At 50.4% G+C, this 139,216-nt stretch overlaps 4 protein-coding genes and 3 long non-coding RNA genes across 7 annotated transcripts; 3 read left to right on the plus strand and 4 right to left on the minus strand.

Annotated features, from left to right (window-relative positions):
* The first annotated feature begins 25,986 nt into the window (after window positions 1-25,986).
* LOC125320295 (serine/threonine-protein kinase PAK 3-like) lies at window positions 25,987-35,731 on the plus strand. The gene is made up of 11 exons (XM_048292430.1): window positions 25,987-26,160; window positions 26,585-26,743; window positions 27,068-27,236; window positions 29,285-29,348; window positions 30,038-30,086; window positions 30,856-30,968; window positions 31,634-31,751; window positions 32,569-32,668; window positions 33,112-33,308; window positions 34,953-35,090; window positions 35,527-35,731. The coding sequence occupies exons 1-11, from the start codon at window positions 25,987-25,989 to the stop codon at window positions 35,653-35,655; spliced, it is 1,410 nt and encodes a 469-aa protein (XP_048148387.1). The 3' UTR covers window positions 35,656-35,731.
* A 20,454-nt stretch (window positions 35,732-56,185) lies between these two features.
* On the plus strand, window positions 56,186-60,393 carry LOC125320296 (fibrous sheath CABYR-binding protein-like). Its single transcript, XM_048292431.1, has 4 exons — window positions 56,186-57,206; window positions 57,463-57,650; window positions 59,152-59,272; window positions 60,373-60,393. The coding sequence occupies exons 1-4, from the start codon at window positions 56,186-56,188 to the stop codon at window positions 60,381-60,383; spliced, it is 1,341 nt and encodes a 446-aa protein (XP_048148388.1). The 3' UTR covers window positions 60,384-60,393.
* A 512-nt stretch (window positions 60,394-60,905) lies between these two features.
* On the plus strand, window positions 60,906-62,070 carry LOC125320049. Its single transcript, XR_007200976.1, has 3 exons — window positions 60,906-61,008; window positions 61,366-61,478; window positions 61,857-62,070. It is a non-coding gene; the product is annotated as an uncharacterized LOC125320049 (long non-coding RNA).
* Window positions 62,071-84,198: 22,128 nt separating this feature from the next.
* On the minus strand, window positions 84,199-85,301 carry LOC125319366. The gene is made up of 3 exons (XR_007200686.1): window positions 85,267-85,301; window positions 84,797-84,909; window positions 84,199-84,418 (listed from the first exon to the last, which is right to left on the minus strand). It is a non-coding gene; the product is annotated as an uncharacterized LOC125319366 (long non-coding RNA).
* A 574-nt stretch (window positions 85,302-85,875) lies between these two features.
* On the minus strand, window positions 85,876-90,083 carry LOC125320297 (fibrous sheath CABYR-binding protein-like). Its single transcript, XM_048292432.1, has 4 exons — window positions 89,063-90,083; window positions 88,619-88,806; window positions 86,997-87,117; window positions 85,876-85,896 (listed from the first exon to the last, which is right to left on the minus strand). Exons 1-4 carry the CDS (start codon window positions 90,081-90,083, stop codon window positions 85,886-85,888), a joined length of 1,341 nt encoding a protein of 446 aa, XP_048148389.1. The 3' UTR covers window positions 85,876-85,885.
* A 20,462-nt stretch (window positions 90,084-110,545) lies between these two features.
* LOC125320023 lies at window positions 110,546-111,386 on the minus strand. Its single transcript, XR_007200966.1, has 2 exons — window positions 111,187-111,386; window positions 110,546-110,750 (listed from the first exon to the last, which is right to left on the minus strand). It is a non-coding gene; the product is annotated as an uncharacterized LOC125320023 (long non-coding RNA).
* Window positions 111,387-112,497: 1,111 nt separating this feature from the next.
* Window positions 112,498-119,726, minus strand: LOC125320298 (serine/threonine-protein kinase PAK 3-like). Its single transcript, XM_048292433.1, has 9 exons — window positions 119,525-119,726; window positions 119,032-119,200; window positions 116,935-116,998; window positions 116,197-116,245; window positions 115,315-115,427; window positions 114,532-114,649; window positions 113,615-113,714; window positions 112,975-113,171; window positions 112,498-112,506 (listed from the first exon to the last, which is right to left on the minus strand). Exons 1-9 carry the CDS (start codon window positions 119,555-119,557, stop codon window positions 112,498-112,500), a joined length of 852 nt encoding a protein of 283 aa, XP_048148390.1. The 5' UTR covers window positions 119,558-119,726.
* Between the last annotated feature and the right edge of the window lie 19,490 nt (window positions 119,727-139,216).

Below are 139,216 nucleotides of genomic sequence, written 5' to 3' on the forward strand. Positions count from 1 at the left end.
TGCTGGGCACGGGTGAGGGCGCAGCTCGAGTGCTGGGTCCAGTTGTGGGCCCCTGTGAAGAAGAAAGACCTTGAGGGGCTGCAGCGTGTGCAGAGAAGGGCAAGGGAGCTGGGGAAGGGTGTGGAGCCCAAGTGCCATGAGGAGGTGCTGAGGCAGCTTTAGGCTGGAGAAAGGGAGGCTCCTGAGGCACCTTCAAGCAGACTTCCCTAAATGCCTACATGACAGTGCTCGCCACAAGTGCCCTTGCATCCCCTGCCAAGCATCCCCTCCGTGCACGCAAGGGCTTTAGGCACTGCAGCAGGTGACAATTTTTTCTTGTGGTCTGTTGGTTTGTAGTTTGCTAGGAGGAGAAGCCTTGTTCATTTTCTCTTTCTCCAGCAAGCCAAGGTGCTTTTGCTCAACCTTTCCTGCCCTTTTCCAGCCCTGGGAGAGATTGCGATGCAGTTTTAGGTTTCCATGTGTGCAGCAGCAATAGCAAAGGCATGGCTGTGTAGTAGCTGCTTTTGCATTTGAGAGCTGTTGAAGAACTAAAACAAAGCCCAGCTTTGCAGAGAGAAGGTTGCTTGCTGAGAGTAGGCAGGGTGCAATATCTAATTCAGAGCAATATGCAGTAGTGTTGAATTAGGCCATTTTACTTTAGTTGGAAGTGCTTGGAATCCCATTGCTATCCAAGGCTATGATTTCTCCTTAGTAGAGTTGGTTGTAGAGCTGAATAGAGATAAGGTTAGAAATGACAGGTAACTGCCTGTCCCTCACGCTGCTGCCTCTCCACAGAGCACAGAAGCAACCGCAGGCTCTTCTCTGGCTCCCTCCGCTCCTGGAGGAGAGGCCAAAAGGGTGCAAAATGTCCAGAAATCTCCAGCCGTGGTCAGACGCAAACCTGAACGTCCTGAGCCAGTAAGTGCCAGTTGTGGTTGGGGCTGCCTTTAGAGGAAATGAGAGCTGCAAGTTTCTGAGCGGCCAGCACTTGCTGGTGGTGGCCGAGGATGCTGAGTGCTGGAGTCCTGCCAGGACCTAGCGATTCCCGCCAGCCAGTGAGAGCTGGAACACGGCCTTTGAGCTGTCATGTTTAGGCCCCAGCTTGCTGGGATTCCAAGAGGGGCAAACGTGAATCGTGAAGGCTCCCCTGTCCCCAGAGGAGGGAGCGCTGAAAGGACACCGCTCTCAGCCTTGCCACACACGTAGGGGACACGGTGGCCTGGAGAGACGTGTCCCACTGCGCAGGCTGGCCAAGTAGCTGCTGGCACAAAAGGTGTTGATGTGAGCACACGAGTTGTTTGGGGTGGTTTGTCCACAGGAGCTTCTTGGGTGGGCCTACCTGGGAGTAGTTCAGAGACACACTGGGGACGGGGAGCTGCTGCTTGATGAAGTCCGGGGCTTTGGTGCCTTTGTTGCCAGGTTGTTCTTTTGCCTCTTCAGGCAGAGCAGTCAGGAGCAGAGCTGACAGGGGCTCTGAGCGCGCCTGTGGTTTTGCTTTTGATAAGCTGCAAAGAGATGGTTGTGTTGTCCAGGGACCTGTGTGGGGCCACTCTTGTCCCGTGTGGCAAAAGAAACAAAGTGCGCAGTTGGGAACCCTTCTTCCGTGGCAGAAGCCAGAGGCTGCCATGCTTCTGCAGCTACTTTCTGTTGTGGAGTCTGTTTTTCAAACTGCACTTGAAAACTGCATTGGAGCCTAGAGTGGGGGCAAAGGTGCAGGTCCTTGAGTGCTGTCTCGTAGGGTTAAGAAGAGGAAGGAGATCTTGAAGTTCTGGCTGCTGTATTTGAAGTCAACTGTGCAACTTTGTGCCTGGGGAGCTGCGTGGGAGAAAAGGAGCCAGGGGTGCGGGTCCACAGTAGCTGAACGTGAGCCAGCGTGTGCCCAGGTGGCCAGGAAGGCCAAGGGCATGCTGGCCTGTGTCAGCAATAGTGGGGCAGCAGGAGCAGGGCAGTGACCATCCCCCTGTGCTGAGCACGGGTGAGGGCGCAGCTCGAGTGCTGGGTCCAGTTGTGGGCCCCTGTGAAGAAGAAAGACCTTGAGGGGCTGCAGCGTGTGCAGAGAAGGGCAAGGGAGCTGGGGAAGGGTGTGGAGCCCAAGTGCCATGAGGAGGTGCTGAGGCAGCTTTAGGCTGGAGAAAGGGAGGCTCCTGAGGCACCTTCAAGCAGACTTCCCTAAATGCCTACATGACAGTGCTCGCCACAAGTGCCCTTGCATCCCCTGCCAAGCATCCCCTCCGTGCACGCAAGGGCTTTAGGCACTGCAGCAGGTGACAATTTTTTCTTGTGGTCTGTTGGTTTGTAGTTTGCTAGGAGGAGAAGCCTTGTTCATTTTCTCTTTCTCCAGCAAGCCAAGGTGCTTTTGCTCAACCTTTCCTGCCCTTTTCCAGCCCTGGGAGAGATTGCGATGCAGTTTTAGGTTTCCATGTGTGCAGCAGCAATAGCAAAGGCATGGCTGTGTAGTAGCTGCTTTTGCATTTGAGAGCTGTTGAAGAACTAAAAGCCCAGCTTTGCAGAGAGAAGGTTGCTTGCTGAGAGTAGGCAGGGTGCAATATCTGATTCAGAGCAATATGCAGTAGTGTTGAATTAGGCCATTTTACTTTAGTTGGAGGCGCTTGGAATCCCATTGCTATCCAAGGCTATGATTTCTCCTTAGTAGAGCTGGTTGTAGAGCTGAATAGAGATAAGGTTAGAAATGACAGGTAACTGCCTGTCCCTCACGCTGCTGCCTCTCCACAGAGCACAGAAGCAACCGCAGGCTCTTCTCTGGCTCCCTCCGCTCCTGGAGGAGAGGCCAAACGGGTGCAAAATGTCCCGACTTCTCCAGCCGTGGTCAGACGCAAACCTGAACGTCCTGAGCCAGTAAGTGCCAGTTGTGGTTGGGGCTGCCTTTAGAGGAAATGAGAGCTGCAAGTTTCTGAGCGGCCAGCACTTGCTGGTGGTGGCCGAGGATGCTGAGTGCTGGAGTCCTGCCAGGACCTAGCGATTCCCGCCAGCCAGTGAGAGCTGGAACACGGCCTTTGAGCTGTCATGTTTAGGCCCCAGCTTGCTGGGATTCCAAGAGGGGCAAACGTGAATCGTGAAGGCTCCCCTGTCCCCAGAGGAGGGAGCGCTGAAAGGACACCGCTCTCAGCCTTGCCACACACGTAGGGGACACGGTGGCCTGGAGAGACGTGTCCCACTGCGCAGGCTGGCCAAGTAGCTGCTGGCACAAAAGGTGTTGATGTGAGCACACGAGTTGTTTGGGGTGGTTTGTCCACAGGAGCTTCTTGGGTGGGCCTACCTGGGAGTAGTTCAGAGACACACTGGGGACGGGGAGCTGCTGCTTGATGAAGTCAGGGGCTTTGGTGCCTTTGTTGCCAGGTTGTTCTTTCGCCTCTTCAGGCAGAGCAGTCAGGAGCAGAGCTGACAGGGGCTCTGAGTGCGCCTGTGGTTTTGCTTTTGATAAGCTGCAAAGAGATGGTTGTGTTGTCCAGGGACCTGTGTGGGGCCACTCTTGTCCCGTGTGGCAAAAGAAACAAAGTGCGCAGTTGGGAACCCTTCTTCCGTGGCAGAAGCCAGAGGCTGCCATGCTTCTGCAGCTACTTTCTGTTGTGGAGTCTGTTTTTCAAACTGCACTTGAAAACTGCATTGGAGCCTAGAGTGGGGGCAAAGGTGCAGGTCCTTGAGTGCTGTCTCGTAGGGTTAAGAAGAGGAAGGAGATCTTGAAGTTCTGGCTGCTGTATTTGAAGTCAACTGTGCAACTTTGTGCCTGGGGAGCTGCGTGGGAGAAAAGGAGCCAGGGGTGCGGGTCCACAGTAGCTGAACGTGAGCCAGCGTGTGCCCAGGTGGCCAGGAAGGCCAAGGGCATGCTGGCCTGTGTCAGCAATAGTGGGGCAGCAGGAGCAGGGCAGTGACCGTCCCCCTGTGCTGGGCACGGGTGAGGGCGCAGCTCGAGTGCTGGGTCCAGTTGTGGGCCCCTGTGAAGAAGAAAGACCTTGAGGGGCTGCAGCGTGTGCAGAGAAGGGCAAGGGAGCTGGGGAAGGGTGTGGAGCCCAAGTGCCATGAGGAGGTGCTGAGGCAGCTTTAGGCTGGAGAAAGGGAGGCTCCTGAGGCACCTTCAAGCAGACTTCCCTAAATGCCTACATGACAGTGCTCGCCACAAGTGCCCTTGCATCCCCTGCCAAGCATCCCCTCCGTGCACGCAAGGGCTTTAGGCACTGCAGCAGGTGACAATTTTTTCTTGTGGTCTGTTGGTTTGTAGTTTGCTAGGAGGAGAAGCCTTGTTCATTTTCTCTTTCTCCAGCAAGCCAAGGTGCTTTTGCTCAACCTTTCCTGCCCTTTTCCAGCCCTGGGAGAGATTGCGATGCAGTTTTAGGTTTCCATGTGTGCAGCAGCAATAGCAAAGGCATGGCTGTGTAGTAGCTGCTTTTGCATTTGAGAGCTGTTGAAGAACTAAAACAAAGCCCAGCTTTGCAGAGAGAAGGTTGCTTGCTGAGAGTAGGCAGGGTGCAATATCTAATTCAGAGCAATATGCAGTAGTGTTGAATTAGGCCATTTTACTTTAGTTGGAAGTGCTTGGAATCCCATTGCTATCCAAGGCTATGATTTCTCCTTAGTAGAGCTGGTTGTAGAGCTGAATAGAGATAAGGTTAGAAATGACAGGTAACTGCCTGTCCCTCACGCTGCTGCCTCTCCACAGAGCACAGAAGCAACCGCAGGCTCTTCTCTGGCTCCCTCCGCTCCTGGAGGAGAGGCCAAAAGGGTGCAAAATGTCCAGAAATCTCCAGCCGTGGTCAGACGCAAACCTGCACGTCCTGAGCCAGTAAGTGCCAGTTGTGGTTGGGGCTGCCTTTAGAGGAAATGAGAGCTGCAAGTTTCTGAGCGGCCAGCACTTGCTGGTGGTGGCCGAGGATGCTGAGTGCTGGAGTCCTGCCAGGACCTAGCGATTCCCGCCAGCCAGTGAGAGCTGGAACACGGCCTTTGAGCTGTCATGTTTAGGCCCCAGCTTGCTGGGATTCCAAGAGGGGCAAACGTGAATCGTGAAGGCTCCCCTGTCCTCAGAGGAGGGAGCGCTGAAAGGACACCGCTCTCAGCCTTGCCACACACGTAGGGGACACGGTGGCCTGGAGAGATGTGTCCCACTGCGCAGGCTGGCCAAGTAGCTGCTGGCACAAAAGCTGTTGACGTGAGCACACAAGTTGTTTGGGGTGGTTTGTCCACAGGAGCTTCTTGGGTGGGCCTACCTGGGAGTAGTTCAGAGACACACTGGGGACGGGGAGCTGCTGCTTGATGAAGTCAGGGGCTTTGGTGCCTTTGTTGCCAGGTTGTTCTTTTGCCTCTTCAGGCAGAGCAGTCAGGAGCAGAGCTGACAGGGGCTCTGAGTGCGCCTGTGGTTTTGCTTTTGATAAGCTGCAAAGAGATGGTTGTGTTGTCCAGGGACCTGTGTGGGGCCACTCTTGTCCCGTGTGGCAAAAGAAACAAAGTGCGCAGTTGGGAACCCTTCTTCCGTGGCAGAAGCCAGAGGCTGCCATGCTTCTGCAGCTACTTTCTGTTGTGGAGTCTGTTTTTCAAACTGCACTTGAAAACTGCATTGGAGCCTAGAGTGGGGGCAAAGGTGCAGGTCCTTGAGTGCTGTCTCGTAGGGTTAAGAAGAGGAAGGAGATCTTGAAGTTCTGGCTGCTGTATTTGAAGTCAACTGTGCAACCTTGTGCCTGGGGAGCTGCGTGGGAGAAAAGGAGCCAGGGGTGCGGGTCCACAGTAGCTGAACGTGAGCCAGCGTGTGCCCAGGTGGCCAGGAAGGCCAAGGGCATGCTGGCCTGTGTCAGCAATAGTGGGGCAGCAGGAGCAGGGCAGTGACCGTCCCCCTGTGCTGAGCACGGGTGAGGGCGCAGCTCGAGTGCTGGGTCCAGTTGTGGGCCCCTGTGAAGAAGAAAGACCTTGAGGGGCTGCAGCGTGTGCAGAGAAGGGCAAGGGAGCTGGGGAAGGGTGTGGAGCCCAAGTGCCATGAGGAGGTGCTGAGGCAGCTTTAGGCTGGGGAAAGGGAGGCTCCTGAGGCACCTTCAAGCAGACTTCCCTAAACGCCTACATGACAGTGCTCGCCACAAGTGCCCTTGCATCCCCTGCCAAGCATCCCCTCCGTGCACGCAAGGGCTTTAGGCACTGCAGCAGGTGACAATTTTTTCTTGTGGTCTGTTGGTTTGTAGTTTGCTAGGAGGAGAAGCCTTGTTCATTTTCTCTTTCTCCAGCAAGCCAAGGTGCTTTTGCTCAACCTTTCCTGCCCTTTTCCAGCCCTGGGAGAGATTGCGATGCAGTTTTAGGTTTCCATGTGTGCAGCAGCAATAGCAAAGGCATGGCTGTGTAGTAGCTGCTTTTGCATTTGAGAGCTGTTGAAGAACTAAAAGCCCAGCTTTGCAGAGAGAAGGTTGCTTGCTGAGAGTAGGCAGGGTGCAATATCTGATTCAGAGCAATATGCAGTAGTGTTGAATTAGGCCATTTTACTTTAGTTGGAGGCGCTTGGAATCCCATTGCTATCCAAGGCTATGATTTCTCCTTAGTAGAGCTGGTTGTAGAGCTGAATAGAGATAAGGTTAGAAATGACAGGTAACTGCCTGTCCCTCACGCTGCTGCCTCTCCACAGAGCACAGAAGCAACCGCAGGCTCTTCTCTGGCTCCCTCCGCTCCTGGAGGAGAGGCCAAACGGGTGCAAAATGTCCAGAAATCTCCAGCCGTGGTCAGACGCAAACCTGAACGTCCTGAGCCAGTAAGTGCCAGTTGTGGTTGGGGCTGCCTTTAGAGGAAATGAGAGCTGCAAGTTTCTGAGCGGCCAGCACTTGCTGGTGGTGGCCGAGGATGCTGAGTGCTGGAGTCCTGCCAGGACCTAGCGATTCCCGCCAGCCAGTGAGAGCTGGAACACGGCCTTTGAGCTGTCATGTTTAGGCCCCAGCTTGCTGGGATTCCAAGAGGGGCAAACGTGAATCGTGAAGGCTCCCCTGTCCCCAGAGGAGGGAGCGCTCAAAGGACACCGCTCTCAGCCTTGCCACACACGTAGGGGACACGGTGGCCTGGAGAGACGTGTCCCACTGCGCAGGCTGGCCAAGTAGCTGCTGGCACAAAAGGTGTTGATGTGAGCACACGAGTTGTTTGGGGTGGTTTGTCCACAGGAGCTTCTTGGGTGGGCCTACCTGGGAGTAGTTCAGAGACACACTGGGGACGGGGAGCTGCTGCTTGATGAAGTCAGGGGCTTTGGTGCCTTTGTTGCCAGGTTGTTCTTTCGCCTCTTCAGGCAGAGCAGTCAGGAGCAGAGCTGACAGGGGCTCTGAGCGCGCCTGTGGTTTTGCTTTTGATAAGCTGCAAAGAGATGGTTGTGTTGTCCAGGGACCTGTGTGGGGCCACTCTTGTCCCGTGTGGCAAAAGAAACAAAGTGCGCAGTTGGGAACCCTTCTTCCGTGGCAGAAGCCAGAGGCTGCCATGCTTCTGCAGCTACTTTCTGTTGTGGAGTCTGTTTTTCAAACTGCACTTGAAAACTGCATTGGAGCCTAGAGTGGGGGCAAAGGTGCAGGTCCTTGAGTGCTGTCTCGTAGGGTTAAGAAGAGGAAGGAGATCTTGAAGTTCTGGCTGCTGTATTTGAAGTCAACTGTGCAACTTTGTGCCTGGGGAGCTGCGTGGGAGAAAAGGAGCCAGGGGTGCGGGTCCACAGTAGCTGAACGTGAGCCAGCGTGTGCCCAGGTGGCCAGGAAGGCCAAGGGCATGCTGGCCTGTGTCAGCAATAGTGGGGCAGCAGGAGCAGGGCAGTGACCGTCCCCCTGTGCTGGGCACGGGTGAGGGCGCAGCTCGAGTGCTGGGTCCAGTTGTGGGCCCCTGTGAAGAAGAAAGACCTTGAGGGGCTGCAGCGTGTGCAGAGAAGGGCAAGGGAGCTGGGGAAGGGTGTGGAGCCCAAGTGCCATGAGGAGGTGCTGAGGCAGCTTTAGGCTGGAGAAAGGGAGGCTCCTGAGGCACCTTCAAGCAGACTTCCCTAAATGCCTACATGACAGTGCTCGCCACAAGTGCCCTTGCATCCCCTGCCAAGCATCCCCTCCGTGCACGCAAGGGCTTTAGGCACTGCAGCAGGTGACAATTTTTTCTTGTGGTCTGTTGGTTTGTAGTTTGCTAGGAGGAGAAGCCTTGTTCATTTTCTCTTTCTCCAGCAAGCCAAGGTGCTTTTGCTCAACCTTTCCTGCCCTTTTCCAGCCCTGGGAGAGATTGCGATGCAGTTTTAGGTTTCCATGTGTGCAGCAGCAATAGCAAAGGCATGGCTGTGTAGTAGCTGCTTTTGCATTTGAGAGCTGTTGAAGAACTAAAACAAAGCCCAGCTTTGCAGAGAGAAGGTTGCTTGCTGAGAGTAGGCAGGGTGCAATATCTAATTCAGAGCAATATGCAGTAGTGTTGAATTAGGCCATTTTACTTTAGTTGGAAGTGCTTGGAATCCCATTGCTATCCAAGGCTATGATTTCTCCTTAGTAGAGTTGGTTGTAGAGCTGAATAGAGATAAGGTTAGAAATGACAGGTAACTGCCTGTCCCTCACGCTGCTGCCTCTCCACAGAGCACAGAAGCAACCGCAGGCTCTTCTCTGGCTCCCTCCGCTCCTGGAGGAGAGGCCAAAAGGGTGCAAAATGTCCAGAAATCTCCAGCCGTGGTCAGACGCAAACCTGAACGTCCTGAGCCAGTAAGTGCCAGTTGTGGTTGGGGCTGCCTTTAGAGGAAATGAGAGCTGCAAGTTTCTGAGCGGCCAGCACTTGCTGGTGGTGGCCGAGGATGCTGAGTGCTGGAGTCCTGCCAGGACCTAGCGATTCCCGCCAGCCAGTGAGAGCTGGAACACGGCCTTTGAGCTGTCATGTTTAGGCCCCAGCTTGCTGGGATTCCAAGAGGGGCAAACGTGAATCGTGAAGGCTCCCCTGTCCCCAGAGGAGGGAGCGCTGAAAGGACACCGCTCTCAGCCTTGCCACACACGTAGGGGACACGGTGGCCTGGAGAGACGTGTCCCACTGCGCAGGCTGGCCAAGTAGCTGCTGGCACAAAAGGTGTTGATGTGAGCACACGAGTTGTTTGGGGTGGTTTGTCCACAGGAGCTTCTTGGGTGGGCCTACCTGGGAGTAGTTCAGAGACACACTGGGGACGGGGAGCTGCTGCTTGATGAAGTCCGGGGCTTTGGTGCCTTTGTTGCCAGGTTGTTCTTTTGCCTCTTCAGGCAGAGCAGTCAGGAGCAGAGCTGACAGGGGCTCTGAGCGCGCCTGTGGTTTTGCTTTTGATAAGCTGCAAAGAGATGGTTGTGTTGTCCAGGGACCTGTGTGGGGCCACTCTTGTCCCGTGTGGCAAAAGAAACAAAGTGCGCAGTTGGGAACCCTTCTTCCGTGGCAGAAGCCAGAGGCTGCCATGCTTCTGCAGCTACTTTCTGTTGTGGAGTCTGTTTTTCAAACTGCACTTGAAAACTGCATTGGAGCCTAGAGTGGGGGCAAAGGTGCAGGTCCTTGAGTGCTGTCTCGTAGGGTTAAGAAGAGGAAGGAGATCTTGAAGTTCTGGCTGCTGTATTTGAAGTCAACTGTGCAACTTTGTGCCTGGGGAGCTGCGTGGGAGAAAAGGAGCCAGGGGTGCGGGTCCACAGTAGCTGAACGTGAGCCAGCGTGTGCCCAGGTGGCCAGGAAGGCCAAGGGCATGCTGGCCTGTGTCAGCAATAGTGGGGCAGCAGGAGCAGGGCAGTGACCATCCCCCTGTGCTGAGCACGGGTGAGGGCGCAGCTCGAGTGCTGGGTCCAGTTGTGGGCCCCTGTGAAGAAGAAAGACCTTGAGGGGCTGCAGCGTGTGCAGAGAAGGGCAAGGGAGCTGGGGAAGGGTGTGGAGCCCAAGTGCCATGAGGAGGTGCTGAGGCAGCTTTAGGCTGGAGAAAGGGAGGCTCCTGAGGCACCTTCAAGCAGACTTCCCTAAATGCCTACATGACAGTGCTCGCCACAAGTGCCCTTGCATCCCCTGCCAAGCATCCCCTCCGTGCACGCAAGGGCTTTAGGCACTGCAGCAGGTGACAATTTTTTCTTGTGGTCTGTTGGTTTGTAGTTTGCTAGGAGGAGAAGCCTTGTTCATTTTCTCTTTCTCCAGCAAGCCAAGGTGCTTTTGCTCAACCTTTCCTGCCCTTTTCCAGCCCTGGGAGAGATTGCGATGCAGTTTTAGGTTTCCATGTGTGCAGCAGCAATAGCAAAGGCATGGCTGTGTAGTAGCTGCTTTTGCATTTGAGAGCTGTTGAAGAACTAAAAGCCCAGCTTTGCAGAGAGAAGGTTGCTTGCTGAGAGTAGGCAGGGTGCAATATCTGATTCAGAGCAATATGCAGTAGTGTTGAATTAGGCCATTTTACTTTAGTTGGAGGCGCTTGGAATCCCATTGCTATCCAAGGCTATGATTTCTCCTTAGTAGAGCTGGTTGTAGAGCTGAATAGAGATAAGGTTAGAAATGACAGGTAACAGCCTGTCCCTCACGCTGCTGCCTCTCCACAGAGCACAGAAGCAACCGCAGGCTCTTCTCTGGCTCCCTCCGCTCCTGGAGGAGAGGCCAAAAGGGTGCAAAATGTCCAGAAATCTCCAGCCGTGGTCAGACGCAAACCTGAACGTCCTGAGCCAGTAAGTGCCAGTTGTGGTTGGGGCTGCCTTTAGAGGAAATGAGAGCTGCAAGTTTCTGAGCGGCCAGCACTTGCTGGTGGTGGCCGAGGATGCTGAGTGCTGGAGTCCTGCCAGGACCTAGCGATTCCCGCCAGCCAGTGAGAGCTGGAACACGGCCTTTGAGCTGTCATGTTTAGGCCCCAGCTTGCTGGGATTCCAAGAGGGGCAAACGTGAATCATGAAGGCTCCCCTGTCCCCAGAGGAGGGAGCGCTGAAAGGACACCGCTCTCAGCCTTGCCACACACGTAGGGGACACGATGGCCTGGAGAGACGTGTCTCACTGCGCAGGCTGGCCAAGTAGCTGCTGGCACAAAAGGTGTTGATGTGAGCACACGAGTTGTTTGGGGTGGTTTGTCCACAGGAGCTTCTTGGGTGGGCCTACCTGGGAGTAGTTCAGAGACACACTGGGGACGGGGAGCTGCTGCTTGATGAAGTCCGGGGCTTTGGTGCCTTTGTTGCCAGGTTGTTCTTTTGCCTCTTCAGGCAGAGCAGTCAGGAGCAGAGCTGACAGGGGCTCTGAGCGCGCCTTTGGTTTTGCTTTTGATAAGCTGCAAAGAGATGGTTGTGTTGTCCAGGCACCTGTGTGGGGCCACTCTTGTCCCGTGTGGCAAAAGAAACAAAGTGCGCGGTTGGGAACCCTTCTTCCGTGGCAGAAGCCAGAGGCTGCCATGCTTCTGCAGCTACTTTCTGTTGTGGAGTCTGTTTCTCAAACTGCACTTGAAAACTGCATTGGAGCCTAGAGTGGGGGCAAAGGTGCAGGTCCTTGAGTGCTGTCTCGTAGGGTTAAGAAGAGGAAGGAGATCTTGAAGTTCTGGCTGCTGTATTTGAAGTCAACTGTGCAACTTTGTGCCTGGGGAGCTGCGTGGGAGAAAAGGAGCCAGGGGTGCGGGTCCACAGTAGCTGAACGTGAGCCAGCGTGTGCCCAGGTGGCCAGGAAGGCCAAGGGCATGCTGGCCTGTGTCAGCAATAGTGGGGCAGCAGGAGCAGGGCAGTGACCGTCCCCCTGTGCTGGGCACGGGTGAGGGCGCAGCTCGAGTGCTGGGTCCAGTTGTGGGCCCCTGTGAAGAAGAAAGACCTTGAGGGGCTGCAGCGTGTGCAGAGAAGGGCAAGGGAGCTGGGGAAGGGTGTGGAGCCCAAGTGCCATGAGGAGGTGCTGAGGCAGCTTTAGGCTGGGGAAAGGGAGGCTCCTGAGGCACCTTCAAGCAGACTTCCCTAAATGCCTACATGACAGTGCTCGCCACAAGTGCCCTTGCATCCCCTGCCAAGCATCCCCTCCGTGCACGCAAGGGCTTTAGGCACTGCAGCAGGTGACAATTTTTTCTTGTGGTCTGTTGGTTTGTAGTTTGCTAGGAGGAGAAGCCTTGTTCATTTTCTCTTTCTCCAGCAAGCCAAGGTGCTTTTGCTCAACCTTTCCTGCCCTTTTCCAGCCCTGGGAGAGATTGCGATGCAGTTTTAGGTTTCCATGTGTGCAGCAGCAATAGCAAAGGCATGGCTGTGTAGTAGCTGCTTTTGCATTTGAGAGCTGTTGAAGAACTAAAACAAAGCCCAGCTTTGCAGAGAGAAGGTTGCTTGCTGAGAGTAGGCAGGGTGCAATATCTGATTCAGAGCAATATGCAGTAGTGTTGAATTAGGCCATTTTACTTTAGTTGGAGGTGCTTGGAATCCCATTGCTATCCAAGGCTATGATTTCTCCTTAGTAGAGCTGGTTGTAGAGCTGAATAGAGATAAGGTTAGAAATGACAGGTAACTGCCTGTCCCTCACGCTGCTGCCTCTCCACAGAGCACAGAAGCAACCGCAGGCTCTTCTCTGGCTCCCTCCGCTCCTGGAGGAGAGGCCAAACGGGTGCAAAATGTCCAGAAATCTCCAGCCGTGGTCAGACGCAAACCTGAACGTCCTGAGCCAGTAAGTGCCAGTTGTGGTTGGGGCTGCCTTTAGAGGAAATGAGAGCTGCAAGTTTCTGAGCGGCCAGCACTTGCTGGTGGTGGCCGAGGATGCTGAGTGCTGGAGTCCTGCCAGGACCTAGCGATTCCCGCCAGCCAGTGAGAGCTGGAACACGGCCTTTGAGCTGTCATGTTTAGGCCCCAGCTTGCTGGGATTCCAAGAGGGGCAAACGTGAATCATGAAGGCTCCCCTGTCCCCAGAGGAGGGAGCGCTCAAAGGACACCGCTCTCAGCCTTGCCACACACGTAGGGGACACGGTGGCCTGGAGAGACGTGTCCCACTGCGCAGGCTGGCCAAGTAGCTGCTGGCACAAAAGGTGTTGATGTGAGCACACGAGTTGTTTGGGGTGGTTTGTCCACAGGAGCTTCTTGGGTGGGCCTACCTGGGAGTAGTTCAGAGACACACTGGGGACGGGGAGCTGCTGCTTGATGAAGTCCGGGGCTTTGATGCCTTTGTTGCCAGGTTGTTCTTTTGCCTCTTCAGGCAGAGCAGTCAGGAGCAGAGCTGACAGGGGCTCTGAGCGCGCCTGTGGTTTTGCTTTTGATAAGCTGCAAAGAGATGGTTGTGTTGTCCAGGCACCTGTGTGGGGCCACTCTTGTCCCGTGTGGCAAAAGAAACAAAGTGCGCGGTTGGGAACCCTTCTTCCGTGGCAGAAGCCAGAGGCTGCCATGCTTCTGCAGCTACTTTCTGTTGTGGAGTCTGTTTTTCAAACTGCACTTGAAAACTGCATTGGAGCCTAGAGTGGGGGCAAAGGTGCAGGTCCTTGAGTGCTGTCTCGTAGGGTTAAGAAGAGGAAGGAGATCTTGAAGTTCTGGCTGCTGTATTTGAAGTCAACTGTGCAACCTTGTGCCTGGGGAGCTGCGTGGGAGAAAAGGAGCCAGGGGTGCGGGTCCACAGTAGCTGAACGTGAGCCAGCGTGTGCCCAGGTGGCCAGGAAGGCCAAGGGCATGCTGGCCTGTGTCAGCAATAGTGGGGCAGCAGGAGCAGGGCAGTGACCGTCCCCCTGTGCTGGGCACGGGTGAGGGCGCAGCTCGAGTGCTGGGTCCAGTTGTGGGCCCCTGTGAAGAAGAAAGACCTTGAGGGGCTGCAGCGTGTGCAGAGAAGGGCAAGGGAGCTGGGGAAGGGTGTGGAGCCCAAGTGCCATGAGGATGTGCTGAGGCAGCTTTAGGCTGGGGAAAGGGAGGCTCCTGAGGCACCTTCAAGCAGACTTCCCTAAATGCCTACATGACAGTGCTCGCCACAAGTGCCCTTGCATCCCCTGCCAAGCATCCCCTCCGTGCACGCAAGGGCTTTAGGCACTGCAGCAGGTGACAATTTTTTCTTGTGGTCTGTTGGTTTGTAGTTTGCTAGGAGGAGAAGCCTTGTTTATTTTCTCTTTCTCCAGCAAGCCAAGGTGCTTTTGCTCAACCTTTCCTGCCCTTTTCCAGCCCTGGGAGAGATTGCGATGCAGTTTTAGGTTTCCATGTGTGCAGCAGCAATAGCAAAGGCATGGCTGTGTAGTAGCTGCTTTTGCATTTGAGAGCTGTTGAAGAACTAAAAGCCCAGCTTTGCAGAGAGAAGGTTGCTTGCTGAGAGTAGGCAGGGTGCAATATCTGATTCAGAGCAATATGCAGTAGTGTTGAATTAGGCCATTTTACTTTAGTTGGAGGCGCTTGGAATCCCATTGCTATCCAAGGCTATGATTTCTCCTTAGTAGAGCTGGTTGTAGAGCTGAATAGAGATAAGGTTAGAAATGACAGGTAACTGCCTGTCCCTCACGCTGCTGCCTCTCCACAGAGCACAGAAGCAACCGCAGGCTCTTCTCTGGCTCCCTCCGCTCCTGGAGGAGAGGCCAAACGGGTGCAAAATGTCCCGACTTCTCCAGCCGTGGTCAGACGCAAACCTGCACGTCCTGAGCCAGTAAGTGCCAGTTGTGGTTGGGGCTGCCTTTAGAGGAAATGAGAGCTGCAAGTTTCTGAGCGGCCAGCACTTGCTGGTGGTGGCCGAGGATGCTGAGTGCTGGAGTCCTGCCAGGACCTAGCGATTCCCGCCAGCCAGTGAGAGCTGGAACACGGCCTTTGAGCTGTCATGTTTAGGCCCCAGCTTGCTGGGATTCCAAGAGGGGCAAACGTGAATCGTGAAGGCTCCCCTGTCCTCAGAGGAGGGAGCGCTCAAAGGACACCGCTCTCAGCCTTGCCACACACGTAGGGGACACGGTGGCCTGGAGAGACGTGTCCCACTGCGCAGGCTGGCCAAGTAGCTGCTGGCACAAAAGGTGTTGATGTGAGCACACAAGTTGTTTGGGGTGGTTTGTCCACAGGAGCTTCTTGGGTGGGCCTACCTGGGAGTAGTTCAGAGACACACTGGGGACGGGGAGCTGCTGCTTGATGAAGTCAGGGGCTTTGGTGCCTTTGTTGCCAGGTTGTTCTTTTGCCTCTTCAGGCAGAGCAGTCAGGAGCAGAGCTGACAGGGGCTCTGAGTGCGCCTGTGGTTTTGCTTTTGATAAGCTGCAAAGAGATGGTTGTGTTGTCCAGGGACCTGTGTGGGGCCACTCTTGTCCCGTGTGGCAAAAGAAACAAAGTGCGCAGTTGGGAACCCTTCTTCCGTGGCAGAAGCCAGAGGCTGCCATGCTTCTGCAGCTACTTTCTGTTGTGGAGTCTGTTTTTCAAACTGCACTTGAAAACTGCATTGGAGCCTAGAGTGGGGGCAAAGGTGCAGGTCCTTGAGTGCTGTCTCGTCGGGTTAAGAAGAGGAAGGAGATCTTGAAGTTCTGGCTGCTGTATTTGAAGTCAACTGTGCAACTTTGTGCCTGGGGAGCTGCGTGGGAGAAAAGGAGCCAGGGGTGCGGGTCCACAGTAGCTGAACGTGAGCCAGCGTGTGCCCAGGTGGCCAGGAAGGCCAAGGGCATGCTGGCCTGTGTCAGCAATAGTGGGGCAGCAGGAGCAGGGCAGTGACCGTCCCCCTGTGCTGGGCACGGGTGAGGGCGCAGCTCGAGTGCTGGGTCCAGTTGTGGGCCCCTGTGAAGAAGAAAGACCTTGAGGGGCTGCAGCGTGTGCAGAGAAGGGCAAGGGAGCTGGGGAAGGGTGTGGAGCCCAAGTGCCATGAGGGGGTGCTGAGGCAGCTTTAGGCTGGGGAAAGGGAGGCTCCTGAGGCACCTTCAAGCAGACTTCCCTAAATGCCTACATGACAGTGCTCGCCACAAGTGCCCTTGCATCCCCTGCCAAGCATCCCCTCCGTGCACGCAAGGGCTTTAGGCACTGCAGCAGGTGACAATTTTTTCTTGTGGTCTGTTGGTTTGTAGTTTGCTAGGAGGAGAAGCCTTGTTCATTTTCTCTTTCTCCAGCAAGCCAAGGTGCTTTTGCTCAACCTTTCCTGCCCTTTTCCAGCCCTGGGAGAGATTGCGATGCAGTTTTAGGTTTCCATGTGTGCAGCAGCAATAGCAAAGGCATGGCTGTGTAGTAGCTGCTTTTGCATTTGAGAGCTGTTGAAGAACTAAAAGCCCAGCTTTGCAGAGAGAAGGTTGCTTGCTGAGAGTAGGCAGGGTGCAATATCTAATTCAGAGCAATATGCAGTAGTGTTGAATTAGGCCATTTTACTTTAGTTGGAGGCGCTTGGAATCCCATTGCTATCCAAGGCTATGATTTCTCCTTAGTAGAGCTGGTTGTAGAGCTGAATAGAGATAAGGTTAGAAATGACGGGTAACTGCCTGTCCCTCACGCTGCTGCCTCTCCACAGAGCACAGAAGCAACCGCAGGCTCTTCTCTGGCTCCCTCCGCTCCTGGAGGAGAGGCCAAAAGGGTGCAAAATGTCCAGAAATCTCCAGCCGTGGTCAGACGCAAACCTGAACGTCCTGAGCCAGTAAGTGCCAGTTGTGGTTGGGGCTGCCTTTAGAGGAAATGAGAGCTGCAAGTTTCTGAGCGGCCAGCACTTGCTGGTGGTGGCCGAGGATGCTGAGTGCTGGAGTCCTGCCAGGACCTAGCGATTCCCGCCAGCCAGTGAGAGCTGGAACACGGCCTTTGAGCTGTCATGTTTAGGCCCCAGCTTGCTGGGATTCCAAGAGGGGCAAACGTGAATCATGAAGGCTCCCCTGTCCCCAGAGGAGGGAGCGCTGAAAGGACACCGCTCTCAGCCTTGCCACACACGTAGGGGACACGATGGCCTGGAGAGACGTGTCCCACTGCGCAGGCTGGCCAAGTAGCTGCTGGCACAAAAGGTGTTGATGTGAGCACACGAGTTGTTTGGGGTGGTTTGTCCACAGGAGCTTCTTGGGTGGGCCTACCTGGGAGTAGTTCAGAGACACACTGGGGACGGGGAGCTGCTGCTTGATGAAGTCAGGGGCTTTGGTGCCTTTGTTGCCAGGTTGTTCTTTTGCCTCTTCAGGCAGAGCAGTCAGGAGCAGAGCTGACAGGGGCTCTGAGTGCGCCTGTGGTTTTGCTTTTGATAAGCTGCAAAGAGATGGTTGTGTTGTCCAGGCACCTGTGTGGGGCCACTCTTGTCCCGTGTGGCAAAAGAAACAAAGTGCGCAGTTGGGAACCCTTCTTCCGTGGCAGAAGCCAGAGGCTGCCATGCTTCTGCAGCTACTTTCTGTTGTGGAGTCTGTTTTTCAAACTGCACTTGAAAACTGCATTGGAGCCTAGAGTGGGGGCAAAGGTGCAGGTCCTTGAGTGCTGTCTCGTAGGGTTAAGAAGAGGAAGGAGATCTTGAAGTTCTGGCTGCTGTATTTGAAGTCAACTGTGCAACTTTGTGCCTGGGGAGCTGCGTGGGAGAAAAGGAGCCAGGGGTGCGGGTCCACAGTAGCTGAACGTGAGCCAGCGTGTGCCCAGGTGGCCAGGAAGGCCAAGGGCATGCTGGCCTGTGTCAGCAATAGTGGGGCAGCAGGAGCAGGGCAGTGACCGTCCCCCTGTGCTGGGCACGGGTGAGGGCGCAGCTCGAGTGCTGGGTCCAGTTGTGGGCCCCTGTGAAGAAGAAAGACCTTGAGGGGCTGCAGCGTGTGCAGAGAAGGGCAAGGGAGCTGGGGAAGGGTGTGGAGCCCAAGTGCCATGAGGAGGTGCTGAGGCAGCTTTAGGCTGGGGAAAGGGAGGCTCCTGAGGCACCTTCAAGCAGACTTCCCTAAATGCCTACATGACAGTGCTCGCCACAAGTGCCCTTGCATCCCCTGCCAAGCATCCCCTCCGTGCACGCAAGGGCTTTAGGCACTGCAGCAGGTGACAATTTTTTCTTGTGGTCTGTTGGTTTGTAGTTTGCTAGGAGGAGAAGCCTTGTTCATTTTCTCTTTCTCCAGCAAGCCAAGGTGCTTTTGCTCAACCTTTCCTGCCCTTTTCCAGCCCTGGGAGAGATTGCGATGCAGTTTTAGGTTTCCATGTGTGCAGCAGCAATAGCAAAGGCATGGCTGTGTAGTAGCTGCTTTTGCATTTGAGAGCTGTTGAAGAACTAAAACAAAGCCCAGCTTTGCAGAGAGAAGGTTGCTTGCTGAGAGTAGGCAGGGTGCAATATCTGATTCAGAGCAATATGCAGTAGTGTTGAATTAGGCCATTTTACTTTAGTTGGAGGTGCTTGGAATCCCATTGCTATCCAAGGCTATGATTTCTCCTTAGTAGAGCTGGTTGTAGAGCTGAATAGAGATAAGGTTAGAAATGACAGGTAACTGCCTGTCCCTCACGCTGCTGCCTCTCCACAGAGCACAGAAGCAACCGCAGGCTCTTCTCTGGCTCCCTCCGCTCCTGGAGGAGAGGCCAAACGGGTGCAAAATGTCCAGAAATCTCCAGCCGTGGTCAGACGCAAACCTGAACGTCCTGAGCCAGTAAGTGCCAGTTGTGGTTGGGGCTGCCTTTAGAGGAAATGAGAGCTGCAAGTTTCTGAGCGGCCAGCACTTGCTGGTGGTGGCCGAGGATGCTGAGTGCTGGAGTCCTGCCAGGACCTAGCGATTCCCGCCAGCCAGTGAGAGCTGGAACACGGCCTTTGAGCTGTCATGTTTAGGCCCCAGCTTGCTGGGATTCCAAGAGGGGCAAACGTGAATCATGAAGGCTCCCCTGTCCCCAGAGGAGGGAGCGCTCAAAGGACACCGCTCTCAGCCTTGCCACACACGTAGGGGACACGGTGGCCTGGAGAGACGTGTCCCACTGCGCAGGCTGGCCAAGTAGCTGCTGGCACAAAAGGTGTTGATGTGAGCACACGAGTTGTTTGGGGTGGTTTGTCCACAGGAGCTTCTTGGGTGGGCCTACCTGGGAGTAGTTCAGAGACACACTGGGGACGGGGAGCTGCTGCTTGATGAAGTCCGGGGCTTTGATGCCTTTGTTGCCAGGTTGTTCTTTTGCCTCTTCAGGCAGAGCAGTCAGGAGCAGAGCTGACAGGGGCTCTGAGCGCGCCTGTGGTTTTGCTTTTGATAAGCTGCAAAGAGATGGTTGTGTTGTCCAGGCACCTGTGTGGGGCCACTCTTGTCCCGTGTGGCAAAAGAAACAAAGTGCGCGGTTGGGAACCCTTCTTCCGTGGCAGAAGCCAGAGGCTGCCATGCTTCTGCAGCTACTTTCTGTTGTGGAGTCTGTTTTTCAAACTGCACTTGAAAACTGCATTGGAGCCTAGAGTGGGGGCAAAGGTGCAGGTCCTTGAGTGCTGTCTCGTAGGGTTAAGAAGAGGAAGGAGATCTTGAAGTTCTGGCTGCTGTATTTGAAGTCAACTGTGCAACCTTGTGCCTGGGGAGCTGCGTGGGAGAAAAGGAGCCAGGGGTGCGGGTCCACAGTAGCTGAACGTGAGCCAGCGTGTGCCCAGGTGGCCAGGAAGGCCAAGGGCATGCTGGCCTGTGTCAGCAATAGTGGGGCAGCAGGAGCAGGGCAGTGACCGTCCCCCTGTGCTGGGCACGGGTGAGGGCGCAGCTCGAGTGCTGGGTCCAGTTGTGGGCCCCTGTGAAGAAGAAAGACCTTGAGGGGCTGCAGCGTGTGCAGAGAAGGGCAAGGGAGCTGGGGAAGGGTGTGGAGCCCAAGTGCCATGAGGATGTGCTGAGGCAGCTTTAGGCTGGGGAAAGGGAGGCTCCTGAGGCACCTTCAAGCAGACTTCCCTAAATGCCTACATGACAGTGCTCGCCACAAGTGCCCTTGCATCCCCTGCCAAGCATCCCCTCCGTGCACGCAAGGGCTTTAGGCACTGCAGCAGGTGACAATTTTTTCTTGTGGTCTGTTGGTTTGTAGTTTGCTAGGAGGAGAAGCCTTGTTTATTTTCTCTTTCTCCAGCAAGCCAAGGTGCTTTTGCTCAACCTTTCCTGCCCTTTTCCAGCCCTGGGAGAGATTGCGATGCAGTTTTAGGTTTCCATGTGTGCAGCAGCAATAGCAAAGGCATGGCTGTGTAGTAGCTGCTTTTGCATTTGAGAGCTGTTGAAGAACTAAAAGCCCAGCTTTGCAGAGAGAAGGTTGCTTGCTGAGAGTAGGCAGGGTGCAATATCTGATTCAGAGCAATATGCAGTAGTGTTGAATTAGGCCATTTTACTTTAGTTGGAGGCGCTTGGAATCCCATTGCTATCCAAGGCTATGATTTCTCCTTAGTAGAGCTGGTTGTAGAGCTGAATAGAGATAAGGTTAGAAATGACAGGTAACTGCCTGTCCCTCACGCTGCTGCCTCTCCACAGAGCACAGAAGCAACCGCAGGCTCTTCTCTGGCTCCCTCCGCTCCTGGAGGAGAGGCCAAACGGGTGCAAAATGTCCCGACTTCTCCAGCCGTGGTCAGACGCAAACCTGCACGTCCTGAGCCAGTAAGTGCCAGTTGTGGTTGGGGCTGCCTTTAGAGGAAATGAGAGCTGCAAGTTTCTGAGCGGCCAGCACTTGCTGGTGGTGGCCGAGGATGCTGAGTGCTGGAGTCCTGCCAGGACCTAGCGATTCCCGCCAGCCAGTGAGAGCTGGAACACGGCCTTTGAGCTGTCATGTTTAGGCCCCAGCTTGCTGGGATTCCAAGAGGGGCAAACGTGAATCGTGAAGGCTCCCCTGTCCTCAGAGGAGGGAGCGCTCAAAGGACACCGCTCTCAGCCTTGCCACACACGTAGGGGACACGGTGGCCTGGAGAGACGTGTCCCACTGCGCAGGCTGGCCAAGTAGCTGCTGGCACAAAAGGTGTTGATGTGAGCACACAAGTTGTTTGGGGTGGTTTGTCCACAGGAGCTTCTTGGGTGGGCCTACCTGGGAGTAGTTCAGAGACACACTGGGGACGGGGAGCTGCTGCTTGATGAAGTCAGGGGCTTTGGTGCCTTTGTTGCCAGGTTGTTCTTTTGCCTCTTCAGGCAGAGCAGTCAGGAGCAGAGCTGACAGGGGCTCTGAGTGCGCCTGTGGTTTTGCTTTTGATAAGCTGCAAAGAGATGGTTGTGTTGTCCAGGGACCTGTGTGGGGCCACTCTTGTCCCGTGTGGCAAAAGAAACAAAGTGCGCAGTTGGGAACCCTTCTTCCGTGGCAGAAGCCAGAGGCTGCCATGCTTCTGCAGCTACTTTCTGTTGTGGAGTCTGTTTTTCAAACTGCACTTGAAAACTGCATTGGAGCCTAGAGTGGGGGCAAAGGTGCAGGTCCTTGAGTGCTGTCTCGTCGGGTTAAGAAGAGGAAGGAGATCTTGAAGTTCTGGCTGCTGTATTTGAAGTCAACTGTGCAACTTTGTGCCTGGGGAGCTGCGTGGGAGAAAAGGAGCCAGGGGTGCGGGTCCACAGTAGCTGAACGTGAGCCAGCGTGTGCCCAGGTGGCCAGGAAGGCCAAGGGCATGCTGGCCTGTGTCAGCAATAGTGGGGCAGCAGGAGCAGGGCAGTGACCGTCCCCCTGTGCTGGGCACGGGTGAGGGCGCAGCTCGAGTGCTGGGTCCAGTTGTGGGCCCCTGTGAAGAAGAAAGACCTTGAGGGGCTGCAGCGTGTGCAGAGAAGGGCAAGGGAGCTGGGGAAGGGTGTGGAGCCCAAGTGCCATGAGGGGGTGCTGAGGCAGCTTTAGGCTGGGGAAAGGGAGGCTCCTGAGGCACCTTCAAGCAGACTTCCCTAAATGCCTACATGACAGTGCTCGCCACAAGTGCCCTTGCATCCCCTGCCAAGCATCCCCTCCGTGCACGCAAGGGCTTTAGGCACTGCAGCAGGTGACACTTTTGTCTTTTGGTCTGTTGGTTTGTAGTTTGCTAGGAGGAGAAGCCTTGTTCATTTTCTCTTTCTCCAGCAAGCCAAGGTGCTTTTGCTCAACCTTTCCTGCCCTTTTCCAGCCCTGGGAGAGATTGCGATGCAGTTTTAGGTTTCCAGGTGTGCAGCAGCAATAGCAAAGGCATGGCTGTGTAGTAGCTGCTTTTGCATTTGAGAGCTGTTGAAGAACTAAAACAAAGCCCAGCTTTGCAGAGAGAAGGTTGCTTGCTGAGAGTAGGCAGGGTGCAATATCTGATTCAGAGCAATATGCGGTAGTGTTGAATTAGGCCATTTTACTTTAGTTGGAGGTGCTTGGAATCCCATTGCTATCCAAGGCTATGATTTCTCCTTAGTAGAGCTGGTTGTAGAGCTGAATAGAGATAAGGTTAGAAATGACAGGTAACTGCCTGTCCCTCACGCTGCTGCCTCTCCACAGAGCACAGAAGCAACCGCAGGCTCTTCTCTGGCTCCCTCCGCTCCTGGAGGAGAGGCCAAACGGGTGCAAAATGTCCAGAAATCTCCAGCCGTGGTCAGACGCAAACCTGAACGTCCTGAGCCAGTAAGTGCCAGTTGTGGTTGGGGCTGCCTTTAGAGGAAATGAGAGCTGCAAGTTTCTGAGCGGCCAGCACTTGCTGGTGGTGGCCGAGGATGCTGAGTGCTGGAGTCCTGCCAGGACCTAGCGATTCCCGCCAGCCAGTGAGAGCTGGAACACGGCCTTTGAGCTGTCATGTTTAGGCCCCAGCTTGCTGGGATTCCAAGAGGGGCAAACGTGAATCGTGAAGGCTCCCCTGTCCCCAGAGGAGGGAGCGCTCAAAGGACACCGCTCTCAGCCTTGCCACACACGTAGGGGACACGGTGGCCTGGAGAGACGTGTCCCACTGCGCAGGCTGGCCAAGTAGCTGCTGGCACAAAAGGTGTTGATGTGAGCACACGAGTTGTTTGGGGTGGTTTGTCCACAGGAGCTTCTTGGGTGGGCCTACCTGGGAGTAGTTCAGAGACACACTGGGGACGGGGAGCTGCTGCTTGATGAAGTCCGGGGCTTTGGTGCCTTTGTTGCCAGGTTGTTCTTTTGCCTCTTCAGGCAGAGCAGTCAGGAGCAGAGCTGACAGGGGCTCTGAGCGCGCCTGTGGTTTTGCTTTTGATAAGCTGCAAAGAGATGGTTGTGTTGTCCAGGCACCTGTGTGGGGCCACTCTTGTCCCGTGTGGCAAAAGAAACAAAGTGCGCGGTTGGGAACCCTTCTTCCGTGGCAGAAGCCAGAGGCTGCCATGCTTCTGCAGCTACTTTCTGTTGTGGAGTCTGTTTTTCAAACTGCACTTGAAAACTGCATTGGAGCCTAGAGTGGGGGCAAAGGTGCAGGTCCTTGAGTGCTGTCTCGTAGGGTTAAGAAGAGGAAGGAGATCTTGAAGTTCTGGCTGCTGTATTTGAAGTCAACTGTGCAACCTTGTGCCTGGGGAGCTGCGTGGGAGAAAAGGAGCCAGGGGTGCGGGTCCACAGTAGCTGAACGTGAGCCAGCGTGTGCCCAGGTGGCCAGGAAGGCCAAGGGCATGCTGGCCTGTGTCAGCAATAGTGGGGCAGCAGGAGCAGGGCAGTGACCGTCCCCCTGTGCTGGGCACGGGTGAGGGCGCAGCTCGAGTGCTGGGTCCAGTTGTGGGCCCCTGTGAAGAAGAAAGACCTTGAGGGGCTGCAGCGTGTGCAGAGAAGGGCAAGGGAGCTGGGGAAGGGTGTGGAGCCCAAGTGCCATGAGGAGGTGCTGAGGCAGCTTTAGGCTGGGGAAAGGGAGGCTCCTGAGGCACCTTCAAGCAGACTTCCCTAAATGCCTACATGACAGTGCTCGCCACAAGTGCCCTTGCATCCCCTGCCAAGCATCCCCTCCGTGCACGCAAGGGCTTTAGGCACTGCAGCAGGTGACAATTTTTTCTTGTGGTCTGTTGGTTTGTAGTTTGCTAGGAGGAGAAGCCTTGTTCATTTTCTCTTTCTCCAGCAAGCCAAGGTGCTTTTGCTCAACCTTTCCTGCCCTTTTCCAGCCCTGGGAGAGATTGCGATGCAGTTTTAGGTTTCCATGTGTGCAGCAGCAATAGCAAAGGCATGGCTGTGTAGTAGCTGCTTTTGCATTTGAGAGCTGTTGAAGAACTAAAAGCCCAGCTTTGCAGAGAGAAGGTTGCTTGCTGAGAGTAGGCAGGGTGCAATATCTAATTCAGAGCAATATGCAGTAGTGTTGAATTAGGCCATTTTACTTTAGTTGGAAGTGCTTGGAATCCCATTGCTATCCAAGGCTATGATTTCTCCTTAGTAGAGCTGGTTGTAGAGCTGAATAGAGATAAGGTTAGAAATGACAGATAACGGCCTGTCCCTCACGCTGCTGCCTCTCCACAGAGCACAGAAGCAACCGCAGGCTCTTCTCTGGCTCCCTCCGCTCCTGGAGGAGAGGCCAAAAGGGTGCAAAATGTCCAGAAATCTCCAGCCGTGGTCAGACGCAAACCTGAACGTCCTGAGCCAGTAAGTGCCAGTTGTGGTTGGGGCTGCCTTTAGAGGAAATGAGAGCTGCAAGTTTCTGAGCGGCCAGCACTTGCTGGTGGTGGCCGAGGATGCTGAGTGCTGGAGTCCTGCCAGGACCTAGCGATTCCCGCCAGCCAGTGAGAGCTGGAACACGGCCTTTGAGCTGTCATGTTTAGGCCCCAGCTTGCTGGGATTCCAAGAGGGGCAAACGTGAATCGTGAAGGCTCCCCTGTCCTCAGAGGAGGGAGCGCTCAAAGGACACCGCTCTCAGCCTTGCCACACACGTAGGGGACACGGTGGCCTGGAGAGACGTGTCCCACTGCGCAGGCTGGCCAAGTAGCTGCTGGCACAAAAGGTGTTGATGTGAGCACACGAGTTGTTTGGGGTGGTTTGTCCACAGGAGCTTCTTGGGTGGGCCTACCTGGGAGTAGTTCAGAGACACACTGGGGACGGGGAGCTGCTGCTTGATGAAGTCCGGGGCTTTGGTGCCTTTGTTGCCAGGTTGTTCTTTTGCCTCTTCAGGCAGAGCAGTCAGGAGCAGAGCTGACAGGGGCTCTGAGTGCGCCTGTGGTTTTGCTTTTGATAAGCTGCAAAGAGATGGTTGTGTTGTCCAGGCACCTGTGTGGGGCCACTCTTGTCCCGTGTGGCAAAAGAAACAAAGTGCGCAGTTGGGAACCCTTCTTCCGTGGCAGAAGCCAGAGGCTGCCATGCTTCTGCAGCTACTTTCTGTTGTGAAGTCTGTTTTTCAAACTGCACTTGAAAACTGCATTGGAGCCTAGAGTGGGGGCAAAGGTGCAGGTCCTTGAGTGCTGTCTCGTAGGGTTAAGAAGAGGAAGGAGATCTTGAAGTTCTGGCTGCTGTATTTGAAGTCAACTGTGCAACTTTGTGCCTGGGGAGCTGCGTGGGAGAAAAGGAGCCAGGGGTGCGGGTCCACAGTAGCTGAACGTGAGCCAGCGTGTGCCCAGGTGGCCAGGAAGGCCAAGGGCATGCTGGCCTGTGTCAGCAATAGTGGGGCAGCAGGAGCAGGGCAGTGACCGTCCCCCTGTGCTGAGCACGGGTGAGGGCGCAGCTCGAGTGCTGGGTCCAGTTGTGGGCCCCTGTGAAGAAGAAAGACCTTGAGGGGCTGCAGCGTGTGCAGAGAAGGGCAAGGGAGCTGGGGAAGGGTGTGGAGCCCAAGTGCCATGAGGAGGTGCTGAGGCAGCTTTAGGCTGGAGAAAGGGAGGCTCCTGCGGCACCTTCAAGCAGACTTCCCTAAATGCCTACATGACAGTGCTCGCCACAAGTGCCCTTGCATCCCCTGCCAAGCATCCCCTCCGTGCACGCAAGGGCTTTAGGCACTGCAGCAGGTGACACTTTTGTCTTTTGGTCTCTTGGTTTGTAGTTTGCTAGGAGGAGAAGCCCTGTTTATTTTCTCTTTCTCCAGCAAGCCAAGGTGCTTTTGCTCAACCTTTCCTGCCCTTTTCCAGCCATAGGAGAGATTGCGATGCAGTTTTAGGTTTCCGTGTGTGCAGCAGCAATAGCAAAGGCATGGCTGTGTAATAGCTGCTTTTGCATTTGAGAGCTGTTGAAGAACTAAAGCCCAGCTTTGCAGAGAGAAGGTTGCTTGCTGAGAGTAGGCAGGGTGCAATATCTAATTCAGAGCAATATGCAGTAGTGTTGAATTAGGCCATTTTACTTTAGTTGGAGGCACTTGGAATCCCATTGCTATCCAAGGCTATGATTTCTCCTTAGTAGAGTTTGTTGTAGAGCTTAATAGAGGATCAGGAGTGATCTACAAGACCAGGTAAGTGTAAGAGCTGAAACCACTCCACTTATGAAACATCCTCTCTCTTCTTCTTTACGGAACATCGACAAACAACTGCAGGCAGAGCTGCAGGAAACTGAGGCTAGGATCAAGGCAAGGGAGAAGAGGCTGGATGAAGGAATGCAAATCATCCAAGAGGCAATTAATCTTCTACTCCAAAAGCAAGGGGCTCTAGAAAAGCGAGTGAGTGAAACAGAGATAGCCGCTGCAATCACCAAACTGGTGCTTTCTGCCCTTCCTACCTTTCCTCTGCAGAGCAGCAGGCGAGCTGGGTGATGTCTCTGAGTGTCATCCTGCTGTGGTCTCTATCACAGCCTCTCTGAAGGACACGTCCTGGGCTGCTGAATCTCAGCTGCTGCCCTGGACAGTGCGACTAGTCCTTTGGCCTGTTGGCCAGCAGTCATCCAAATGGATTCCTGCTGGCCTGTTCCTGCTCTCCTTGTTTCTTGAGGTGTTTTTGCAGGTCAACTTGGTGACCCTGATGGATCTTGAAACAAGCTGTCTGTATCCCTTGTGAACCTGTTCTTTCCCTTTCCTCACAGTCTGTGACCCACAGCTGACAGGGATAAGCTGTAGCGTCTGACTGCTTTGTTGTGTTTGACTTGAGGTGGAAGTGTGGACATCTCACCTGGCAGCCTGCAAAGACTTCCAGCAAGTGATTGGCCACAAAGAGCCCCAAGGCTGGCGTGGGGCACAGGAACTGTCCCTGCTGCAGCTTGAGCCCGTCCTGAAGATGGTGGAAGAAAGGGGGACTCAATGGGAGCAGGTAGAACATTAGAACAAGGAGGTGCAAGTGTGTCCATAGCCCTTGGAGGGGGAAAAGAGTGCTTGGGAGGAAGTGGAATAGTCATTGCGGCAGTCGTCCTTCAGAAACTCCATGAAAATGGAACATGAATCTGGCCATGAACTCAAGTAAAATAGGCCTTTGGTTTTGACCCATCCGGTTTGAGAAGTGGACATCCAAAAAAATCCATTTTAAGAGCCCTGCATGTGGCTGAAAGCAGCTTCCTATGGGCCTGCACTTGAAATGTGATCCCAGGGCAATCTCTGCCAGCCACACTTTCTGACACAAACTCATTTCTTGTCTCAGATCTCCACAGGCTCTCTCATGGAACCTGCTCCAGCAGCAGCAGCATTGTCTAAAGGAGCCTTTGCAGCCCAGCCTGAGAAGTGGAGCCAGGGCAGTTTGCTCAGCTCCAACACTGACACAGCTTCTTCCCATCAACAGGAGATGGAAGATTACTTCCTGGAGCTACTGAGTATGTCTTGTGTATTTCTTGTGTGAGGGACAGTGTATTGTGGGCCTGTGTCAGCATAGCTGTGCCAAATGTTCCTCCGCAGTTTGGTGTCACAGGGACATTCAGGACTCCTCGCAGGAAGTGCTGTGCTTCGAGGCAGCGAGGGAGTGCTCTGGGTGTTCCTGCTGCCTCTGAGCACAGCTCAGACTGCCTTGGGTTTGCCTGAGCTTCCCTCTCTGCTGAAGGCAGAAGCAGGGACTGTTCCTGGATCAGTAGAAGGCTGTGACCTAGCAAATGATCTAGGCAAGTCCTCTGTGCTAGTGGCCAAACTGAACAGAATATTTGGCTTCCTAAATTCTCCTAATTCCTAAAGACTCCTGATTTCTCAGCATTCATCAGAGCAAAAGATCTTCACAGAAATGGTTTGGTTTTTGGGTTTTGTCTTTTGGTGGGTTTGTAAGGATTTTGGTTGGTGGGGGGTTTTTTTTGTTTTGTTTTTTTTGTTTGGTTTGGGCTTTTTTTTTTTTTTTTGTGAAGTTGGTTTTTCTCCATCCTGAAGGAGCTCTTCTGCCTCATGTGTCTTATTGGTGTAATTTTTATGACTGTTACTATTACCACTACTACATCTACAGTTGGTTTTTATGACAATGCAAATTTTTGCCAATGACCACTTCTTTGAAAAAACATCAAGTGACAGCACAAATTGAGAGCAAGAGGTGTTTTCCACATGTCCCCAAAGAAAAAGCAGATACTTTTATAACAATCCCTATTTAATATCCTAGTTTTATGCTTATAAGGATGTGTCCAAGAGACACATCGATGTGGTGTGGTCAGGTAAAACTGCACTGCCCTCAGGAGTGAGCCACCAGCCCATCCACTGTCTATCCCTCAGATCCGTGGCACTTTTTCATTCCTGATTCCCAATCATTCCCATGACTGTTAGAATGCTGCCCGTTGGGCCAACCCCTGCACAGCTCACTCTCTAGGAAAACACATGAAGCCCTTTGTGATTCTGCAGCACAACCCATTTAATCTGCTTCCTGCCCGTAACAGCTGCCAGTGCTGGGCTCTCAAGTAAGACCTGGTGGGGCTGAGAACAGAGCCCAGTTGACTCTGTGTCTACCATCACCTGTTGGGACAAAAAGGGCATTGATGTGCACCTCGGTGTGTCTGATCTCAAAGCCAATCCTCTTGTGTCCTGAAAGGGGGCAAGAGCTTGTAACGGGGCTCGGCCTGGCTGTGGCTTCTGGCCAGTGCTTGTCAGTGCTCATCCTTGGCCCTTCCCAGCCTTGCTGTGGTACCTGCCCTGCCCCTGACGGCCGGTGCGACTGCAGAGCTGGAGCCTTCCTTAGCTGAGAGAGTCCTGCTGCTGCCCGGCCGCTGCAGCGCGGAGCTGCCGGGAGGCAGCAGCCCCTCGTCTGGGCCGGCTTCTGCATCGCACGGCCTGGACTCACGAGAGGCTCAGCATCTCCTCGGGGCAGCTGTCCGTGCCACGCCGGCGCCTGAGGAGCACTGCTGTCCTTGCTGCCCACGGCCGCTGTGCCGAGCTGGGAAGACGGGGACGCGTGCGGAGCTGAGAGGGCGAGTCCGATGCGAGCGACTGATCCGCGCAGTCAGGGTGAAGACAAGCAGTGTGGTTCTTCACATGGGGCACGGGCATCTTTGAACTCAGCCTGCCCATAAAGGCTGAGCATCCTGATGCTGAAAGCCCCGTTGGTATTGGTCACAACGTGAGCTGCTCTGGTTTACAAAGAGAAAGGCATTCTTCTGGCAAACTGCGAAAGGTGGAGAAGATGCCCTCCTCTCCTGGGAATGCATCTCTCTGGGCTTTGTTTCCTCTCAAGAGATCTCTTCAGAGGACTGTAGAATATCAGTCTCAGTGCTGGCCATCTGTGCTGCAGAGCTGCCTGGCTTGTTGCTGTTGCTGTTGTGGTTCTTGTCGCTGTTGTTGTTGTTACCCAGATGACCACAAAAGGCTCAGAGCCCCAGACAATGGGGCTGCCTTTTGTATCTCCTGGAAGGTGGCATCTCTGCTTTAAAGTGAGCATCTTACACTTTGTTTCCCTCAGGCAAAATGGTGAGCATGGAAAATCCGGTGACGAAATACACTGAACTGGAAAATATCGGCAGTGGGTGAGTCCAACCACAGTTTCTTCTACAAAACCATGGGCCGGGTGTTCTGCTGGTGGAACATCTACCAAGTGTGAAGTCAGGCAAGCTGCAAACATGTTGAGACACTGGGGTTAGATTGGCCCATCTCTCAGTGCTGGGCAGAATTTGTACGTGTGGTCAGAAGGCATTGTCAAAGACATCTCCATGCTGCCACAGTCTTGCCTGCAGCAAGGAACAGGAGCTGGAAGATCTCCTGTCTCTCAAGTGTGGGACAGCTGTGTGTTAATTTCCTTAGCATTTTTGTATGTCTCAAAATCATACGGCCACACTAATGAAAGAGAATCTTGCTTGCCTGAAAGAGCAGCCTACCCCCCGGTAGCTGTCAGATAACAGTTCTCAGGAACAGTTCTTTCCAAGAGTTTGCTGAAGGAAATACTCGGTGCTCAGGATTAGAACCACACAGTTTAGAAACTGAAACTCAAGATGAAAGAATAAGCTCTCTTTTTGAGCTGAGGCACTAAAGCCCAAAGCTTCAGGAACAGGCCCAGTGCCCATGCACTTGAGAGGAAAAATGCATCATGTGCCCTCTGGCAGACCCCTCATGCCTCCTGCAGGTTTTAGGCACTTACAGCAGAGATCTCCTGTCTGGGCTGGCTTTCACTCCAAGATCTAAACAGCTTCTCCTTTCTTTGCTGCTGTTTTATTTCTAGGGGTTTTGGAGAAGTTTGTAGAGCACTCGACAATGCCACAGGAGGAGAGGTAAATGTCAACAGTCCCTGCAGATTCTGCAGCTCTTGAAGGCTTTCCCGCTCTGGTGTGAGTTGTGGCTGGAGCTTTGGGTCACCGGGACAGCTGTGCTGCAAAGGCACAAGAAGCACAGACTGGTGCCAGCCTGCAAAATACATTTGGGACAGTGTTTGTCCTTCTCAGCTGCCAGAAGGAAGGCAAGGAGAGCAGTGGTTCCTTTTGGAGAAGGAAGTGCTCACTCGCTCTCAGTGGCTAAAACAAAGGTGGTGCCTTAGAGCATCTCACTGCTTTTTTGTGGCTACAGCTTCAGAGTCCTGAATTCTCATTTCTGGCTGCCAGCAAATACGTCTGAATCTTCCTGGTAGTTCCTTAGCAACCTGCAGTGCTGCACTTGGGAACTGCACGTAGGGAGGGGTCTGCAAGGTGTCCCTAAAAGCCCTAAGCCCTGCTTATAGCCCAGGATCTGTATCCATAGAGTAGCAAGGCTTGGATTACTTCTGTGCACTCAGCAGAGAGTGTGGGCAGAGCTTTGTGGGTGATAGTTGAGACACCATTGTTACCAAGTGGACAAGGCAAAACGTCAGTGGCCATGTGTCCTGTTTCTGGCCTCAAGGGAGCGGAGACATGGGCTGTTGGAATGTCAGTTCCTAATTACTCCAGTGTCTAATCACAAGGCACTTCGGCACAGCTTGGCTGTGTCATTCCAAAATCACTCGCTCCATGTGCGTTGTGGTCTCGTGCCACCAACTTCTCAAGGTACTGATTGTCATTGTCATTTTAGGTGGCCATAAAGAAAATTAATCTCCAAGGACTGCGGAGAAAGGAAGTAACTGTCAATGAACTCATGGTCATGAAGATGAATAGGAATCCCAACCTGGTCAACTATTTAGACAGGTGAGTGGTCGTGGTCTTATCCCATGAATGTTTGTTTACCTACTGCAAGCATGAGAGGTCAAAAACCCGCTTTGGTCCGTGGCAGAAAATAGAGCCATTAATTATTGACCAATCATTATTTCTCTACTCATCTCCAGTGGATGGGAAGAGAGTGCATTTTGTCTGCATTAGTCTTCCCTGGCACACATAGTTGGAAAATTCTTCAAAAGCCTTGACCAGCGCTATCTTACTAAGTCAATACCCTCGAAGTTCACTGCCACCACGTTGTCTTGGGGCTTGGTTTTTCTCAAGAGTCTTAAATGCTGATGAATCATCCAAGAGAGGATTTCCCTTGGACTGCAGCCCCTCTTTTCCATTGCTGTGCATGCCAGGAAGACTAGGTGCTTTTTTTCCATAAACACCATGTGTGACAGCTTTTTACCTGGGCTGTTAGTAAACTGCATTTTTCACTTGCTGGCCATCTAAGACATCTCCTTTTTCACAGCTGTGCCTTTCTCCTTGACACAGCACAGACTGCAATCACTGCACAGCCTAGAGGGAACATCTATTCCTTTGAGTCTGTCCTCGTTTCAAAGGGACCTGGAAACAAGAATCAGTCGTTGTCTTTTCCAAACAGTAGCCTAGCCATGCACGTTCATCTCCATGGCCTCATTTCCTTCTTTCAGCTACCTTGTGGATGATGAACTCTGGCTGGTGATGGAGTACATGGATGGAGGCACTCTGAGTGATGCCATCGATGAGATGTACATATCTGAATATGAGATGGCAGCCATCAGTCGGGAGGTCAGGAATCCCACCTGTGCTTCCGAGGGCTTGGGCAGGATTGTCTGGGAAACAGGGGCGGAGAACTGGAGTGGTTCCATGTGCCAAACTTTGCATCTGTGTGGCTGCTATGCTATGGGGAAGCAGGTGAACTGTGTGGCAGTGTGCCTGCCCTCACTGTGCTCTGTTCTTGTACTCTTATCTCCTGCTGTTGCATTCTCACTCTGTCTCTTGTATTTGTATTTGCCGTTCTCCACCTTGCCTCTCTGAATGTTTGCCTGGAGCCTGTCTTCACTGCATTCCTTGCCTGTAAAAGCAAAGGTGCTGGTGGCAGAATTTGAAACTAATGCTAAAAGAGACTCATTTCTCAGAGTCCTCAGCTGAAAAGGATAGCAGTGCACCCAAAATGCTGTTTGCTTCTGAAAGGTGACTCATGTGATACTTCCAAGTCTGTGCTGAGGCCAGCAATAAAACCTTTGCCATGCAGCCTCCCACCCAAAAGTGACCCACTTCACAGCAAAGGGAGGGACTCTTTCTTTCTTGGCAAACCCTTGTTTGTCCTCTGGATGAAGAAAGCACATCCACTGCAGCAGCAGTCATTCTGGCTGGCTTGCAGAGGACAGTCTAGAACAGCAATTCCCGTTGGCTCTCTCAAAAGCTGACGTGCCTTCCCTTAGAAAGGTAGTGTTGGAGCAGCAAGCTCTTCCTCTCAATGGCACTGTGTTCTGCCATTACACTCCATTCCCCTGGAAAGGGAATATTTTAGAGCTGTTTCCTTTCTTGTGTGCTCAAATCACACCACTAATTTTTATCCTCCTGTCTCTGTTTTCTCTCTCAGTGCCTGCAAGGACTGGATTTTCTTCACTCAAACTATGTCATCCATCGAGACGTGAAGAGCTGCAACATCCTTCTGAGAACTGACGGCTCTGTCAAGCTGGGTTGGTATATTCTTGGCCAGGCACAGCGTTCCGGGGATGTGGGGTTTGGGGCTGCTTTTGAGTGACTGCCACTTCCCCCAAAGTGGTGCTGGTGGCAGTGCAGGGACCCCTGCAGCGAGCCGAAGGCACAGTTGCAACGTGCACAGAGGTGTGGCGAGGAAAAAGCAGTCCAGAGTGGCACTGGTTTGGGTCTGTGTGTGTCCCTTCCAGAGGGAGGGAGCTACAATCTAAAGGTTCCAGGGAATAAAAGCCACTTCTGGGGGCAGCATTAAAAAATGTGGGGATTTTTGGAAGCAGACACTTCCATATTTCCTTGGCTAAAGTCCTGAGGAAACAGAGCAGGGATGGATTTCCAGGAGATTCAACAATGCATTCGCAGACTTACAGTGGGGAGTTCTTTCGCTTGGTTTCCTAATTGTACAGAACTTTTTTGTTCCCCTCAGCTGATTTTGGCATCTCTGCTCAGCTCACCCCTGAGCAGAATCGAAGGAGCTCAGTGGTCGGCACGTCTTGGTGGATGGCGCCTGAGGTTGTGAAAGGTCAACCATATGGCCCCAAAGTGGACATATGGTCTCTTGGAATTGTGGGAATCGAAATGGTGGAACGACAAGTTCCTCACTGCAATGAAAGTCCTGCCTCGGTAAGGAGCAAATACTCACTGATCCCTCTGTCTTTTTCACCTATCCTGTGTTCTGTCCTCCATCAGACAAAATCCCATTGCCATCTGCTGGCACTGCTTCCACCAAGGTCCCCTTCTAAAAATGGCCCTGCAGTACATCAGCATCTGCTGTAGTTTTGGTTGCATCAGTGGGGGAACTCAGGCCTCACCTGAGTGCAAACACTCTCCATTCTCAGGCAACACTTTCCTTTGGGTTTTAAGTTGTTCCAGCTCGTCTGTCTGTGTAGATGTCTCTAATAACACGAAACACACATCTCAGAGCTGGTGTTACATTTCCAGAAAAGAAGGAAAGAAACCCAAACCAACAAAGTCTCTAAAGCAGTGGTTTTCTAGAGAAGAACTGCACTCCCTGTACAGTTTCTTGTCACTTGCCTAAAACCTGGGCATGAGGGTGTAAAGGCCACATAGTATCTTCTGCTTCTTGTGCAGTGTTGCTGAAACACTTAGTGACCATATTTCTGTCATAGCCCAAGCCACGTTCTCCACGTGACCAAGCTGCAGCCTGGTGACATGGAGAGCCTGCCAAAACCTCCCATTTTTTACCTGGCACTTTCTGGGATGGGCACATCATTAATGTATTGACTTGAGTATCCAGAAGAGCAGAGGGTTACCATAGGGATGGCATTTCTCCTTCTTCTGATTTGACCACGAAAAGTTATTCGTTTGCCACATCGGAGAAGCTGGAACTTGCAGACTGCTGCGAGACAGAGCTGCAGGTGGCTCCTGTGTGCCCAAACAGGCATTTTCATCCCAGTATGTTTCTGCATGCATCTTAACGTGTCTGTGTCGAATGCGAGGTTCCAAATGTTTCTTTCCTTACCTGAGCAATAACTCCCTTTTATATAATAACACTTGAAAACAGAGCAAAGTCCCTCTTCCAAACTGCCTGTCAAGCTGGTGTGAATCTTCAGAGAAGCAAAACGTGCTTTTGCTGATGTAGTTGCCCCTAACTAGGTCAGCCAATCAAATCAGCTGCCAAGGCAAGATCCACTGGATGCTGGAAAAGCTGCAGCTGCTTTGGGGTTTGGGTTTTTTGTTGGTATAAGAAAGTCATCTCTGCCTCTCTGCCAGGGCAGAAATTGCCACTGCAGAGTTGAGCTTAAACAATGGGCTCTGGGAGAGCATTTACAGACTTGAAACTGATGCCTGGAGTGGCTACCTAAAAACAGAGACTAGACAAGAATAAGAGAATAAAAATAGGTATTTATTTGAACGGCCTTCAAAGATACACCCTGGGCAGTCAAAAGGCTACATCCAAGATGGAGCCTGGGTCATGAGTTCTTCACAGTTTTGTAAGTTTGGTCCATTTCCGTATCAGGGTTAATTCTCCAATTTGACCCCAGTTAATGATGTAATTACCCCAAGTTTGCCCCTCTTCAGAGGCTTTCAGTTTACACATTTTGGGCCCTGGGACAATCGAAGTGTCCTTGGAGAGCAAACCTAGAGAGGCTTTGTTATGTCTAACTAGCACGAGAGAACAGTAGCTAACAGGCCACACGAAACTTCAGAGCTACACACTAGGCAGTACAGGACTTGAAAAAGAGAAAAGTTAAAACCTAAGGCATCAAAAGAAGCAGGTGAAGTCTTGTGTTTCCTTTTCTCCAGGCTAAACTCCTGATAGCCACAGGAGGGACCCCACAGCTGCAGCAGCCCAAGCTATTCTCGGCTTTGCTGCGTCACTTCCTGAGCTGCTGCCTGCAGAAAAACGAGGAGCGGCGCTGGTCTGCCAAGGAGCTCCTGCAGGTAAAATGCAAAGGGGCTGCAGGTCAAACAGTGTCCGAGGATGGGCTCCTCCTCCACTGGAGCCCAAGGCATCAGATGAGCCCCCTTCCTCCTCATCTCCACTTCTGGTGCTTTTCAAATGAAAATGGCGAGGAATCCTGGGCTGGGCTGGCAGGGACCTGTAAAGGCCATCTGATCCATGTGGCCTGCAATGAGCAGGGATATCTTGAAAGAGATCAGGTTGCTCAGAGCCCCTTCCCACCTGACCTGGAATGTTTCCAGGGATGGGACACTTACCAGTTCTCAGGACAACCTGTGCCACTGTTGCAACACACACCTTAGACCTACTCGGAGTAAATCCCCTTTTCTTTTAAAAATATTACCCCTGCCTTTGAAGCACTGAGCTTGGAAAGCCATGGCTCATTTTTCTTGGCTGGCTTTTTTTTCCTTTGGGCAGCATCCATTTGTAACATCAGCCAAGCCTGTGTCCATCCTGCTGCCACTGATCCAGTCAGTGAAGAAGTGGAAGGAGGAGGAGAAAAGATGGCAGTGGCAATCCATCCATTCAGGACTATTTTCTTCATGACCAGTTTAGATTAGGATTGTAGAGTACAATTGTACTCTACATGGATGGCAAATAAATAAAGTTTCTGGAACCCCAACTCATCTGTAAGATTCCTTATTTCTCACCTTGTGATTAAGCTCAAGATTTCCTTCTGAATTGTCCGTTGTTCCTTAAAGGTGGAAAGTGACACTTATGACTTCTTTGGTATGGTTTATAAGTGGGGCAGGCTCTTCTTCATTCATCCTCTCCAAACCACACTGCCTTTGGAATACGGCACACTGGCCGTTTTTTGTCCAGCAATTGTGCTTGTAGTTGAGGCAGAAAGGGCAATGGCATTTGCAGGCAAAACCAGAGGAGGAGTGGTGCAGCCAAGACATCCTGTGCAGATGCAGGCGTTCAGCTGTGACTCGAGAGCATTGGGGTTCCTGCCACTTGGATTTGTATCCCTGAGTGCAATCTCTGGCTGGAGGAGAGTCTTGCTCAGCTGAGAAAGCAGAAAGGTCAGCGAGGGTGCTCTGAAAGGTCTCGTCTGATGCAGAGCTGTCAGCGACCGTGAGGTGAGAGTGGCCCAGCCTTGCCCGGGCCGGAGCCCCAGCAGAGCCCTGGCAGAGCCCAGAGCAGCCTGAGGCTCGGCAGAGGCCGGCTGGCAGGAGGCCCTTGTAGCTGCAAGAGGCAGCAGCGTGGCGCTGGGTGCCTCTTCCTGGGAGCGGGCAAATCCTCCCGTCTCAGAGCCAAAGCGGCAGCTGGCTGCTCCCGAGGGAAGCGTAGCCGTGCTGGGCCCAGCGCAGACTGGTGCCATTGGCCGTCTGGAGGCGGCCCAGGAGGAGAGAAAGGCAAAAGGCAGCCGAGGGCTGGTGCCCCGGCTGAGGATTGCTGCTCTTCTGCCGGCTGCCCTGTAACTCCTGGGAAAGGTAAGCAGTGTGTGCAGCAGCCTGGGCACAGCGGGAGGGAGCCGGGCTGCTCCGCAGGCTCCAGCACAGGGCAGCGTCCTTCAGGCACGGCAGTTCTGCCAGGGGAACCGAGGCCAGCGGGAGGCAGCGACAGCTCCTCAGGTCAGATCTGCAGGGGCCAGTGCCTCACACAGCTCTGGGAGGAAGCACCTGCAATCCTGGAGTTCTGCACTGAGTCAGAGCAAAGGTGTGAAATGCAGAGCGTTCTGCAGAAATATTCAGGGCCACCAGGCCAGCCTGCTTTGTGCTCTCCGGTGCACAGCAAGCACGGCACCATGCAGCTCTGAGTTGCTGGCAGAGAGGGAATTGGGGATGTTCCTGAGGCTTGTGCGTGAGTAGTGAGCTGATTTAGAAGGGAGCAGAATAAATTCAATTGGCAATCTATGTTTTCTTTATTCCTTTCTGAAAGACAGACGCACTGTGTCTTCATTTAGCAAAAACACAGCCTTTTTTTACTGTATTTTAGGACAACAACTTAGGCAAGACCTTCAAAACAGCAACTGAAGCAACTCCCATGCAGTGAGCAAAAAAATCCAACCCTCCACATCTTTCTGCTGTAGATCTTGATGTTTTGGTCCTGCAAAGGTCTTGCAAAGGGCTAAGCAGCCTTTAAGGTGTGAAGAGCCTTCTTGTCTTGCCAGCAGGCATGAAGGTTGCTTGGGCTGTTCTGGAATCAGGCCATGAGCTTGTTTGCCTTTGACTTCTCGTTTTGTTGCAACCCCTCTGTGGCAAACGTCCGTAACCCTGTGAGCTTACCGAGCCTTGCTCACTCTGCCCGTCTGTATTGGTTTTGCTCAGCCTGGTTTTTGGTAGCAGGAGGGCCACAGAGGCGGCTCCTGGTAGAAGCTCCTGGAAGTTTCCACCATGTTCAGCAGAGCCAATCTCTGATGGCTCCGAAAGATAGACATGCTGCTGGCCAAAACTGGGCCAATGACAGAGGCGGGTAAAACCTCTGTGATAACATACTTAAGAAGAAAATCAAAACAAAGTCATGGTGGTTTTGCTTCTAGTAAGAGAAGAGAATGAAGTGAGAACATGTGAGGAAAAACAACATGGCAACACCAGGGTCAGTGAAGAAGGAGGGGCAGGAGGTGTTCCAGGTGCTGGAGCCGAGGTTCCTCTGCAGGCCGTGATGAAGACCATGGTGAAGCAGCTGTGCCCTTGCAGCCCATGGGTCCATGGAGGATGTAGAGATCCACCCACAGCCCGTGGGGGAGGTGCCCGTGCTGGAGCAGGTGGATGCCTGGAGGGGGCTGTGATCCAGTGGGAGACCCGGTGCAGAGAGGGGCCCTGGCTTCCAGGCTGGAGCAGCCTGTCCTTGAAGGACTGCACCCTGTGGAAGAGTGACCCACGCTGCAGCAGTTTTGGGAGGACTGCTGCTCATGAGAGTGGACCCACGTCGGAGAGGTTCGTGGAGAACTGTCTCCCATGGGAGAGACCCCACAGCCTCACAGGGGAAGGACTCCTCTCCCGGAGTAGAAGAAAATCGTGGTGATGAACTGACCAAACCCCCGTGCCCTGTCTCCCTGCGCTGTCCGGGGGAAGGAGGGAGGGGCTGGGGGGCAAAGGTGTTTAAAGGGCTTATTTTACTTCTCATGATCTTCCTCTGATTCTGTTACCAATAAATTCACTTTGTAACTTTAAGTGAAGCCTGTTTTGCCCTTGAAGTGTTTCTCCTGGTCCTTATCTCACTCATGAAGAGTTCATTCATTTTTTTTTCCTTCCACAAGAAAAGAAAGGGCTTCTGCATTCTGCGGCTCGCAGAGCGGGAGCCGAGAAAGCACCCTGCTTGCTTGTTCAGCCGTTTTTTGGTGGTTTTGCCCTCCAGAGAGTTGAACTTTGTTTTTCCAGGAATTTCGGATTTTTTCCCTTTTTCTGATGGACTGCTTCAATATCAGAACACATTGGGAGGACTTTCCACCGAGCACAGAGGGCCTGGTCCTGGGCCAAGTCCCAGCTCCGAGGAAGAGGGAGACCAAAGGGAAGACTCTAACATTTCCCAGGTTTTTCTCTACAGCGAGAGATTTTATTATTTAGCAGTATTATCCTTTTGCCCTGTGTTTGTTAGAGAAATAGTTTTTTCTTTCACTTTCCTTCGAGGAAAAAGTTTCTTTTTTTTTCCCAAACCTGGTGGGAGAGGGGTGGTTTATAACCAGCCTTCTCTCAGAGGATATATTTCTAAATTTGGCCAAAGTGGCACAAAATTTAGTGGCAGCTGTGGCAGGGGAGGGTGAGCGAGTGACCCTCATGGGTGCCGGCGTCAGGTCAGTGTCAAACCACGATGGAAGCCTCTTCTGCTGGAAAGGGAACATGTTTGCAATGGTGTAGTGATCCCCAAGTCCATACAATACTGCACCAAAGGATTAGACTCTTCAGTGCCTTCTTACTGATCCTTCCTCCCCTCCCCTCCCCTCCCCTCCCTGGGTCCTTCCCTCTCTTTCAAGCCCTCCCCCTTCTCTCGGGCTCTCCCCCCTCTCTCAGCATCTCCCCCTTCTCCCCGGTCACTCCTCCCTCTCCCAGGGCTCTCCCAGCATCTCGCCCCTCTCCCAGTCACTCCTCCCTCTCCCAGGTCTCTCTCCCCTCTCCTGGGATGTCCGACCGTTCCTGGACCCCCTCCGGCCCCTCGCAGCCCGTCCCCCGCCGCCTCGCCCGGGCCGTGCCGGGGCCGCGCTCGGAGCCCGGCGGGGTCGGGCCGGGGCCGCCGGGGCCGCGTCAGCTCCGCCCCGCGGAGGAGCCGCGACACCGCCCCGGCAGCGGCCCCGCGCAGGCGGAGCGGCCCCGGCTGCGCCCAGGCTGTGCCTGGCGAGGGGCTGCGGGATGTGGGAGCTCGTCGGGGCTCGCCCCTGAAACACCTTCCTATGTCACGTCTTTGGAGCAGCTGTATCCAAACTTTGTAGCAAAGCTGCCATGCAAACCTTCTGAACTTGTTCCAGGATCCGGGCATGCCAGGTAGCCCGAATATCAGGGTCCCAAAATGCACTGATCCCCAGAAAACCACCCAGAGGAACTAGACGCCTGGGATCAGATTCAGGCAGCTGCACATTCCCAGCTACAGCCTTCTCAGCCAACCTTCTCTCAAAAACTGAATATTGTATAGGTTGGAATAAAACCTGACCTAAATGTTTAATATCAAATGGAGAAAGCAGATCAGTATTCAGCACTCCAATAACCTGCATGACCTGAGGGGAACCTAATCCATACTGAGCAACCTTATTCTGCAAATCCTGGACCACCCTCCAAGCAATACTCTCATGCTTGTCAGCCTGGCCTGAGTTAGGAGGAGCTTTCTGCACTGGGAAAGCCTGGACAGCACCCTCTGTGTCACCACTAGCTGGCTTCATTGTTGCATCTCTTTGATCTACCTGCATACTACCATCAGATAAGGCAGCAGGTCACTCAGGTGCCGTCTGCCCAGCAGGCATCCCAAGTCTTTCCAGCACCTCCCACACTCCGTCTTGCAAGGTGTAGGAACCCAGAGTGCCGGTAATATTTCTCTGCCTGTTTTGAAGAGTTTTTACCCCCCTGAAAAACACTGTTTTAACCTCCAACCTTGGAAAAAACTGCCTATGATCAGACAAGAACTAGAAAATACAATGGTGTGAACTAGGTGATAGACTATTATGTAAGATTGTCACGGGGTGAAAAATTTAGAGGTTTTAGGCTTCTCTTTGTAGTAAATAGATAAGAGCAAAAAACATCACAGGGCAGGGGGAGGAGAGGCTTCGGGTATCTTGGAAAAGCCTCTGGTCAGAAGCTTATCCACAGCAGGAGGGGGTGACATGGCCCATCACAGGGCCCCCCCCCAAGGGGTGCCCAGACCCTGCACCAGAGCACCAGAGATGATGCAACAGACCCTCAGTGTTGCAAGGGACAGTGCCAAGCCAGCCCCTGCAAGAGGAGACACGTGGGCGTTCCCACCTGGCCCACAGCGTACATTAATCCACGGGATTCTGTACTCTTTGGCGTGTGGCCGTGTGGCCACAGCGGCGATGGGGGACCCTCATCACCAGAAGACCAGATGGAGGGGAGCAAGGAGGCGTCGCTGGGACCCTCGGATGGGTGATCTGCTTCCACCTAACCCCTGTCACCTCTCCGTGTTCCCCCACCCCCCACGCACACTTCTTTTTCTATTTCTTTCTCTCTTTTTCTCTCTTCCCTTCTTTTTGCCTCTTTCACTATTAAATAAAATACATCCATTTTTTGGAAACAATATTTAATCTTGTTTGGTTTTCATCTCATTTCTGGGAATATTTAGAACGTTCTAAGTTCTTTCCGGTTTATGCTCAGAGACTTAGCTTGCTTTGCTTTTCTGAGTTTAAACCGGATCGTAACAGTATGCAGCTGCAGCAGGAAGCTGTGGGAAGAGGTGCTGCTGCCATGGCCCTGCGGCTCGGGAAGCCCATGGCTGTGCCCCCCAGCACTGGAGTGCCACCCCCGATGGGGCTTAAGGGGAAGGGCATTTAGGAGGGAGAGAAAGCAGCACCCAGAGATTTTGTGAGGGAAATAACCATTTATTTCCTTTTCCTTGAATAAAGAGTTGCAAGAGCCCTGCTAGAGCTGCCAGTGGGGCAGCCTCTGGAAGGCCCGGGGAGAGTCCTAGGGCCTGGGCTCCCTCTTTTGTCAGACATGCTGGGGCCCAGTGGACAATCAGTCCCTTTCCTGGGAGCACAGGGGCTGCGACTGCTGCCCTGGGCAGGGGGAGGCCTCTGATGTACCAGCTTCTTCCTCCTCATCAGAGCCTGGGGGACTGCTGGCAGGAGTCCCTTGCTGGGAACTGCTGGAGCTGTTGGAGTGGCAGCTGTTGGAGCTGCAGCTGCACCTGGAGCTGTTGCTGCTGAAGCTGGAGCTCCTGGAGTTGCTGAAACTGGAGTTGCTGAAGCTGGAGATCCTGGAATTGCTGGAGCCGCTGGAGCTGGAGCTGGAGCTGGCACTGGCCACAGGGCTGTTGTTCTCATCCCTGATGGCACCAGAACGCAGCAGCCTCTGGGCCTCCTCGCGGCACTGGCCCACAATGATGCTGATGATGCCATGGACCAGTGGTGCCGTGTGTTGCTCGAGGACAGGCTGCAGAACCTCAACCAGCATGTCAGCATTTGGCCCGTAGATGCAAAGGCCGTGCCAGATGGTGCTCTCTGTGGCATCAACCCACCACCAGCCCCGGTATATTTGCTCCAGCCTCTGATGCAGCCAGGGCCGCACAGGGTCCAGGAGATGCTGTTGTTGACAGAAGAGTTCTGCCCAGATCTCAGGCAGGACACTGCCCACAAACTCCAGCCCTGAACCCTCCTGCTCTGCTGGAAACACTGTCCCCTGTGGAGAGGACGAAGGGGACACCACAGGAGAATGGGAGCTGTTCTCATCCAGGCTGTCGGGAGCTCTCCCTGCCTGGCTGCTGGCATCTGGCAGCTCCTCAGGGACTGTGATGAATGTCTCCAGATAGTCGTCTTCTCCACGATCAGAAAATCGCACAGTCATTATTGTTCTTCTGCAGAGTGGGCACACTGGATTTCTCTGTGTCCACCGCAGGATACAGCCCAGGCAAAACTGGTGGTGACAGGGCAGAGTAGAAGCAACACCCTCACAAGTGCCCTGGCAGATGGGGCAGTTGCTGTCGGTCTCTGTGGACATTTTTGTGCTCTGCAGCATGCTGTGGAGAGATAAGGATCAGCACCTGTTTGCCCTCACTGCTGTCACATCCTGCAGGAGAGAGAGGCCATGGTCCTCTCTCTGAGGTGGCTGTCCTGGGGCAGGGAGGAAGAAATGGCCAGGCCCCTGGAGAAGGACACCTCTCCGAGTCCTGTCACCCACCCCACAGCCACGCCAGCAGGACATTTTCCTGCACAGCTCACTTTCAGTGCTGCATCTGCAGTGCTCGGCTGCCTGAAGCAGGCAGGGCGGGGAATCAAGAGTGATGGCTGTGGGACTGGCACCAAGATCTGCCAGTAACAGGCACCACCCAGCACTAGAGAAGCCTGGCTTGATCCTCCAGACCTCACAGTGTCACTTGGATGGAGTTCAGGCTAGAGCCAGACTGGCCCAGGCTCTGCCAACTGAATATAAGCAGTGAGGGACACAATGTCATCATCCATTCCTCCTGTGATGTCACACAGTCCACTGCTCAGTGACATCAGCCTCCACTCACCTGTGACAGCAAAACAGGTATTTCACCTTCTGGTCACCCCCATATAAGTAGTGAGGGAAGTGAGGTCACAACCCATTGCTCAGGGATGTCACAGTCCACAGGTTGGTGACATCAGCCTCCTCCACCTGCTATTGTCACAGCAGGCCTTCCATCTGTGTAGGCACACGGTGTTGGAGAAAAAAGGGAAATACCATTTCTTGTTTCCAACTTCTACATTCCCATGTTGCGCTCCCTTGGTCACCTGCATCATGTGTCTGTGGCTGTGTGTCTCATTGTGCCTTTAAAGGTGTCCCTGGGATACAGTGACAGGACACAGGGGAATAATTCAAAGCTGTGCCAGGAGAAGTTGTTACTTGTTGGAACCCAAAAAGAACACAAGAGAAAAGAAGAAAAAGTGATACCTACTAAAACTGGCCAAATAGAACCTTTCTAACACAGTTTTGAGTATTAGAAAGCAGGCATTCTTTATTACACCATGCTGGTCACTCAAAGAATCCCGCCTCTAACTGAGTGCCCTGAGCATCAGGTGAACAGAGTTTTTATCATACGCACTGATTACATGTTCATTAGCTCTCCCTGCTTACTTGATGTGTATGTATTACTTTATTTTACAAATTTGCACCCTTTATTGGAGTCCCTATATGGTTCTTTGGGGTCTGTCTTCAACGTCCAGTGTGCTTTTTAGGTGGCTGTTCCTCAACCCCGACTTTGGAGTAAGCACAATACTGTTGTTTTGCAAAATAACTTCTGCTTTGTCAGCCTTGCAGAGCTGAGCTGGCATCCTGCTTGTGTTTTGCATGACTTCTGTTTACCTGTTTACTTCATCCGTTTTTTCAAGGCTGTGCTGCTCTGTTCTATGGTCCTTATCAAGTCCTCCCTTTTTTTGAAACAAAGTTCCTTATGGGAATTATTTTCTTAATACCTGTATTTCATTTTATAACATCAGGCATTACAACAGCTATAGAGAGATGTTTTAACCAAGACCACCTGGGTAACCATGAAGTAGGTTTGGTCCAGATTTCTTCAACTCCCCAGCAGGTGTCGTCTTGAGCCAAGGGGCTTTGCCCCTTTTGATTCTGGAAGAACATAGCCACGATTTTACTCTGTCCAGTTTCAATGCAGTAGAAGGTGCCCATAGAACTTGGAAAGGACCCTTCCACTTTTCGCTGTAGCAGAGCAGTTCCCCAGTCTTTCAAGTACACCCAAGTTCCTGGATGGAACTCGTTCACTGGTGTGTCCAGTCCCGCTGGTCTGGAGATCACCGCTGATCGCTGCAAATCCTGTAAAGTTTTACTAAGGGAAATGAGGTAATTATCCAAATCAACCTCTCCTTTTATGTGTGTGTTTCCTGAAATGTGTGGTACTTGGTAAGGGTCAACCATACAGCAGCTCCTAGGGGCTGATTTTGCTGGTGCCCCATGGCTGAATTCTAATTTGAAGAAGAGCAACAGGAAGGGCTTGGACCCATGTCAAGGAGGTTTCCTGACGTATTTTACCCAATTGCAATTTGAGTGTATAATTCATTTGCTCTACTTTGGCACTAGCTTGGGGCCTATAAGGAGTATGAAGAGCTCAAGCTATTCCCAAGGCTTTCCAAGACTCTTGTACCCCTTCTGCAATAAAGTGGGAACCTCTGTCTGATGGCATTCCCAAAGGTACCCCTCATCTAGGTATTACTTGATTCAACAGTATTTTAGACACTTCCCTAGACTGGTTGGTGCGACAAGGGAAGTCTTCTGGCCACCAAAAAAGGTGTCCACCAGAACTAGGAGGGATTTATCCCCCCGTCTTCTGGGCAATTCAGTACAATCAATCTGCCACAATTCACCTGGAACACTTCCAGATTTTACGGCTCTTAGCACTACTTTGTGAGCCATGTTAGGGTTCTTTCTTTTACAAACTATATATTTTTGGAGTCTTGATTGTACAATCTGAGCCATTTTAGACCCAATTATAGATTTTTGCAAATGTTTAAAAAGTTTTTCAGTACTCCAATGAGTGTCTTGCAATGCACTATGTCATGCAAGATTGATTCTGGGACTAATGTTTGCCCAGCTGGGATAACTGCCCAGCCTCGCAGATCAAATCTTGCTTCTACAGTTTCAATTAGCTGACAGTCCCTAGCACTAGACTTTGGTCTTTCTGCTCGGAGAGCTATCTCTGGCAGGGGTATGAAAGATAAAACATTGTTTTCTAACATGCCTTTTTCTGCAGCCTCTTCGGCTAAATGATTCCCTAATTCCAGTTTGGTCTTACCCACTTGGTGTGCTCTGCAATGCATGATGGCAACTTCCTCTGGTTTCTGGATACTTTCAAGCAAATCCGAGATTTGTTTTCCATTTTTGATCGATGTGCCTTGAGATGTCAAAAGGTCTCTTTCTTTCCAGAGGTCCCGTCTGCATGTGCCACTCCAAAGGCGCATTTTGAATCAGTTCAAATGTTAACTCATTTTCCTCTACTCAATTCCAAAGCTCAAGTGACTGAAATTAGGTCTACTTTCTGGGCAGAAGCATCAGAGGACAGTGCCCCTGATTCGATTACCTCGGGGTGTGCATATCCAGACAGCTGGATAGGAAGGTTGAGGGCATGGTCCTGTGACAGGACCAGCTGCTCCTGATGCCTGTACTGCTTTTGGCATCTGCTATGCTGCGGGTGTGCAGCTGCAGCAGGATTTCCTGTGGGAAGAGGTGCCACCGCTGACATGGCCCTGGGACTCCAGGGGCCCATGGCTGTGCTCCCCAGCACAGGGGTGCCACCAACAGTGGGGCACAAGGGGAAGGGGAAAGGCATTAGAAGGGAGAGAAAGCAATGCCCAGAGACTGTGAGAGGGAAATAATTTATTTCCTTTTCCTTGAATAAAGAGTTGCAAGAGCCCTGCTAGAGCTGCTGGCGGGTTGGCCTCTTGCATGGCTGCGGGGAGCCCTGGGGCCTGGAGTCCCTCCTCTTTGTGGGGCACTGGGCCCCTCCGGACAAGTGGCTCCTCTCCCAGCCAGGAGCAGAGGGGCTGTGACTTCTGCCCTGGGCAGAGGGACCTGCCACTGTCACCACCTCCTGCCACAGGTCTTCCTGGCACTGGTCTTGCCATGCAGGGATGGGCACAGGTGGGGAACAGCTGTGAAACCCAGGGCCAGGGGTTTAACATTGACTGCTCTTGATGAGTTGACTGGAAGTGACAGTTTTCCTTTTTCTGTAAACCGAGGCTGTCAGTGTTTCTGTGTTTGTATTAATGAGAAGGGTAGAATGTAGGTTTGTGGTTTAATGGAGAGCAAAACGGTGTCTGAATTCAACTGATTTTTTTTCTTTGAGGACATTTTTTCTGTGAAAAGTCCGAAAATCAAGGACAGCTTTTTGGAAGTGCTCAGAATCCACTGCCTGTGAGCACGAGAATACCTGAGTGACCCTTCAGAACCTTGAACTGACAAAGTGAAGGCAGGAACTCTTTTGGCTTTTTTAGAGGGAGAAAAATAACCAAACCCAAACCTATTTTCTGAATCCTCTGGAAAATCCAACTTATTCAGGAAAGTATCATTTGGAATCTTCGGATTTTCTGTTCATCATTCATTCAGACACTTGTGAAGCCACACCAGTAATGCTCTTTTTATTGATTTAACATGATGCCTTTTCTTGGTCTTACAATCAAGAGTCATACACAGTTAGAAGGGGAAAAGGGATTTTACCTTGGTATTTATTTTAAGGATCCTTAGGTGCACACGTCCAGGTCATATGCATTGAGATGCACCCCGCCGAGTCTATCTCTGTCTCTGTGTCCCCCCCCCCCCCCCAACACTGGGTATAACATTATAGGTTTTACTAATTAGCATATCTATCAAAGATTCCCAAGTGAGAGGCTCAAGTGAGCCCCCCTCCCCAAAGAACCTTCCCCTGGATGGTTCTATCTTGGTTTACAGAATGTGTTCTGGAGAGGACCTTGGGGGCTGGGGCACACTGATCCCTGGCTACGAAGCTTCTAAAATGTTTAGTCTCTCAGTTTGACAAACAAGTCTAAGAATGTAGGCAAAAAGCACTAAGAATACAGAAGTTGTAAAAAGGGATAACAGGGGTATAAAATAAAAGGCAAAAATCTTCATGGCATCGTTTCCCCCCTTTTAGAGACTAACAAAACTCTATCTTGTCTAGTCTCCACTCTACTCTACTCTATTTTTTACTCGCAGAACCGGTTTACACAACCGGCTGCTCCACAGGAAATTACACAGACAATAACTACAATTACAGCTGTGATGAATATTTCTTTTACCCAGGCCCAGTTTGGTAACCATGAGGTGAGGGTATCAAAAATATGATCAAATTTTAAGGTGTTATTTCTAGAAGCTACTTCATGTAGAATTTGAGTTCCCTTCCAAATTTCATCCAAATCTTTCTTAATTTTTCTTTTAAAATGCCAATCAATGGCCAGTGACCATTCCCATCTAGGGGTGGTAACTGAGTATAGATCTAGCAATCGCTCTTATTAAGAACTTTGGACACATTTTGGACCACGATCTTATGCAAATCATGGGGTGAACCTTGAACCATGGTTACCAGTTGGGCAAACAGCAAACACGTAAAAAACAGTTTAAACTGCATCTTTCTGATTTGAATCAGTCTCTGTCTTCTTGGTGATTTTGGGAGCAGAAGCTTTCTTCACCCTGGAGTAGTGAATCCACGGTCCCTTGCCAGCAACCTTGACCGCAGTAAAAGTGGTCAGCAAAACTTGGAATGGTCCCTTCCACTTGGCTTGCAAGGGGTCGCTGTCCCACCACTTGATGTAGACCCAGTCTCCAGGCTGGAATGGATGAGCAGCTGTGTCCAATCCTATTGGTTTGGAGAACACGACGAATCTCTGGAGCTTCTGCAAAGTGCAACTCAGAGCCATTAAATACTTTTGCAAATCATTTTTACTTCTCATATGAATTTCCCCTGGGATATGTGGAACCTGGTATGGCCTGCCATATAATATTTCATGGGGACTGATGTTGTCCCTTCTCCTTGGCTGTATGCGGACTCTCAGCAAGGCTACGGGCAGGGCTTGAACCCATGTCATGGATGTCTCTTGACAAATCTTGCAAATCTGGGTTTTGAGGGTCCCATTTCTACACGCACAGCTACTCTCTCTGGGTTGTCCCTGTACTTCCCAACTGAGTTTTTCCACTGCTGTAATTCTCGATGCATATGACCTGGACGTGTGCACCTAAGGATCCTTAAAATAAGTACCAAGGTAAAATCCCTTTTCCCCTTCTAACCGTGTATGACTCTTGGTTTTAGAACCAGGAAAAGGCATCACCCTGAGCGTAGAACTGCAGCCAGGAGCCACCCGAGGAGGAGAAATCCACCCCCATCCCACCGGGAGCTCTTTAGGGAGCGCTCCAAGTGTCCCTCTGAAGCTCATCCTGGAGAGCAGCAGCAACCAGGGATCCTGAGCCAGCTGCGCTGCCTTTGGCAGCACTTTGGCAAAGGGTCTGGAGCAAGGGCGAGGGCACGGTGACTCTAACTGCTGCAGGGCAGGGATGAGGGAAGGGCCACTGACCCAAGTGCTGAAATGCTCCAAAATCCAGAAGGATGCTGGAGAACTGGGAAGCAACAAGTTCTCACAAGTGCTGAAGTGATGGAAGCCCTTGGAGTGAAGTTCCCTGAAGGAACTCGCAGGGGAAACGATGCTATAATAAGTAGGACCAGAAGGCAAAACTGTAGCACTGCTAGGAGACGGTCTATAAGCCCCACAGGCTATGGCTTAGGAAAAGATCAAGTATAAATTTGACATATTCTATTTATTATATCTATTAAAATACATCCTATATCATACTATAGAAGATAAATTGAATATATGATAAATGAATATGTATTATTTGATACATTTTGAGAAATTTTGAGAACTATTTTCATTTCATGTAGATTTGAAATATTCTTCCAACTTGGGAGAGTGAAGATGTACTGCTGTCCAGAGCCTTCTGCCCACACAGCAATCAGCCCACGGCTGTGTCCGTGCACATCCACCCACCCAGCACCGTCCTTGCTCTTCTCGGCGTCTCTGGGCTGCTGTTTGCACACAATTAGGGTGAATTCAACTCGACAGACCTACGAGTGGGGTGTCCAGCTTGTCACGAACGCTGATGTGGCAAGGCACAACACACAGCTCTCAAATCACTTACATTATCACACGTGCTTTCTTTCCTGCTGGGGACTGAGGAACTCTTAAAAGCACCAAGGATACAGAAAAGAGCTGCAAAGAATTGGCATGCTGGTATCCTCAGGCAGGAAAACCTGTTGGGTTTTTTAAGGTTGCAACTTTCCAAAAACGAGGAAAGCTGCTTAGCATCAGTACCGCCATTGTAAATGGTTTTATTGACTCGGCGAAACTGGAACGTTACCTTTGGACTCCATCCTTGGTTAAAATCACCTGCCCTGACCTGCAGACTAAAGCACCACCCGCAGCAGAAGCCACGTCAGTCACTTCTCTCAAAAAGATCTCTTAACTTTGCAAGAAGAAAGGAAAACGCGTCAGAAACTATGGATTAATGACAAGACTCGGAGAAATAGTCCAAAGAAGAACTCGGAAGAACTACTGGGAGAAATAGTTCCAAAGCAAAGGGCCGCAGCTTCTCTGGGACGCTCCTGGTGCTCCAAGGCAGCCGGGCTGCCCTGGCTGCCCAGGACGCTGCGCACCACGGGCCCCGCAGAGCTGCGCAGCAGGGAGGCAGCTTCGGGCACCTCAGCCCCAGGGCAGGAGCCGCCTCCTTGCTCTGCACGGCTGCCTGTGGGCAAACGCAGCGTGCCGGCCTTCTGCTCTTGGCCCCAGCCCGGCCTGGCAGGGCTAATCCCGTTCCCTGTCTGCACTGTGCTAAAGAGGGACTTGTTCCTTTCCAGCCCTCCAGGGCATTCATTTGCACCACAAAGCACTGAAGGACTGAGGCCTCAACAACAGGCCCTGAGCCAAAGTTGCCCTCTAGATGACCCTTCTGACCAAATGTTCTACGGGTCTGCTCCTTAACCAGGCATTACCATCAGTGGGATCTGTGCATCCCTTCATTGGTGGAACGTGTCTTTACCTTTCAGTATTTAGAATCCGGACAAGACCACGAGTGGCCCTGTTTGGGGTGTAGGATCCAAGACAACTCCCTCGGTTCCTCCTTCAGCCATGGCTGGGCTTTGGAAGGAAACAAAGAGTAGAATGAAATCAGATGTCCCTGCAATAGAAGTTCTGTCAGATTGGTTGCTCAGCACTAGCAAAGCCAGGCTACTGGTGCCTAGGCAACAAGATAATGCTTGAGCTCTGCAAAAAGCTGTAGCTATGCGGAAAGAAGTAGTTCCTTTGTAACAGGGCATGTGAATGAAGCCCTTTCTAGAAATCAGCACATTTAGCAGAACAGGCTAACTGCAAAAGCTAACCACCGGCTATTTGAGCCGGCAATCTCAGAGAGCATATGCAGGAAGCAGGGGTGAAAAGTTCAGGAAGACTTAGGCGCCTTCATCAGAAACGACCACCAGGAGGCTGACCACCACCTCGTGCAGAGACTGTGCATGTGCTGCAAGGGCTGACATAATCACGCGATTGGAAAACATGTTGCAATATGAAGGTTAGGAAAGTATAATGTGCATATTAAGGAAAAAAAGTATAAAATCTAGTAGTGTGCGAAGAATGGAGTGAGTTTGTGGTGGAGTTACTCCCCTCACTCCCGGTGTCCAATAAACAAATACCTGCTCTATAGGCCTCATACTATGGAGTACTGCTTTCTTGCCCAGTTTTTGGGCATCAGACTTTGAAAACTATTGTTGATTTCAGACCAGAGGAAGAGAACAACTCCACCGTTCCTTTTTCCCAGCTCTTTCAAATGGTGTTATGAAATTTTTGTCTCTTCCCTTATTCTTTCATGGTCAGACAAAGATTTACTAGAAAACCATCAATTTACCCAAGCAAGCACATTCCCCTTTCCACTGCTTAAGTCAGGACAGTTATTGCTCTCCACGGAGTTCATAACTAGAATCAGACTGGCCATGGGGCAGAAAGCTGGGCCTGTGTGAGAGCCCAGCAAGCACAGACCCCTGCTTTTCATGCTAAGATGGCTCATGCTCCTCCTTTCTCAAAGCATTTTCACCTCTTTCTCCTTGTCATAGTATATCCTATTGTTTGTCCAGCACAAACACAGTTAAGATCTAAATCTCAGAATGAAACCATCAGCCTTGCATTCTAGTTTGCCTACTACAGACATATTTGATTGCAATTTCCATCATCTGCTGTGCTGTCTGCAAAAAATAAATTTACATTCTGTCATCAAAATAATGTTGTCCGATAAATTTGTCTAATTCTTAAACAATGCCATTGCTTTGACCTTAACAGGGGTAATTCTGTGTGTTGGCTTCACAGAAGCACACAGTCCTCACCACAGCTGGTGCCAGGGAGTGCTGAGTGTGCCTCAGCACTCAGCACTCTGAATGTGTGGAGCTTGATTGCTGGAGTGCAGTGTTTTAGCAAACATCCCCGAGGCCCGTATCTGTTCCCATAAACAGCAGGAGCTCAGAGGAGATGGCTTGTGCTCCTTTTCACCTGCTGCTTATCTCCACACACCGAAATACCTGAGAATCGTGGCTGTATTCGTCGGCAGACAAGGAGCTGTTACTTGACCGAGCCAGGAGTGACTGCAATACCATAAACAGAAGTGATGTTTCCAGGAAAGTAAGGTACCCATTTTTTGCTGAAGAGTAAGGGTCAAATTCTCCCAACACTAAAATGTCCTTCTTATTTATCCAGTGAAAATTGAATCTTGCTACCTAGAATGTATGGTTTTCTTTTACATTCCAAAAGAGTAGGTCTAAACTGTCTTGTGTCAAAGGAGTGACATTATGGGAACAAGTTTCTCCACCTACTTTTTATTTGGTTTGGTGGGGGATTGGTGTTTGGGGCGGGGGGTGGGGGGTTTGTTAGTTTAGTTTAGTTCAGTTTAGTTTTGGGTTGGGGATTTTTGTGGAGTTTTTTTGGTTGGTTGGTTACTTTGGTCTGGTTGGGTTTGCCTGTTGATGCTTTTAGCCTGAGACCTACAGCATACAGAAAGGTAAAATCCCTGGCAGGTGCATACCTGGAAAGCAGTTGGGTGCATAAGCAGGCAGACTTATATCCCTAGCTTTAATAGAGCAAACCCTACTTTGTCTCTTCATTTCTTCACTTGAGCCTTTTGCAAATATTTGCATTTTCTTGATCCTAAATGCTGACAACAGATGCTTTAATTTCTTTCTTTTCTTTTACTTTGGCTTAGGTCTCAAATGTCTTCAAGTTCTTCTGGTAAGAAGACATCCTTTACTGAAGGACACAGCAAACATATGAGGTGAGTTTTGAGTCCACGAGATGTCCAGGTCCCCAGTACTTCCCTTGACATGAGCTGCAAGATGCAGGTCGCTGAGATGATACTCCTGGACAAGAAGAGGGAGATATTTCTTCCATTGCTTGGCAAGAAGCTTTTCCAGCAAGCAGAAGGATGCAGGAGGGCACCTGAACCCCAAGAGCCCTGCAGAATTTGTCTGCCTCTCTCAGCTTGTGTGTCACTGATAAACACACAGGCTCACAGCCACACATCTGGATGAGGAAGAGTCCATACCATGTAAAGTCCAACAGCAGTATTCCAAAATCACTTCTGAGCTACCTTAGCCAGTGACTCAACTACCTGTGACAGCAGCCAGAACGAGACGCAATTATTACTGAAAACTCCCCTTAATCCCAGTTTTGTTCCTTTGCCACAGTCCTCCCCGGAGTATTTCAGCATGACCTTTAGTCCTCCTGGAGCTACTCAGGTAACAAATGCCATTTCCCCTCGGCACACTCACAGCCAGCCTGAATGGGCACAGACGATGAGAATTTCTTCCTCCTGAGGTACCTGCGCTCTTAAACGTCCCCGGAGCGCTTCCACTAGCTCAGCTCACTTGAGGGAGGATAACCATCCTGGCACACCTGAGCAGCATGTCCAGGAGACAGGGTTACCCAAACCAGGCCATCACAGCTTCAGGTTTGACAAGACTTGTGCACACATCACACAAAACAGTTCATGCAGATATTCAGTGGAGGCTGCAGAATGTGCAGAGAGATTTTAGTCGGGGGGGAGCAGCACTAGAACAACCGGAGATAGATGCTGTTTGCAGACAAACAAACCCAAGTGAGCAAACACAAAGAGGCAGAAGCTGCTTGTGAAGTTCAGCAAAGAACCATTTCAGACCAAGTTCATCCCAAAACTAAGGTGCAGTTTCAGGGCAGTTACCATGACTTCTTGCTTTGTGGTTCTGGCTTTTTGTATAAAAGACTTCATGTTCTTCTCTCTTCTTACCCTCTAAAGTCCAGGGACTAAGGTGGCCCCCTCAGTGTTGGTGAGCAGGTTTCAAAACCTGGGTTTTGAATTCACTGGACTCAAAAGCGTGGATGCTCTGTACCTGCTGTTGCAGTAAGATTCACTTTGCCTGATGGGATTCTACCTCCCATGCAAATACTGTTAGTTATGTAAAACTTGGGGTCTACGTGTTCGCATACTGGGTTAAAACCACATCTGTAAGGAGGAAGAAAGGCATGAAGATTCTCTTCCCCATTCTGTAGCCAAGGAACCCAAGAAATACATGCTAAATTCACTGACTTATTACTTGTTTCCCAGGAAGTTCTCACTTTTATCAGCAATGTAAGTCCAAATACAGACTCCAGGTAAATTGGTCAGAAAAATGTACGTTTATTTCTTCAGCTTCTACTCTTCATGGTGCTGTGGTTAGACCAAGTAACCTACAACACTGGCAGGAACAGCCTTTGCCACAAGTACAGTATAGAAGTAAACAGCAAAGGATGGGTTCAGCACCAGCAGTTAGTTCCCAGAAGATCAGCAACGGCTTGGCTGCTGCATGCCCACCATGTCTGCATCACCTTAAGGGACATTGCTGTCGCAGGTGTTGGAGGAAAAACTCTCTGAGCATCTGAGATGGAAAGGTGAAGGCAGTGACACAGCTGTGTGCCAATCCGAAAGTGAACATTGTGTCTTCCTACGCTGCAAGGAGATCCTACATGCTAGCAGAAGAGCACAAAGGACAGTTTCACCTGAAACACACACTAATGTATTGCAGATATACTGAAAATATTTATCATTTCTAACAGCTTCTCAAAAATAAGTCAGTTTAGACTGTTTGAACGTTGCCCCTGTTGCACGTAATACCAGGAGACCAGTGAAAAAACAGATTTACGTAAGGCATATTTCGCTTTCAGAACTGACTGCTCTTTTACTTGGAACTGGTAAGTAGTCACCAGTAGGGAAAACATTAAAACTGCATTTTCAAAGTGGTAAAAACTGTGATTCAAAAGCTACAGTGCCAGGTAGGGAAAAAGGAAAGATATGCAACAGCAATAATACTTTAAGTCATCAGGCCTGTACATTGAGTGATGTTCTCTACCAATTACTTCTAAAGGGGAAAGGATTAATTTTAAGAGAAAAATCTTAAATCTAAAACCACATACCACAGTTTTAAGGATTTTTCTTTCCTAAAAATTAACAACCTTTTCTGTTGTTAATTATTAAACCAATTTTTGGCCCAAACACTGAAATATAATATCCATTATTTGCCTTGTGGTGTTGGTAACTGACATTAAATTCTACCGGTAGGGTAGAAAATTGGGAATGAGTCATGCTGCCAGACACAAGATAAGCCCACTTCTTTTCAAGTTTCAGTATCCTTAAAACACAGCTAAGGGTAACTTCTCATTCTTAGCCACGGAGTACTGTGGAAAAGTCAACGCAACCATAACCATACTACAGGGGTGACTAAACATTCCAATGCACAATCCGCTTTTCAGCCACCTGCTTCCTCATCTCTAGTAGGGCACAGGTCCAGTGTCCGTGTGTTTCTCAGAACTCACAGAGATTACAGAGGAGATCTTCAAAAAGAGGCTCTTCTGCATGAAGCAGTGCATAGACAAATGAAACATGGGGAAAGATGTCCCTTCTTTTCTGAACTCCTGTCTTCTCCTTTTTGCCTATTCCTTAGAAATGGTGTTGCAATTCGGTCGCTGGGATAAGTTTTACAGGAGTTGTTACACTGCGCTTAAAGAAAGACAAACCCCATCCCACCGAGGTGGATCATTCGTAATTCAGGTACTGTTTTAAGCTGTTGAAGATGAATCGGGAAGAGATTTTCTAGGTAGTGGGTTTCAATTTTTCTGAGAAAGCCAGCACACAGAGGAAGAGATGACAGGGCATCTCTAAACCACTCCGTGCAAAAGACTATTCCACAATGTGGTGAGACCAACAATCCTTGGGTCACCCATAGGCCAGGGACTGAAGTGACAGGGCAGGGCTCCTCACAAAGGGACCTGGAAGGAGGGCAAGAGAAGGCAGTGTTAGCTGGAACTCAAGACAGGCTGGATGTAAGGAGAACATCCCCTCTGTGTGTGGGATGAGCTTATGCCACAGCACCAAACATGAGCCCGCAGGGTAAAATGATGTAGAGACATAAAAAAAAAAAAAAGGGCATGAATTAAAGAGATGGAAGAATTAGGTCTATTTTTTCCTGCTACGAACAGAAAAATGTTTCCAGTTCCAGAGAGAATTTAAAATAACAAGTGACACTAAGCACAGAGGATTGGAAGATCACCTTGGTTAGTCTCCATTGAAAAGACTTGGCTGCAGGAGGGATTTTGCATTGGAACTCTCCCCAGACTGGGGAAAAAAAAGAAGAGAAGAAATGATTCCTGAGGAAAGAAAAAGGCAAAATCTCTCGGAGAGACACCAGCGTGAGTTCACTACAACTCTAGGTCATTAATCCCTTGGGGACGGCAACATCCATCCACGGTGCGGGACTTAAGCTTTGATGGCAACGCTGACAAAATTGCTGCCCCTTCCTGTTGCTGCTTCTGACTCCAGAGAATGAGAACTGGGCCAAATGTGCCCAAGACAGGCAGAGACAGTGAGACAGAACCAGCCAGTTAGCTGGAAAAGAGGCAAAAAGCAAGTCCTCAAGTGTCTCCTTTCCATCATTTCCCCTGGTCTTGTTGGACCAGTCCGCTTTGAAGTAGGGAACTCTGTTAGCAACCCCAAGCAAAAGAGTGAAGCTACTCAGTCGAAGATCTTTTTCCTCCCTCCCTTCAGCCATGCAGAACACAGAGAGATGCGGCTGTCACTTGACACATAGGAACAGTTTCCCATGGGATTCCTCAGTTTGGACCCTTTCTGAAATTTGCTGCGCTTGCCTTGGTGGTTTGGGGTCGTGCTGCGAAGCAAAGGCAGAAGGCCGATTCCAGGCAGAGAAAGCAAGGGTTTGCCCCGTGCCGGTCCGTGCCGTGCCCGGGCAGCGCCCCGGGAGCCGCCCCGCCCGCGCTGTGCCCGCAGCCCCGGCTTTGTGCCGCTCGTTCCCGCGCGGGGCCGAGCGCAGCGCCCCCCTCAGGCCGCGCGCCGCCGCTGCAGCTGCGGCCGTTGCGCTGCGGCCGTTGCGGCGCCAGTGGGCGACAGGCGCGATGGCCGAGCTGCCGCTGCCCGCCGGGCTCGATGCCAGCACCTTCCCCGCCAAGCTGTGGCGCCTGGCGAACAGCCCCCGCGTCCGCTCCGTGCGCTGGGACACCCAGGGCCGGGGGCTGCTCATCGACCGCGCCCTCTTTGAGCAGGAGCTGCTCAGCCCGCCCGGCGTCCAGGGGCCGGCCCCGCGCACCTTCAGAGCCACGCAGTTCCGCAGCATCGTGCGGCAGCTGAACCGCTACGGCTTCTACAAGGTGCCGGGCCGGGCTGGCGCGGCTGTGCCGGGCGATGCCGGGGCCTGGCTCCACTACAGCAACCCCTGGTTTCGCCGCGACCGCCCCCACCTCCTGCTGCGCATCAGGCGCCGGAGCACGGCCAGCAAGCACCGCCTGGCGCCCGGGCCGGAGCGGCGCAGGCGCTCGCCCTGCGGCTCCCAGCAGCGCCCCCGGCAGCGGCCGCGGCCGGCGGGGCCGGAGGGGCGCGGGCGGTTCCAGCCGCTGCCTCGGGAGCGGCCGCCGCTGCCGGCAGGGCGGCCGCCCAGCGGCTTCTTGCCCCTGCACAGGGAGCGGACGCTGCCGGACGGGCGGGAGCTGCGCAGCCGGCGGCCCAGCCGCTTCCAGCAGCCCCCCAGAGAGCGGCCGCTCCTGGCCCGGCGCCCGCCCTGTGGCTTCCACCTCCTCCACAGGGACCGGCCGCAGCCGGCCCGGCGGGACGGGCCCAGCCGCTTCCAGGAGCTGTACGGGGAGCGGCCGCTGCCTGCCGAGCGGGAGGTGCCCAGGATCCCGCCCTGCGAGCTCCTCGGGCTCTACGGGGAGCCGCTGCTGCCGGTCAGGCGGGAGGGGCTGAGCCGCCTCCAGGAGCTGTACGGGCTGCAGCCGCCGCCGGCCGGGCTGCCGCCCTGGGCTTTCCAGCAGCCCCACACGGAGCGGCCGCCTCCGGCCGCGCGGGAGCTGCTCAGGATCCCGCCGGGCAGCTTCCAGCAGCTCCAAACGGAGCAGCAGTCCCCAGCCCGCAAGCCATCAGGTAGGAAGAGTGTTCTACTGCCCTTGCTTTTCCCAAAGGTCATGAAAAGTGACCGTTTGAAGTATTTCCCCACAACGCTCTGTCATTCTCGGATAGAAATTGTCAAACCTACAAGGGAGGGGGACCTGGAAAACCAAAAGAGTCTCTGTCTGGTTTTCCTGTGTGCTTCCTGTGATGTTTGCTGCAAGGCGGCAATCGAGCTCTGTGTCCCAAAGCCACATTCTGGAGCCTGACCAATGTGTTTGGATTCCTGCAGGCACACCGGGCAGTTCAGCCTCCAGTGCTCCACCTGGCAGCGCTGCTTGTGCAGCATCGACGGCCTCCAGCGGGTCACAAAATGCACCTGGGCAAGAGGAATTGCCTTCAGTGGATCTGGGCCTTCAGGTCGAGCAAATGATTCGGGAGATCAGGAGATCCATGGCTGAAAGGTCTCCCTTTGCTCAGGTAACTCCATTGGGTGGGTATGAAGGGGCTGGGCGGAGAGCTTTTGAACGTTGCTGCAAAGGTTTCTTTAGTTGAATTGATTTCATGATTATTTAGTGATGGAATTCTTGTTGTTCAAGCAAGACTTCTGAAAGAAGAGGAATGAGAAAGTTTCCCCCCCTTAGTGAGGATGAGAGGCGTGAGCCTGTGGTGGCCAGGTTTGGGTGCTCCTTTTGCTGGGAAGAATCTCTGGTGCAGGGGCCTTTGTGGTGATGCTCTGTAGGTTCTAAGAGGCTCTGTGTGATGGGAAAGAAGAGAAGAGTGTGGGGAGAATTGCCACTGAAGGCAAAGTGTCCCCTGCAGGGAGGGGCATGCGAGAGGTGCCTCTGTTAGAGCAGCAGACGTGGGCTCTGCCTGTTTTGGGTGGGAAGGCCAAGGCAAAGCAAGGGCTGGGCTGCAGCTGCTGCTGCTGCTGCTGTGTGAGCTGTGCCGAGCCGAGCGTGCAGGCGCTGCCAGAGCCGTGCTTGGGGATGGGCTGGAGCTGCAGCTTTCTTGTCTTCTCAGTAGCCTGGTGCCTCCATTCCAGTTTCTATCTGGCAAATCCTCAGCTGGGCAAACTTGCCAGTCTTGCTCTCCGTGTTCCAGAGCTCAGGCACCTTCCTCTTGGGCATCTCTGTGGGAAGAGATGTGTGCTCCCATGCAGTCCCTGCAAAGCTGCAGCTGGATGTGACTGTTCTGCTGTTGTGCTCAGGGCTGTGGAGGGAGGGGCACATCCTTGTGCCAGGAGCTGGCGGGACTCCTTCCTTAGTGCCCACTGCATGTGTTCAGTGTCAACTTTGTCAGCTTTGGCAGCTTTTGGACTGTGTTTGAGAAGTCAGTCTTCTCCACTGTTGAAGGCCTTTGGGGTGCAGACTTTGTTAGGAACAAGGGATGAAAGTGTGTGAGCAGTGGAGCTTTTAGGGGGCAGAAGTGTTGTTTTTGAGGCCCCATGACTTGTGTGATTGGTGAGCAGGACAATGATGATGCTGGACATGAAAGGGTTAAGGACTCCTTGAAGCCCAGGGGCTGCTTCTGTGTGGAAGAGCAGTTCAGTCAGGGACCATGAGTCCTTGTGTTTGCCAGATTCCCTCTTTGACTTAGGAATCCCCTTCCTCTTAACCCTTGCCTCTTCCCAGCCTTGCCTGGAGTGTTCAGTTCCTGTGTTGGCACTGGCCTTTTTGCGTATTATTATACAACTTTGCCAAAGAATTTCTCTGTTTTGTTTAATATGCAGACCCACTGCCTGCTGCAGATATATTAGCCAGGAAGGGCAGAGTCAAGGTGGAGTGTGGGATTTTTTGGGATCCCCAATATCTCATTGCCAAGTGTGATGAAGTTCTGTCTTCTGTAAACTCAGACACAGCAGTTTTCAAGAGCATTTTCTTCTTCAAGAGAAGAAAATGTGGCAGGCTCTGATCTACTGTGTCCCTGCAGAAAACAGTAAGTGATCTTTGGGTTTCTTTCTTTCTGGTTTTCTTTTCAGGTCAATCTTAGTGTTGCCCCTGAGTCTTCAGGAGGGGAGGCTGGGAACAGGGCTGCAGCAGAGGGAGCTTCACCTGGCACCGAGAGCTGCAGGAACAGTTCCCCAGAGCCCGAGGAGCCTGGTAAGGAGAGAGCCCACACTGCTTTAGGGAGCTCTGAGGCGGCTGCTCTGAGCCTGCCTCTGGCAGGAAGGGAGATGAGAAGAGTTGAGTTCCTGTCTGCAGGGTTGGTGCTCCCTGGTGCCTTTCGTTCAATTCCTGCCCTGGCACAGCCTCCCCGAGCCCTGCCCTCCACGCTTCTCCAGAGGCACTGACACCGAGTGCTGTGCTGTGGCCAGAGAGCCGTGAATAACCCTGACCCTGTGGGAGTTGTGTCACCAACCCGGGTGTCCCAATTTTGAGCTGAAGTCCGTGGATGAGTTTGCTGCAGGGTGACAGTGCTCTGGAGGCAGCACTGAGTGACTCTTGAAGCAAGAGAGCAAAACCCCAGCAAAAAGTCAATGTAGAAGTCTGAGCTTTTTGTCTCAGCACATTAAATCAATGTAGGACCAATCTGCTGGTAGCCCTAGTGAGCCACGTTAAAAATACAAGCAGCAGAAGCTCAGAGGCCAAACAAATCATAAACCACAGGGATTTATGATTTGGAAAGGAAAAACTTAACTTACCCCAAATTAGCGAGAACTAACAGGAGAGAGAGAGCACCTTGGATCTGCATTCTTGAGCAAGGCTGGTGCAGCCTGCAGGCCTCATGGGGAGCTCTTTCCCTCCCAGCTCTTCCTGCCAGAGCTGATGGTCGAGTTGAAGCCGCTGTTGCTCACTGCAGAGGGCAGTTTGTAGGTCCCAGGTAATGGAGCTGGTTCATAACCCAGCTCACAGCACCCTTCAGCTTCAGCCGTTTCAGTGAGGACTGAGGTGTCTCTGTCAGCACAGAGGAGGAACAAGGCTGGGCTTCTGTGTGGGAAGAAGCTGGGACTGTCTGAGCTTCAGGCTCTCGTTGGTGCCATTTGCACTGCGGGTGCTGAGACTCTATCGGGATACTTCAAACCTTTGGAGGTTTTGCAAACTTGGAATGCTCCCTGTTCTCTAAAGAGCAGCCTTCAAACTCCCAAGTGAGAGTCTGCCTTTCAGGTCACCTTTTACAGTCTTTGATAGAAAGGCAGTTACTTCCAAAAGGAGAGATGCCTGAAGGCCTATATTGACTCAGTGTTCCTTTTGCTTCCCAGATTCCATCTGATCTACCTCTCCAGGAGGGCTGCCTTGCGTGGGAGGAAGGGACCGAGGGAGAGCCTGTGACCATCGGGCAGGTGGAATCCCTCTGTTTGTAGCTAGATTTATAGATGTCTATAGTTATATTTATATATCCATATAGTTATTTATAGTATTTATATACTCTACTTATTAGTTACATATAGTATTTATAGATTTATACAGTTGTGTTTATAGGTGCATGTATTTATAGATCTGTGTAAATTTATATAGTTATACATATGATATAATTATATTTATACATAGGCAGTTACAGTTATAGATTTGCAGTTATATATGTGTAGAGAAAAATTTATATATATATAAGTTGTATTTATAAATGTACATAGTTATATAGTTAGAGATATTTGGGTGTTTAGATACATAGATTGATGTTTATATAGGCCTAGGCTGGATTCTAAGCTCCTTCTGCCCTCAGCCACCTTTTTAATCTCTTGTTTTTCGCCCTGTGCCCCCTCTGTCCCCTCCTCCTGTGCTGGCTCCAAGCTGGCGGCCGGGCCGGGCGGAGCAGCAGCTGCAGCCCCGGTGTCCCTGGAGCGGTGGGAGCTGCCGGTGGCCGCAGGCCCTGTGCCCTGAGGAGCTGCTGGAGGACGGTGAGACAGAGGGGGCTGAGGACGCTGAGGAGGCAGTGACACTGAAGGGACGGTGACCTTGAGGTGCTGGTGGGACTGGGGGGTTTGGGGGAGCAGAGGGCGAAGCGGCACTGAGGTAACAGGGAAGTGGCACAAGCTGAGGGGGTTGGCAGGTCTAAGGGGACAGGATGGATCTGAGGGGACTGAGGGGCGTGAGAGGACTGTGGGGGTCTGAAGAAACTGAAGGCGGCTGTGCGTTTTCCAAGGGCATGGCAGGGCTGAGGGCATGGAGGGGGCCAGCAGGGTGCACGGAGGGGTCTGGGACTGCAGCTCTGCCAGGCCTTGGAACCAATTCCAGAGCCTCCACTTTTGCCACAGCTGCCCTGAAGACCTTGAGAAGAGCGGAAGAGTGACGAGAACCAGCAGGGAGAAGCTGAAGGCCACAGCAAGAGCAGCGAATACGGACCTGCTGCTGCCGCCCGAGACCCTGGGTGAGGCCCCAGGGCCGCTGAGGCAGGGTGGGCGTGAGGCTGGCGTGGGCTTTGGCCGCGGGCACTGGCCGGCTGGGCAGGAGCGGGCCCTGCCCGTGCTGGGGCCGCTCAGCGCGGCTGCCCCGGGCGGCACAGGGGCTGTCCTTGGGCAAGGCAGCTGTGCCGGCAGGGCCCGGCAGCGGTGCCGGCTGTGCCGCGCTGCCGGGGGCTGCGGGACGGTCCGGCCGGGGCTGCGCTCGCCGCAGCCTGGCCCGCTGGGCCTGCTTTTTCTTTCTAACCCTCCTGGGGAGGCTCTGAGATTTCTCTTCCCCGATGGAAGCGCAGGTGCTGCCAAGGGAAACGTCCCGATCCTGACTCGGTGTTCCCTTTGCTTGCCAGGTGTCCCATCTGCTGTCCCCGTCCAGGAGAGCTGCTCTGCACGGGAGGAAGAGACCGAGGGAGAGGCTTTGATGATGGGGCGGCTGGAATCCCTCTTCTTGTATCTCTGTTTAAAGATGTATGGACTTGCTCATAAGATAGTGACCATTACATGGATATTTATATGTAGGTTGCTATTTGTATAGGCATATTTGTATATGTATGTTGTTATATTTATGGGTGTATGGTATGTATATATATACATATATGTTTGTAATTATATATATGTGTATATATCTATCTAAGTATATATGTATGTCGTTATATCTGTGTTAAGTTCTGTTTCCTATGTATACTGTTTTCTAGGTATCTATTTCTATTGATGTAGTTATAGGTATATGGCTACTTAAATAGGTATAGTAGTATTTGGTTAGGTATATATGTCTATTTTTATATTTTTCTATGTATATTGATCTATTTCTAGGTGTAACTATATTTACATATGTGTTGAGATGTACAGCTATATATTTGTATTGATTTAGTTGTATGGATATGTAGATTGGTAGGGTTGCCTATAGATAGGTTTGTTGTATGTATCTATTTATAGATATAGTATGTAATATCTAATATTTAATCTATATTTCTATCTGTATATTGTGGTGGTTATAAATGTCTTTTTTCTATTTCAATATGTGTTTATTGAGTTATTAAATATTGAATTTTCTATTTAAATATGTGTTTATTGAATTATTAAATATGCTGTTTATTGAGTTATTGGCATAGGGCTAATTAGAGAGGGATATTGATATTTTTCTACTGATATATGGGCTGTACGCTTGTAGTAGTATGCAATAAATTAAGTTGTTAACCTTCAATTGATCTTTGTGTATAGTGAGTTGTTGTAGAGGTTAGCAATAAATTAATTCTTGTTAACGGAAGTTGGTATTTGTATATTTTTACCTTGCATTGTTGTAGAAATCTAATAAAGAACTTTTTTTAACTTGAAGTTAGATCTGTAGAGTTCTATATTGTCAGCGCAGGTGTAGCAATCTGCAATAAATGACATTTGTCAGCTGAGATGAGTGTTCTGCCATTTGTGCTCTCCAAAGCAATGGGCAGATGTCGACGTGAGGACGCCTGGAGGCTTTTGGCCGTGAAAATCCCCAGCCGTGCCCAGCAGATCCCCCAGCTGCAGCCAGGCTGGGCAAGGGAACGGCACCTTTGGCATGGCAGCAGAGCCACACGTTGGCTACAGACTCGCTGCAGAGGCCTGCTGAGAAAACGGGACTCCCCTGAGCGTAGAACTGCAGCCAGGAGCCACCCGGCGAGCAGAAATCGTGCACAATGAGCACAAGAAAGAAAATGTGGCCAAACAGATGGGATGATACTGTGGGAGCCTGATTAGATGCCCTAAATCACCGCTGTCTAGGCAACAAGAAAGTGTATCAAATTCCTTCCATGAAAGATAGGATTGCACTTTCCCCTTCATTTACCTTGCTGTGCAAGTGGAAGATGTCCTCGTTACTGAGAATTTTTGCCCTTCAGCACCTCCCTCACTCACATTAATTAAAAGATTACGTCCTACAACGTGTCACCATAAATGAAAACAGCCCTGGCCTCGTGACAGTGTTTGCAAAGTCTTCCCTCCTCCTGCCCCTTCCTGTCCAAACTCTACCTGAGGTGAGTGAGAGCTCCAGGAATTCAGGAGGGTGCAGTACCACCACAGGTGGGAAGGTTTTGCAAAGCTTCCGAAGTATCAGGAAACTCTGGCTTCTTCCCCTGGAGTATTTTTCTGCTCATGAAGGATCTGGGAGGACGCTGTGCCTCCAGCTCACTCAAGTAAAGTTTGTTTTCTTCATGGCTTGAGTAGAGGAAAAAGAAAATTGTAATTTTTAAAGTGAAATTGGGGGTTTGGTGCAGCTGAGTTTGCTTCACGATTTGCTGTGGAAAGTAGAGTAAAAGCTTTGAATTCCCAACAGGAGCTGACTACCGGCCCCCACAGAGACTTGAATGAGGCCCAGGTGTGCTTGCTGCACACTGCTGGTCCAAGGGAAAAGTTGGGAAAAAATCCCCTTTTATTGCAGATGGAGCCTCTGTGTACTGTTGTCTGAAGGGCTGTCTGTGGTAAAAAAGGTAATCCAGCCAGCAACTGTGGATATGGGAGCTCTAACAGCAAGCTGCTTCTCCAGAGCGAGGGACAGGGCCAGCCCCAAAGGCTGAAAGGTGTTCTGGGGACTGGCGGAGGTACTGGAAGGCCAGGCTGTCCTTGTGCAGGGATGGCCTTCAAAGGGGCCTTCACACCTTGTGCTGCTGGCAAAGGGCAGCTGGTGGCCTTCCACAGAACGCTGCTTTTGTCCAGGTCTTGGAAATGTTCCAGCCAGCATCAAGTCCTGCTGCTCACACCAGCCCCTTTCCAAGCAGGAGCAACTTTGTGTAGGCAGCCTGACAGCGTAGTGGCAGGAGAAGAAAATACGCAGCGGAGTGTTATCAGCTCTCTGTCAGAAGCTGCATCCACAGTCCCTTATCTCTTCCAGTTGTCTCAGACGTGGAGGAAGCAGCGGTAAATCACTGATCCTGGAAAGGAAAGCGGAAGGAGCAAAGGCAGTAGCTGCTCCCTGGGGTCTTGGGAGCAGTGAGAGCCATCCAAACTAGGACCATTGCTGGGTTGTGGAGATGAGAGTGACCAAGCCGGCAATCCTCTGCATGCGACTGCAGCCATCTGTGAATAGGAGCATGGAAATCTGACCTTGTAAAACAGAAAAGGTGTCCTTGGGTATTTGCCCAAGCTTGGATGTGGTCTGAGCCACCTGGGCTAGTGGAATGTGTCCCTGCCCATGGCAGAGGGCTGGATCTAGAGTGTCTTTAAGGTCCCTTCCAACTGAAGCCCTTCTCTGTGAATTATAAACCATCATGACAAAGAGAACACAACAAATCTGCGTTCCCTGCTACGTTATTGGAGCTTGCTGTAGTCACTTGTGTCACCCGGAGACTGCTTTGTATTTGGAGAGATTGTCATGGTCCTGCAGTATCTAGGTGTGACTTTCCCCGGTTCCGAGCGACAACAGATGCCAGAACAGGCTATTTGCAAGCACAGAATTGGTTAAGCTGCCTGTGAACCTGATGGCAGAAGTGTGTTGGTGTTATTGCAGTGTTTACCCTGGACAGGTGATAGTTGGTTTTCGTTCTGAACGTGCAATGTTCATGCACAATGCTTATGTATGCATAAATACTGGCTTTAAGTCCAAATTCCCTCTTCACACAAGGACGTGCAATCCATCAGAAATATTTAACAAGGAGCCATATTAGCTTTGGGCTTGATGGTATGGCTTGTTCAAAGTGTGTGACGAGTAATGGTAGCCCTAAGAAATACCGCTCTTGTTAATTTGGGTTTATCCTTCATCAACCCTCTTGCACAGAAATCACGTACTTACAGCAGAGACTAAATGCAATTCCTTAATACAGACGAGAATTGTGCAATCCAGGCAGATTAAAGGGGGAGTGTTCTGTTGCTGTGAAAAGACAATCTAGATAACCTGTTTGCTGTACGTCCTGGAGAAGGCTTTGCAGTTAAGAATGAAAAGGAAAAACCCGTTTCTCTTTCTTAAGACGTGTCTCGAAAGAGCTTTTTGTATTACCAGAAGCAGCTACACTGATATTGACCTGCACAATTATAAACGCACAACAACCGCTTACATAACTTAACCTGGCCATGATTTTTAGCTGCAATTCCAAAATCTCAGAAAATATGTTTCTATACTGTAAACAATGAAGGAGAGCGGAAATACCAACATTTCTCATTAGCCTTTTGGCTTGGAAAGACCATTTAATTTATGCTCCCTTAGCTGTCAGCCTAAACTCGGCTGTGCAAACCTTAGGTTTGTGTTGGGCCTTATGTACTTCTTTAGCATCAGCTTAGGTGCAAACCTGGTATAAAACCCTCCAGGCATCACACTGATTTAGAGTGACAGAACTTCACTCTTCCAGCACGGAATTTCCTTTCCTTTACTTGCTCCTGCAAGTCATCGCCACAGTGGAAGTGGAATCAGTGCCTCGCTCTCTGGATGTGGTAGGATTTTACACCTGTCCTGACAGACAACAGGGACGCAAATTTGTTTTCAGCATACCATTACATCTAAATCTTTGGTTTGAGAGCAAAAGGAAAATGTTCATCTAAGAAGTAATTTTTGCCTGGATTTTTTGACATGAGGACAACCTGGGGTCTGCTGGCAAGAGCAACACTGTCCCTGTGGGTATGAACCTCCCTGAAGGATGAAGAGACTGTTGCCACAGAGGTCACATCTGCAGGATGAAAACCCACCGTGCCATTAATTTGATGCAAACTAAGCCCAAGTGGCCCAGCTCTTCATCCTCAGCGCGGACTTGCCATTGCAGAGATGTTATTAGCAGACTCAGCTCTTGTTTACAAGTGGTGTTAAATTGTCAGACAAATCAGCCAGCCCTCCCTCTCTTGTCCTTCTTGGCCTCCGGCTGCCCAGCTGCTGCTGAGAAAGGGAGAGGCAGAGTCCTTCCAGGTAAACAGAGATTTCCAATGGGTACAGACTTTCTCCTTTCTTTTGTTTTCCAGTGACAATAGAGGGGTTTGTCTTCAATCTCTGTGTCAGCAGGGAAGTTGTGCTTGCTCATCATGCCTAGGATCTGAACAACTGTGATTTTTAAATTTTTAAAAAACCCAGAGTGACGTGACCTTCTTCAGGAATCTGGAGAGAAGAGTCAAAAGGGATTCCTGGAATGGTGTCATAAGCAGACAGTGGTATTAAACATATTTTGATAAAAAGGCATAAAAGCTCATAAAGCGTATAGAACTGATGTAAAGCTAATCAAAAAGAAGTATTTTCTTGTAATAAACAGTGAGGATTGCAGATCACAGGAAAAGAGGTTTCTGGTGGGAGGAGCACAGGTTTTAAATGTAGGACCAGCTCTTGAGGTTTGATTTGTTTCCTCTTTCAGACTACAAAGAAGTCTTGGTGTTCCTGAGTAGAATCTGGTGCCAGAAGTTTGAGAATAGGGTGTGATGAGATCACCAGAGTATTTTACCTGTATCTAGGAAGAAGCCCTGCAGAGCTTCCCTTTGGCTTGGATTGAAAGTAGAAGTCCTGTTTTTACCAAGAATATTGGTCTCTCTGTGTTTCGGACAGAGCAAAAGAAAACAACAAACTGCCTGAAGTCTAAAGGTGAAGTGTGTCACAGAGGGCTAAGAGTTCACCAAGGCAAGAGAGCCCCATGTCATTTAAACTGTTCTTTCCCTAATAACAATAATTTCCCAGTCCGTGTTGATTTCATCAAGCACCAGCAGAGTAAGTCAGATTCTCTTTTCTTGTTCTGGCCTTTCACATATCACTAAGGAAAGGTGAGGCTGTGTTATTCTCAGCTAAATTTTAAATTCTTCAGAAATCAAAACTGAATTCAAGTCAGGTTCATAAACACTGTAACTTACAGACTTCTTAAAAGCTTGTATCCTTTTATATTTACCTGGAGATTTGAGCTCATTCCTTGACAAGAAGAAAAGGCTACGTATGGGACTAATCCTTTTTTGGATACGAAACAGTTTTCAGCAGAAAAGGGGAGAAAAAGGCCTTTGAACACATCTTTACTGACAAGAAAGGTGGCTGCTGCAGCAAATACTTATCAGGACAAAAAGGCATGGGCTGTCATTTTCTCTTATTACGTGTGCATGAAATAGTGGTATGAAGCCTCTGTTTTCAAGACTATAAAAACACACAGTACAATGTGAATCTCTAGTTAATGTCTTTAACAGTGCAACTTATGCTGGATTCTAAGAGCTCTGTTTAATTCCTTTAATGCTCTGATTGTTCCTGTGAATGTTCAAAAGCCATTAACCATAGCACTCAGTGTTTGGCAGATATTTGGTCTTGAAGGAAAACTTTTACTAATTTTTTTCCTATCTCTTTTAAAATTCACAGTGTTAATAGCAAGAGCTAGAAAGCAAAAGCATGTGGGAAAGGGCTACTTATTGTAGCAAACATATCTGTTGTCAGAAAATGTCCTTTAGATAAAATCAGAATTTCAGAACTCTATCCACTCCCTCTCTCCCTCTCTCCCTCTTTCCCTTTCCCTTTCCCTTTCCCTTTCCCTTTTCCTTCCCTTTCTCTTTCCTCTTTCTTTTCCTTTTTCCTTTCCCCTTTCCTGTTTCCCCTTCCCCCTTCCCTCTTCACTCCTATTGTCTCTTCTTTTCACACACAGAGGCTTTTATCATCTGTCCCCTTCCAAGTAATTTACCACCCCTTCATTAACTCTGCCAGATGCTGTTTGAAGGTGTTCTCTGCATTCGCTGAGAGGCTCTCACAGCACTACCAACAACAGCTGTGAAGCCAGAGCGGCAGAATTTGTCATTGCTGCCCCTGGAGTGGAAATACCAGTAGGAGCCCATGCTCTGCCTCCTCGTGCTGACAAATCCCTGGAATCCCTTCTGCTGTGCTCAGGGTCTGTGGCAGCACTACCAGAGAAGACAGAGCATGTGGCAAATCCTCAGGGACACCTTGGGCTGTGGCACTGGACAGCAGGACCCTCTCTTGGCCAATGGTCAGTTCTGCAGAGAGGTATTGCCATGCTCCTCAAAACACTCCTTTCTTTTCTGGGGAAATCCCTTCCGCTTCCGTCACTTATGACTCTGAGGGGGGCCAAAGACTCAACGCTCTTTTCCTGATAAAGCAGATGATGGGCAGTTCTTCAGCCCATGGAATAACAAATAAATTCTTTTGACCTAAGTAGCCTCCAAGCACATACTTTGCAAGGGAATTACTTCCCCACTCGTGGTGCACTCTCCCCCTTCTATTCTAACAAAATCCCAGTGCTTGCTGCAAACAGCCCAGGATATTTTCATGAATAGCTCATAAAATGGCTCACAATCAGCCTCTTGAAAAAAGCAAAGTGTGTTTTCTAATACAACCAATTAGTTCGAGTTTTGAATGTTTTGCATTTGCAACTGAGGCCCTGTAAGCAATTCTAATTGTTGTCAGTAGGTGAGGTACTTATGAACAAAGAATTAAGTTTTACATGGCATTTCCTCATGGGTAATGATCATAAAAAAGAATGGATGTTCAGAGGGTGTGTTCTTGTAATGTGATATGTTCAAGGTATGACACACACATACACACGCACAGAGTACAACACTTCTCCTTTATACTTTTCTTTTATAAATACACAGTTTTAAGAATTTGTAATTTTTATTTGGCACAAAAGGCCAAAGATTCTGTAGTAAACACCTGTCTAGCCTCCTGGACCTCCAGTTTGGCCATCCAGGGCCATAGGGTGCTACTTCAAAAGCTATTTTTCAGTCAACAGTAGCACACATAGGCTCCAGGGCACCAACCTGCCCTCTTTGTGTGTCTTCCACAAAAGAGTTTCTTCCAGTTCCCAAATGTCAAAAATTACGTATTTTTGCATGCAAAATAGGATGACTTTTGCTGATATTAGTAACTTTTCAAAGGGCCAAAGCTGATTAAGATTTCTGAAGTTTTACAAAATAGAGATGTAAATGTCACAAAAAGCATAGTAAGAACGAAGGTGTAATCATCCTGAAAAAAAATCCTCTCTTTCTGAAGTATTCATAGAATCACAGCTTGATGCAGAGGCAACTGACGCCGCCTTACCCTGCCAATGAGCCATGCTGGAAATGCAGAGCACGTCAGCCCCAAATCTGGTTCTCTGGCATGTTTTTATGTGCAGTTGTCTCCAAAATCTGCAGCAGCACAAGCAAAAGCCACAGCAAAGCCCATTCTGAGGATGGCTTGCGGGATCCTCCACACCTCTTCCGACTGCACAGGAAAAGCAGGTTCTCCCACAGCAGCAGGCTGGTGACTCTCACATCCCCTCAGCCTCGTGCTGTCACTGTGCTGTACCTTCTGTGTTCTGAGCCAGGAAATGTGACACTGGTGCTACCAGGGACATGATCTCTGCTTTGGCCAGACACTGCAGTGTCTCCAGGCTCCCCTGGGCTCTGTCCAGCCCAGGCCACTGCAGCCCTGGGGCAGCTGTCTCACAAGCAGGAGAGCACGTCCTGCTTTGGTGCAGCTTCTCTTCAGCTCACAGTGCCAGGAGTTATTTTTGGGGGGGGTGAAGCCCCGTGGCTGCACCGCTGCTGGGGCAGAGCGCAGGGACAGCACAGGGACAGAGGCCAGCCTGGGCACAGGTCACCGCAGGGTCCCTCAGCTTCATCGGGTACAGACAGTTCTGGAGACAACAAAATCCCCAGAAAAACTGCAGAACTGGGAAGCAAGAGGACAAAAAGGAGCCTGTGGGCAGACTTTGAGGAGAAAACCTGCAAAAACAAACTCAGGTGGACCCAAGGCCAGCTAGGAAGGGGTTACCACCATCAGTGTGTACCCCTTCCCGAGGCAGAGGAGGAAACCCCCACCAATACCATCACAAACCTCCCAGCAAGAGAGCCAGGACACTGATGGCTCCCTGGGAGCCCCAGGCTGTGGCTGCGAGCTGTGGGACCTGGGAAAGCGTTTGAAGGGCCAGCACAGCACAGGGAGGTGCTGAGGGTGTTTCTGTGCTCAGTTCTCACTGCTCTACCAGGGCTCTTCAGCACCAGTTCACCCCAGGGCTGTGTGACCGGCACAAGTGCTCCAGGGGTGACACCATCGCTGTGTGTTATTACAGCTCCTGCACACACTCATAAGCCAAATGCATGGCATTTTTACCAGGCAGTTCCTTTTTCTTTTTGAGAGTAAGGAATTTAAAGGGTTTAATGGTGATTTATTTGATTTAGACGTTTTGTAACGAGCATACTGAAGTAAGAGGTTGGCACTAAATTTTGAATCAATGCCATAATTATAGAATGCGTTCCCAAATGAAGTCAATGAATATCTATTATTTTCTACTCCCATTGTTTGAGCTGAAATGTGACTTGCACTCCATTTATTGCAAAATAGGAGACATTTTCCAAACCTTCTTAACATTGATTAACAATGTTTACCAATCTTTTCATTTTAACCTAATCTGCTCTTTGAGACCAAAATATATATAAGCCTTCTGAACAAAAAAACCGTTTAATTTTCTGCATTTTAGATCACATCACATCTAAATTCCAAGTAAAACATGTCTGAGCTTCACTTTTCTCTTTCTGACTGCACCCTGCCCTATTCAAAGGCATCATGCAAACATCATTTAGTGCACCATTCTGGATGGTTTGTGGAGTTGCAGACTGGTGCGGGGAGTGCAACACATGTACACACATCAGTGCCAACTGTTCATGGCAACCTCAAACTCAAGCTTAACGTTTCCTTGTCCCAACAGTTGAGCAGCGACATAAATTCAGCTCCCATGAATCCAGAAATTGTTTAAACCAACATAAAATGTGTAATTAACAAATAGGCACCCTCATCATTGTTGTCAAGGATACCAGTATTTATGGTAAATGCCTTCCATAAGCAAGCCCTGACTCTGCTGTAATAGGAAATAATCAGAGACTGAGTTATGTTTCTGTAATTTGCCCCAGAAGCTTTTGTAATCATACCATCGACACAAGAGTACAGCTACTTTTGAGGTCCGTCTTGCTTTCAGTGCCCTCTGAGTTCTACCTAGCAGCCGAAGGAGAATGCTCTGTTACAAATGAAAACTGCTGTCTGAGAACAGCCCACTGATTGCTGGCAAACATTAAGGCTTCCATTCTTCATTGAAAAGGCAGCACTGGTGACCAATATTCTGCTCTGTGTGTCCTCAGAGCTGATCTGCTGGAAGTCTGACTGTCCAAGAGAAGCTTCCTTACTTGTCAACCAAATGTACCAATGTCCAACAGCTATCAGCAAAACTTCGTCCGAACTATGAAATATTGGGAATTCCCCAATGCTCTTTTTTGGGGAATTGACTGTAATTCTGACTGCAGCTGGGTCAGTTATACTGAATCCAGTGCAGCTGAACCGTAACAGACACCAAAAACCTGTGCAAGAGCATCTAAGTCCTAAAGTGGCCCCTGGATCCAGAGAGGAATTTCCCTGGAGTCTCAGAATGACTCACCATAGGTCAAAGGACGAGTCAAGCTGAAAGATGGGCGCTGCTGAGACGTGCCAACAGCCAGCAGTTACCAACAGGCGTAACAAAAGAGGAGGCTCTGTGTGCTTTTCCTGCACCCAGGTACTCGCTCCCATCTCTGCCCTGCATTGGATCTGCATCGGCGTGAGCACAGCTGGGCACTGAGGGAACTGAGAAACAGCCTGGGAAAGAGGATGGTGAAGGTGGCCCTCTGCTCCAAGGATACAACCACAGAGCAGCCCAGGGTGGGAGGGGCCTCAGAGGGTCCAACTTTTTGTGGGAAGGGGAGGGAGCGCCGGAGAGCTTGCCTGGAACCCTGTCCAGCTGCATCTTGGAAACCTCCAGCAAGGGGGACTCTGCCACACCCCTGGGAGGTTGTTCCAGCAAATGCTTGCTCCTACTGGTGCTTTCGCACGTTGACACAAAACCCCTCCCAGTGTTAGCTGTGCTGTTGCTCCTTGTCTTCCCCACGTGGCTCTTTGTGAGCAGAGATGCTCTGTCCCCTTTGTATCTCTGCTGAAAGTACTGGAAGAATGTGATGAACCTCGTGTTCTCCAGGGAGAACAGAGCCAGCTGCTCCAGTCTTCCCTCACGGCACAGGTTCTCCAGCCCTTTGATCACCTCTGTCCCTCCTTTGGACCCTCTCCAGTCTGTAAGAACAGCAGGGGGAGAACAGAGCCCTGCAAGGAGAACCATTGTCCAGTTTCAGTGGAAGCACAAACTTACCCTCAGTCAATGTGACCTTGGCTGTTGCTGGAACAGTTCAGGAGATGTTTGGAGGGAGCAGGAATGGAAATGGAAAAGGAATAATAAAAGTAAAAACAAAAATATCAAAAGGAAACGGAAATGGAAATTATCCCTAGTGATACTTTTCTACCGAGAATTTCTGGCAGTGGAGCACTGTTCCAGCAGGCACCAGAGAAACAGGAGCAATTATTTCTGCAATGAGAACTTTGCCTATTGTGCTAACTCTGTCCTCCACTGCTCAGGCTCCATTCAGGCTCAATGGCTCGTTTGTAAATCATCCAGTGTTCCTTCTTTCCGGAAGGGACTGATGACACAGTGTGTGGTTAGCAGTTTCCCTTGGACAAAGCAGGATATGCTTCTTCCTGACTGACCTGAGTGGGAAGGGACCTGCTCTAGAAATGCTTAATGCCAAAGGACCTCCAGCACTCTGCGTAGCTGCAAAGTTTGGACAATTGCTTACAAACTAATGACCTCTCTTCATCAGTGCTTCAACCTGAACATAATTTATGTTAGTTTTATAGGAACAATTTAAAGAGAAGAGCAGTTCTGTACTCTCAGCTTAATTGTTTTCTTACCAAAATGTCAGTGTCTTTGCCCACTTTTTAAAATAAAACACAGAAAGAAAGGGTTGTCTGTCCTCTCTACACACCGAATGTAGGTATTTCCCCTACCTGAGAAGTAAAAAATATTTACTTCTCTCTTCATAGATTTTGAGAAGTAAAATTGAAGTATTCATATGTCATAATTTGAGGGATCAACCTTGTTGGGACAAGAAAAGGATCCATGTTTGCCTGAAGGAAGAGAGCATGACCTAAATCTTTCACACATTTGCATGTCCTCAGCCATTTCACCTTTCACTGTGTTGGTCACAAGACCCCATGTCACTGTTTTGGAATGGATATTCTTGTTCAGAGCAGGGAGATAAGGCTGAATTATTGAAAAGTAATCATAAACCCAGCAATTAAAATGTACCTTCTACAAAACAATATATCCTTTCAAAAACTTTTTATTGTTATCTGAGCTAAACAGAAACAGTGCAATGAAAAGGGAAAAAAAAACCCCAACTCTAGAGTTTGCACACTATCCGGTAATTCTGTTGTGTAGTCGTTAGTAAGTTGATTACAGGAAGACCATAATTTTCACTGGCACCATTGAAACGGCACAGCACAAATTCTGTGAGACGCTTCAGAATCAGGTCATGGATGCCCTCCAGCAAGCACTGAGCTGGGTTTTGAATTCAATGATGCTGTAGATCTGATTTGTACCAGCTGAGCTTCCAGCTCATTGACTTTTGTAATCTAGTTGTGTCTGCCTCAACAGTCACAGAATCACAGGATCATTAAGGTTGGGAAAGACCTCCAAGACCATCGAGTCCAGCTTTCCAGGCCTACCATCAATTAGAGCAGTTGACACTAACATGACATGGATCCGCACTCTGCCCACCTTTTCCAGGTGTGTTCCTTGCACATGGACACATCTCCATTGAGGTGAGGTGAGCACAGAGTTCTTGATCAGCACTGACACGTGAGGCTGTGTAAACACAACCCCTGAGATCCCATGGAATTGGTGCGGCGCCGTTTCACATGCTTTGGGTCAGCCCTCCAGCCAACAAGTTCATAACACAGCGCGAGAGAAGCTGATCTTGGCTTTTGCTGGAGAATCCCCATGGAGGGGGAGTTGGGGTAAATGCCCCAGTTCAGGACATTGGTGACAGATGTGGTTTGAGGTGCAGCCACCAGTTCCTGGGCTTGCATTTCTCTGGAGGGCAGAACAAAGGGTCAGCCCTCATCCCATTTCAGTTTCAGGACACTGGGTGAGTTGCCTTCCCAGCGTCGTGTCTGATGAAAACCCGACGGTCACGTGGCATCCTTGGATCTGCTCCATGGAAGCAGCACATGGCAGAAGGCTGAGGCTCTTTCAGAGAACATTCCCAGTGCTGCTCTCAGCTCTTCCCAGAAAACGCCAGGAGAAACAAGTGCTGCTTGCAAGGTCAACAATAGCCAAGCTGTCCCCCAAACCCAGCCAGAGCCAGCTTCCTGGAGGTGAAGAGCTCCAAGTCCATGGCTATGTGCTGGCAGACAGATGAGAGAGAAACAAGCCCGGCCACTGACAGGGGAGAGAAAATGCCTGGCTTCTTACAAAAGGGCAGTGATACTGAGATGCAAGAGATAAAGGGAAATCTGGCCAATTTGTTCTTCAGATTCATGAACCATTCAGACATTCCCTTGACAGAGTCATGTTCTTTCACAGTATGAAAGGGCTGCACACTCAGCTGTGCTGTAAATAGGAGCAAAGTGCTTCTTGTCCATAAATTTGAGGTAACATAGAAATACATAAGACGGAAACCAGCACTTTTTGCGTATTTCTAGTGCCTCTGCCATCTGAACATCCAGTGTTCCCCATAGCACAGCCTACACATTTCCAGTTCCTGTAGGACATGATTTTCTGTTCATAATCACCAGAACAATGATGAGGGTGCCTATTTGTTAATTACACATTTTATGTTGGTTTAAACAATTTCTGGATTCATGGGAGCTGAATTTATGTCGCTGCTCAACTGTTGGGACAAGGAAACGTTAAGCTTGAGTTTGAGGTTGCCATGAACAGTTGGCACTGATGTGTGTACATGTGTTGCACTCCCCACACCAGTCTGCAACTCCACAAACCATCCAGAATGGTGCACTAAATGATGTTTGCATGATGCCTTTGAATAGGGCAGGGTGCAGTCAGAAACAGAGAAGTGAAGCTCAGACATGTTTTACTTGGAATTTAGATGTGATGTGATCTAAAATGCAGAAAATTAAACGGTTTTTTTGTTCAGAAGGCTTATATATATTTTGGTCTCAAAGAGCAGATTAGGTTAAAATGAAAAGATTGGTAAACATTGTTAATCAATGTTAAGAAGGTTTGGAAAATGTCTCCTATTTTGCAATAAATGGAGTGCAAGTCACATTTCAGCTCAAACAAGGGGAGTAGAAAATAATAGATATTCATTGACTTCATTTGGGAACGCATTCTATAATTATGGCATTGATTCAAAATTTAGTGCCAACCTCTTACTTCAGTATGCTCGTTACAAAACGTCTAAATCAAATAAATCACCATTAAACCCTTTAAATTCCTTACTCTCAAAAAGAAAAAGGAACTGCCTGGTAAAAATGCCATGCATTTGGCTTATGAGTGTGTGCAGGAGCTGTAATAACACACAGCGATGGTGTCACCCCTGGAGCACTTGTGCCGGTCACACAGCCCTGGGGTGAACTGGTGCTGAAGAGCCCTGGTAGAGCAGTGAGAACTGAGCACAGAAACACCCTCAGCACCTCCCTGTGCTGTGCTGGCCCTTCAAACGCTTTCCCAGGTCCCACAGCTCGCAGCCACAGCCTGGGGCTCCCAGGGAGCCATCAGTGTCCTGGCTCTCTTGCTGGGAGGTTTGTGATGGTATTGGTGGGAGTTTCCTCCTCTGCCTCGGGAAGGGGTACACACTGATGGTGGTAACCCCTTCCTAGCTGGCCTTGGGTCCACCTGAGTTTGTTTTTGCAGGTTTTCTCCTCAAAGTCTGCCCACAGGCTCCTTTTTGTCCTCTTGCTTCCCAGTTCTGCAGTTTTTCTGGGGATTTTGTTGTCTCCAGAACTGTCTGTACCCGATGAAGCTGAGGGACCCTGCGGTGACCTGTGCCCAGGCTGGCCTCTGTCCCTGTGCTGTCCCTGCGCTCTGCCCCAGCAGCGGTGCAGCCACGGGGCTTCACCCCCCCCAAAAATAACTCCTGGCACTGTGAGCTGAAGAGAAGCTGCACCAAAGCAGGACGTGCTCTCCTGCTTGTGAGACAGCTGCCCCAGGGCTGCAGTGGCCTGGGCTGGACAGAGCCCAGGGGAGCCTGGAGACACTGCAGTGTCTGGCCAAAGCAGAGATCATGTCCCTGGTAGCACCAGTGTCACATTTCCTGGCTCAGAACACAGAAGGTACAGCACAGTGACAGCACGAGGCTGAGGGGATGTGAGAGTCACCAGCCTGCTGCTGTGGGAGAACCTGCTTTTCCTGTGCAGTCGGAAGAGGTGTGGAGGATCCCGCAAGCCATCCTCAGAATGGGCTTTGCTGTGGCTTTTGCTTGTGCTGCTGCAGATTTTGGAGACAACTGCACATAAAAACATGCCAGAGAACCAGATTTGGGGCTGACGTGCTCTGCATTTCCAGCATGGCTCATTGGCAGGGTAAGGCGGCGTCAGTTGCCTCTGCATCAAGCTGTGATTCTATGAATACTTCAGAAAGAGAGGATTTTTTTTCAGGATGATTACACCTTCGTTCTTACTATGCTTTTTGTGACATTTACATCTCTATTTTGTAAAACTTCAGAAATCTTAATCAGCTTTGGCCCTTTGAAAAGTTACTAATATCAGCAAAAGTCATCCTATTTTGCATGCAAAAATACGTAATTTTTGACATTTGGGAACTGGAAGAAACTCTTTTGTGGAAGACACACAAAGAGGGCAGGTTGGTGCCCTGGAGCCTATGTGTGCTACTGTTGACTGAAAAATAGCTTTTGAAGTAGCACCCTATGGCCCTGGATGGCCAAACTGGAGGTCCAGGAGGCTAGACAGGTGTTTACTACAGAATCTTTGGCCTTTTGTGCCAAATAAAAATTACAAATTCTTAAAACTGTGTATTTATAAAAGAAAAGTATAAAGGAGAAGTGTTGTACTCTGTGCGTGTGTATGTGTGTGTCATACCTTGAACATATCACATTACAAGAACACACCCTCTGAACATCCATTCTTTTTTATGATCATTACCCATGAGGAAATGCCATGTAAAACTTAATTCTTTGTTCATAAGTACCTCACCTACTGACAACAATTAGAATTGCTTACAGGGCCTCAGTTGCAAATGCAAAACATTCAAAACTCGAACTAATTGGTTGTATTAGAAAACACACTTTGCTTTTTTCAAGAGGCTGATTGTGAGCCATTTTATGAGCTATTCATGAAAATATCCTGGGCTGTTTGCAGCAAGCACTGGGATTTTGTTAGAATAGAAGGGGGAGAGTGCACCACGAGTGGGGAAGTAATTCCCTTGCAAAGTATGTGCTTGGAGGCTACTTAGGTCAAAAGAATTTATTTGTTATTCCATGGGCTGAAGAACTGCCCATCATCTGCTTTATCAGGAAAAGAGCGTTGAGTCTTTGGCCCCCCTCAGAGTCATAAGTGACGGAAGCGGAAGGGATTTCCCCAGAAAAGAAAGGAGTGTTTTGAGGAGCATGGCAATACCTCTCTGCAGAACTGACCATTGGCCAAGAGAGGGTCCTGCTGTCCAGTGCCACAGCCCAAGGTGTCCCTGAGGATTTGCCACATGCTCTGTCTTCTCTGGTAGTGCTGCCACAGACCCTGAGCACAGCAGAAGGGATTCCAGGGATTTGTCAGCACGAGGAGGCAGAGCATGGGCTCCTACTGGTATTTCCACTCCAGGGGCAGCAATGACAAATTCTGCCGCTCTGGCTTCACAGCTGTTGTTGGTAGTGCTGTGAGAGCCTCTCAGCGAATGCAGAGAACACCTTCAAACAGCATCTGGCAGAGTTAATGAAGGGGTGGTAAATTACTTGGAAGGGGACAGATGATAAAAGCCTCTGTGTGTGAAAAGAAGAGACAATAGGAGTGAAGAGGGAAGGGGGAAGGGGAAACAGGAAAGGGGAAAGGAAAAAGGAAAAGAAAGAGGAAAGAGAAAGGGAAGGAAAAGGGAAAGGGAAAGGGAAAGGGAAAGGGAAAGAGGGAGAGAGGGAGAGAGGGAGTGGATAGAGTTCTGAAATTCTGATTTTATCTAAAGGACATTTTCTGACAACAGATATGTTTGCTACAATAAGTAGCCCTTTCCCACATGCTTTTGCTTTCTAGCTCTTGCTATTAACACTGTGAATTTTAAAAGAGATAGGAAAAAAATTAGTAAAAGTTTTCCTTCAAGACCAAATATCTGCCAAACACTGAGTGCTATGGTTAATGGCTTTTGAACATTCACAGGAACAATCAGAGCATTAAAGGAATTAAACAGAGCTCTTAGAATCCAGCATAAGTTGCACTGTTAAAGACATTAACTAGAGATTCACATTGTACTGTGTGTTTTTATAGTCTTGAAAACAGAGGCTTCATACCACTATTTCATGCACACGTAATAAGAGAAAATGACAGCCCATGCCTTTTTGACCTGATAAGTATTTGCTGCAGCAGCCACCTTTCTTGTCAGTAAAGATGTGTTCAAAGGCCTTTTTCTCCCCTTTTCTGCTGAAAACTGTTTCGTATCCAAAAAAGGATTAGTCCCATACGTAGCCTTTTCTTCTTGTCAAGGAATGAGCTCAAATCTCCAGGTAAATATAAAAGGATACAAGCTTTTAAGAAGTCTGTAAGTTACAGTGTTTATGAACCTGACTTGAATTCAGTTTTGATTTCTGAAGAATTTAAAATTTAGCTGAGAATAACACAGCCTCACCTTTCCTTAGTGATATGTGAAAGGCCAGAACAAGAAAAGAGAATCTGACTTACTCTGCTGGTGCTTGATGAAATCAACACGGACTGGGAAATTATTGTTATTAGGGAAAGAACAGTTTAAATGACATGGGGCTCTCTTGCCTTGGTGAACTCTTAGCCCTCTGTGACACACTTCACCTTTAGACTTCAGGCAGTTTGTTGTTTTCTTTTGCTCTGTCCGAAACACAGAGAGACCAATATTCTTGGTAAAAACAGGACTTCTACTTTCAATCCAAGCCAAAGGGAAGCTCTGCAGGGCTTCTTCCTAGATACAGGTAAAATACTCTGGTGATCTCATCACACCCTATTCTCAAACTTCTGGCACCAGATTCTACTCAGGAACACCAAGACTTCTTTGTAGTCTGAAAGAGGAAACAAATCAAACCTCAAGAGCTGGTCCTACATTTAAAACCTGTGCTCCTCCCACCAGAAACCTCTTTTCCTGTGATCTGCAATCCTCACTGTTTATTACAAGAAAATACTTCTTTTTGATTAGCTTTACATCAGTTCTATACGCTTTATGAGCTTTTATGCCTTTTTATCAAAATATGTTTAATACCACTGTCTGCTTATGACACCATTCCAGGAATCCCTTTTGACTCTTCTCTCCAGATTCCTGAAGAAGGTCACGTCACCCTGGGTTTTTTAAAAATTTAAAAATCACAGTTGTTCAGATCCTAGGCATGATGGGCAAGCACAACTTCCCTGCTGACACAGAGATTGAAGACAAACCCCTCTATTGTCACTGGAAAACAAAAGAAAGGAGAAAGTCTGTACCCATTGGAAATCTCTGTTTACCTGGAAGGACTCTGCCTCTCCCTTTCTCAGCAGCAGCTGGGCAGCCGGAGGCCAAGAAGGACAAGAGAGGGAGGGCTGGCTGACTTGTCTGACAATTTAACACCACTTGTAAACAAGAGCTGAGTCTGCTAATAACATCTCTGCAATGGCAAGTCCGCGCTGAGGATGAAGAGCTGGGCCACTTGGGCTTAGTTTGCATCAAATTAATGGCACGGTGGGTTTTCATCCTGCAGATGTGACCTCTGTGGCAACAGTCTCTTCATCCTTCAGGGAGGTTCATACCCACAGGGACAGTGTTGCTCTTGCCAGCAGACCCCAGGTTGTCCTCATGTCAAAAAATCCAGGCAAAAATTACTTCTTAGATGAACATTTTCCTTTTGCTCTCAAACCAAAGATTTAGATGTAATGGTATGCTGAAAACAAATTTGCGTCCCTGTTGTCTGTCAGGACAGGTGTAAAATCCTACCACATCCAGAGAGCGAGGCACTGATTCCACTTCCACTGTGGCGATGACTTGCAGGAGCAAGTAAAGGAAAGGAAATTCCGTGCTGGAAGAGTGAAGTTCTGTCACTCTAAATCAGTGTGATGCCTGGAGGGTTTTATACCAGGTTTGCACCTAAGCTGATGCTAAAGAAGTACATAAGGCCCAACACAAACCTAAGGTTTGCACAGCCGAGTTTAGGCTGACAGCTAAGGGAGCATAAATTAAATGGTCTTTCCAAGCCAAAAGGCTAATGAGAAATGTTGGTATTTCCGCTCTCCTTCATTGTTTACAGTATAGAAACATATTTTCTGAGATTTTGGAATTGCAGCTAAAAATCATGGCCAGGTTAAGTTATGTAAGCGGTTGTTGTGCGTTTATAATTGTGCAGGTCAATATCAGTGTAGCTGCTTCTGGTAATACAAAAAGCTCTTTCGAGACACGTCTTAAGAAAGAGAAACGGGTTTTTCCTTTTCATTCTTAACTGCAAAGCCTTCTCCAGGACGTACAGCAAACAGGTTATCTAGATTGTCTTTTCACAGCAACAGAACACTCCCCCTTTAATCTGCCTGGATTGCACAATTCTCGTCTGTATTAAGGAATTGCATTTAGTCTCTGCTGTAAGTACGTGATTTCTGTGCAAGAGGGTTGATGAAGGATAAACCCAAATTAACAAGAGCGGTATTTCTTAGGGCTACCATTACTCGTCACACACTTTGAACAAGCCATACCATCAAGCCCAAAGCTAATATGGCTCCTTGTTAAATATTTCTGATGGATTGCACGTCCTTGTGTGAAGAGGGAATTTGGACTTAAAGCCAGTATTTATGCATACATAAGCATTGTGCATGAACATTGCACGTTCAGAACGAAAACCAACTATCACCTGTCCAGGGTAAACACTGCAATAACACCAACACACTTCTGCCATCAGGTTCACAGGCAGCTTAACCAATTCTGTGCTTGCAAATAGCCTGTTCTGGCATCTGTTGTCGCTCGGAACCGGGGAAAGTCACACCTAGATACTGCAGGACCATGACAATCTCTCCAAATACAAAGCAGTCTCCGGGTGACACAAGTGACTACAGCAAGCTCCAATAACATAGCAGGGAACGCAGATTTGTTGTGTTCTCTTTGTCATGATGGTTTATAATTCACAGAGAAGGGCTTCAGTTGGAAGGGACCTTAAAGACACTCTAGATCCAGCCCTCTGCCATGGGCAGGGACACATTCCACTAGCCCAGGTGGCTCAGACCACATCCAAGCTTGGGCAAATACCCAAGGACACCTTTTCTGTTTTACAAGGTCAGATTTCCATGCTCCTATTCACAGATGGCTGCAGTCGCATGCAGAGGATTGCCGGCTTGGTCACTCTCATCTCCACAACCCAGCAATGGTCCTAGTTTGGATGGCTCTCACTGCTCCCAAGACCCCAGGGAGCAGCTACTGCCTTTGCTCCTTCCGCTTTCCTTTCCAGGATCAGTGATTTACCGCTGCTTCCTCCACGTCTGAGACAACTGGAAGAGATAAGGGACTGTGGATGCAGCTTCTGACAGAGAGCTGATAACACTCCGCTGCGTATTTTCTTCTCCTGCCACTACGCTGTCAGGCTGCCTACACAAAGTTGCTCCTGCTTGGAAAGGGGCTGGTGTGAGCAGCAGGACTTGATGCTGGCTGGAACATTTCCAAGACCTGGACAAAAGCAGCGTTCTGTGGAAGGCCACCAGCTGCCCTTTGCCAGCAGCACAAGGTGTGAAGGCCCCTTTGAAGGCCATCCCTGCACAAGGACAGCCTGGCCTTCCAGTACCTCCGCCAGTCCCCAGAACACCTTTCAGCCTTTGGGGCTGGCCCTGTCCCTCGCTCTGGAGAAGCAGCTTGCTGTTAGAGCTCCCATATCCACAGTTGCTGGCTGGATTACCATGTTTTACCACAGACAGCCCTTCAGACAACAGTACACAGAGGCTCCATCTGCAATAAAAGGGGATTTTTTCCCAACTTTTCCCTTGGACCAGCAGTGTGCAGCAAGCACACCTGGGCCTCATTCAAGTCTCTGTGGGGGCCGGTAGTCAGCTCCTGTTGGGAATTCAAAGCTTTTACTCTACTTTCCACAGCAAATCGTGAAGCAAACTCAGCTGCACCAAACCCCCAATTTCACTTTAAAAATTACAATTTTCTTTTTCCTCTACTCAAGCCATGAAGAAAACAAACTTTACTTGAGTGAGCTGGAGGCACAGCGTCCTCCCAGATCCTTCATGAGCAGAAAAATACTCCAGGGGAAGAAGCCAGAGTTTCCTGATACTTCGGAAGCTTTGCAAAACCTTCCCACCTGTGGTGGTACTGCACCCTCCTGAATTCCTGGAGCTCTCACTCACCTCAGGTAGAGTTTGGACAGGAAGGGGCAGGAGGAGGGAAGACTTTGCAAACACTGTCACGAGGCCAGGGCTGTTTTCATTTATGGTGACACGTTGTAGGACGTAATCTTTTAATTAATGTGAGTGAGGGAGGTGCTGAAGGGCAAAAATTCTCAGTAACGAGGACATCTTCCACTTGCACAGCAAGGTAAATGAAGGGGAAAGTGCAATCCTATCTTTCATGGAAGGAATTTGATACACTTTCTTGTTGCCTAGACAGCGGTGATTTAGGGCATCTAATCAGGCTCCCACAGTATCATCCCATCTGTTTGGCCACATTTTCTTTCTTGTGCTCATTGTGCACGATTTCTGCTCGCCGGGTGGCTCCTGGCTGCAGTTCTACGCTCAGGGGAGTCCCGTTTTCTCAGCAGGCCTCTGCAGCGAGTCTGTAGCCAACGTGTGGCTCTGCTGCCATGCCAAAGGTGCCGTTCCCTTGCCCAGCCTGGCTGCAGCTGGGGGATCTGCTGGGCACGGCTGGGGATTTTCACGGCCAAAAGCCTCCAGGCGTCCTCACGTCGACATCTGCCCATTGCTTTGGAGAGCACAAATGGCAGAACACTCATCTCAGCTGACAAATGTCATTTATTGCAGATTGCTACACCTGCGCTGACAATATAGAACTCTACAGATCTAACTTCAAGTTAAAAAAAGTTCTTTATTAGATTTCTACAACAATGCAAGGTAAAAATATACAAATACCAACTTCCGTTAACAAGAATTAATTTATTGGCAACCTCTACAGCAACTCACTATACACAAAGATCAATTGAAGGTTAACAACTTAATTTATTGCATACTACTACAAGCGTACAGCCCATATATCAGTAGAAAAATATCAATATCCCTCTCTAATTAGCCCTATGCCAATAACTCAATAAACAGCATATTTAATAATTCAATAAACACATATTTAAATAGAAAATTCAATATTTAATAACTCAATAAACACATATTGAAATAGAAAAAAGACATTTATAACCACCACAATATACAGATAGAAATATAGATTAAATATTAGATATTACATACTATATATAAAAACAGATACATACAACAAACCTATCTATAGGCAACCCTACCAATCTACATATCCATACAACTAAATCAATACAAATATATAGCTGTACATCTCAACACATATGTAAATATAGTTACACCTAGAAATAGATCAATATACATAGAAAAATATAAAAATAGACATATATACCTAACCAAATACTACTATACCTATTTAAGTAGCCATATACCTATAACTACATCAATAGAAATAGATACCTAGAAAACAGTATACATAGGAAACAGAACTTAACACAGATATAACGACATACATATATACTTAGATAGATATATACACATATATATAATTACAAACATATATGTATATATATACATACCATACACCCATAAATATAACAACATACATATACAAATATGCCTATACAAATAGCAACCTACATATAAATATCCATGTAATGGTCACTATCTTATGAGCAAGTCCATACATCTTTAAACAGAGATACAAGAAGAGGGATTCCAGCCGCCCCATCATCAAAGCCTCTCCCTCGGTCTCTTCCTCCCGTGCAGAGCAGCTCTCCTGGACGGGGACAGCAGATGGGACACCTGGCAAGCAAAGGGAACACCGAGTCAGGATCGGGACGTTTCCCTTGGCAGCACCTGCGCTTCCATCGGGGAAGAGAAATCTCAGAGCCTCCCCAGGAGGGTTAGAAAGAAAAAGCAGGCCCAGCGGGCCAGGCTGCGGCGAGCGCAGCCCCGGCCGGACCGTCCCGCAGCCCCCGGCAGCGCGGCACAGCCGGCACCGCTGCCGGGCCCTGCCGGCACAGCTGCCTTGCCCAAGGACAGCCCCTGTGCCGCCCGGGGCAGCCGCGCTGAGCGGCCCCAGCACGGGCAGGGCCCGCTCCTGCCCAGCCGGCCAGTGCCCGCGGCCAAAGCCCACGCCAGCCTCACGCCCACCCTGCCTCAGCGGCCCTGGGGCCTCACCCAGGGTCTCGGGCGGCAGCAGCAGGTCCCCGTTCGCTGCTCTCGCTGTGGCCTTCAGCTTCTCCCTGCTGGTTCTCGTCACTCTTCCGCTCTTCTCAAGGTCTTCAGGGCAGCTGTGGCAAAAGTGGAGGCTCTGGAATTGGTTCCAAGGCCTGGCAGAGCTGCAGTCCCAGACCCCTCCGTGCACCCTGCTGGCCCCCTCCATGCCCTCAGCCCTGCCATGCCCTTGGAAAACGCACAGCCGCCTTCAGTTTCTTCAGACCCCCACAGTCCTCTCACGCCCCTCAGTCCCCTCAGATCCATCCTGTCCCCTTAGACCTGCCAACCCCCTCAGCTTGTGCCACTTCCCTGTTACCTCAGTGCCGCTTCGCCCTCTGCTCCCCCAAACCCCCCAGTCCCACCAGCACCTCAAGGTCACCGTCCCTTCAGTGTCACTGCCTCCTCAGCGTCCTCAGCCCCCTCTGTCTCACCGTCCTCCAGCAGCTCCTCAGGGCACAGGGCCTGCAGGGACACCACAGACCGCTCCAGGGACACCGAGGCTGCAGCTGCTGCTCCGCCCGGCCCGGCCGCCAGCTTGGAGCCAGCACAGGAGGAGGGGACAGAGGGGGCACAGGGCGAAAAACAAGAGATTAAAAAGGTGGCTGAGGGCAGAAGGAGCTTAGAATCCAGCCTAGGCCTATATAAACATCAATCTATGTATCTAAACACCCAAATATCTCTAACTATATAACTATGTACATTTATAAATACAACTTATATATATATAAATTTTTCTCTACACATATATAACTATAACTGCAAATCTATAACTGTAACTGCCTATGTATAAATATAATTATATCATATGTATAACTATATAAATTTACACAGATCTATAAATACATGCACCTATAAACACAACTGTATAAATCTATAAATACTATATGTAACTAATAAGTAGAGTATAAATACTATAAATAACTATATAGATATATAACTATAGACATCTATAAATCTAGCTACAAACAGAGGGATTCCACATGCCCGATGGTCACAGGCTCTCCCTCGGTCCCTTCCTCCCACGCAAGGCAGCCCTCCTGGAGAGGTAGATCAGATGGAATCTGGGAAGCAAAAGGAACACTGAGTCAATATAGGCCTTCAGGCATCTCTCCTTTTGGAAGTAACTGCCTTTCTATCAAAGACTGTAAAAGGTGACCTGAAAGGCAGACTCTCACTTGGGAGTTTGAAGGCTGCTCTTTAGAGAACAGGGAGCATTCCAAGTTTGCAAAACCTCCAAAGGTTTGAAGTATCCCGATAGAGTCTCAGCACCCGCAGTGCAAATGGCACCAACGAGAGCCTGAAGCTCAGACAGTCCCAGCTTCTTCCCACACAGAAGCCCAGCCTTGTTCTCCCTCTGTGCTGACAGAGACACCTCAGTCCTCACTGAAACGGCTGAAGCTGAAGGGTGCTGTGAGCTGGGTTATGAACCAGCTCCATTACCTGGGACCTACAAACTGCCCTCTGCAGTGAGCAACAGCGGCTTCAACTCGACCATCAGCTCTGGCAGGAAGAGCTGGGAGGGAAAGAGCTCCCCATGAGGCCTGCAGGCTGCACCAGCCTTGCTCAAGAATGCAGATCCAAGGTGCTCTCTCTCTCCTGTTAGTTCTCGCTAATTTGGGGTAAGTTAAGTTTTTCCTTTCCAAATCATAAATCCTTGTGGTTTATGATTTGTTTGGCCTCTGAGCTTCTGCTGCTTGTATTTTTAACGTGGCTCACTAGGGCTACCAGCAGATTGGTCCTACATTGATTTAATGTGCTGAGACAAAAAGCTCAGACTTCTACATTGACTTTTTGCTGGGGTTTTGCTCTCTTGCTTCAAGAGTCACTCAGTGCTGCCTCCAGAGCACTGTCACCCTGCAGCAAACTCATCCACGGACTTCAGCTCAAAATTGGGACACCCGGGTTGGTGACACAACTCCCACAGGGTCAGGGTTATTCACGGCTCTCTGGCCACAGCACAGCACTCGGTGTCAGTGCCTCTGGAGAAGCGTGGAGGGCAGGGCTCGGGGAGGCTGTGCCAGGGCAGGAATTGAACGAAAGGCACCAGGGAGCACCAACCCTGCAGACAGGAACTCAACTCTTCTCATCTCCCTTCCTGCCAGAGGCAGGCTCAGAGCAGCCGCCTCAGAGCTCCCTAAAGCAGTGTGGGCTCTCTCCTTACCAGGCTCCTCGGGCTCTGGGGAACTGTTCCTGCAGCTCTCGGTGCCAGGTGAAGCTCCCTCTGCTGCAGCCCTGTTCCCAGCCTCCCCTCCTGAAGACTCAGGGGCAACACTAAGATTGACCTGAAAAGAAAACCAGAAAGAAAGAAACCCAAAGATCACTTACTGTTTTCTGCAGGGACACAGTAGATCAGAGCCTGCCACATTTTCTTCTCTTGAAGAAGAAAATGCTCTTGAAAACTGCTGTGTCTGAGTTTACAGAAGACAGAACTTCATCACACTTGGCAATGAGATATTGGGGATCCCAAAAAATCCCACACTCCACCTTGACTCTGCCCTTCCTGGCTAATATATCTGCAGCAGGCAGTGGGTCTGCATATTAAACAAAACAGAGAAATTCTTTGGCAAAGTTGTATAATAATACGCAAAAAGGCCAGTGCCAACACAGGAACTGAACACTCCAGGCAAGGCTGGGAAGAGGCAAGGGTTAAGAGGAAGGGGATTCCTAAGTCAAAGAGGGAATCTGGCAAACACAAGGACTCATGGTCCCTGACTGAACTGCTCTTCCACACAGAAGCAGCCCCTGGGCTTCAAGGAGTCCTTAACCCTTTCATGTCCAGCATCATCATTGTCCTGCTCACCAATCACACAAGTCATGGGGCCTCAAAACCAACACTTCTGCCCCCTAAAAGCTCCACTGCTCACACACTTTCATCCCTTGTTCCTAACAAAGTCTGCACCCCAAAGGCCTTCAACAGTGGAGAAGACTGACTTCTCAAACACAGTCCAAAAGCTGCCAAAGCTGACAAAGTTGACACTGAACACATGCAGTGGGCACTAAGGAAGGAGTCCTGCCAGCTCCTGGCACAGGGATGTGCCCCTCCCTCCACAGCCCTGAGCAGAACAGCAGAACAGTCACATCCAGCTGCAGCTTTGCAGGGACTGCATGGGAGCACACATCTCTTCCCACAGAGATGCCCAAGAGGAAGGTGCCTGAGCTCTGGAACACGGAGAGCAAGACTGGCAAGTTTGCCCAGCTGAGGATTTGCCAGATAGAAACTGGAATGGAGGCACCAGGCTACTGAGAGGACAAGAAAGCTGCAGCTCCAGCCCATCCCCAAGCACGGCTCTGGCAGCGCCTGCACGCTCGGCTCGGCACAGCTCACACAGCAGCAGCAGCAGCAGCTGCAGCCCAGCCCTTGCTTTGCCTTGGCCTTCCCACCCAAAACAGGCAGAGCCCACGTCTGCTGCTCTAACAGAGGCACCTCTCGCATGCCCCTCCCTGCAGGGGACACTTTGCCTTCAGTGGCAATTCTCCCCACACTCTTCTCTTCTTTCCCATCACACAGAGCCTCTTAGAACCTACAGAGCATCACCACAAAGGCCCCTGCACCAGGGATTCTTCCCAGCAAAAGGAGCACCCAAACCTGGCCACCACAGGCTCACGCCTCTCATCCTCACTAAGGGGGGGAAACTTTCTCATTCCTCTTCTTTCAGAAGTCTTGCTTGAACAACAAGAATTCCATCACTAAATAATCATGAAATCAATTCAACTAAAGAAACCTTTGCAGCAACGTTCAAAAGCTCTCCGCCCAGCCCCTTCATACCCACCCAATGGAGTTACCTGAGCAAAGGGAGACCTTTCAGCCATGGATCTCCTGATCTCCCGAATCATTTGCTCGACCTGAAGGCCCAGATCCACTGAAGGCAATTCCTCTTGCCCAGGTGCATTTTGTGACCCGCTGGAGGCCGTCGATGCTGCACAAGCAGCGCTGCCAGGTGGAGCACTGGAGGCTGAACTGCCCGGTGTGCCTGCAGGAATCCAAACACATTGGTCAGGCTCCAGAATGTGGCTTTGGGACACAGAGCTCGATTGCTGCCTTGCAGCAAACATCACAGGAAGCACACAGGAAAACCAGACAGAGACTCTTTTGGTTTTCCAGGTCCCCCTCCCTTGTAGGTTTGACAATTTCTATCCGAGAATGACAGAGCGTTGTGGGGAAATACTTCAAACGGTCACTTTTCATGACCTTTGGGAAAAGCAAGGGCAGTAGAACACTTTTCCTACCTGATGGCTTGCGGGCTGGGGACTGCTGCTCCGTTTGGAGCTGCTGGAAGCTGCCCGGCGGGATCCTGAGCAGCTCCCGCGCGGCCGGAGGCGGCCGCTCCGTGTGGGGCTGCTGGAAAGCCCAGGGCGGCAGCCCGGCCGGCGGCGGCTGCAGCCCGTACAGCTCCTGGAGGCGGCTCAGCCCCTCCCGCCTGACCGGCAGCAGCGGCTCCCCGTAGAGCCCGAGGAGCTCGCAGGGCGGGATCCTGGGCACCTCCCGCTCGGCAGGCAGCGGCCGCTCCCCGTACAGCTCCTGGAAGCGGCTGGGCCCGTCCCGCCGGGCCGGCTGCGGCCGGTCCCTGTGGAGGAGGTGGAAGCCACAGGGCGGGCGCCGGGCCAGGAGCGGCCGCTCTCTGGGGGGCTGCTGGAAGCGGCTGGGCCGCCGGCTGCGCAGCTCCCGCCCGTCCGGCAGCGTCCGCTCCCTGTGCAGGGGCAAGAAGCCGCTGGGCGGCCGCCCTGCCGGCAGCGGCGGCCGCTCCCGAGGCAGCGGCTGGAACCGCCCGCGCCCCTCCGGCCCCGCCGGCCGCGGCCGCTGCCGGGGGCGCTGCTGGGAGCCGCAGGGCGAGCGCCTGCGCCGCTCCGGCCCGGGCGCCAGGCGGTGCTTGCTGGCCGTGCTCCGGCGCCTGATGCGCAGCAGGAGGTGGGGGCGGTCGCGGCGAAACCAGGGGTTGCTGTAGTGGAGCCAGGCCCCGGCATCGCCCGGCACAGCCGCGCCAGCCCGGCCCGGCACCTTGTAGAAGCCGTAGCGGTTCAGCTGCCGCACGATGCTGCGGAACTGCGTGGCTCTGAAGGTGCGCGGGGCCGGCCCCTGGACGCCGGGCGGGCTGAGCAGCTCCTGCTCAAAGAGGGCGCGGTCGATGAGCAGCCCCCGGCTCTGGGTGTCCCAGCGCACGGAGCGGACGCGGGGGCTGTTCGCCAGGCGCCACAGCTTGGCGGGGAAGGTGCTGGCATCGAGCCCGGCGGGCAGCGGCAGCTCGGCCATCGCGCCTGTCGCCCACTGGCGCCGCAACGGCCGCAGCGCAACGGCCGCAGCTGCAGCGGCGGCGCGCGGCCTGAGGGGGGCGCTGCGCTCGGCCCCGCGCGGGAACGAGCGGCACAAAGCCGGGGCTGCGGGCACAGCGCGGGCGGGGCGGCTCCCGGGGCGCTGCCCGGGCACGGCACGGACCGGCACGGGGCAAACCCTTGCTTTCTTTGCCTGGAATCGGCCTTCTGCCTTTGCTTCGCAGCACGACCCCAAACCACCAAGGCAAGCGCAGCAAATTTCAGAAAGGGTCCAAACTGAGGAATCCCATGGGAAACTGTTCCTATGTGTCAAGTGACAGCCGCATCTCTCTGTGTTCTGCATGGCTGAAGGGAGGGAGGAAAAAGATCTTCGACTGAGTAGCTTCACTCTTTTGCTTGGGGTTGCTAACAGAGTTCCCTACTTCAAAGCGGACTGGTCCAACAAGACCAGGGGAAATGATGGAAAGGAGACACTTGAGGACTTGCTTTTTGCCTCTTTTCCAGCTAACTGGCTGGTTCTGTCTCACTGTCTCTGCCTGTCTTGGGCACATTTGGCCCAGTTCTCATCTTCTGGAGTCAGAAGCAGCAACAGGAAGGGGCAGCAATTTTGTCAGCGTTGCCATCAAAGCTTAAGTCCCGCACCGTGGATGGATGTTGCCATCCCCAAGGGATTAATGACCTAGAGTTGTAGTGAACTCACGCTGGTGTCTCTCCGAGAGATTTTGCCTTTTTCTTTCCTCAGGAATCATTTCTTCTCTTCTTTTTTTTCCCCAGTCTGGGGAGAGTTCCAATGCAAAATCCCTCCTGCAGCCAAGTCTTTTCAATGGAGACTAACCAAGGTGATCTTCCAATCCTCTGTGCTTAGTGTCACTTGTTATTTTAAATTCTCTCTGGAACTGGAAACATTTTTCTGTTCGTAGCAGGAAAAAATAGACCTAATTCTTCCATCTCTTTAATTCATGCCCTTTTTTTTTTTTTTTATGTCTCTACATCATTTTACCCTGCGGGCTCATGTTTGGTGCTGTGGCATAAGCTCATCCCACACACAGAGGGGATGTTCTCCTTACATCCAGCCTGTCTTGAGTTCCAGCTAACACTGCCTTCTCTTGCCCTCCTTCCAGGTCCCTTTGTGAGGAGCCCTGCCCTGTCACTTCAGTCCCTGGCCTATGGGTGACCCAAGGATTGTTGGTCTCACCACATTGTGGAATAGTCTTTTGCACGGAGTGGTTTAGAGATGCCCTGTCATCTCTTCCTCTGTGTGCTGGCTTTCTCAGAAAAATTGAAACCCACTACCTAGAAAATCTCTTCCCGATTCATCTTCAACAGCTTAAAACAGTACCTGAATTACGAATGATCCACCTCGGTGGGATGGGGTTTGTCTTTCTTTAAGCGCAGTGTAACAACTCCTGTAAAACTTATCCCAGCGACCGAATTGCAACACCATTTCTAAGGAATAGGCAAAAAGGAGAAGACAGGAGTTCAGAAAAGAAGGGACATCTTTCCCCATGTTTCATTTGTCTATGCACTGCTTCATGCAGAAAAGCCTCTTTTTGAAGATCTCCTCTGTAATCTCTGTGGCTTCTGAGAAACGCACGGACACTGGACCTGTGCCCTACTAGAGATGAGGAAGCAGGTGGCTGAAAAGCGGATTGTGCATTGGAATGTTTAGTCACCCCTGTAGTATGGTTATGGTTGCGTTGACTTTTCCATAGTACTCCGTGGCTAAGAATGAGAAGTTACCCTTAGCTGTGTTTTAAGGATACTGAAACTTGAAAAGAAGTGGGCTTATCTTGTGTCTGGCAGCATGACTCATTCCCAATTTTCTACCCTACCGGTAGAATTTAATGTCAGTTACCAACACCACAAGGCAAATAATGGATATTATATTTCAGTGTTTGGGCCAAAAATTGGTTTAATAATTAACAACAGAAAAGGTTGTTAATTTTTAGGAAAGAAAAATCCTTAAAACTGTGGTATGTGGTTTTAGATTAAGATTTTTCTCTTAAAATTAATCCTTTCCCCTTTAGAAGTAATTGGTAGAGAACATCACTCAGTGTACAGGCCTGATGACTTAAAGTATTATTGCTGTTGCATATCTTTCCTTTTTCCCTACCTGGCACTGTAGCTTTTGAATCACAGTTTTTACCACTTTGAAAATGCAGTTTTAATGTTTTCCCTACTGGTGACTACTTACCAGTTCCAAGTAAAAGAGCAGTCAGTTCTGAAAGCGAAATATGCCTTACGTAAATCTGTTTTTTCACTGGTCTCCTGGTATTACGTGCAACAGGGGCAACGTTCAAACAGTCTAAACTGACTTATTTTTGAGAAGCTGTTAGAAATGATAAATATTTTCAGTATATCTGCAATACATTAGTGTGTGTTTCAGGTGAAACTGTCCTTTGTGCTCTTCTGCTAGCATGTAGGATCTCCTTGCAGCGTAGGAAGACACAATGTTCACTTTCGGATTGGCACACAGCTGTGTCACTGCCTTCACCTTTCCATCTCAGATGCTCAGAGAGTTTTTCCTCCAACACCTGCGACAGCAATGTCCCTTAAGGTGATGCAGACATGGTGGGCATGCAGCAGCCAAGCCGTTGCTGATCTTCTGGGAACTAACTGCTGGTGCTGAACCCATCCTTTGCTGTTTACTTCTATACTGTACTTGTGGCAAAGGCTGTTCCTGCCAGTGTTGTAGGTTACTTGGTCTAACCACAGCACCATGAAGAGTAGAAGCTGAAGAAATAAACGTACATTTTTCTGACCAATTTACCTGGAGTCTGTATTTGGACTTACATTGCTGATAAAAGTGAGAACTTCCTGGGAAACAAGTAATAAGTCAGTGAATTTAGCATGTATTTCTTAGGTTCCTTGGCTACAGAATGGGGAAGAGAATCTTCATGCCTTTCTTCCTCCTTACAGATGTGGTTTTAACCCAGTATGCGAACACGTAGACCCCAAGTTTTACATAACTAACAGTATTTGCATGGGAGGTAGAATCCCATCAGGCAAAGTGAATCTTACTGCAACAGCAGGTACGGAGCATCCACGCTTTTGAGTCCAGTGAATTCAAAACCCAGGTTTTGAAACCTGCTCACCAACACTGAGGGGGCCACCTTAGTCCCTGGACTTTAGAGGGTAAGAAGAGAGAAGAACATGAAGTCTTTTGTACAAAAAGCCAGAACCACAAAGCAAGAAGTCATGGTAACTGCCCTGAAACTGCACCTTAGTTTTGGGATGAACTTGGTCTGAAATGGTTCTTTGCTGAACTTCACAAGCAGCTTCTGCCTCTTTGTGTTTGCTCACTTGGGTTTGTTTGTCTGCAAACAGCATCTATCTCCGGTTGTTCTAGTGCTGCTCCCCCCCGACTAAAATCTCTCTGCACATTCTGCAGCCTCCACTGAATATCTGCATGAACTGTTTTGTGTGATGTGTGCACAAGTCTTGTCAAACCTGAAGCTGTGATGGCCTGGTTTGGGTAACCCTGTCTCCTGGACATGCTGCTCAGGTGTGCCAGGATGGTTATCCTCCCTCAAGTGAGCTGAGCTAGTGGAAGCGCTCCGGGGACGTTTAAGAGCGCAGGTACCTCAGGAGGAAGAAATTCTCATCGTCTGTGCCCATTCAGGCTGGCTGTGAGTGTGCCGAGGGGAAATGGCATTTGTTACCTGAGTAGCTCCAGGAGGACTAAAGGTCATGCTGAAATACTCCGGGGAGGACTGTGGCAAAGGAACAAAACTGGGATTAAGGGGAGTTTTCAGTAATAATTGCATCTCGTTCTGGCTGCTGTCACAGGTAGTTGAGTCACTGGCTAAGGTAGCTCAGAAGTGATTTTGGAATACTGCTGTTGGACTTTACATGGTATGGACTCTTCCTCATCCAGATGTGTGGCTGTGAGCCTGTGTGTTTATCAGTGACACACAAGCTGAGAGAGGCAGACAAATTCTGCAGAGCTCTTGGGGTTCAGGTGCCCTCCTGCATCCTTCTGCTTGCTGGAAAAGCTTCTTGCCAAGCAATGGAAGAAATATCTCCCTCTTCTTGTCCAGGAGTATCATCTCAGCGACCTGCATCTTGCAGCTCATGTCAAGGGAAGTACTGGGGACCTGGACATCTCGTGGACTCAAAACTCACCTCATATGTTTGCTGTGTCCTTCAGTAAAGGATGTCTTCTTACCAGAAGAACTTGAAGACATTTGAGACCTAAGCCAAAGTAAAAGAAAAGAAAGAAATTAAAGCATCTGTTGTCAGCATTTAGGATCAAGAAAATGCAAATATTTGCAAAAGGCTCAAGTGAAGAAATGAAGAGACAAAGTAGGGTTTGCTCTATTAAAGCTAGGGATATAAGTCTGCCTGCTTATGCACCCAACTGCTTTCCAGGTATGCACCTGCCAGGGATTTTACCTTTCTGTATGCTGTAGGTCTCAGGCTAAAAGCATCAACAGGCAAACCCAACCAGACCAAAGTAACCAACCAACCAAAAAAACTCCACAAAAATCCCCAACCCAAAACTAAACTGAACTAAACTAAACTAACAAACCCCCCACCCCCCGCCCCAAACACCAATCCCCCACCAAACCAAATAAAAAGTAGGTGGAGAAACTTGTTCCCATAATGTCACTCCTTTGACACAAGACAGTTTAGACCTACTCTTTTGGAATGTAAAAGAAAACCATACATTCTAGGTAGCAAGATTCAATTTTCACTGGATAAATAAGAAGGACATTTTAGTGTTGGGAGAATTTGACCCTTACTCTTCAGCAAAAAATGGGTACCTTACTTTCCTGGAAACATCACTTCTGTTTATGGTATTGCAGTCACTCCTGACTCGGTCAAGTAACAGCTCCTTGTCTGCCGACGAATACAGCCACGATTCTCAGGTATTTCGGTGTGTGGAGATAAGCAGCAGGTGAAAAGGAGCACAAGCCATCTCCTCTGAGCTCCTGCTGTTTATGGGAACAGATGCGGGCCTCGGGGATGTTTGCTAAAACACTGCACTCCAGCAATCAAACTCCACACATTCAGAGTGCTGAGTGCTGAGGCACACTCAGCACTCCCTGGCACCAGCTGAGGACTGTGTGCTTCTGTGAAGCCAACACACAGAATTACCCCTGTTAAGGTCAAAGCAGTGGCATTGTTTAAGAATTAGACAAATTTATCGGACAACATTATTTTGATGACAGAATGTAAATTTATTTTTTGCAGACAGCACAGCAGATGATGGAAATTGCAATCAAATATGTCTGTAGTAGGCAAACTAGAATGCAAGGCTGATGGTTTCATTCTGAGATTTAGATCTTAACTGTGTTTGTGCTGGACAAACAATAGGATATACTATGACAAGGAGAAAGAGGTGAAAATGCTTTGAGAAAGGAGGAGCATGAGCCATCTTAGCATGAAAAGCAGGGGTCTGTGCTTGCTGGGCTCTCACACAGGCCCAGCTTTCTGCCCCATGGCCAGTCTGATTCTAGTTATGAACTCCGTGGAGAGCAATAACTGTCCTGACTGAAGCAGTGGAAAGGGGAATGTGCTTGCTTGGGTAAATTGATGGTTTTCTAGTAAATCTTTGTCTGACCGTGAAAGAATAAGGGAAGAGACAAAAATTTCATAACACCATTTGAAAGAGCTGGGAAAAAGGAACGGTGGAGTTGTTCTCTTCCTCTGGTCTGAAATCAACAATAGTTTTCAAAGTCTGATGCCCAAAAACTGGGCAAGAAAGCAGTACTCCGTAGTATGAGGCCTATAGAGCAGGTATTTGTTTATTGGACACCGGGAGTGAGGGGAGTAACTCCACCACAAACTCACTCCATTCTTCGCACACTACTAGATTTTATACTTTTTTTCCTTAATATGCACATTATACTTTCCTAACCTTCATATTGCAACATGTTTTCCAATCGCGTGATTATGTCAGCCCTTGCAGCACATGCACAGTCTCTGCACGAGGTGGTGGTCAGCCTCCTGGTGGTCGTTTCTGATGAAGGCGCCTAAGTCTTCCTGAACTTTTCACCCCTGCTTCCTGCATATGCTCTCTGAGATTGCCGGCTCAAATAGCCGGTGGTTAGCTTTTGCAGTTAGCCTGTTCTGCTAAATGTGCTGATTTCTAGAAAGGGCTTCATTCACATGCCCTGTTACAAAGGAACTACTTCTTTCCGCATAGCTACAGCTTTTTGCAGAGCTCAAGCATTATCTTGTTGCCTAGGCACCAGTAGCCTGGCTTTGCTAGTGCTGAGCAACCAATCTGACAGAACTTCTATTGCAGGGACATCTGATTTCATTCTACTCTTTATTTCCTTCCAAAGCCCAGCCATGGCTGAAGGAGGAACCGAGGGAGTTGTCTTGGATCCTACACCCCAAACAGGGCCACTCGTGGTCTTGTCCGGATTCTAAATACTGAAAGGTAAAGACACGTTCCACCAATGAAGGGATGCACAGATCCCACTGATGGTAATGCCTGGTTAAGGAGCAGACCCGTAGAACATTTGGTCAGAAGGGTCATCTAGAGGGCAACTTTGGCTCAGGGCCTGTTGTTGAGGCCTCAGTCCTTCAGTGCTTTGTGGTGCAAATGAATGCCCTGGAGGGCTGGAAAGGAACAAGTCCCTCTTTAGCACAGTGCAGACAGGGAACGGGATTAGCCCTGCCAGGCCGGGCTGGGGCCAAGAGCAGAAGGCCGGCACGCTGCGTTTGCCCACAGGCAGCCGTGCAGAGCAAGGAGGCCGCTCCTGCCCTGGGGCTGAGGTGCCCGAAGCTGCCTCCCTGCTGCGCAGCTCTGCGGGGCCCGTGGTGCGCAGCGTCCTGGGCAGCCAGGGCAGCCCGGCTGCCTTGGAGCACCAGGAGCGTCCCAGAGAAGCTGCGGCCCTTTGCTTTGGAACTATTTCTCCCAGTAGTTCTTCCGAGTTCTTCTTTGGACTATTTCTCCGAGTCTTGTCATTAATCCATAGTTTCTGACGCGTTTTCCTTTCTTCTTGCAAAGTTAAGAGATCTTTTTGAGAGAAGTGACTGACGTGGCTTCTGCTGCGGGTGGTGCTTTAGTCTGCAGGTCAGGGCAGGTGATTTTAACCAAGGATGGAGTCCAAAGGTAACGTTCCAGTTTCGCCAAGTCAGTAAAACCATTTACAATGGGGGTACTGATGCTAAGCAGCTTTCCTCGTTTTTGGAAAGTTGCAACCTTAAAAAACCCAACAGGTTTTCCTACCTGAGGATACCAGCAGTAGTAAGATGCCAATTCTTTGCAGCTCTTTTCTGTATCCTTGGTGCTTTTAAGAGTTCCTCAGTCCCCAGCAGGAAAGAAAGCACGTGTGATAATGTAAGTGATTTGAGAGCTGTGTGTTGTGCCTTGCCACATCAGCGTTCGTGACAAGCTGGACACCCCACTCGTAGGTCTGTCGAGTTGAATTCACCCTAATTGTGTGCAAACAGCAGCCCAGAGACGCCGAGAAGAGCAAGGACGGTGCTGGGTGGGTGGATGTGCACGGACACAGCCGTGGGCTGATTGCTGTGTGGGCAGAAGGCTTTGGACAGCAGTACCATCTTCACTCTCCCAAGTTGGAAGAATATTTCAAATCTACATGAAATGAAAATAGTTCTCAAAATTTCTCAAAATGTATCAAATAATACATATTCATTTATCATATATTCAATTTATCTTCTATAGTATGATATAGGATGTATTTTAATAGATATAATAAATAGAATATGTCAAATTTATACTTGATCTTTTCCTAAGCCATAGCCTGTGGGGCTTATAGACCGTCTCCTAGCAGTGCTACAGTTTTGCCTTCTGGTCCTACTTATTATAGCATCGTTTCCCCTGCGAGTTCCTTCAGGGAACTTCACTCCAAGGGCTTCCATCACTTCAGCACTTGTGAGAACTTGTTGCTTCCCAGTTCTCCAGCATCCTTCTGGATTTTGGAGCATTTCAGCACTTGGGTCAGTGGCCCTTCCCTCATCCCTGCCCTGCAGCAGTTAGAGTCACCGTTCCCTCGCCCTTGCTCCAGACCCTTTGCCAAAGTGCTGCCAAAGGCAGCGCAGCTGGCTCAGGATCCCTGGTTGCTGCTGCTCTCCAGGATGAGCTTCAGAGGGACACTTGGAGCGCTCCCTAAAGAGCTCCCGGTGGGATGGGGGTGGATTTCTCCTCCCTGGGTGGCTCCTGGTTGCAGTTCTACGCTCAGGGTGATGCCTTTTCCTGGTTCTAAAACCAAGAGTCATACACGGTTAGAAGGGGAAAAGGGATTTTACCTTGGTACTTATTTTAAGGATCCTTAGGTGCACACGTCCAGGTCATATGCATCGAGAATTACAGCAGTGGAAAAACTCAGTTGGGAAGTACAGGGACAACCCAGAGAGAGTAGCTGTGCGTGTAGAAATGGGACCCTCAAAACCCAGATTTGCAAGATTTGTCAAGAGACATCCATGACATGGGTTCAAGCCCTGCCCGTAGCCTTGCTGAGAGTCCGCATACAGCCAAGGAGAAGGGACAACATCAGTCCCCATGAAATATTATATGGCAGGCCATACCAGGTTCCACATATCCCAGGGGAAATTCATATGAGAAGTAAAAATGATTTGCAAAAGTATTTAATGGCTCTGAGTTGCACTTTGCAGAAGCTCCAGAGATTCGTCGTGTTCTCCAAACCAATAGGATTGGACACAGCTGCTCATCCATTCCAGCCTGGAGACTGGGTCTACATCAAGTGGTGGGACAGCGACCCCTTGCAAGCCAAGTGGAAGGGACCATTCCAAGTTTTGCTGACCACTTTTACTGCGGTCAAGGTTGCTGGCAAGGGACCGTGGATTCACTACTCCAGGGTGAAGAAAGCTTCTGCTCCTAAAATCACCAAGAAGACAGAGACTGATTCAAAGCAGAAAGATGCAGTTTAAACTGTTTTTTACGTGTTTGCTGTTTGCCCAACTGGTAACCATGGTTCAAGGTTCACCCCATGATTTGCATAAGATCGTGGTCCAAAATGTGTCCAAAGTTCTTAATAAGAGCGATTGCTAGATCTGTACTCAGTTACCACCCCTAGATGGGAATGGTCACTGGCCATTGATTGGCATTTTAAAAGAAAAATTAAGAAAGATTTGGATGAAATTTGGAAGGGAACTCAAATTCTACATGAAGTAGCTTCTAGAAATAACACCTTAAAATTTGATCATATTTTTGATACCCTCACCTCATGGTTACCAAACTGGGCCTGGGTAAAAGAAATATTCATCACAGCTGTAATTGTAGTTATTGTCTGTGTAATTTCCTGTGGAGCAGCCGGTTGCGTAAACCGGTTCTGCGAGTAAAAAATAGAGTAGAGTAGAGTGGAGACTAGACAAGATAGAGTTTTGTTAGTCTCTAAAAGGGGGGAAACGATGCCACAAAGATTTTTGCCTTTTATTTTATACCCCTGTTATCCCTTTTTACAACTTCTGTATTCTTAGTGCTTTTTGCCTACATTCTTAGACTTGTTTGTCAAACTGAGAGACTAAACATTTTAGAAGCTTCGTAGCCAGGGATCAGTGTGCCCCAGCCCCCAAGGTCCTCTCCAGAACACATTCTGTAAACCAAGATAGAACCATCCAGGGGAAGGTTCTTTGGGGAGGGGGGCTCACTTGAGCCTCTCACTTGGGAATCTTTGATAGATATGCTAATTAGTAAAACCTATAATGTTATACCCAGTGTTGGGGGGGGGGGGGGGGACACAGAGACAGAGATAGACTTGGCGGGGTGCATCTCAATGCATATGACCTGGACGTGTGCACCTAAGGATCCTTAAAATAAATACCAAGGTAAAATCCCTTTTCCCCTTCTAACTGTGTATGACTCTTGATTGTAAGACCAAGAAAAGGCATCATGTTAAATCAATAAAAAGAGCATTACTGGTGTGGCTTCACAAGTGTCTGAATGAATGATGAACAGAAAATCCGAAGATTCCAAATGATACTTTCCTGAATAAGTTGGATTTTCCAGAGGATTCAGAAAATAGGTTTGGGTTTGGTTATTTTTCTCCCTCTAAAAAAGCCAAAAGAGTTCCTGCCTTCACTTTGTCAGTTCAAGGTTCTGAAGGGTCACTCAGGTATTCTCGTGCTCACAGGCAGTGGATTCTGAGCACTTCCAAAAAGCTGTCCTTGATTTTCGGACTTTTCACAGAAAAAATGTCCTCAAAGAAAAAAAATCAGTTGAATTCAGACACCGTTTTGCTCTCCATTAAACCACAAACCTACATTCTACCCTTCTCATTAATACAAACACAGAAACACTGACAGCCTCGGTTTACAGAAAAAGGAAAACTGTCACTTCCAGTCAACTCATCAAGAGCAGTCAATGTTAAACCCCTGGCCCTGGGTTTCACAGCTGTTCCCCACCTGTGCCCATCCCTGCATGGCAAGACCAGTGCCAGGAAGACCTGTGGCAGGAGGTGGTGACAGTGGCAGGTCCCTCTGCCCAGGGCAGAAGTCACAGCCCCTCTGCTCCTGGCTGGGAGAGGAGCCACTTGTCCGGAGGGGCCCAGTGCCCCACAAAGAGGAGGGACTCCAGGCCCCAGGGCTCCCCGCAGCCATGCAAGAGGCCAACCCGCCAGCAGCTCTAGCAGGGCTCTTGCAACTCTTTATTCAAGGAAAAGGAAATAAATTATTTCCCTCTCACAGTCTCTGGGCATTGCTTTCTCTCCCTTCTAATGCCTTTCCCCTTCCCCTTGTGCCCCACTGTTGGTGGCACCCCTGTGCTGGGGAGCACAGCCATGGGCCCCTGGAGTCCCAGGGCCATGTCAGCGGTGGCACCTCTTCCCACAGGAAATCCTGCTGCAGCTGCACACCCGCAGCATAGCAGATGCCAAAAGCAGTACAGGCATCAGGAGCAGCTGGTCCTGTCACAGGACCATGCCCTCAACCTTCCTATCCAGCTGTCTGGATATGCACACCCCGAGGTAATCGAATCAGGGGCACTGTCCTCTGATGCTTCTGCCCAGAAAGTAGACCTAATTTCAGTCACTTGAGCTTTGGAATTGAGTAGAGGAAAATGAGTTAACATTTGAACTGATTCAAAATGCGCCTTTGGAGTGGCACATGCAGACGGGACCTCTGGAAAGAAAGAGACCTTTTGACATCTCAAGGCACATCGATCAAAAATGGAAAACAAATCTTGGATTTGCTTGAAAGTATCCAGAAACCAGAGGAAGTTGCCATCATGCATTGCAGAGCACACCAAGTGGGTAAGACCAAACTGGAATTAGGGAATCATTTAGCCGAAGAGGCTGCAGAAAAAGGCATGTTAGAAAACAATGTTTTATCTTTCATACCCCTGCCAGAGATAGCTCTCCGAGCAGAAAGACCAAAGTCTAGTGCTAGGGACTGTCAGCTAATTGAAACTGTAGAAGCAAGATTTGATCTGCGAGGCTGGGCAGTTATCCCAGCTGGGCAAACATTAGTCCCAGAATCAATCTTGCATGACATAGTGCATTGCAAGACACTCATTGGAGTACTGAAAAACTTTTTAAACATTTGCAAAAATCTATAATTGGGTCTAAAATGGCTCAGATTGTACAATCAAGACTCCAAAAATATATAGTTTGTAAAAGAAAGAACCCTAACATGGCTCACAAAGTAGTGCTAAGAGCCGTAAAATCTGGAAGTGTTCCAGGTGAATTGTGGCAGATTGATTGTACTGAATTGCCCAGAAGACGGGGGTATAAATCCCTCCTAGTTCTGGTGGACACCTTTTTTGGTGGCCAGAAGACTTCCCTTGTCGCACCAACCAGTCTAGGGAAGTGTCTAAAATACTGTTGAATCAAGTAATACCTAGATGAGGGGTACCTTTGGGAATGCCATCAGACAGAGGTTCCCACTTTATTGCAGAAGGGGTACAAGAGTCTTGGAAAGCCTTGGGAATAGCTTGAGCTCTTCATACTCCTTATAGGCCCCAAGCTAGTGCCAAAGTAGAGCAAATGAATTATACACTCAAATTGCAATTGGGTAAAATACGTCAGGAAACCTCCTTGACATGGGTCCAAGCCCTTCCTGTTGCTCTTCTTCAAATTAGAATTCAGCCATGGGGCACCAGCAAAATCAGCCCCTAGGAGCTGCTGTATGGTTGACCCTTACCAAGTACCACACATTTCAGGAAACACACACATAAAAGGAGAGGTTGATTTGGATAATTACCTCATTTCCCTTAGTAAAACTTTACAGGATTTGCAGCGATCAGCGGTGATCTCCAGACCAGCGGGACTGGACACACCAGTGAACGAGTTCCATCCAGGAACTTGGGTGTACTTGAAAGACTGGGGAACTGCTCTGCTACAGCGAAAAGTGGAAGGGTCCTTTCCAAGTTCTATGGGCACCTTCTACTGCATTGAAACTGGACAGAGTAAAATCGTGGCTATGTTCTTCCAGAATCAAAAGGGGCAAAGCCCCTTGGCTCAAGACGACACCTGCTGGGGAGTTGAAGAAATCTGGACCAAACCTACTTCATGGTTACCCAGGTGGTCTTGGTTAAAACATCTCTCTATAGCTGTTGTAATGCCTGATGTTATAAAATGAAATACAGGTATTAAGAAAATAATTCCCATAAGGAACTTTGTTTCAAAAAAAGGGAGGACTTGATAAGGACCATAGAACAGAGCAGCACAGCCTTGAAAAAACGGATGAAGTAAACAGGTAAACAGAAGTCATGCAAAACACAAGCAGGATGCCAGCTCAGCTCTGCAAGGCTGACAAAGCAGAAGTTATTTTGCAAAACAACAGTATTGTGCTTACTCCAAAGTCGGGGTTGAGGAACAGCCACCTAAAAAGCACACTGGACGTTGAAGACAGACCCCAAAGAACCATATAGGGACTCCAATAAAGGGTGCAAATTTGTAAAATAAAGTAATACATACACATCAAGTAAGCAGGGAGAGCTAATGAACATGTAATCAGTGCGTATGATAAAAACTCTGTTCACCTGATGCTCAGGGCACTCAGTTAGAGGCGGGATTCTTTGAGTGACCAGCATGGTGTAATAAAGAATGCCTGCTTTCTAATACTCAAAACTGTGTTAGAAAGGTTCTATTTGGCCAGTTTTAGTAGGTATCACTTTTTCTTCTTTTCTCTTGTGTTCTTTTTGGGTTCCAACAAGTAACAACTTCTCCTGGCACAGCTTTGAATTATTCCCCTGTGTCCTGTCACTGTATCCCAGGGACACCTTTAAAGGCACAATGAGACACACAGCCACAGACACATGATGCAGGTGACCAAGGGAGCGCAACATGGGAATGTAGAAGTTGGAAACAAGAAATGGTATTTCCCTTTTTTCTCCAACACCGTGTGCCTACACAGATGGAAGGCCTGCTGTGACAATAGCAGGTGGAGGAGGCTGATGTCACCAACCTGTGGACTGTGACATCCCTGAGCAATGGGTTGTGACCTCACTTCCCTCACTACTTATATGGGGGTGACCAGAAGGTGAAATACCTGTTTTGCTGTCACAGGTGAGTGGAGGCTGATGTCACTGAGCAGTGGACTGTGTGACATCACAGGAGGAATGGATGATGACATTGTGTCCCTCACTGCTTATATTCAGTTGGCAGAGCCTGGGCCAGTCTGGCTCTAGCCTGAACTCCATCCAAGTGACACTGTGAGGTCTGGAGGATCAAGCCAGGCTTCTCTAGTGCTGGGTGGTGCCTGTTACTGGCAGATCTTGGTGCCAGTCCCACAGCCATCACTCTTGATTCCCTGCCCTGCCTGCTTCAGGCAGCCGAGCACTGCAGATGCAGCACTGAAAGTGAGCTGTGCAGGAAAATGTCCTGCTGGCGTGGCTGTGGGGTGGGTGACAGGACTCGGAGAGGTGTCCTTCTCCAGGGGCCTGGCCATTTCTTCCTCCCTGCCCCAGGACAGCCACCTCAGAGACAGGACCATGGCCTCTCTCTCCTGCAGGATGTGACAGCAGTGAGGGCAAACAGGTGCTGATCCTTATCTCTCCACAGCATGCTGCAGAGCACAAAAATGTCCACAGAGACCGACAGCAACTGCCCCATCTGCCAGGGCACTTGTGAGGGTGTTGCTTCTACTCTGCCCTGTCACCACCAGTTTTGCCTGGGCTGTATCCTGCGGTGGACACAGAGAAATCCAGTGTGCCCACTCTGCAGAAGAACAATAATGACTGTGCGATTTTCTGATCGTGGAGAAGACGACTATCTGGAGACATTCATCACAGTCCCTGAGGAGCTGCCAGATGCCAGCAGCCAGGCAGGGAGAGCTCCCGACAGCCTGGATGAGAACAGCTCCCATTCTCCTGTGGTGTCCCCTTCGTCCTCTCCACAGGGGACAGTGTTTCCAGCAGAGCAGGAGGGTTCAGGGCTGGAGTTTGTGGGCAGTGTCCTGCCTGAGATCTGGGCAGAACTCTTCTGTCAACAACAGCATCTCCTGGACCCTGTGCGGCCCTGGCTGCATCAGAGGCTGGAGCAAATATACCGGGGCTGGTGGTGGGTTGATGCCACAGAGAGCACCATCTGGCACGGCCTTTGCATCTACGGGCCAAATGCTGACATGCTGGTTGAGGTTCTGCAGCCTGTCCTCGAGCAACACACGGCACCACTGGTCCATGGCATCATCAGCATCATTGTGGGCCAGTGCCGCGAGGAGGCCCAGAGGCTGCTGCGTTCTGGTGCCATCAGGGATGAGAACAACAGCCCTGTGGCCAGTGCCAGCTCCAGCTCCAGCTCCAGCGGCTCCAGCAATTCCAGGATCTCCAGCTTCAGCAACTCCAGTTTCAGCAACTCCAGGAGCTCCAGCTTCAGCAGCAACAGCTCCAGGTGCAGCTGCAGCTCCAACAGCTGCCACTCCAACAGCTCCAGCAGTTCCCAGCAAGGGACTCCTGCCAGCAGTCCCCCAGGCTCTGATGAGGAGGAAGAAGCTGGTACATCAGAGGCCTCCCCCTGCCCAGGGCAGCAGTCGCAGCCTCTGTGCTCCCAGGAAAGGGACTGATTGTCCACTGGGCCCCAGCATGTCTGACAAAAGAGGGAGCCCAGGCCCTAGGACTCTCCCCGGGCCTTCCAGAGGCTGCCCCACTGGCAGCTCTAGCAGGGCTCTTGCAACTCTTTATTCAAGGAAAAGGAAATAAATGGTTATTTCCCTCACAAAATCTCTGGGTGCTGCTTTCTCTCCCTTCTAAATGCCCTTCCCCTTAAGCCCCATCGGGGGTGGCACTCCAGTGCTGGGGGGCACAGCCATGGGCTTCCCGAGCCGCAGGGCCATGGCAGCAGCACCTCTTCCCACAGCTTCCTGCTGCAGCTGCATACTGTTACGATCCGGTTTAAACTCAGAAAAGCAAAGCAAGCTAAGTCTCTGAGCATAAACCGGAAAGAACTTAGAACGTTCTAAATATTCCCAGAAATGAGATGAAAACCAAACAAGATTAAATATTGTTTCCAAAAAATGGATGTATTTTATTTAATAGTGAAAGAGGCAAAAAGAAGGGAAGAGAGAAAAAGAGAGAAAGAAATAGAAAAAGAAGTGTGCGTGGGGGGTGGGGGAACACGGAGAGGTGACAGGGGTTAGGTGGAAGCAGATCACCCATCCGAGGGTCCCAGCGACGCCTCCTTGCTCCCCTCCATCTGGTCTTCTGGTGATGAGGGTCCCCCATCGCCGCTGTGGCCACACGGCCACACGCCAAAGAGTACAGAATCCCGTGGATTAATGTACGCTGTGGGCCAGGTGGGAACGCCCACGTGTCTCCTCTTGCAGGGGCTGGCTTGGCACTGTCCCTTGCAACACTGAGGGTCTGTTGCATCATCTCTGGTGCTCTGGTGCAGGGTCTGGGCACCCCTTGGGGGGGGGCCCTGTGATGGGCCATGTCACCCCCTCCTGCTGTGGATAAGCTTCTGACCAGAGGCTTTTCCAAGATACCCGAAGCCTCTCCTCCCCCTGCCCTGTGATGTTTTTTGCTCTTATCTATTTACTACAAAGAGAAGCCTAAAACCTCTAAATTTTTCACCCCGTGACAATCTTACATAATAGTCTATCACCTAGTTCACACCATTGTATTTTCTAGTTCTTGTCTGATCATAGGCAGTTTTTTCCAAGGTTGGAGGTTAAAACAGTGTTTTTCAGGGGGGTAAAACCACTTCAAAACAGGCAGAGAAATATTACCGGCACTCTGGGTTCCTACACCTTGCAAGACGGGGTGTGGGAGGTGCTGGAAAGACTTGGGATGCCTGCTGGGCAGACGGCACCTGAGTGACCTGCTGCCTTATCTGATGGTAGTATGCAGGTAGATCAAAGAGATGCAACAATGAAGCCAGCTAGTGGTGACACAGAGGGTGCTGTCCAGGCTTTCCCAGTGCAGAAAGCTCCTCCTAACTCAGGCCAGGCTGACAAGCATGAGAGTATTGCTTGGAGGGTGGTCCAGGATTTGCAGAATAAGGTTGCTCAGTATGGATTAGGTTCCCCTCAGGTCATGCAGGTTATTGGAGTGCTGAATACTGATCTGCTTTCTCCATTTGATATTAAACATTTAGGTCAGGTTTTATTCCAACCTATACAATATTCAGTTTTTGAGAGAAGGTTGGCTGAGAAGGCTGTAGCTGGGAATGTGCAGCTGCCTGAATCTGATCCCAGGCGTCTAGTTCCTCTGGGTGGTTTTCTGGGGATCAGTGCATTTTGGGACCCTGATATTCGGGCTACCTGGCATGCCCGGATCCTGGAACAAGTTCAGAAGGTTTGCATGGCAGCTTTGCTACAAAGTTTGGATACAGCTGCTCCAAAGACGTGACATAGGAAGGTGTTTCAGGGGCGAGCCCCGACGAGCTCCCACATCCCGCAGCCCCTCGCCAGGCACAGCCTGGGCGCAGCCGGGGCCGCTCCGCCTGCGCGGGGCCGCTGCCGGGGCGGTGTCGCGGCTCCTCCGCGGGGCGGAGCTGACGCGGCCCCGGCGGCCCCGGCCCGACCCCGCCGGGCTCCGAGCGCGGCCCCGGCACGGCCCGGGCGAGGCGGCGGGGGACGGGCTGCGAGGGGCCGGAGGGGGTCCAGGAACGGTCGGACATCCCAGGAGAGGGGAGAGAGACCTGGGAGAGGGAGGAGTGACTGGGAGAGGGGCGAGATGCTGGGAGAGCCCTGGGAGAGGGAGGAGTGACCGGGGAGAAGGGGGAGATGCTGAGAGAGGGGGGAGAGCCCGAGAGAAGGGGGAGGGCTTGAAAGAGAGGGAAGGACCCAGGGAGGGGAGGGGAGGGGAGGGGAGGAAGGATCAGTAAGAAGGCACTGAAGAGTCTAATCCTTTGGTGCAGTATTGTATGGACTTGGGGATCACTACACCATTGCAAACATGTTCCCTTTCCAGCAGAAGAGGCTTCCATCGTGGTTTGACACTGACCTGACGCCGGCACCCATGAGGGTCACTCGCTCACCCTCCCCTGCCACAGCTGCCACTAAATTTTGTGCCACTTTGGCCAAATTTAGAAATATATCCTCTGAGAGAAGGCTGGTTATAAACCACCCCTCTCCCACCAGGTTTGGGAAAAAAAAAGAAACTTTTTCCTCGAAGGAAAGTGAAAGAAAAAACTATTTCTCTAACAAACACAGGGCAAAAGGATAATACTGCTAAATAATAAAATCTCTCGCTGTAGAGAAAAACCTGGGAAATGTTAGAGTCTTCCCTTTGGTCTCCCTCTTCCTCGGAGCTGGGACTTGGCCCAGGACCAGGCCCTCTGTGCTCGGTGGAAAGTCCTCCCAATGTGTTCTGATATTGAAGCAGTCCATCAGAAAAAGGGAAAAAATCCGAAATTCCTGGGAAAACAAAGTTCAACTCTCTGGAGGGCAAAACCACCAAAAAACGGCTGAACAAGCAAGCAGGGTGCTTTCTCGGCTCCCGCTCTGCGAGCCGCAGAATGCAGAAGCCCTTTCTTTTCTTGTGGAAGGAAAAAAAAATGAATGAACTCTTCATGAGTGAGATAAGGACCAGGAGAAACACTTCAAGGGCAAAACAGGCTTCACTTAAAGTTACAAAGTGAATTTATTGGTAACAGAATCAGAGGAAGATCATGAGAAGTAAAATAAGCCCTTTAAACACCTTTGCCCCCCAGCCCCTCCCTCCTTCCCCCGGACAGCGCAGGGAGACAGGGCACGGGGGTTTGGTCAGTTCATCACCACGATTTTCTTCTACTCCGGGAGAGGAGTCCTTCCCCTGTGAGGCTGTGGGGTCTCTCCCATGGGAGACAGTTCTCCACGAACCTCTCCGACGTGGGTCCACTCTCATGAGCAGCAGTCCTCCCAAAACTGCTGCAGCGTGGGTCGCTCTTCCACAGGGTGCAGTCCTTCAAGGACAGGCTGCTCCAGCCTGGAAGCCAGGGCCCCTCTCTGCACCGGGTCTCCCACTGGATCACAGCCCCCTCCAGGCATCCACCTGCTCCAGCACGGGCACCTCCCCCACGGGCTGTGGGTGGATCTCTACATCCTCCATGGACCCATGGGCTGCAGGGGCACAGCTGCTTCACCATGGTCTTCATCACGGCCTGCAGAGGAACCTCGGCTCCAGCACCTGGAACACCTCCTGCCCCTCCTTCTTCACTGACCCTGGTGTTGCCATGTTGTTTTTCCTCACATGTTCTCACTTCATTCTCTTCTCTTACTAGAAGCAAAACCACCATGACTTTGTTTTGATTTTCTTCTTAAGTATGTTATCACAGAGGTTTTACCCGCCTCTGTCATTGGCCCAGTTTTGGCCAGCAGCATGTCTATCTTTCGGAGCCATCAGAGATTGGCTCTGCTGAACATGGTGGAAACTTCCAGGAGCTTCTACCAGGAGCCGCCTCTGTGACCCTCCTGCTACCAAAAACCAGGCTGAGCAAAACCAATACAGACGGACAGAGTGAGCAAGGCTCGGTAAGCTCACAGGGTTACGGACGTTTGCCACAGAGGGGTTGCAACAAAACGAGAAGTCAAAGGCAAACAAGCTCATGGCCTGATTCCAGAACAGCCCAAGCAACCTTCATGCCTGCTGGCAAGACAAGAAGGCTCTTCACACCTTAAAGGCTGCTTAGCCCTTTGCAAGACCTTTGCAAGACCAAAACATCAAGATCTACAGCAGAAAGATGTGGAGGGTTGGATTTTTTTGCTCACTGCATGGGAGTTGCTTCAGTTGCTGTTTTGAAGGTCTTGCCTAAGTTGTTGTCCTAAAATACAGTAAAAAAAGGCTGTGTTTTTGCTAAATGAAGACACAGTGCGTCTGTCTTTCAGAAAGGAATAAAGAAAACATAGATTGCCAATTGAATTTATTCTGCTCCCTTCTAAATCAGCTCACTACTCATGCACAAGCCTCAGGAACATCCCCAATTCCCTCTCTGCCAGCAACTCAGAGCTGCATGGTGCCGTGCTTGCTGTGCACCGGAGAGCACAAAGCAGGCTGGCCTGGTGGCCCCGAATATTTCTGCAGAACGCTCTGCATTTCACACCTTTGCTCTGACTCAGTGCAGAACTCCAGGATTGCAGGTGCTTCCTCCCAGAGCTGTGTGAGGCACTGGCCCCTGCAGATCTGACCTGAGGAGCTGTCGCTGGCTCCCGCTGGCCTCGGTTCCCCTGGCAGAACTGCCGTGCCTGAAGGACGCTGCCCTGTGCTGGAGCCTGCGGAGCAGCCCGGCTCCCTCCCGCTGTGCCCAGGCTGCTGCACACACTGCTTACCTTTCCCAGGAGTTACAGGGCAGCCGGCAGAAGAGCAGCAATCCTCAGCCGGGGCACCAGCCCTCGGCTGCCTTTTGCCTTTCTCTCCTCCTGGGCCGCCTCCAGACGGCCAATGGCACCAGTCTGCGCTGGGCCCAGCACGGCTACGCTTCCCTCGGGAGCAGCCAGCTGCCGCTTTGGCTCTGAGACGGGAGGATTTGCCCGCTCCCAGGAAGAGGCACCCAGCGCCACGCTGCTGCCTCTTGCAGCTACAAGGGCCTCCTGCCAGCCGGCCTCTGCCGAGCCTCAGGCTGCTCTGGGCTCTGCCAGGGCTCTGCTGGGGCTCCGGCCCGGGCAAGGCTGGGCCACTCTCACCTCACGGTCGCTGACAGCTCTGCATCAGACGAGACCTTTCAGAGCACCCTCGCTGACCTTTCTGCTTTCTCAGCTGAGCAAGACTCTCCCCGAGCCAAAGAGATTGCACTCAGGGATACAAATCCAAGTGGCAGGAACCCCAATGCTCTCGAGTCACAGCTGAACGCCTGCATCTGCACAGGATGTCTTGGCTGCACCACTCCTCCTCTGGTTTTGCCTGCAAATGCCATTGCCCTTTCTGCCTCAACTACAAGCACAATTGCTGGACAAAAAACGGCCAGTGTGCCGTATTCCAAAGGCAGTGTGGTTTGGAGAGGATGAATGAAGAAGAGCCTGCCCCACTTATAAACCATACCAAAGAAGTCATAAGTGTCACTTTCCACCTTTAAGGAACAACGGACAATTCAGAAGGAAATCTTGAGCTTAATCACAAGGTGAGAAATAAGGAATCTTACAGATGAGTTGGGGTTCCAGAAACTTTATTTATTTGCCATCCATGTAGAGTACAATTGTACTCTACAATCCTAATCTAAACTGGTCATGAAGAAAATAGTCCTGAATGGATGGATTGCCACTGCCATCTTTTCTCCTCCTCCTTCCACTTCTTCACTGACTGGATCAGTGGCAGCAGGATGGACACAGGCTTGGCTGATGTTACAAATGGATGCTGCCCAAAGGAAAAAAAAGCCAGCCAAGAACAATGAGCCATGGCTTTCCAAGCTCAGTGCTTCAAAGGCAGGGGTAATATTTTTAAAAGAAAAGGGGATTTACTCCGAGTAGGTCTAAGGTGTGTGTTGCAACAGTGGCACAGGTTGTCCTGAGAACTGGTAAGTGTCCCATCCCTGGAAACATTCCAGGTCAGGTGGGAAGGGGCTCTGAGCAACCTGATCTCTTTCAAGATATCCCTGCTCATTGCAGGCCACATGGATCAGATGGCCTTTACAGGTCCCTGCCAGCCCAGCCCAGGATTCCTCGCCATTTTCATTTGAAAAGCACCAGAAGTGGAGATGAGGAGGAAGGGGGCTCATCTGATGCCTTGGGCTCCAGTGGAGGAGGAGCCCATCCTCGGACACTGTTTGACCTGCAGCCCCTTTGCATTTTACCTGCAGGAGCTCCTTGGCAGACCAGCGCCGCTCCTCGTTTTTCTGCAGGCAGCAGCTCAGGAAGTGACGCAGCAAAGCCGAGAATAGCTTGGGCTGCTGCAGCTGTGGGGTCCCTCCTGTGGCTATCAGGAGTTCAGCCTGGAGAAAAAGGAAACACAAGACTCCACCTGCTTCTTTTGATGCCTTAGGTTTTAACTTTTCTCTTTTTCAAGTCCTGTACTGCCTAGTGTGTAGCTCTGAAGTTTCGTGTGGCCTGTTAGCTACTGTTCTCTCGTGCTAGTTAGACATAACAAAGCCTCTCTAGGTTTGCTCTCCAAGGACACTTCGATTGTCCCAGGGCCCAAAATGTGTAAACTGAAAGCCTCTGAAGAGGGGCAAACTTGGGGTAATTACATCATTAACTGGGGTCATAATTGGAGAATTAACCCTGATATGGAAATGGACCAAACTTACAAAACTGTGAAGAATTCATGACCCAGGCTCCATCTTGGATGTAGCCTTTTGACTGCCCAGGGTGTATCTTTGAAGGCCGTTCAAATAAATACCTATTTTTATTCTCTTATTTTTGTCTAGTCTCTGTTTTTAGGTAGCCACTCCAGGCATCAGTTTCAAGTCTGTAAATGCTCTCCCAGAGCCCATTGTTTAAGCTCAACTCTGCAGTGGCAATTTCTGCCCTGGCAGAGAGGCAGAGATGACTTTCTTATACCAACAAAAAACCCAAACCCCAAAGCAGCTGCAGCTTTTCCAGCATCCAGCGGATCTTGCCTTGGCAGCTGATTTGATTGGCTGACCTAGTTAGGGGCAACTACATCAGCAAAAGCACGTTTTGCTTCTCTGAAGATTCACACCAGCTTGACAGGCAGTTTGGAAGAGGGACTTTGCTCTAACTGTTTTCAAGTGTTATTATATAAAAGGGAGTTATTGCTCAGGTAAGGAAAGAAACATTTGGAACCTCGCATTCGACACAGACACGTCAAGATGCATGCAGAAACATATTGGGATGAAAATGCCTGTTTGAGCACACAGGAGCCACCTGCAGCTCTGTCTCGCAGCAGTCTGCAAGTTCCAGCTTCTCCGATGTGGCAAACGAATAACTTTTCGTGGTCAAATCAGAAGAAGGAGAAATGCCATCCCTATGGTAACCCTCTGCTCTTCTGGATACTCAAGTCAATACATTAATGATGTGCCCATCCCAGAAAGTGCCAGGTAAAAAATGGGAGGTTTTGGCAGGCTCTCCATGTCACCAGGCTGCAGCTTGGTCACGTGGAGAACGTGGCTTGGGCTATGACAGAAATATGGTCACTAAGTGTTTCAGCAACACTGCACAAGAAGCAGAAGATACTATGTGGCCTTTACACCCTCATGCCCAGGTTTTAGGCAAGTGACAAGAAACTGTACAGGGAGTGCAGTTCTTCTCTAGAAAACCACTGCTTTAGAGACTTTGTTGGTTTGGGTTTCTTTCCTTCTTTTCTGGAAATGTAACACCAGCTCTGAGATGTGTGTTTCGTGTTATTAGAGACATCTACACAGACAGACGAGCTGGAACAACTTAAAACCCAAAGGAAAGTGTTGCCTGAGAATGGAGAGTGTTTGCACTCAGGTGAGGCCTGAGTTCCCCCACTGATGCAACCAAAACTACAGCAGATGCTGATGTACTGCAGGGCCATTTTTAGAAGGGGACCTTGGTGGAAGCAGTGCCAGCAGATGGCAATGGGATTTTGTCTGATGGAGGACAGAACACAGGATAGGTGAAAAAGACAGAGGGATCAGTGAGTATTTGCTCCTTACCGAGGTAGGACTTCTATTCCAGTGAGGAACTTCTTGTTCCACCATTTCGATTCCCACAATTCCAAGAGACCATATGTCCACTTTGGGGCCATATGGTTGACCTTTCACAACCTCAGGCGCCATCCACCAAGACGTGCCGACCACTGAGCTCCTTCGATTCTGCTCAGGGGTGAGCTGAGCAGAGAGGCCAAAATCAGCTGAGGGGAACAAAAAAGTTCTGTACAATTAGGAAACCAAGCGAAAGAACTCCCCACTGTAAGTCTGCGAATGCATTGTTGAATCTCCTGGAAATCCATCCCTGCTCTGTTTCCTCAGGACTTTAGCCAAGGAAATATGGAAGTGTCTGCTTCCAAAAATCCCCACATTTTTTAATGCTGCCCCCAGAAGTGGCTTTTATTCCCTGGAACCTTTAGATTGTAGCTCCCTCCCTCTGGAAGGGACACACACAGACCCAAACCAGTGCCACTCTGGACTGCTTTTTCCTCGCCACACCTCTGTGCACGTTGCAACTGTGCCTTCGGCTCGCTGCAGGGGTCCCTGCACTGCCACCAGCACCACTTTGGGGGAAGTGGCAGTCACTCAAAAGCAGCCCCAAACCCCACATCCCCGGAACGCTGTGCCTGGCCAAGAATATACCAACCCAGCTTGACAGAGCCGTCAGTTCTCAGAAGGATGTTGCAGCTCTTCACGTCTCGATGGATGACATAGTTTGAGTGAAGAAAATCCAGTCCTTGCAGGCACTGAGAGAGAAAACAGAGACAGGAAGATAAAAATTAGTGGTGTGATTTGAGCACACAAGAAAGGAAACAGCTCTAAAATATTCCCTTTCCAGGGGAATGGAGTGTAATGGCAGAACACAGTGCCATTGAGAGGAAGAGCTTGCTGCTCCAACACTACCTTTCTAAGGGAAGGCACGTCAGCTTTTGAGAGAGCCAACGGGAATTGCTGTTCTAGACTGTCCTCTGCAAGCCAGCCAGAATGACTGCTGCTGCAGTGGATGTGCTTTCTTCATCCAGAGGACAAACAAGGGTTTGCCAAGAAAGAAAGAGTCCCTCCCTTTGCTGTGAAGTGGGTCACTTTTGGGTGGGAGGCTGCATGGCAAAGGTTTTATTGCTGGCCTCAGCACAGACTTGGAAGTATCACATGAGTCACCTTTCAGAAGCAAACAGCATTTTGGGTGCACTGCTATCCTTTTCAGCTGAGGACTCTGAGAAATGAGTCTCTTTTAGCATTAGTTTCAAATTCTGCCACCAGCACCTTTGCTTTTACAGGCAAGGAATGCAGTGAAGACAGGCTCCAGGCAAACATTCAGAGAGGCAAGGTGGAGCACAGCAAATACAAATACAAGAGACAGAGTGAGAATGCAACAGCAGGAGATAAGAGTACAAGAACAGAGCACAGTGAGGGCAGGCACACTGCCACGCAGTTCACCTGCTTCCCCATAGCATAGCAGCCACACAGATGCAAAGTTTGGCACATGGAACCACTCCAGTTCTCCGCCCCTGTTTCCCAGACAATCCTGCCCAAGCCCTCGGAAGCACAGGTGGGATTCTTGACCTCCCGACTGATGGCTGCCATCTCATATTCAGATATGTACATCTCATCGATGGCATCACTCAGAGTGCCTCCATCCATGTACTCCATCACCAGCCAGAGTTCATCATCCACAAGGTAGCTGAAAGAAGGAAATGAGGCCATGGAGATGAACGTGCATGGCTAGGCTACTGTTTGGAAAAGACAACGACTGATTCTTGTTTCCAGGTCCCTTTGAAACGAGGACAGACTCAAAGGAATAGACGTTCCCTCTAGGCTGTGCAGTGATTGCAGTCTGTGCTGTGTCAAGGAGAAAGGCACAGCTGTGAAAAAGGAGATGTCTTAGATGGCCAGCAAGTGAAAAACGCAGTTTACTAACAGCCCAGGTAAAAAGCTGTCACACATGGTGTTTATGGAAAAAAAGCACCTAGTCTTCCTGGCATGCACAGCAATGGAAAAGAGGGGCTGCAGTCCAAGGGAAATCCTCTCTTGGATGATTCATCAGCATTTAAGACTCTTGAGAAAAACCAAGCCCCAAGACAACGTGGTGGCAGTGAACTTCGAGGGTATTGACTTAGTAAGATAGCGCTGGTCAAGGCTTTTGAAGAATTTTCCAACTATGTGTGCCAGGGAAGACTAATGCAGACAAAATGCACTCTCTTCCCATCCATTGGAGATGAGTAGAGAAATAATGATTGGTCAATAATTAATGGCTCTATTTTCTGCCACAGACCAAAGCGGGTCTTTGACCTCTCATGCTTGCAGTAGGTAAACAAACATTCATGGGATAAGACCACGACCACTCACCTGTCTAAATAGTTGACCAGGTTGGGATTCCTATTCATCTTCATGACCATGAGTTCATTGACAGTTACTTCCTTTCTCCGCAGTCCTTGGAGATTAATTTTCTTTATGGCCACCTAAAATGACAATGACAATCAGTACCTTGAGAAGTTGGTGGCACGAGACCACAATGCACATGGAGCGAGTGATTTTGGAATGACACAGCCAAGCTGTGCCGAAGTGCCTTGTGATTAGACACTGGAGTAATTAGGAACTGACATTCCAACAGCCCATGTCTCCGCTCCCTTGAGGCCAGAAACAGGACACATGGCCACTGACGTTTTGCCTTGTCCACTTGGTAACAATGGTGTCTCAACTATCACCCACAAAGCTCTGCCCACACTCTCTGCTGAGTGCACAGAAGTAATCCAAGCCTTGCTACTCTATGGATACAGATCCTGGGCTATAAGCAGGGCTTAGGGCTTTTAGGGACACCTTGCAGACCCCTCCCTACGTGCAGTTCCCAAGTGCAGCACTGCAGGTTGCTAAGGAACTACCAGGAAGATTCAGACGTATTTGCTGGCAGCCAGAAATGAGAATTCAGGACTCTGAAGCTGTAGCCACAAAAAAGCAGTGAGATGCTCTAAGGCACCACCTTTGTTTTAGCCACTGAGAGCGAGTGAGCACTTCCTTCTCCAAAAGGAACCACTGCTCTCCTTGCCTTCCTTCTGGCAGCTGAGAAGGACAAACACTGTCCCAAATGTATTTTGCAGGCTGGCACCAGTCTGTGCTTCTTGTGCCTTTGCAGCACAGCTGTCCCGGTGACCCAAAGCTCCAGCCACAACTCACACCAGAGCGGGAAAGCCCTCAAGAGCTGCAGAATCTGCAGGGACTGTTGACATTTACCTCTCCTCCTGTGGCATTGTCGAGTGCTCTACAAACTTCTCCAAAACCCCTAGAAATAAAACAGCAGCAAAGAAAGGAGAAGCTGTTTAGATCTTGGAGTGAAAGCCAGCCCAGACAGGAGATCTCTGCTGTAAGTGCCTAAAACCTGCAGGAGGCATGAGGGGTCTGCCAGAGGGCACATGATGCATTTTTCCTCTCAAGTGCATGGGCACTGGGCCTGTTCCTGAAGCTTTGGGCTTTAGTGCCTCAGCTCAAAAAGAGAGCTTATTCTTTCATCTTGAGTTTCAGTTTCTAAACTGTGTGGTTCTAATCCTGAGCACCGAGTATTTCCTTCAGCAAACTCTTGGAAAGAACTGTTCCTGAGAACTGTTATCTGACAGCTACCGGGGGGTAGGCTGCTCTTTCAGGCAAGCAAGATTCTCTTTCATTAGTGTGGCCGTATGATTTTGAGACATACAAAAATGCTAAGGAAATTAACACACAGCTGTCCCACACTTGAGAGACAGGAGATCTTCCAGCTCCTGTTCCTTGCTGCAGGCAAGACTGTGGCAGCATGGAGATGTCTTTGACAATGCCTTCTGACCACACGTACAAATTCTGCCCAGCACTGAGAGATGGGCCAATCTAACCCCAGTGTCTCAACATGTTTGCAGCTTGCCTGACTTCACACTTGGTAGATGTTCCACCAGCAGAACACCCGGCCCATGGTTTTGTAGAAGAAACTGTGGTTGGACTCACCCACTGCCGATATTTTCCAGTTCAGTGTATTTCGTCACCGGATTTTCCATGCTCACCATTTTGCCTGAGGGAAACAAAGTGTAAGATGCTCACTTTAAAGCAGAGATGCCACCTTCCAGGAGATACAAAAGGCAGCCCCATTGTCTGGGGCTCTGAGCCTTTTGTGGTCATCTGGGTAACAACAACAACAGCGACAAGAACCACAACAGCAACAGCAACAAGCCAGGCAGCTCTGCAGCACAGATGGCCAGCACTGAGACTGATATTCTACAGTCCTCTGAAGAGATCTCTTGAGAGGAAACAAAGCCCAGAGAGATGCATTCCCAGGAGAGGAGGGCATCTTCTCCACCTTTCGCAGTTTGCCAGAAGAATGCCTTTCTCTTTGTAAACCAGAGCAGCTCACGTTGTGACCAATACCAACGGGGCTTTCAGCATCAGGATGCTCAGCCTTTATGGGCAGGCTGAGTTCAAAGATGCCCGTGCCCCATGTGAAGAACCACACTGCTTGTCTTCACCCTGACTGCGCGGATCAGTCGCTCGCATCGGACTCGCCCTCTCAGCTCCGCACGCGTCCCCGTCTTCCCAGCTCGGCACAGCGGCCGTGGGCAGCAAGGACAGCAGTGCTCCTCAGGCGCCGGCGTGGCACGGACAGCTGCCCCGAGGAGATGCTGAGCCTCTCGTGAGTCCAGGCCGTGCGATGCAGAAGCCGGCCCAGACGAGGGGCTGCTGCCTCCCGGCAGCTCCGCGCTGCAGCGGCCGGGCAGCAGCAGGACTCTCTCAGCTAAGGAAGGCTCCAGCTCTGCAGTCGCACCGGCCGTCAGGGGCAGGGCAGGTACCACAGCAAGGCTGGGAAGGGCCAAGGATGAGCACTGACAAGCACTGGCCAGAAGCCACAGCCAGGCCGAGCCCCGTTACAAGCTCTTGCCCCCTTTCAGGACACAAGAGGATTGGCTTTGAGATCAGACACACCGAGGTGCACATCAATGCCCTTTTTGTCCCAACAGGTGATGGTAGACACAGAGTCAACTGGGCTCTGTTCTCAGCCCCACCAGGTCTTACCTGAGAGCCCAGCACTGGCAGCTGTTACGGGCAGGAAGCAGATTAAATGGGTTGTGCTGCAGAATCACAAAGGGCTTCATGTGTTTTCCTAGAGAGTGAGCTGTGCAGGGGTTGGCCCAACGGGCAGCATTCTAACAGTCATGGGAATGATTGGGAATCAGGAATGAAAAAGTGCCACGGATCTGAGGGATAGACAGTGGATGGGCTGGTGGCTCACTCCTGAGAGCAGTGCAGTTTTACCTGACCACACCACATCGATGTGTCTCTTGGACACATCCTTATAAGCATAAAACTAGGATATTAAATAGGGATTGTTATAAAAGTATCTGCTTTTTCTTTGGGGACATGTGGAAAACACCTCTTGCTCTCAATTTGTGCTGTCACTTGATGTTTTTTCAAAGAAGTGGTCATTGGCAAAAATTTGCATTGTCATAAAAACCAACTGTAGATGTAGTAGTGGTAATAGTAACAGTCATAAAAATTACACCAATAAGACACATGAGGCAGAAGAGCTCCTTCAGGATGGAGAAAAACAACTTCACAAAAAAAAAAAAAAAAAGCCCAAACCAAACCAAACAAAAACCAAAAAAACCACCAACCAAAATCCTTACAAACCCACCAAAAGACAAAACCCAAAAACCAAACAATTTCTGTGAAGATCTTTTGCTCTGATGAATGCTGAGAAATCAGGAGTCTAAGGAGAATTTAGGAAGCCAAATATTCTGTTCAGTTTGGCCACTAGCACAGAGGACTTGCCTAGATCATTTGCTAGGTCACAGCCTTCTACTGATCCAGGAACAGTCCCTGCTTCTGCCTTCAGCAGAGAGGGAAGCTCAGGCCAACCCAAGGCAGTCTGAGCTGTGCTCAGAGGCAGCAGGAACACCCAGAGCACTCCCTCGCTGCCTCGAAGCACAGCACTTCCTGCGAGGAGTCCTGAATGTCCCTGTGACACCAAACTGCGGAGGAACATTTGGCACAGCTATGCTGACACAGGCCCACAATACACTGTCCCTCACACAAGAAATACACAAGACATACTCAGTAGCTCCAGGAAGTAATCTTCCATCTCCTGTTGATGGGAAGAAGCTGTGTCAGTGTTGGAGCTGAGCAAACTGCCCTGGCTCCACTTCTCAGGCTGGGCTGCAAAGGCTCCTTTAGACAATGCTGCTGCTGCTGGAGCAGGTTCCATGAGAGAGCCTGTGGAGATCTGAGACAAGAAATGAGTTTGTGTCAGAAAGTGTGGCTGGCAGAGATTGCCCTGGGATCACATTTCAAGTGCAGGCCCATAGGAAGCTGCTTTCAGCCACATGCAGGGCTCTTAAAATGGATTTTTTTGGATGTCCACTTCTCAAACCGGATGGGTCAAAACCAAAGGCCTATTTTACTTGAGTTCATGGCCAGATTCATGTTCCATTTTCATGGAGTTTCTGAAGGACGACTGCCGCAATGACTATTCCACTTCCTCCCAAGCACTCTTTTCCCCCTCCAAGGGCTATGGACACACTTGCACCTCCTTGTTCTAATGTTCTACCTGCTCCCATTGAGTCCCCCTTTCTTCCACCATCTTCAGGACGGGCTCAAGCTGCAGCAGGGACAGTTCCTGTGCCCCACGCCAGCCTTGGGGCTCTTTGTGGCCAATCACTTGCTGGAAGTCTTTGCAGGCTGCCAGGTGAGATGTCCACACTTCCACCTCAAGTCAAACACAACAAAGCAGTCAGACGCTACAGCTTATCCCTGTCAGCTGTGGGTCACAGACTGTGAGGAAAGGGAAAGAACAGGTTCACAAGGGATACAGACAGCTTGTTTCAAGATCCATCAGGGTCACCAAGTTGACCTGCAAAAACACCTCAAGAAACAAGGAGAGCAGGAACAGGCCAGCAGGAATCCATTTGGATGACTGCTGGCCAACAGGCCAAAGGACTAGTCGCACTGTCCAGGGCAGCAGCTGAGATTCAGCAGCCCAGGACGTGTCCTTCAGAGAGGCTGTGATAGAGACCACAGCAGGATGACACTCAGAGACATCACCCAGCTCGCCTGCTGCTCTGCAGAGGAAAGGTAGGAAGGGCAGAAAGCACCAGTTTGGTGACTGCAGCAGCTATCTCTGTTTCACTCGCTTTTCTAGAACCTCTTGCTTTTGGAGTAGAAGATTAATTGCCTCTTGGATGATTTGCATTCCTTCATCCAGCCTCTTCTCCCTTGCCTTGATCCTAGCCTCAGTTTCCTGCAGCTCTGCCTGCAGTTGTTTGTCGATGTTCCGTAAAGAAGAAGAGAGAGGATGTTTCATGAGTGGAGTGGCTTCAGCTCTTACACTCACCTGGTCTTGTAGATCGCTCCTGTGCTGATGGAGACTCTTCTCCTCTTGGATGCTTCTGACGTCTTCCTTGTTCCTCTTCTTTGCAGCTTGGATGTCACTCTGGGCTTTGGGCAGCTCTGCTTGTGGCTCTGCCTTGATGTTCTGCACACACAAATGCAGAGCAAGTGACTGGGAGCTGCCATCAGGCTCAGCTTTTTCCTCTTTCGGCCTCAAAATCATATTCATTCAGCCACTCTCTTCTGCTTCCCTACCCAGCTCTGCTTCCATTGGAACCCTCCCGTCCTGGGGCTGGTCTCTGCAGATGACAAGGCTCTGTGCTTTCAGTGCCAGTGGGACTCCTGGCCTCCTCAGTCCCAAGAGCTCCGTTTTATGTCCCTGTTCCTGCCCTTCACTCTGTCACCTGGCTAGTCAGGCTCACCTGGCCATTCTCTTGTGGCTCTTCCACCTGCTGCCTGAGCTGCTCCAGCTGCTCTTGGGCTGGGAACAGCTCTCCCCAAGTCTGGCAAGGCATCTCTGGTAGAGCAATCTGCTCATGCTCTTTCTCTAGAAGGAGCTGCACAGAAAGCAAGAGAAGATGGGTTTCAACTTCCCATAAAACATTTGTGGGGCAGGACTCAGAGACTGATGGGCTCACACATTCCCAAAGCACTGTGCTGCTGCTCTCCTGGGTCCTTCTCTGCCCATGGGGAGGCACAGATTCCAAAGTGACACTGGCAGTACAGTCAGGGTCCATCTGGGACTGAAGCTCCAACAGAAACTTAGGCATCTGACAGGGAACGTGGGGCATTTCTCAAGGCTCTGCTGAGGACCTTGCTCCTCTTCTGCCGTGTCCTGTTTGTCTTTCAGAAGTGACTGACACCCAGCCCTGTCCCACAGCCCCACCCTGGCTCTGCAGGTGGCTTCCTGTGTGAGCTTGCTCCTTGTGAGAGACACTTCTGGAGTCATGTTCTCTTCAGGCCTGCACTGCCATTCCTGCCTTTCTGACATCTACACTCTTGTTACAAATCCTGGATTATTCAGGAGATGAGCATGCGCACAAAGACCCTCCAATGGAGGTCAGAGGGCCTCTATGGCCACCTCAGTATATGGAGGAGGACCAAGGTGTTTATTGTCCTCCCTCTTTTGTCAACTGAGAATCCTGACCGGCAGTAACAGAGACCCTCATAAGGCCCCATTAACAAATTAACTTAGACACCCTTCAGGATGCCAGTGAAGGAAACCGTGTGTCCTGTAATGCATGTTTGACCAGAGTCACCAAACCCCACCTAGAGGATGGGATTGTTCCACACCCATAGGACAGACCAAACTTTAAAGGATAAACAGGGGGAGGAGAAAACCTCTGAGGGAAAAAAACAACCATCTCTGGAGGGGGAAACATCTCTGCCTGCTCGGGATTGATCGATGGAACATGTCTCTCCTCCTCTCCTGAAAGGATGTCTTTAGGTGAGCTTTGCACCTCCAATTGCCTTGGAGCAGAGACAGGAAGTTTCAGATAGATGGATAGATAGATAGATCGATCGATCGATCTCACTGTTATCATCTCTCTTTTCCTATGCTTTCTGTCACTACACACATCAACACTTGGTAGCCAGTGCCCTGGTAAGCGGCAATCCTGAACTTGTTCTCCTGTTGCTTCAATAAACCACACTCTTGGAGAACCTAGAGCAGGAAGGTCCTTAAGGAATGCAATCAGACCCAGGGCACTGCACGGGGAACTGCACTCTTTGTGCATCTGTACTGGGGCAAGTTCTTCTCTTGGACTCAACCAGACTGATGAAGTTAAAGTGGCTGCACTTCAGAAATGAAGCTGAGCCCCTCCCAGTCCCTCTGATCTCTGAGGACCAGCTGGAATGCAAGGGTGTTGATTTCCTGCTGAATTCCCATACCTGGAATACAACGCATTCTGATCCCCTGGGCTGCGAAAAGGCACGGGCGCTGTTAACCTGAAAGTGATGTGCAAGGCCCTACTGGCTGGCCAGCCACCAGAACAGCTCCTTCTGCACAACCGTCCCTGCCCAAAGCACGTGTTCTCATGCAAAAATACTGCAAATTCCAGAACCACCACCTTGCAAACTATAATTCCAGCAGAATCTTGTCCAGTGCTAGAAAAGGGCATAAAGGTGGAGCAAAAACACATTTGCTTGCTGAGAAAGAAAATACAGGGCTTCTACTCCTAGGAAACCAACAAACCAACAAACAAAGAGATGAAAGTTTCACCTACTTCAGAGCTACAGCTTTGTCCACTTCTCGGCTCCAATGCAGTTTTCAAATGGGAGTTTGAAAAACAGACTCCACAACAGAAAGTAGCTGCAGAAGCATGGCAGCCTCTGGCTTCTGCCACGGAAGAAGGGTTCCCAACTGCGCACTTTGTTTCTTTTGCCACACGGGACAAGAGTGGCCCCACACAGGTGCCTGGACAACACAACCATCTCTTTGCAGCTTATCAAAAGCAAAACCACAGGCGCACTCAGAGCCCCTGTCAGCTCTGCTCCTGACTGCTCTGCCTGAAGAGGCAAAAGAACAACCTGGCAACAAAGGCACCAAAGCCCCTGACTTCATCAAGCAGCAGCTCCCCGTCCCCAGTGTGTCTCTGAACTACTCCCAGGTAGGCCCACCCAAGAAGCTCCTGTGGACAAACCACCCCAAACAACTCGTGTGCTCACATCAACACCTTTTGTGCCAGCAGCTACTTGGCCAGCCTGCGCAGTGGGACACGTCTCTCCAGGCCACCGTGTCCCCTACGTGTGTGGCAAGGCTGAGAGCGGTGTCCTTTCAGCGCTCCCTCCTCTGGGGACAGGGGAGCCTTCACGATTCACGTTTGCCCCTCTTGGAATCCCAGCAAGCTGGGGCCTAAACATGACAGCTCAAAGGCCGTGTTCCAGCTCTCACTGGCTGGCGGGAATCGCTAGGTCCTGGCAGGACTCCAGCACTCAGCATCCTCGGCCACCACCAGCAAGTGCTGGCCGCTCAGAAACTTGCAGCTCTCATTTCCTCTAAAGACAGCCCCAACCACAACTGGCACTTACTGGCTCAGGACGTGCAGGTTTGCGTCTGACCACGGCTGGAGATTTCTGGACATTTTGCACCCTTTTGGCCTCTCCTCCAGGAGCAGAGGGAGCCAGAGGAGAGCCTGCGATTGGTTCTGTGCTCTGTGGAGAGGCAGCAGCATGAGGGACAGGCAGTTACCTGTCATTTCTAACCTTATCTCTATTCAGCTCTACAACCAGCTCTACTAAGGAGAAATCATAGCCTTGGATAGCAATGGGATTCCAAGCGCCTCCAACTAAAGTAAAATGGCCTAATTCAACACTACTGCATATTGCTCTGAATTAGATATTGCACCCTGCCTACTCTCAGCAAGCAACCTTCTCTCTGCAAAGCTGGGCTTTGTTTTAGTTCTTCAACAGCTCTCAAATGCAAAAGCAGCTATTACACAGCCATGCCTTCGCTATTGCTGCTGCACACATGGAAACCTAAAACTGCATCGCAATCTCTCCCAGGGCTGGAAAAGGGCAGGAAAGGTTGAGCAAAAGCACCTTGGCTTGCTGGAGAAAGAGAAAATAAACAGGGCTTCTCCTCCTAGCAAACTACAAACCAACAGACCACAAGAAAAAATTGTCACCTGCTGCAGTGCCCAAAGCCCTTGCGTGCACGGAGGGGATGCTTGGCAGGGGATGCAAGGGCACTTGTGGCGAGCACTGTCATGTAGGCGTTTAGGGAAGTCTGCTTGAAGGTGCCTCAGGAGCCTCCCTTTCTCCAGCCTAAAGCTGCCTCAGCACCTCCTCATGGCACTTGGGCTCCACACCCTTCCCCAGCTCCCTTGCCCTTCTCTGCACACGCTGCAGCCCCTCAAGGTCTTTCTTCTTCACAGGGGCCCACAACTGGACCCAGCACTCGAGCTGCGCCCTCACCCGTGCTCAGCACAGGGGGACGGTCACTGCCCTGCTCCTGCTGCCCCACTATTGCTGACACAGGCCAGCATGCCCTTGGCCTTCCTGGCCACCTGGGCACACGCTGGCTCACGTTCAGCTACTGTGGACCCGCACCCCTGGCTCCTTTTCTCCCACGCAGCTCCCCAGGCACAAGGTTGCACAGTTGACTTCAAATACAGCAGCCAGAACTTCAAGATCTCCTTCCTCTTCTTAACCCTACGAGACAGCACTCAAGGACCTGCACCTTTGCCCCCACTCTAGGCTCCAATGCAGTTTTCAAGTGCAGTTTGAAAAACAGACTCCACAACAGAAAGTAGCTGCAGAAACGTGGCAGCCTCTGGCTTCTGCCACGGAAGAAGGGTTCCCAACTGCGCACTTTGTTTCTTTTGCCACACGGGACAAGAGTGGCCCCACACAGGTGCCTGGACAACACAACCATCTCTTTGCAGCTTATCAAAAGCAAAACCACAGGCGCACTCAGAGCCCCTGTCAGCTCTGCTCCTGACTGCTCTGCCTGAAGAGGCAAAAGAACAACCTGGCAACAAAGGCACCAAAGCCCCTGACTTCATCAAGCAGCAGCTCCCCGTCCCCAGTGTGTCTCTGAACTACTCCCAGGTAGGCCCACCCAAGAAGCTCCTGTGGACAAACCACCCCAAACAACTCGTGTGCTCACATCAACACCTTTTGTGCCAGCAGCTACTTGGCCAGCCTGCGCAGTGGGACACGTCTCTCCAGGCCACCGTGTCCCCTACGTGTGTGGCAAGGCTGAGAGCGGTGTCCTTTCAGCGCTCCCTCCTCTGGGGACAGGGGAGCCTTCACGATTCACGTTTGCCCCTCTTGGAATCCCAGCAAGCTGGGGCCTAAACATGACAGCTCAAAGGCCGTGTTCCAGCTCTCACTGGCTGGCGGGAATCGCTAGGTCCTGGCAGGACTCCAGCACTCAGCATCCTCGGCCACCACCAGCAAGTGCTGGCCGCTCAGAAACTTGCAGCTCTCATTTCCTCTAAAGGCAGCCCCAACCACAACTGGCACTTACTGGCTCAGGACGTGCAGGTTTGCGTCTGACCACGGCTGGAGATTTCTGGACATTTTGCACCCTTTTGGCCTCTCCTCCAGGAGCAGAGGGAGCCAGAGGAGAGCCTGCGATTGGTTCTGTGCTCTGTGGAGAGGCAGCAGCATGAGGGACAGGCAGTTACCTGTCATTTCTAACCTTATCTCTATTCAGCTCTACAACCAGCTCTACTAAGGAGAAATCATAGCCTTGGATAGCAATGGGATTCCAAGCGCCTCCAACTAAAGTAAAATGGCCTAATTCAACACTACTGCATATTGCTCTGAATTAGATATTGCACCCTGCCTACTCTCAGCAAGCAACCTTCTCTCTGCAAAGCTGGGCTTTGTTTTAGTTCTTCAACAGCTCTCAAATGCAAAAGCAGCTATTACACAGCCATGCCTTCGCTATTGCTGCTGCACACATGGAAACCTAAAACTGCATCGCAATCTCTCCCAGGGCTGGAAAAGGGCAGGAAAGGTTGAGCAAAAGCACCTTGGCTTGCTGGAGAAAGAGAAAATAAACAGGGCTTCTCCTCCTAGCAAACTACAAACCAACAGACCACAAGAAAAAATTGTCACCTGCTGCAGTGCCCAAAGCCCTTGCGTGCACGGAGGGGATGCTTGGCAGGGGATGCAAGGGCACTTGTGGCGAGCACTGTCATGTAGGCGTTTAGGGAAGTCTGCTTGAAGGTGCCTCAGGAGCCTCCCTTTCTCCAGCCTAAAGCTGCCTCAGCACCTCCTCATGGCACTTGGGCTCCACACCCTTCCCCAGCTCCCTTGCCCTTCTCTGCACACGCTGCAGCCCCTCAAGGTCTTTCTTCTTCACAGGGGCCCACAACTGGACCCAGCACTCGAGCTGCGCCCTCACCCGTGCTCAGCACAGGGGGACGGTCACTGCCCTGCTCCTGCTGCCCCACTATTGCTGACACAGGCCAGCATGCCCTTGGCCTTCCTGGCCACCTGGGCACACGCTGGCTCACGTTCAGCTACTGTGGACCCGCACCCCTGGCTCCTTTTCTCCCACGCAGCTCCCCAGGCACAAGGTTGCACAGTTGACTTCAAATACAGCAGCCAGAACTTCAAGATCTCCTTCCTCTTCTTAACCCTACGAGACAGCACTCAAGGACCTGCACCTTTGCCCCCACTCTAGGCTCCAATGCAGTTTTCAAGTGCAGTTTGAAAAACAGACTCCACAACAGAAAGTAGCTGCAGAAACGTGGCAGCCTCTGGCTTCTGCCACGGAAGAAGGGTTCCCAACTGCGCACTTTGTTTCTTTTGCCACACGGGACAAGAGTGGCCCCACACAGGTCCCTGGACAACACAACCATCTCTTTGCAGCTTATCAAAAGCAAAACCACAGGCGCACTCAGAGCCCCTGTCAGCTCTGCTCCTGACTGCTCTGCCTGAAGAGGCAAAAGAACAACCTGGCAACAAAGGCACCAAAGCCCCGGACTTCATCAAGCAGCAGCTCCCCGTCCCCAGTGTGTCTCTGAACTACTCTCAGGTAGGCCCACCCAAGAAGCTCCTGTGGACAAACCACCCCAAACAACTCGTGTGCTCACATCAACACCTTTTGTGCCAGCAGCTACTTGGCCAGCCTGAGCAGTGGGACACGTCTCTCCAGGCCACCGTGTCCCCTACGTGTGTGGCAAGGCTGAGAGCGGTGTCCTTTCAGCGCTCCCTCCTCTGGGGACAGGGGAGCCTTCACGATTCACGTTTGCCCCTCTTGGAATCCCAGCAAGCTGGGGCCTAAACATGACAGCTCAAAGGCCGTGTTCCAGCTCTCACTGGCTGGCGGGAATCGCTAGGTCCTGGCAGGACTCCAGCACTCAGCATCCTCGGCCACCACCAGCAAGTGCTGGCCGCTCAGAAACTTGCAGCTCTCATTTCCTCTAAAGGCAGCCCCAACCACAACTGGCACTTACTGGCTCAGGACGTGCAGGTTTGCGTCTGACCACGGCTGGAGATTTCTGGACATTTTGCACCCTTTTGGCCTCTCCTCCAGGAGCAGAGGGAGCCAGAGGAGAGCCTGCGATTGGTTCTGTGCTCTGTGGAGAGGCAGCAGCATGAGGGACAGGCAGTTACCTGTCATTTCTAACCTTATCTCTATTCAGCTCTACAACCAGCTCTACTAAGGAGAAATCATAGCCTTGGATAGCAATGGGATTCCAAGCGCCTCCAACTAAAGTAAAATGGCCTAATTCAACACTACTGCATATTGCTCTGAATTAGATATTGCACCCTGCCTACTCTCAGCAAGCAACCTTCTCTCTGCAAAGCTGGGCTTTGTTTTAGTTCTTCAACAGCTCTCAAATGCAAAAGCAGCTATTACACAGCCATGCCTTCGCTATTGCTGCTGCACACATGGAAACCTAAAACTGCATCGCAATCTCTCCCAGGGCTGGAAAAGGGCAGGAAAGGTTGAGCAAAAGCACCTTGGCTTGCTGGAGAAAGAGAAAATAAACAGGGCTTCTCCTCCTAGCAAACTACAAACCAACAGACCACAAGAAAAAATTGTCACCTGCTGCAGTGCCCAAAGCCCTTGCGTGCACGGAGGGGATGCTTGGCAGGGGATGCAAGGGCACTTGTGGCGAGCACTGTCATGTAGGCGTTTAGGGAAGTCTGCTTGAAGGTGCCTCAGGAGCCTCCCTTTCTCCAGCCTAAAGCTGCCTCAGCACCTCCTCATGGCACTTGGGCTCCACACCCTTCCCCAGCTCCCTTGCCCTTCTCTGCACACGCTGCAGCCCCTCAAGGTCTTTCTTCTTCACAGGGGCCCACAACTGGACCCAGCACTCGAGCTGCGCCCTCACCCGTGCTCAGCACAGGGGGACGGTCACTGCCCTGCTCCTGCTGCCCCACTATTGCTGACACAGGCCAGCATGCCCTTGGCCTTCCTGGCCACCTGGGCACACGCTGGCTCACGTTCAGCTACTGTGGACCCGCACCCCTGGCTCCTTTTCTCCCACGCAGCTCCCCAGGCACAAGGTTGCACAGTTGACTTCAAATACAGCAGCCAGAACTTCAAGATCTCCTTCCTCTTCTTAACCCTACGAGACAGCACTCAAGGACCTGCACCTTTGCCCCCACTCTAGGCTCCAATGCAGTTTTCAAGTGCAGTTTGAAAAACAGACTCCACAACAGAAAGTAGCTGCAGAAACGTGGCAGCCTCTGGCTTCTGCCACGGAAGAAGGGTTCCCAACTGCGCACTTTGTTTCTTTTGCCACACGGGACAAGAGTGGCCCCACACAGGTCCCTGGACAACACAACCATCTCTTTGCAGCTTATCAAAAGCAAAACCACAGGCGCACTCAGAGCCCCTGTCAGCTCTGCTCCTGACTGCTCTGCCTGAAGAGGCAAAAGAACAACCTGGCAACAAAGGCACCAAAGCCCCGGACTTCATCAAGCAGCAGCTCCCCGTCCCCAGTGTGTCTCTGAACTACTCTCAGGTAGGCCCACCCAAGAAGCTCCTGTGGACAAACCACCCCAAACAACTCGTGTGCTCACATCAACACCTTTTGTGCCAGCAGCTACTTGGCCAGCCTGAGCAGTGGGACACGTCTCTCCAGGCCACCGTGTCCCCTACGTGTGTGGCAAGGCTGAGAGCGGTGTCCTTTCAGCGCTCCCTCCTCTGGGGACAGGGGAGCCTTCACGATTCACGTTTGCCCCTCTTGGAATCCCAGCAAGCTGGGGCCTAAACATGACAGCTCAAAGGCCGTGTTCCAGCTCTCACTGGCTGGCGGGAATCGCTAGGTCCTGGCAGGACTCCAGCACTCAGCATCCTCGGCCACCACCAGCAAGTGCTGGCTGCTCAGAAACTTGCAGCTCTCATTTCCTCTAAAGGCAGCCCCAACCACAACTGGCACTTACTGGCTCAGGACGTGCAGGTTTGCGTCTGACCACGGCTGGAGATTTCTGGACATTTTGCACCCATTTGGCCTCTCTTCCAGGAGCAGAGGGAGCCAGAGGAGAGCCTGCGGTTGGTTCTGTGCTCTGTGGAGAGGCAGCAGCGTGAGGGACAGGCAGTTACCTGTCATTTCTAACCTTATCTCTATTCAGCTCTACAACCAGCTCTACTAAGGAGAAATCATAGCCTTGGATAGCAATGGGATTCCAAGTGCCTCCAACTAAAGTAAAATGGCCTAATTCAACACTACTGCATATTGCTCTGAATCAGATATTGCACCCTGCCTACTCTCAGCAAGCAACCTTCTCTCTGCAAAGCTGGGCTTTTAGTTCTTCAACAGCTCTCAAATGCAAAAGCAGCTATTACACAGCCATGCCTTCGCTATTGCTGCTGCACACATGGAAATGCATTTTCTTTCTGCCCACTCAGTTCACCCTCCTCACTCTACTCCCACAGGCCAAGCTCACAGCTTCCTCCACAGTTCTTAAACACCAGGAACTTCAAAGATTCCTTTCTCACTCACCTCAGGATCAGCAGCTCTGAATACATGGAACAGGTGACCTGCAGTGAGAAGGGAAAATGAACCAGATGCTGTGAAATTCAACCTGTACTGGTGAATCCTGCAGAATAAGTGCACCCAAACAGAGAGTATTTTCCTTTCACAACAGCCCTCCAGCAGACACAGTTCTTCCTCACAGCCAGCAAGAGAGCAGGACAATATTCTTGGTTGTGCCTATGCTTTGGCCTTTTTTGCCAGTAAATGAATACAAACTTGATCAAGAAAATGCAAATTGTTCTGTAACACCCAATATTTCTCTTCTGCCCATCAGCTAAAGCTGCCTTTTTTATCCTCTCCTTCAGGTCCTTTTTTTTAAAAAATAAGTTGCATGCACTAATTCCCATTAAGTTACTGAAAACAGTTGCCCAGAAAATCTTCCCCCAAACCCCCCTGCGCTGTCATAGTTCTACTTTGAAACAGCCCAGGAGCAGCTCTGGGGTTCAAGAGCAGACACTCACTGTTTTGGAGTTTGCACTTCATTGCAAAAAGAATCACTATTTTGGCACTCAGTAAAGGGTCTTGTTAGACAGTAAAATCCTTTAATAATAAAATGTAGAAAAAAAGCAGCTTTCTCTGAATTCCAGGCAGAACTGCAGAGTTCTTTGAAGGCCTTCTGAGAACACCTCCCAGTCTGCCTTTTCAAAGTTGTCCTGCTTGACCCAGCACACTGAGGAAATGACAGACTTGGCTGCCACAGACTCTCCCTTGGAGGGAAGGGAACCCCTGCACGTTCCCTTGCAAATGCTGCCCGCACCTCCCTGGCTACAGACACCCTCTTTTTAGCTGAACGTGGCTAAGCTAATGGTCTTTTTGTTTCAAAATCAACTCAGTTACTAAGAAAGAGCAGGAAGACCTACACAAGCCTGGTTAGGTTACACCCAGGGAAAACCTCTACTCACGTGTCAGGTTAGTCAGGTAATAGCTGGAATAACCAATGCCATACACAGTGCAAACTGCAGCAGCAAGTGCCTCCATGATTTTAGCACCGCCGTGCAAGTTTGCAGACTGTGCTCTACTACAAGAAAAAACAAGGCTCCTGTCAGAGTGCAGCTGCCCCCTGACAAGGTCTCAACCAGGAGGATGCTCCTGCTCTGAGCAAGCCCAAGAGCTGCTCTGACACTGAGACCTTCCATGCACCAAGGCAACCTTCTGATGACAGCACCACAACGTGGCAACCATGCCCTGACATCACAAAGCAGCTGCTCTGCGTTGGTCTGTGAATTGATGCAAAGCAACACAAAATAGCCTGGGAAGTTCTCCTCTGTCACAAAGCAGCACAAACTCCCCTCGTGGGCCAAACCCTGTTGTTCAAGGGGTCCAAGAGTAACTCAAAGATGCCCCAAGCACCTACAGCATGTACCCCAAGTGAATACTGAGATGGGACCAAAGCAAAGGAAACTAGACCAAGAAAATGGCCCAAAGCATTGCACAGATTCAGGAGAGAAGGCACTAATTGCATAACAGCTGTAATAATTCCTAACAAATCTCCCCACACACTTGCACTTTTATTGGACATGCCCTGGGCCCCTCTGTAGGTACATCTCTACCTCTGCCTTTATTCCTCTTTGGAAGCAGTCGAATAGGCAGGATTTGCCCACTCGCAGGAGCTGCTCCAAGCTGGGAAGGCAGCTGGCAGTGCTGATTTCCAGAGGCTTCTGGCTCCCGCGTGAAGCCAAGGCCAGGAGCGGGTTGAAAGGTGCTGGCACTGCTGCTGCTCTGTGCCAGAGAGCCCCGGCTGGGAAGGCACGGTGCCCACTGCGCCGTGGGCTCTCTCTCTCCTGCCACAGCTGGGCGCACCTGGGAAGGAGTGATGATGACTTGTGGGAAAACCAAGGGCTTTGCGGGGGCTGCATTTCTCTGCACACACCCAGGCCACCTGGGGCACAGAGCTTTGGCCCCCAGAAAAGGTCAACCAGAGGGAAAGGACTGGAAAATGTTTCATTTTGACCTTTCTTTGCTCTTCAGTAGAAGTGACCACCATGAGAGGTTACCAAGCAGGGCTCCATGCCTGCTGCCAGCTCAGCGTTAGAAAGGAGGCGTTACTTGATTTCAGCGCTGGGTGCATGGGGAATCACTTCCCTAACACGTGCACACCCAGCAATCTCACTTACTAGTTTGTATCAATGGAACTCATTACTTTGCTGAAACTCACAGTCTAAACATGACCTCAAATTATTTGACATATTTAAATCACTTGTCAGAAGTTCTTGATGTGAGAGTAGGTGTGTCCTGAGGGTCTCTGGTGGTCATTTGGGGAACATCCCCATGAGTCAGGGATAGGAGACAGATCTGAGGCCTGACATGTTTGGTCCGCAGCGTTGCACATTGACAAGATAATGCAGAAGATGACTCTATTGTTAGTTAGCGAGACTAACTTCTAGAAATGAAACTAGGTATCGGTCACCTGGTGGAATTCATCCTGGGAAAGGAGAAACAATACATAATAGAGCCATTGTTGGCATGGAGTATGATCATGGGCCAATGTGACTTCATCTCGTAAGTTGGCCCTGGACAAAATGATGTTGAAACTGGCCACTCCTGAGGAGGAGATATAAGGTGTGTTCCTGGGATGGAGGGGAGAGGACGACATGATGCACGCCATTTTTATCCAGGGGATGCCCTGAAGGAGTCCTGCCCTTCTGCCCCTCCCACTCAGGAACCATGCTCTAACTCCTTCTCCTGCTCGGTGGCTTTTCCAGCATCCAGGGGTCGGTATGTATTTATTGCTAATGTGACTACTAAAATTCATTTGCTTTGCAATTCTAACTGTGTCTTGAGTTTTCTGGGCATGGGCGTCCTCCTGAACCCATAACACCCATTCCTCAAATTCTCCTCTGATGGTCATTTACACCTTCCTTCCCTGGGAACTGAACACAAGCATTTCGTCACTGCACCCTGCAAGTGCTTTTGCTGCGTGAAGCCACATTGCAACTTTCTTTCACAAAGTAATAAAGAAAACACAAATTGCCTTCTGAAAGCCTTCTGCTCCCTTCCAAATCAGTTCACTACTCAAGCACAAGCCTCAGGCACATCCCCGATTCCCTCTGAGAGAGGAAGTAATATTTTGCTGCAGCCAAAAGTGGTTTAGGTAAAAGAATGAAAATTGTTGGATGTGTGTTGGATTTATGGTTTGGAGTTGTTCTAGTTAATTTGCTGGGCGTTGCTGTGAGCTGGGAGAAGGGCAGGGTTGAAGACCTAACTAAAAAGGAAGTAGGATGAGAGGGGAGGGGTGTCACGATCCACTAATGCAAGCAGGGGTCGTGATGGTTCATTTATCAATCTCAGAGTGTAAAAGGATACAACAGATTTCAGTTTTAATCAAAACAGTGCACTTTAATAAGTGCCCACAACACAGTAATGCAATAGAAGAGAGTAAGAGAGAGAGAGAGAGAAAAACAAAGTAGAGAAGGGGAAAAAGAGGGGCAATAGCTACCAAAGGATGAGACGAAGTCCTCGTGGTCTTCTGCCAATAGATTCGTCTTCTTTCCGTGGGCAGATCTCGGACTCGGTTATTTCAGAAAGTCCCTTTATAGTCCTTTTCAGAAGCGAGGGGCAACTGGCCAAGAGGTTGGGAAATACACAGCCGTTGTTATGGGGCCCGTCTTTGGGAAACAGGTATAGGACAGACGTACAAGACAGGTGTACCGGAGAGGTGTACAGGACAGGTCATTCCTTTCCGCTTCAGCGCAGTCCTTCCCGCCTGGGCAGCAAGAACGGCACAGTCCATTGTGACCTGCACTAATTATCCTCAGGAATGCGTACCAGCTCCCAGTGGGTACACCTGCAGGCAACACTTGGCAGACATCCCACCTCAGCAGGGCTAGGACATCTGTGTTCAGTCTCTGCCCTCGGCGATGATCATGAGGCAGATGAAGGATCTACGGACCGTCTCTTACAAGAGTGAAGCCAGGCCTTGCCCAGTGCTGCCTGCAGTGCTGGGGGCTGCCATCAGAGAATGCAGCAGCTCCCAGTGCCCATCCCAGAGTCACCGCGCCTGTTTCCCCGCCCTGCCTGCTTGGGCCATCTGGGCTCGCCAGGTGCAGCGCCGAGGGTGACAGCCCTGTGCCCCTGCGGGGACGCTGGGGCAGGTAACGGGGCCCAGGGCGACACGAGGGTGTCCTTGTGCAGAGGCCTGAGCATTTCTTGCCTTTCATTCCTTTCCTTGGCACAGCCAGTCATCATGGCCTCGCCCTCCTGCAGCGTGGGACACCAGCAAGGCGGAGCAGCTCCTGCTCCTCAGCTAGCCCTGATGATCTGCAGGAATGGCCACACGGACAGACAGCAGCTGACCCATCTGCCAGGAGACTTGGGATGACGCAGCTTCAGCTCTGCCCTGTGGCCACCAGTTCTGCCTGGGCTGCATCCTGCGGTGGGCAAGAACAAATCCTTCGTGCCCGCTCTGCAGAACACCCAGAGAGACTGTCAGGTCTTCTGAGAGAGGCCAACAGGACTATGTGCAGTTTGTCATTGTCGTACATGAACTCCCTAATTAGCTTGGTCTTTGCATGTTAAGTGTTTTGATTAGTTAATTTTGGGTTACACAACTTTAATTGAGTGTTAATGTTCACCCATCAGTCCAGGTACAAATATCAAGTTCTGCTATTAGTGTTTTCACTTGTTCAAAGCAGTTTATCTGCACCAGTTCCAGTTAAAATCCCCTAGTTAAAAGTGTCCCAGTTAAAATTCCCTTTCCAACTTTAAAAAAAGTTGTTTTTCTCATGTTCTCTGTATACTTTTGCAAATGTTTTAAGATGTGTTGGATGTATTTTAATATTTATTTTAAGGGTTTCTACTTTGCTCAGAACCAGCTCCAAACCCCAGTTTCTACCAGCCAACAGCCAGTTTTAGACCTTTAGCCGTTGGTCTGTAAGTAAGCTCCATGGCAACCTGAATCTCAATAAGGACATGTTACCACTCTTACTCCAGCTGCTACTACCCCCCTGACAACGACGAGCTATTGGTAGACAGAGATCATCTGTCAAAAGGGAAGCACCAATCACTTAGGACCAAAGGGGTGTGCCATGGGCGGTCTGTGGGCGGACTGGGGCGGAGCAAGGGCACTATAAAATAGTGAGTCAGCCTCAGAGCAGGGGCAGACCACTGCAGATTTAGGTGTAGTGGGTGCTAGTGCTGGGCACTTAAGCCTTACTCCTATTTAGAAGCCTTCAATAATTTTTCTCTGACTTCTGGGTTAGCTAAAAGTCAGCCCAGCACTGCAAGTTTTCCACCGGAGGTCTAGTGCTGTCTAAGCCCAAAGATCTCTAATCCCTGCGTTCCCGGAAATACCTCTTGAGCCACTAGGATCCCAAATTTTGATATTCTCCTGATTTTTATAATTTTTCAATTTTTCTGTTTTAATAAATTATTTTAATTTTTCTAAGAGTTGTCTCGTTCCTCACAGTCATCATCTCCCCTGCACAGTCAGCAGAGACCAGCAGCCAGGCAGGAAGAGCTCCTGGCCACCTGGATGACAACAGCTCCCGTGGCCCTGTGCTGTCCCCTGCACCTTCTCCACAGGGGACACTGTCCCCAACTCAGCAGGGGCCCTCAGCCCAGGAGGCTGTGGGTGTCTTCCTGCCCGAGGGCTGCGCAGGACTTTTCCGCCAGCTACAGGACCTCCTGGAGCCCTGGCTGCACCGGAGGCTGCAGGGAATATTCCCAAACCAGTGGTGGCTGGCAGAGGCTACACAGAGCTCCATCCTGCGGGAGCTCTGCCCCCACGGTCCGGACGCAGCCATCCTGTTCCTGAGGCTGCAGAACTGCCTCGAGGAACACACGGCACCGCTGCTCCATGGCCTCAGCAGCGTCATTGTGGGCCGCTGCAGCAAGGAGCCCAAGAGGCGGCTGCGCTCCTGTCGTGCCAGAGAGAACAACAGTGCCATCTCCAGCAGCTGGCCCAGACCTTGACTTCTGATGAGCAAGACTGACAGGTCTGGAGAGTGAAGCCAGGCCTTGCCCAGTGCTGCCTGCAGTGCTGGGGGCTGCCATCAGAGAATTCAGCAGCTCCCAGTGCCCATCCCAGAGTCACCGCGCCTGTTTCCCCGCCCTGCCTGCTTGGGCCATCTGGGCTCGCCACGTGCAGCACCAAGGGCAACAGCCCTGTGCCCCTGCGGGGACAGTGGGGCAGGTAACGGGGCCCAGGGCCACACGAGGGTGTCCTTGTGCAGAGGCCTGAGCATTTCTTGCCTTTCATTCATTTCCTTGGCGCAGCCAGTCATCATGGCCTTGCCCTCCCGCAGTGTGTGACACCAACACTGATGTCCACCACAGCCAGCCTGCAGACAACATCCCCCCCCTCGCCCCCCTCTCTCGCTCTCAACTTTTTGATGCCTGTCTCATTCTTTTATAGTGCCTTTACTCCTCCCCAGCCCGCCCACAGCCTGCCCCTTCGGTTTAAAGTGATTGGTGCTTTCCCTTTGACAGATCATCTCCGTCCACCAATGGCTCATCACTGTCAGAGGGGTGGTATCAGTTGAGGTAAAATGCCTTCATTAAAATTCAGGGTGCCATGGAGCTTGCCTGCAGGGTTAACGGCTATGGGGCTAAAAATAGCTGCTGGCTGTTAGAAACTGGGGTTTTTGGAGTCAGTGCTTGGACCAAAGTGGAAGTAAAAACACCTAAAAAAATATTGAAATATATCCAACACATCTTAAAACACTTGTAAAATTATACAGTAAACACAGGAAAAATAACTCTTATGGTGTACAGGTGGTTTGAAGTTTGAAAAGGGAGCATAAGTTGGGGATTTTTAACTGGGGAATTTTTAACTGGGAAGGGTGCAACTCTCTTAATAAACTACTTTGAACAATTGAAAACACTGATAATGGAACTTGATTTTTGTACCTGGGCTGATGGGTTAATTTTAACATTTCAAATATTTAACTCAGAATTAATTAACTAAAGCACTTAATATGCAAAGACTAAGCACAATTAGGGGTTTCATGTATGACAGTTTAGTTCATCTGCTCTGAGTCAGGTTGTTACCAAAACTCAGTAAAATAAAACTTCTTTATACCAGTGTAGCATTAAAGAGCAGGGATCCTTCATTTGACCAGATGTTTGGGGGATAACTCCACGTAGCCTCATGGCGAGTACAGAAAAAGCTACTGTTGATAGACTAGATTTTACATCCAGATTCACTGATTTTCCTGGAGTAAACATGCATATGATTACCATCTGCCTGAAATCATTAACAGGGATTCCCTCTCCTTTGTGCATGTGCTCTTCTGTTCCTGGTGGTCAGTGATCCCCAGTGATCACCTGACCACCTGGTGAAATGGTGCTACTTCCCAGAAAGGAAAAAGTTGGCGTAACTGAGCTGGTTGCTCCCCCTTTCTTCTTCTGAGCCAATGTTTAACGTGGTCCTACAGAACGAGCATTTTACAGTTCCACAGAGCAGTGGTTTTTGAAGAATAAGCATTGTATTAACCCACCAGGTGTACACACAGTTCTTCATCTGGCAACAAGGTCAATCATACCATGATAACTCTAATGTCTAATTTCTTTGTAATGCTGCAATTCAATCAGAGGTCTGATGTGGTTTGGGGGTTAGTTGGCCTTTTCTTTGCTCTGGTTGTTTTGTTTGGTTTTTGGTTTGGTTTGTTCTAGATAGTTTGCATTGTGTTTTGATTTATTTTTAAAGAATACTGTATTTTTGAGGGACTATCTATCTTTTGAAACAAGCAGTATTTTTTCCAGAAAGCTGTGAAAATGGAGAAGTAATTAACAGAAGTGAGAACGAGGTCAGGATTTAAGTTCCTAAACCGTCAGAAAACTGCTCACCAGAAGATGCTCTGCTGTAGCCTTGAGCGAGGGATGGCTCAGGCCTGATAGCTGTGTTCTAAATGACAGCATACTCCCAGCCAGTAGGAATCATGTAATTTTTCATCACATATTTACTGACTTATTCATGCAGTTAAGGAGCATAGTTCATTGCCTTACTATAAATAAAAGATTATGTTTCGTAGATGTTTGCCACACAAGATTAGCAGTCATACATTTTGGTGTAATTCCGCTGGAATGATACTCTCTTGCAAAACTGTCTCAGCATGGGGAAAATCAATTTATTCTCTGTTTGGACAGTGCTGAACAAAGACAAGTATTAGAACAGGTTTTCTACCCTCTTCATCAGGATGAAATTTTGAACTATGTTTTCTTTATCATATGCACATGACATCTGAGTTGTTCTGTATCCTTCAGTGAGGAATCCACCACTGGTTGAAAACAGCACCTTTACAGGTGATTTTGAGCAACTTTACAGAGCAGCGATGGGCTCGCTCCTCTTTCCTCCCAAAGCAGGGACACCTCCTGGGTAGGATCTGCACCTCCAGCTGCACTGGAACTTTCCTGGCACACCTGTACATAGCTCTTGCAAAGTGCATGCTTTGTCAGTGGAGGCTGCTTAGGTCAAAAGAACCTGGTTAAGGTTTTTTTCCGTGGGCAGAGGAACTGCCCATCGTCTGCTTCATCAGAATAAAGGACCAAGTCTTTGGCTTCCTTCAGTGTCACAAGTGTCTAAAACTGAAGAGATTCCCCCAAAAAGCAAAGAGTGTTTGGAGGAGTGTGGTGATACCCATGGGTCCAGGGTAAGATACTGCTGTCCAGAGCCCCAGCCCAAAGTGTCCCTGGAGCTTTTACACATCCTCTGCCTCCTCTGGTAGTGCTGCCCCATGTCCCTGAGTAGAGCAGGAGGGATTCCAGGGACTCAGGAGCACAAGGAGGCAGAGCATCAGCTCCTACTGGTATTCCCACTCTGTCGCAATGCCCGCCACTGACCACTGCCCAGGCTAGCTCCTGCGGTGTGCGACAGGAGTGGGGAGCAGCTGGAGGCTCTTGGCTTTCAAGCTGCTCCTCGGGAGCTCAGCTCTGCCCACGGGAGCTGAAGCTCCAGGCACAGTGGCTGTCAGCAGTCCGGACGAGGGAGAGGATAAAAAGTAGCAAGGAGGCTTGCCACACGGGAGAATCCAACTTTATTGGAGGCAACTCACAGGGGACAAGCCTCCAGCAGCTCCAGGGAACCTCTTAGAAAGGGAGGTGGTACAATGGGGATGGCTTAACTGGGGACCAATAGAAATCTCTAAGGGAGGGATATGGACGAGGATAGACATTTCCTTGGGCCAATAGCCTCAAGGGGAGGAGGGAAAGGGATCACATGCCCCAATGGGGCATCGAGGTTTAGGGGATTTCCAAAGGGGGAGGTATCTAGAGGGGTAGGGTCTCGGGGGATTGATGGGGACCATATAAGGGTAAACTGGGAGGTTTCAGATGATGGACACTGGACCTTCGGGAACAACAGGAGGGGTTTGGGTGATTGATAGGGAAAGAGCTAGAACAAGGGGAGGAGAACAACCATGTAGGGAGCACCGGGGGAGCGGCTTGGGTCTGGGGCAAACCAACTGGGAATAGGAGTGGGGAAGGTAGGGATGAACCATTGGGGTACAGAAAACTTCTGTAAAAATACA

This window comes from Corvus hawaiiensis, chromosome Z, assembly GCF_020740725.1.
Source record: "Corvus hawaiiensis isolate bCorHaw1 chromosome Z, bCorHaw1.pri.cur, whole genome shotgun sequence".
NCBI classification, from domain to species: Eukaryota; Metazoa; Chordata; class Aves; order Passeriformes; family Corvidae; genus Corvus; species Corvus hawaiiensis.

Coding starts and splice junctions, on each gene's coding strand:
- LOC125320298 (XM_048292433.1), bottom strand. CDS start 119,557: ATGGTGGAAGAAAGGGGGACTCAATGGGAGCAG. Junction 114,650..115,314: donor CTGGTCAACTATTTAGACAG/GTGAGTGGTCGT, acceptor TCCTTCTTTCAG/CTACCTTGTGGATGATGAAC. Junction 113,715..114,531: donor TGGCAGCCATCAGTCGGGAG/GTCAAGAATCCC, acceptor TTTCTCTCTCAG/TGCCTGCAAGGACTGGATTT.
- LOC125320297 (XM_048292432.1), bottom strand. CDS start 90,083: ATGGCCGAGCTGCCGCTGCCCGCCGGGCTCGATGCCAGCACCTTCCCC. Junction 88,807..89,062: donor CCCAGCCCGCAAGCCATCAG/GTAGGAAAAGTG, acceptor GGATTCCTGCAG/GCACACCGGGCAGTTCAGCC. Junction 87,118..88,618: donor AAAGGTCTCCCTTTGCTCAG/GTAACTCCATTG, acceptor TTTTCTTTTCAG/GTCAATCTTAGTGTTGCCCC.
- LOC125320296 (XM_048292431.1), top strand. CDS start 56,186: ATGGCCGAGCTGCCGCTGCCCGCCGGGCTCGATGCCAGCACCTTCCCC. Junction 57,207..57,462: donor CCCAGCCCGCAAGCCATCAG/GTAGGAAGAGTG, acceptor GGATTCCTGCAG/GCACACCGGGCAGTTCAGCC. Junction 57,651..59,151: donor AAAGGTCTCCCTTTGCTCAG/GTAACTCCATTG, acceptor TTTTCTTTTCAG/GTCAATCTTAGTGTTGCCCC.
- LOC125320295 (XM_048292430.1), top strand. CDS start 25,987: ATGAAACATCCTCTCTCTTCTTCTTTACGGAACATCGACAAACAACTG. Junction 29,349..30,037: donor CTGGAAAATATCGGCAGTGG/GTGAGTCCAACC, acceptor TTTTATTTCTAG/GGGTTTTGGAGAAGTTTGTA. Junction 33,309..34,952: donor GCAATGAAAGTCCTGCCTCG/GTAAGGAGCAAA, acceptor CCTTTTCTCCAG/GCTAAACTCCTGATAGCCAC.